The sequence below is a fragment of the Sorghum bicolor genome, chromosome 2 (genome assembly GCF_000003195.3).
Source record: "Sorghum bicolor cultivar BTx623 chromosome 2, Sorghum_bicolor_NCBIv3, whole genome shotgun sequence".
NCBI lineage: Eukaryota > Viridiplantae > Streptophyta > Magnoliopsida > Poales > Poaceae > Sorghum > Sorghum bicolor.
In genome coordinates this window covers 65,708,786-65,814,684 of record NC_012871.2, presented here as the reverse complement: position 1 = coordinate 65,814,684, position 105,899 = coordinate 65,708,786, and the positions used below count along the sequence as shown (strand labels likewise).

Sequence of the window (105,899 nt, the reverse complement as noted above, 5' to 3'; positions counted from 1 at the left end):
TGAAAATTATTCTCCCTAGTCCTTCATTGTGGCTAGATCTAACCACAATAAAACGGAGAAGAGACTGGAGAAAATTATTCCATGGCGGCGACATCATCTCCGCCTTGATGCCGCCGTCCGGAAACAAAAGTCTCCATGTCGTCATGTCGATGAAGATGCTGACGCCGAAGTTGTCGTCCTTATCTTCAACGAAGCCGCCATAGAGAAGTCGATTCCACCTCTCTCCTTCACCGTCGCCGGAGAGGAGAAGGAGAAGATAAAACTCCAATACCAAAAAATTTGGCATGGAGAGACTAACCCTAGACTTGAACTACTAAAGAAAAACCTATCAGAAACAATGGATCCCCACTCCCTTCAACCTCCGGCGAGATACCGGAGGGGAAGGGAGGGGGACCGGCGGTGGTAGACGACGGGGGCGGCGGCGGCGGCGCTAGGGCAGGGGCTTCCGTGCGTAGGGGCTGTCGTCTTTTCTTGTTGCGGCGGTTGAAATCGTTTATGTAGGTTATATTGTACTGTTGTAGATGACTTTAATACATTTAGTATTCCCACACGGGTAAAAAACATGTTTTTGTCCTAAGTCAAATTATCTTAAATTTAATTATATTTTTTAAAAAATTGACCAACGGGGTAAGACAGCCCCGGACATTATGCTTAAGAAGAAAACCTTCTCACGCATGTCGAGAAATTCCTCTCCCTCCCTTTCGAACCTCTGTCTCATCCATATATAGTTGTACCGTAGCTTCCGTAAGACTAGGCTAACCTTGGACCTATGACGTGGGGGCAGACAAGGAATTTTTTTTTTCAATTTGTAGATAAATTGCGCCTCATTTGGCCAACAAATCTGCCCTGAGGGGGTTTGAATTCTGGACGGCAGGGTGCAAAGCGCACAGCCAAACCAACTGGTCTAGTGGTCGCTTGCAATTTAATTGTATTTATAAAACACCATCATATTATCAAATTAGTATTATTAGATTGATTATAAAATATATTTTCATAGATAAATGTTGATAATTTTCTCTATACTTTGTGTTAGGACAAAAAATAGAGTGTCATGTTTAGTTTTTGAGGGTAGATGGAGTTGTAGGTACGTAAAACTAAAACGTGAGTAGGTAGTGTGCATTTGGTTTATATTATACATTGGTGTATGTATTGTTTAGTTGCATCTTTTAACTTACATGTATAGCTAATTATTTATTTATGGTAGATGTCCTTTGACAAAATATGTTTGTGATGACTTCATCAATTTCAAGATATGTCAATTTAATATCGTGGGGATGTTTATAGGGATAAGTGTGAGGCTGTGAGTGAGTATATACGAGCGTATGAGTATGTATCATGTTTAAAAAAAGTTACACCTTGTAGATGTAAGCGATTCTTATGTGCAAATTGCATGCACATGTGGTGTTTTACTTAAATGTCAGTGATCAAAAAGATTCCCAGGCATATATGTGATTTATTTTTGTGTACAGTTGTTGAGGTTCTAATATTAGTCAGTACTTAATCTATATGTTTTCTTGTGTTGAAGTGTTAACGGTTGGAGTAGGTGACTCACAAGTTCAACGCTGCAGTTGGGTTTGTGATGAGATGATTAAAGTTGCTTGTACACATGTCGCTAGTTGACGAAGACATGTTTTTTTTTACTAAAAAACTCATGATAATTTGGAGGATGGCAAAAAAAAAAGGGAAGGTGGGGGTAAACGTACGGAAAGGGAAGAAACAGAATTGGCATGAAAAGAAAGCGAATAAAAAGATTTGCTTTGACGTGAAATGTAAAAATCCTTGGTGATACCATAGACTTTTTACAGCTGGCTCACCTCTAGCAGGGACGGATGTAGTGTAGGTGCATGGAGTACAACTGTACCCCCAAAATTTTTATAGAAATACTTGGCATGTATACTTTTATAGTATTATATATATTATATATATATTTATAATACTTTAGTAAATAGCAATATTTTAAGTTTAAGTGCTCATTTGAGAGAGCAATTGAGCAAACCTGCAACCCTATAATAGCTCTCTTCTTTCCTAAGCCTCGGAAGCAAAAATGAACCAAAGCACATAGCACAAGTACAAAATAAAAATGACAGAAGTTATAAAAGATAGATAGATATATAAACTCTTTTTTTCCTTCCAAAGCATGGTATTACAGTTTTAATTTGTGAAGTTTGAATTGTAATCATGTCTATTAGACATTTTTTTGGGGGGAAATGTGTGTAGATTACTCGATAAATAAGTAATTTTTACTTTTGTAGAAAATCATGTCATTAGGAGCAACAATGATCTAGCTTTTTAGTGGACTACTCGATAAAGCACAATAGATATCTTCATCCATTCTGAATCTGCAAAAAACTCATAAACTTATCAAGACCATGGCAATGGCCATCTTTGTATATTGATGTAGAAAAGTTGGTGCTTTTTTTTTGACAAGTAATCAACTTTATTAACAGCACAAGGCTGATAGAACGTTTACAGAGATGATGGTTACAGAGTTGATCGCCCTAAGAAAGGGACAATTATTTGCATGACTAGGATTGGAACAACTGAAGTCATATTGAATCTGATTGGATGTAATTGCTTGAAAAGCCTGCCTTGCCAAAGAATCCGCCATTTGGTTTTGGGTTCTTTTAATTCTTCGCACCTGTGTACTGTAAATTGCCAGCAAATTTGCTGCGCTTTTAGAGTAAGGCTTGATTCTCCAGTCCGGCGGGTTGGAGAGATTGGATTGATTGAGAAAATGCACCAGGTGCTGATTAAAAATGGTGTATCTCGTGCACTGGATCTGATTTAATAGATCGGTTGCTAAGGCCAATGCTGTCGATTCTGCCATCAAAACAGAGGATGATTCCTGCAGGAGAGCTTTAACAAAAATACTTATTGGAGGGTTTTCATCTGTGTTAATAATAAAAACTCCGAGGCCTGCTTGTGAAGTGCCAGAAGTAAGATTGTCTGGCAATGTGGCCGCATCTGTGTAGCACATGGTTCCTGTAAAAGAGGAAGGAAAAGAGACCAGAAAAGGATCTGAAGTTTGAAAGCTCTTGCTCAGTTCCTGCAGAAGTGTTGTTAGTGTACAGGCTGATATCTCTAGATATCAGCCTGTACACTAACAACACTTCTGCAGGAACTGAGCAAAGGAGCTTGTATCTTTAGATTCATACACCTAACTATTTTATCATCATTCCAACATTGTATTATATTGCTATCGAATTGCATCGCTTAGTTCGTATCCCTATAATTAAAACCTTAGATTAGCCACTGGCCTCTAGGATGGAGCATCATCCAATGTTACCTACCAGCGCCCACAAATAACGTGGCCGTGGAACGGCATCTTGTAATTTAAACTCTCTTCTATCAAATATAATGATACGCATTGTTTGTTCGTTTTCAGAAAAAAAAACTTTTTACAGCTGAGAATGTAAAAAAGAACCGAAAAAGATAGGAGAGGAGACTCATGAGCCGCGCCTAAGCTTCACCTCGATTATGGATTAATCAAAGCTGCAGGATGCACTACGTACTGATAAAGGTCTTTGTAGTGGCAGACTCTAGTGTGATGACCAAAGTGATCATGAACACGATAGCAGCATTCGTCAATATGCAGTGGCTGCGCATCTGCATGGCCAGGTATTCGTGCTAGTATATATGGCAGAAACAGTTATGAATAGTTACACCAACTGACGCAGATTTTATTGTCAGCTTGGTCCACTGTTTCACTGTCAGCTATGATGCTAAGCAACCACCAAATGAATGAACCCCAATGCAAGTTAAACACTCAGTTCAAATGATCCCATCATATAGCCTTCTATTCAAGGAACATCAGATAAACCGAAACAACTATATTTATTTAATTTTATGCATCAAATTAATGTTATCCGCGCGTGGAAAATGCATCAAATCGACTTGTTATCTGAAATTGAGTGTGCTGTATAACTGAAGTTTTGGAAGGCCTTTGCATCTAAGGAAAATGCGTGCATGCTGCGAGCTTAGTGGTCAGCTAGCTAGATAGATAGCTTGCTCTGATCCTGTTCTTCTTTGTCGTGGTTGCTAGCTGCTTATGTCGTCTCACGATGCATGATACGTGGATTTCCATTCATAGCAAGTAACAGACGTGTGCAAACGATGGAAATTTCGTTTCTGCTACTCGTAGCCAGCTCTATATATATGTCCAATGAAAAGGATGATGACATTTTCGATATACAAGAAAGTATATATTAAACCGTCTCAGGTACACATGCGTTCTTTTCAGTCGTAGACAGTGAAAGCAATTACTTGTTCTGCTGATGACTTTAAGATGGTTCTAGAGAAAAAGAAACATGTTAATCAGTCAGTGTCTTTCTTGAGTATTGTGACTTCAAGCAACAGATCTTCCCTACCATGCGTTTAATTTGTAATAATATGGATGAAGTGTCCCAGTTAACTGAAAGGTGTATATGATGGTCATGTTACAATCAGTTCACACAAAAAAAAAGTTTATTCTAGACTGCTATAGTAACGACTACTTAGAGTAAAAAACTTCACCATATAAATCCGTTTCTCTTTTTTCTCTGAATTAAGCACTTGATGAAATCCCACAGATATATATACAGTAGTTAGTACTAGATATAAGAGGAATATATAGCAAGCATCTTGACCTATACTCCCTCTATCCCAAAATAACTATCGTTCTCACTTCTCAATAAATAAATTTGACTAAATATATATTAAAAAATATTAACACTTATGATACATAATTAGTATCATCATAAAGATCTTAGAATCTAGTTTTTTAATAAATTTATTTGGAGATATAAATGTTGTATATATTTTCTATAAATCTAGTCAAATTTAGGACACAGAAACTTAAAACGATAATTATTTTAGGACGGAGGAAGTATGTATACACACAATAATTGTACACACGTCTAGTCTAATTTTCTAACCAAATGCCACTTTCATCTGCTGAACATTCAGCGGTCGTATAGTCTATTGGGCTTTGGTGCATTAATTTCCCTACCGCGACAAAGATAAGAAAGCTAGGCTGCGTCATTCTTCGACCTCATCATCAAAGGACAAACAACAACAGCCTCTAGTACGTGTACCAACTTCGCAAGCGACACTCCTTTTGACCTCTTAATTATAATACCAGCAATCAAACACAACATGACTATGCAATAGTAACAATATTCGACCTACCTACTTACCTGTCGTATCTTTTGCAAAGCCAACATAGATATGCGTACTCATACCATAACGTCTAGGGACTATTTGAAATTTAAGAGTTTCACATTGAAATGGTTTAATCCCGGCTGAGTTTAAGAAACAGTTCCAATATTGAAATCGGAGCCTTCACAATCTTAGGCCTTGTTTAGTTCGCGAAATTTTTTGGATTTCGCTACTGTAGCACTTTCGGCTTTATTTGACAATTATTATTTAATTATAGACTAACTAGGTTTAAAAAATTCATCTCGCAAATTACAAGTAAACTGTACAATTAGTTATCTTTTGTATCTATATTTAATGTTTCATGCATTTACCGTAAAATTCGATGTGACGAGGAATCTTAAAAAATTTTGGAAACTAAAGGCCTTAGCGTATATTTTTGCCATCCCAAAAAGATTGTACTTCCAGCTCCAATGGTAGGTCAAACTTTCTTCATTTTGACCTTCTTTTTATAAAAAAATATATAAATATTTATGATATCAAATAATAAGTACTATTGAATTCATTATGAAATAAATAATCAATATTCCTATACAAAATCATAACTGGTACTATTTTTATAAACTTAGTTAAAATTAAAATAGTTGGGTGATTCTATGTTTATAGTTTTTTTAGGTGATTCTATATTTATAGTTGACTCCTCTCCTCGACAAGCATGTGTGTTTATATTGGGCCCGAGGGAGTATATTAATATCATCTATTGATCTGGTAAAGGGGCTAGTGAGAATCTATTTATATTAATTCGAAAGATATTATTAAATCTTATGATCTAGTCAACACTCATCATCTCATATATCTAGATAGAGTACATCTAGAGTAAAATTTGCAGCAATAGCCGTTGCTTTAGCAGAAGCCAACAGCCCCTATATATTTCCTGTTTGAGTTCTAAAACGTAGCTCGTTAGTGTTTTTTATTTATTATTATTTGTCGACGAAAGCTAGTCGCAGTCCACCTTAGGGTATATCTACGGTAGTAGTTTATCGGTAGACGGTGCGTAAGCTACGAACTTAATGATGACGCAAGACACGGACAAGCTTTTTATTCAGGTTCGGCCGCCGTGTGGGCGTAATACCTACGTCCTGCGTCTGGTTGTATTGATTTGTGTTGAGATGATAATGTGAATTGAGATGAGATGTCTATGATCTGTCCTCTAGGGGACCCCTGTCCCTCCTTATATATCCTGAAGGAACAGAGTTACAAGCAAAGTATCCTATTTGGTACAATATATTGTAGCCTTGCGGTGCACGCCGACCAGTCGTGCGCCGCACGTCTTCATCCTGTGGGCCGAGCCACCTGTGATGGTGCGGCCCATATAGACCCATGAGGGTATAGGGGTTTATACCCCCACATTATTATTTCAATTTCAAAGAGGTCTTACTGAGCTGCCGAAAAGCTCCAGAAGTTTCACAACCCGCGGCAGCGCATTTGCCCGGCCCCGGACCCGGATTCTGTCCCCCGATCTGCGCCAACACACGTCGATACGCGTAGGCACTAGCGTAAGAACTCGCCAACAAATCCAGCGAAAGGGAGGAGCAGAGAGCGCACGAGGCCGCACTTGGCTTGAAGCAGACAGCAGGTGCAGCAGCTGGTGCCTGGTGGCCCATGACCATGAGCAATAGCTTGTAACATCCCCCAGTGATTGGATTGGACCAACGGGACTGGGACACGAGCGAAAGCAACTGAATCGTTAACAATTCCGAGGAGGCTTGTAGGAATGCTGGCCTTCAGCAAGTAGTGGCCGTGGACACTGGACGAGTGCAAGTGTATCATTAGAGGGAAGAAGAGGAGGTCAGTAGCTTGTCAGGGTGAAATGGTCACCTGCAACTTGACATCTTTTGGAGGCCATGGCCATGGACTGGGCGTGTCACCGTCAGATTTGGTGAATTCAACCAGGACAGGGCCCCGGGGGGAAAGCTTGTTGAATAGATAAGGTGCGTTGGTTGGGTGATCCCAATCAGCGCTTTGTTTTATGGCCTCACTGGAGTCCCAAGATTTCTCAGATGGTCACCAAATAAAGTAATTGCGAAATGAAGCGGGCCACCAGGGCTCATCACTGGTGGAATGGAAGCACTGCTGCTTTATTTGCTCTGGCCTCTGGGAGAAGAAAGGCACTGAATATTTGGGCAGCCGGCAGCAAAGCGAAGAAAAAACAATGACAGCATGTGTGATGGATGCATGGCTGTCATGCTCATGAGGTGATGACATTCACTCCCGGTGGTCGCTGTCCGCTAGAGGTAATGCTCGAGTTCTTTTTGCTGGGGGAAGGTGACCACCAAAGTGAAAGTGCTGTTTCATGACACTGCGAAAGGATGGAAGCACCAGTGATTAGTAGATTGCGTGGAAATGGTGCTGGGATTGCAGGACTGATGTAATGCAAACGCAGGATGATGAAACCATGCTCCAGTGTCGACAAATATGCTCCATAAGAAACGAGGGTTGTTCATTACGGAAAAGGGGGGTAGAATACAATACGCAAGCAGAAAGGGGAGCATCGACAAACGTCGACACCGGACTTGGTTTCTCTATATATGTATAATCTAGTGTCTTCTGATTAACACCACCTAACTTGGATTGTGAGAACTGATAGCTCAAAAATATCAGCGTAAACAACCACCTCTTCGTCATGTTATATTTTGCATTATTAAGCATACGGCATGTGCTGATGCAGACGCTCTGCTCAAGTCTTATGTGAAACCAGGCATCCGGGTCTGCTTTGATCCTACGTTTCAACTCAGCACTCAGATCAAGCTCAAGAGAGTTACAGCTTCCATCTTATTCAGCACTTATAACAAAAGAGTTGAGTACTAACAGACCCAGTTCATATCCTTCAATAAAAGTTTCAGCACCTCACCTGCGGGAGAATAGTTCAACGAGGTGGTTACAATTGGCTTCTCTGATAAAATTGCACATAACGGACATGATAAAGCACCAATTGGCATGAAATAATAATTAATTGTGTGACTTGACATGAGATAATAATTAGTTGTATGACGCTATGCTGTCTCAATAAAACAAGTGGAAGTGGAGTACAATGAATGCAAGTACAGAAGTAGCATGATTAAACATTACTTGCACAATGGGATCAAAAGCACAACTATTGTGGTTTTAGATTACATCATGTGCCGTCAGTGGCGGAGCCAGGATTTCACAGCTGGGTATTCCACGTATAAAAAATTTTCAATGTATATGTGCAATAGTGATAGGGGACAAAATCACTACAAATTTGATCCTGGTACACAGCTCAAGCAGTACATATAACTTTCTTAAAATATATGCTAGATAAAATATTTGTTTATCCTGGTAACAAGGCATCAGGCAAAGTGAGCCTAGTGTCGCTCCTGGTAATAATCAAAGTATATATAAATTCTTTATCTATATTACAAGAACACAATGCAACATTTAAAAAAAAAAATCAGAACGCGACAAAAAAAAACGAAACCTTCAATTTTTACTTTAAAGAATAAAAAGTAAATGTGAGATTTTTGTGTTTATGGTATATGAGAAAGGCGTTGAGGGGGAGGGGGGCGTATATGAGAAAGCCTACAGACCACTGACCGCCGCCGCCGCTAGAGAAATACTGTCGATGTAGTTTCTTTCTGATGAGTTATGAGCTGCCGCTACAAGTTGACGTTGTTCTACTAGGCTTAGAGCAACTTTAAGAGTTTAACTATTCTTGTTGTTTATGCTTTTTCAGAATTTGTATAGCAAAAAGTAGACAGTAATATGCTATCTAATTTTGTAAAAATAGGAAGTTGGCTTTCTCTTGATTTTCGGTGACTATATATAGCTTATTACAGACGCTAACTATAAGACTTTGTAAAATAACAAGATTGTTGTAGATCTCTTCTTTTTTTTAGAAATTTTCTATTCGACAAAATAGCTAAACAATAGAATTTGACAAATTAATTTTAGCCAGACTATTGGAGTTGCTCTTATGGGCTACATATTTGCAATATTCAACAAACTAACATATATGCTGATTATACATATGTGTATATATACATATATTTGTGTTTATCACAAAAATCATTGGTATTTCATGGAATACAGGGGCATACCCCTGGCGCCGCCCATGTGTGCCGTAGGGTCCAAGGTTTATGTCCGGTCAGATTCATCCTTTAATCAAAAGCAACATTAAGGGCTTTTGTCTGAATTCGCAGGGATCTGACCCAACCTTTTCATCCCAATAAACAGGGATCAGCCCTAAGAAGTAAGAACCATACATGTTATCTGCAATTCTAGAAAATGGTATGAAGCAAAGTTACCCAGAAACATGCCCAGATGCTAGTTCTTTTTCCCTTTAACCCTTTTGATCTCATGCATCATGTATGTTTCATCTCAACATCTGCTACCAGAAAATGGTATGGAGCTCAGAAGTCAAAAGTGGTATACATACACAATTTTGTATAGGGCTAACAATTCACAAATCACAATGCTTTAATTTTTTTTGTAGGACGCTGAAAACATGTTACCAAAGTGCTCGTGCTCCTGAAAATAATGTTAAACAATCAACCAATGGATAGGGTCTCCATAATTCTCATTTTTACCTATATATGGCTATATTGCCTTGGTCTTCTCTAGGGCTGGCTTAACTTCCATCTGTTCCACCCATTTACATAGTATGGCATTTACTTCATCTGGAACTTCATCATGTGGAGCATGCCCTGTTATAATAATATATAATGAGCCACAAAAAGAAACTCTTTTTAAGTAAAACAGTAAAAAGGTTAAGATTGATGGGCGTCCCGGAGATAAGAGGAGGGGCGCACCTGCATTCAACTCTCTGATTTGAACCTTGCTGCAATGCTCTCGGAGCATGGTAACAAACGCCTCAGATTTTGTAAGGGGATCTTTCATACCCTTTGTTTCAAATAAAGCAAAAAATAAAATTAACCTCCCACACATTAGCAACCACCAAATTTAGCAAGAGTAGTAGATATGCCAGTGTATGATTTTGTATTGACAAGTGAGGCTTGTCGATGGTATTAGGGACATACCTGGATAACCAATATCTTTCCTCCAAAAGAATCAAATAAAAAGTTAAGAGGAATTGAAAGATTAAAGTTGAATACACTCTCAAGGACTGTTGCAGCACCAGGATCATATGACTGAATCTATTTGTCAAGGAAACCTTCTGCAGACTACGTTGCAGTTAAATGTATGCCAAATATACTTGCACAATACAAGGATACCGCTCTTACAATCTGGTCTAGAAGTGGCTTGTCCACCCGTTCGGTTCTCTAAACATGTAAAAGTGTTACATATGGATGGAAGGAACTACTGAATTGAAAGAAAATATAGAAGTGACTTCATAATATACATACTGTAGGATAATATTCTTTAAGAATGCCTTCTGCTCTTGCCCTCAAGAAGAGCAAAAGAAGCTGTGCCTGCAACCTGGAAAGCCATGATGATGTTCGTCTTTCCTGCAAATGTTTGCACTTACTAGCATTTAATTTAATTTGCAACAACAATATATTTTGGAGACAAGAGTTCAATGTCAGAGATTTTGCGTTTTCTACTACTTCCAATGACCACTCCTGAGAAGTATTCTTTTAATGCAAGCACCATATATATGTATCTTGATTACGAAAATGTAAGCCTCACCTAGATATCACACTTTAGTGTTACAAATGATCTTACAGTTCCGATATCAAGCACAGTTTTCACAGTAAGGATTTCCAGAGCTATGTAAGGTTGATGCGCTACATAAAAGCACATCAACAGGGGTAATTAATATTACTAACCAACAAATTCAATTTGTAGGGCACAATTTTTTTTCGATATAAGTTGTAGCCAACAGGAACGCGGAAATGTACGGGACAGCTGCATGCATAAATCTATTAGCTCCACAAATTGATATGATGACAGTTGCAACAGCTATGTAAGGTTGATGTGCATCAAACAGATACTAACTCCATCCCAAAAAACTTGACGTTTTAGTTTTGTCCTAAGTCAAACATCTTAAGTTTGACCAAGTTTGTATAAAACAATATTTATATTTATATTTATATTTATATTACGAAATAAGTATCATTAGTTTCATCATGGAACATATTTTTTATAATGTGCCTATTTGATGTCATAAATTCTAACAGTTTTCTCTATAAATTTGGTCAAACTTAAAATAGTTTGACTTAGGATAAACTAAAACTTCAAGTTTTTAATATTACCAAACCAAAAAAGTTCAATTTGTAGGCACATTATTACCAATCTCATTTGTAGTCAACAAAAACATGAAAATGTATGAGACAGACAAGCATAAACCCATTACTCAGGAAATTACTATGATAAAACATTGATTCTTAGTTTTGTAATAGGATAATTATAAATAGGATACAGAAGATCGGTTGTCTTACTTCACTCAGTGGGACGAAGGAGTAATTTGGAATAACTGAACCAGCTGAGTTTAAAAGAACCAGAGATTTTGCAAGAGAAGGCCATAAACCAGCAGCAATTGCACAGATATAACCTGAGAATGTTTGAGAAAGAGAATGACTCCATCAAAGATTGTGTTCTGAATAGGGTTGCACATCAACTTAGCACAGATATAACTTCATTAATGTTGCGCTGTGCAAAACACTGTATGTCACATCATCTGTATAGCAATTTTTAAATATAATTCATGTACCTCCAATAGAGTTGCCAAGAAGATGAACAGGCTCCCTCACAATATCGACAATGAAGTCTCTCAGTAGTTCTGACCAGAAAAGTTCTGAATAGTTGGCATTTGGTTTCTCTGATTTCCCAAAGCCAACAAGAGTAATTGCCCAAACTCGGTGGCCCATATCAGCAATCTTGTCTATATTGTCACGAAAATGCTCCAGGAAAGCTCCAAAACCATGCACAAGAAGAACAGCTGGACCTTCGTTGCCAAGAAAGGTGTACTGCAGAGGGGGGTTGAAATTAGGAATTTGTGGTAACCAACATAAATAAAGTTGTGTACATAGATAAATTTAGACAAACATCCACAACGAGTATACAGTAAAGAATGGTTGAAATAATGAAATAAGGAATTTGCACTAACCGCCATAAATAAAGTTGTGTTTATAGTGATTTTAAATGCATAACCGCAAAAAATAAGAAGACAACCTGTACAAGATAACCCTTCCATCTCCAAATTCTTGTAGGATATTTCCCCTCGACGCATACTTGGGATTTTGATGCCAAGAGCCAATACCACTGTCATGTATCAAATAGATTGTGAAGAGGCAAAAGAAAGTGATGCTTGGTTTGCCTAACAAATGAGCCCAATAGAGAAGGAAAAGGTATGACATTGAAAACAAGATAGGAAAGATATAAAATAAAATACCTCCATCGAACATATAGCATCAACTGCTGCCGTCACTGTAGGTGTTGAGTACCCAAATGGTGATAGAAAACCTGCATTGCGATCTTTTTCATATTGAATAGTCTCCGTGTAAGCTTTCCTCCTAGATATGACTCCAAGCTGAATTGCAGGACCAAATAAGACGTAGAATGAAGCACCATATCTGGTTTCAGCTAAGCGCACTTTATCATGCAGCCTGGATAAAGAGTTAAATCGGGTCAGATATGAAAACCCACTAAGAATTCATATAATACATTAACTCCAATGACTCGATTACATGAATAAAAATGAAAGACAAAGTGCCTGGTGAGAATTTAATTGAAGGACAAAATTAGTTGGTGATACATACTCTTGCCAACTAGCATTCCCTGTGCCTTCCAGGTATTTTAGGTAAGCAGCCAAAGCATCCAAAGTAATATCTGTTCCACCCCTAACTTCCAGTGAATTTTCTGATGCAAACATTGAGTTTATAATCCTCTTTCTTGATGCACCAGAATCCATGGTGATATCCTCTATGTTTTCTCCATTGCTGGTGCTTAATGTAGCATTACTTTTGATCTTCCTTTGACTGATTGTCTTTTTAAGAATAGATATCGCAGACATGCTCTTGAGAGGAGCCCAATTATCCTCTGGTGCTATGTCTTTCAGGAAACATTTTAATTCTTCCAGAGTGGGTAGAGAACCTGAATAGGAAATTATTATAGTAGCTAAATGGGAACACAAAAATGTCCAAAGAAATGGGTAAAATAGCAGAGTGAAATACATCAGCATCTTTAAACTTGTCTGGAGATGCCATGTAAGTCCTGGAACTATTGATTTGCAGTTTCACATCCCTGAACTTGCTAACATCCAAGGCCCAAACCCTCATAACCAGTGTTAATCAGCTTACTTGACATTCCTTCGGACCTGCTTCTGGGCTTATCAGATTTGGAGTTTCTGTGGGTGGAGCTTTTACAAAAGCTGGTTTCTTAGAAAAGCTCCTCCAGACCTGTTTCTGGGATTATCAGATTTTATAGTAGTAAAGTCAGATTTTGCAGGCTTGTGGATTCTCCAGAAGCTCCTCAAAGCAGGCTACTTGTTTCAGCTTCTGGCTTCTGAGAAGCCTAGCCACAGAAGCTCAAACAGACAGGGCCGTAGTAAGTTCATAGTCATGGAACTGGAAATTAATAGTTCGGGGACCAAGATGACACCCTTGAACAAGTTTAGTGACCAATGGTACATTTGACTCAATAACATATTGACATACAATCCAGAAAGAATAGAATTAAAGCGCACCTGTGTCTAACTCCAAATTTAGAGCAGGCAAAGTTGCCGCAGCAAGAGGTGTGGCCAATGGTAATTTTTTCTTTAGAAATTCATCATGTGATGTCGATACTGCTGCCAAATTCTAGTATAATGAATACTTCAGCTATCAGCATGTCATATACATTTAAGTTATTAGAGGATAAAAGAAGAGGTTGTATAAATTACCTTATAGTCATACAATGGGGCACTCCAAGACACTATCTTGGGAGGGCTTCCCCATGAGAATGACCCATTAGATAAAGATGATTCAACATTGGCCAGAACATCACGCACTCTATATTCAACTTCTTCTTCTGTAAAAATTAGACCTGCTTGTACCTGTTATGCTCCATCAGTGCATGCAACATTGCAACCAGAAGATACTTATGTCAGATAGCTAGATGTGGACCTACATGTAAACTCGTAAGCTCAATGCTCAATATAAACCTTGCATAGTGACCTCATTTACAAGTTTCAGCACCACATCTTCAGCATTTCCCAGGCCTATGAGCAAATCAGAATCTTGAGATTTCAACGCCATCTTAAGATCTTTCAGAGCAAATAGCAGTAGTTCCAGCATTTTATCTGAATAGCCTGCAAGTGATGGGGGGAAATTATATAGATGCTTAGTTCAGTGATGCTACTAATTTAACAGTGTGGACGCAGGGCTGGTGACCAACAAGTCATTAGCAATTAACAAGCCCATCCTAATTCTACCAAACGAACTGTAGGGAAAAAAATAGCTAACGAATGAGTTTAAGATGTCCTATAAAAGATGGACACAGTTGCTGTGCAGTCTGTAGTATGCTGCAACTTAGTCAATGCAGTACCAAGTACCAACCATCAAAACCAAATCCAACAGCACTGCCAAAAAAAAAAGGAGGAGCAAATCACTGTGCGCTACCCGGTAAGTCATTGTAACGATCCTACTGTAGCTGGAAATCTAGAACAATAGGCTGAGATTGCATGCAGTCTTAACTTGTGATCTTAGCACTTCTCCCAAGAGGCAGCAATTACAATGCAGTCCATGACAGAAATGGTTTCAACATCTATTTAGTTTTTGATGCAAAGCAGCACATGTTTAATGCCATTAAACTTCACGGTAGCAGCAAGTATCGAGTTTTTCAGTGATGGCAGACAGCCCAGACCATTTAGTTCGAGCTAGCAATGGGCACTATGCATGCTCAGTGTTCAACTTCAGCTTTGGCACCACGCTGGACACAGAGCCCATCACACCGCGCGCACTATTCACAAATCCCACACCCCAACAGTGTACCGGATCGGACGTCTAGCACCAACACAAGCAACATACCGGCGAGGATGCGTCGGTCGAAGACGTAGAGCGGCACGACGGGGCGCCGCGGCTCCGACACGGCAGCGGCGAGGCCCGGGTGATCGTCGATGCGGAGGTCATGCTTAAACCACACCACCGCGGCCGCGCCACCGTCCCTCACGGGGTTGGCGGCATTGGAGGCGACGATCCGGCCCTGGCATCGTCGGTTCCGCAGGATCCGACGGCGGTGGGGCGGGGCTGGGAGAAGCGGCCCGAGCCGGAGCGCGAACAGAGCCATGGGACGGGCTGCGCGGAGGCGTCAGCGGTAGCAGCAGCCATAGGCGGAGAAGAGCAGGGATAAGAAGGGCGGGGCTAGGGCGCGCCCATGGCGAAATTGTGGCGGAGGGCGGCTGCTCGGAGTCGTGCGTGAATTTTCTGTGGCGGAGGACGCCGTGCAGCAGTGGGGTTCCGAAGCCGCAACCGCAGGTCCGCAGGAGAGCCCACCAGGGGAAACGCCCAATAGCGCAGGTCCGCAACAGAGCCCAGGGGGAAACGCGCAAATGTCGCTGAACCACTGCAAACCGCTGTCGGAAATCTTCAGGGAACAGTTAAATTCCTCCTGTGGAAAGAGTACTGTTCATCCAAAATAGCAGAGTAGCAAATCTGTACTACGCCTTCCATTCAACAGGATTTGATCATTTGAGTCAAAAATGAAATGCAAGAGTCACCCAGCAGTTCAGCTGTCATTTGCAGGAGTTCTGGTGCTGACAGTCTATGTATTTCAGAGATTGAATAGGAGCATGTTTAACACACAGGATATCATCAACTATTCAACTGAGATCAATTGAAGTTAAAAATTCACATTCCGCTCTCCTTCTACCACAATAATTTACCACAACTATCGTGCTTTGCGCACTCTTTTCAGCAACGGTACTTGATTCAGCAAATTATCGTTATGGAAGCAACTTGCAATAGCTTCTTCAGGAGTCCTTGCACAACAGGATCCCCGGTGCTTGCCAACATCTCCCTGAAGCCTGAACTCTATATACAACTTATAAAGTACTCCGTCCCAAATTATAAAATAGTTTTTGCTATCAATGTATCTAGAAAAGCCAAAACCTAGTCACAGTATTTTTTTACATCAAAATAAATATTATTCTTGTAATGCCCACCTTTCCCCATAAAAGTATTATCTCCGTCCCAAAAAAATAATGCAATTATAATTCAGTTATGTTGATAGATATTTCCGGCTGATAGTACAGGTTTTGTGTCTCATGGAAATCATGTATTGTACAAGTTTCTTTCACATAATAATATAAAAGGCTTCACTTCAGAAAAATCAACTATTGATTTGTTGTTCACTTCAGAAAGGCATGTTCGCTTGTTTGAAAAGTCATTGCTGAAAATACTGTTCGCTAATTTGTTGTGCGAGATACTGCTGAATGGCTGGCAAATTCGGCTGATAAGCTCAAGCGATGTACAAGCGATGTATTGTCGCTGTGCTATCTCCATGAATGCTGATCCCTCTCTGAGTTCCTAATGCCAAATCCACTTCCCAGAAGCCAGTGAGGATTCATATCTGAAAAATCAAGATGTCTCCAACTTAGATGCACAAAAAGCTTGATATGGGTATAAGATGAGTAGGCACAGATATATTAGGATAATATGTGGATGCTGCTGCACTTAAAGCTTGATATGGGTATAAGATGAGTAGGCACAGATATATTAGGATAATATATGGATGCTGCTGCACTTAAATCTTGAAAAATCAAGATGTCTCCAACTTAGATGCACAAAAAGCTTGATATGGGTATAAGATGAGTAGGCACAGATATTAAGCCAATGAGGATTCATATCTGAAAAATCAAGATGTCTCCAACTTAGATGCACAAAAAGCTTGATATGGGTATAAGATGAGTAGGCACAGATATATTAGGATAATATATGGATGCTGCTGCATTTAACGCGAAAGAGCATGAATACTGCAGTAAAAGAAAGAAACAGAAAAATGATAGGTTTGGCCCAAAAATCTTATCTTCAGAAATTAATGATTGAACAGATCCAACTAAATGTTTCAACTACCAAGCTATTAATAGTGCCAAATAAAAAGAAGTTGAGAAATTGACTTTATGTAAGTATAGAAATGCATTAGAACCCAAGGACACTGGTAACAGGCTTTTTATGTGATACTATGATTCATATATTATGGTTCATCAGGAGATGTCATACCTTATTCAAGCTAACCAGCAAGACACCAGATAATGCTCCTAATACTCCACTAGAGGCACTTTAGCAAGAAAAATGGCCATGCTCTCTAGTTTTTGCCATATCTCCTGCAATTTTCTTCCAGAGCTGTTCCTTTATATCCAACAGAAATTAAAGCCCATGGTCTGTGTTGCATATGTCAAGTGAGATCACTTAAGGTACTGCTAGAGATCATGTTTGAACCACACTACCTTCCCACCATCTGCAACAATTCTGCCTCAATACAATCCTCATCCTTACAAACACACCTGATCACTGAACTCCAGCTCTCAACATGTGGAACCACTCCAAGATCAAGCATCCAACTCATAATTTGTGCAGCCTCTTCAACTTTCCCAACTGTACAGCAACCCTTGATAACTGAATGAAACACTGAGAAATGTGGCACAAGCCCTTTACCAACCATGTCCACCAGGTAAGTCTCCGCCTTGTCATATAATCCGCTTACGCACAGCCCATTGACCACTGTGGCATATGTCACTGCATTCGGTGTACATCCACTCTCCATCATATCACCAACAACCTTGCAGGCATCCAGTGGCCGCCCCTCGCGGCACATACCGACAATGACCGTGTTGTAATGCACAATGTCAGGGGAGACTCCACGGCCTCGCATGAGACAGAGCAGGCGGTATGCCTCTCGGAGCTGCTTCTTGCGGCAGAGAGCGTTCAGCACGGTGGTGTATGCCAGCGGATCGGCAGGGATGCCCCTGTGCAGCATTTCGTCGAGCAGTGTAGCCGCTGTGCGGACCTGGGCCTTGCGGCAGAGTGACTGGGTAAGGATACGGTAGGTGTCGGCGTCGGGGGATACATGGAGTGAGCGGAGGCGGTGGAAGAGTGAGAGTGACACGGCGACGTGGCCGGATCGAGCCGCGGCGTCGATTAGCAGGTTGTGGGAGGCGAGGACTAGCGGAGCGGGGAGAGGTAGCCGCGAGGAGACGAGGCGAAGGAGGTGAAGCGCGGAGGGGAAGTGGGACGGGGTGGAGGATAGGGCGCCGAGGAGGCGGAGGAGGAGCTGGGGGTGGAGCGGCAAAGGGCTGGGCCCCGCGACGAAGAGGGAGTTGAAGGTGGAGAGGAAGAGCTGAGGTGGCCGGCGGAGGCGGAGCACCGCGAGGAGAAGCGGGAGCAGGAGGCGCGGGGACGGCGGGGACGGGAGGCGGCGGAGGAGCGCGAGAGCGTGGGGTAGGTGGTCGCGGCGGCGGGCGAGGCGGAGCAGGAGAGAGTGGAGCGTGGCAGGGTGCGGCGTGGTAGTCGGGGAGGTGACGGTGACGAGCTCCAGCGCGAGGAGCGGATCCTGCTGCGAGGTCACCAGCTTGTGCAGCCGCGCCGGCGAGATCTTCGGCGGCGATGGGAGCATCGGCGCGGCTGTAATGGCGGGGCGGCGTGGTTTAGCAGTGGGCTACAGCCTACAGCTACAGGTGCCGCGAGATGGAACGGAGCGAAGGAATATTTCTCTGATGACTAGTGGCCTTATGGGCTGGGCTGAAAGGTGGGCCGAGATATGTGTTTTGCTCTTTGATTTAGGGCCGATGACCGCTCCTGTAACCGTTTACGCCTAAGGCTATCTCCAGGGAGAGCATTTGGGAACCCAAACCTAAAATGGGTCTCCAACACAATACCTATAGCCTCCAACAGAGTACCCATACAGAAGACCTATTTTGGGTATCAGGAGAGACATAACCCAAATTTGGGTATCCTCTCTCCTCGAGACCCATTTGCAGAGAGTGTTGTCTTTTAGGTCTTGTTGTTGGAGAAGACTAAAAATAGATATGGAACCTTTTACCTGTAGCGCTACCCAAAGGACAAATGGGTCTTGTATTTTGGGTGACGATTGTTGGAGATAGTCTAACGGATGCAGTTGTATAGCAATATTGGGCTTCGTATAGTCGGGCCGTAGATGGTTCAATACAATTTGGAGAAAAAAATCCACTTTTCCTCTAACTTTTACAAAAGTCTGTTTTTCCTGCTTAAACTTCAAAACCGGATAGACTATCTCCCTTCACCTTTTAAACCGTACATTCTACCTCACTGGAGTAGTTCTGTTGTCTTTTTTTTATTTAGGTTGAGTCTTTGAAAATTTATAGTAAACCACACAAAAATCATAAAATAGAAAATAATTTTTTTTACTCTGCATGGGTAGATATATATAGTGAATATATAATATAGTATGCTTTAGTACAAAGGTTTTGTTATAAATTTAGATATATATTTTTCTATAATTAGTTAGAATAATTCATAAATTTAGTTTCTATGTTCTAATTGTGATGAAATTTTTATGGTGGCCCTATTATTGTCTGATTGAATTGTAGTAAAAATTTCATATTCATTGGATAAAGTATAACTTAGTTATAGATTTATTTAGATTTAACAAGCATAAACCCTAAATAAATCTATAAATCTATAACTAAGGTATACATTATCTAATGAGTATGAAATTTTTATTACAGTTCACGCATACGGTAATTATACCACCATAAAAATTTTACCATGATTAGATCATAGAACTGCAGTTATAAATTATTCCAGTTAATTATAAAAACAAAGATCTGAATCTTCTTGAGGCAAATTTAAAAGCCAATCTCGGCTGCATGGACATGAGCCAGGTAGTGTCTAGAGGAGTTCGCAGCTACATGTATCGTAGTTCAAAGAAGAATGGCACTCCCAATACAGAAACCAGCATAGTTTCTATAGACATTAATTATGGTGTCACCTAAGCATTTTGTTGAGGTGGCAAGGTAGTTATTGAAGAGATAGAGTAAAAATCATAGAAACTGGGTCTAACTTAAAAACCATGTCTACACGAAATCCAAGACATGAAGTGATACGATTGGTTGAGAATGGAGAGAGAATGAATATGATTGGATAACAAATTATTGTATATAAACTACCTATTGGGACCATAGTTTCTATACATAGTGTCTATAGAAATTAATAAGTATAGAAACTACACGTAGTTTTTAGTATTGGGAGCGCCCTTAGCACGATGGGACTGGCATCTGGTGCCCGGTGGCCGGTGAAGAGTGAGCGTAGCTTCTGGCGAGCGAGCCAAGTAGGCAGACAAACGGCGGCGATGCTGCACGAACTGAGGGCCACAGAGTGATGCTGTAATCATGTTGGCTAATGGCTTGCCACGATTGTTCGGAAAAAAAAAAGATGTATGGTTAGCAACGCCGTAGGCCAGTGTGTTTGGCCGGATATTTAGAAAAACTATCCCCCTCGGAAGATATTTCCTCGTGATCTCGCATATCTAGAGTACTACTACTTGTCAACAGGCGCTACCAGAGGAGATATTTTCCTCATCGTCCGGTGGCGTTGCGTGTGGTGGTGGAGCGATCAAAGCCAACTCGCCCCATAAGCCGTAACCACCTGTAAAGCGTGTGTTTGGTTTACTGGAAGTGGTAATGATTCCAAAATAAACCCCTCTCCTCCACGTTTCCACTCATCAAGCACGCACGCACGGATCGCCGATCGCGCGGTGGTGGCCAGACGCCACACATGTCTGTCCGGGCCAGCCAGCCAGCCCAGCTGCCGGACGCAGCTCCACCTCTCGTTTCGCCCTCCTTTTCGCTGGTCTGCGCCCCCGGATCCGCTTTTGCCTCGTCCGCCTCTCCAGCCTCCTCCTCTACTCCTCTCGAGACCGGAAGAACGTTCGATGCTCGGACGGCACGGCAGCGCGCTGGCTGGCGTTCTCAACCACGCAAAAGTGTGTAGATATGGCCAGGCCCTCGGTTTCTACCACGATAGCGACGTCCGAATCGAGCTCTTCCACCACTCGACCCCTCGACCGGTCCGTCCAGAAGTGTGTATGCTCGTCCCTTGCCGCCAAAAGCGCGGATCCGGAAAAAAGATCTTGCGCCCGTTGGTGAAAAACAAAAAAATATCTGCGCGAACTTTCAAAATGAAAATATCTGCGCGGACCCACCGAAGCTGACGCAGCTGGGTGAGCGTGAGCCTGTGCTGTGAGCCAAGTGGCGCCAACGGCCAACGGGAGCCCCTGGTGGGCGGTGGGCACGAGTGCCGGTGCCGCCCTGGAGGCCGGAGCGCCACCCACAACCACGGTTTGGTTCCATGATTCCTCACCTCATCATCTACGACTACGACTACGACTACGAGGCCACCCCCGAGATATTTCCATTTTTTCCCCCGGGATCGGAATGCCAGCTGCTGAGCCGCATCTCCCCGCCCGCGCCGGTCGTGTCCTGTGTGGTCCAGCGTCATCCACGGTGCTCGACGCGAACGCGGCGGTAGAAACGCAGTCCACATGGCCGGAAATGGTGGGAAGTTGCGGGTCGCTTTGGCGTACGTCCGTCGGCGACACCGGCGGAAGCTGAAAACCTTTTTGAACCCCCTCCTCTCACGTCTGGCCGGCTTGCTCAGTTTCTCACACAAACAGATGGCCACGGAAAATTGAGAAAAATTATCAGAGATTCAGAGCGACAGGTCCACGCCGAGCCACGTGAAGGGTACTATCCCATCGCGACCGATCGATCACTCGGTGAGATCTCAAATCAGGTAGGCTTGAGAACAGGATTCCCACGCATGATGACATGATCTATCCCATCGCGACCAATTGGTGCGTCTGAATTTGCCGCAACTTGCAGCAGCCCATGCGGAAGGCAGGCAGGCAGTCGGGGGCCGCGATGCACACAAGAGGGAGATATTAGTGCGCCACGTCGGACGGAGCCCGTGATACCTTGGAAACCCAGAAACGACCTCAACCAGACGACGATACCGAGTACCGAGTGGTTTTGGATCGGGACCCCACGCCACGGCGTTGTCTCCTCCCCCGCTGGCTGGCTGGCTGGCTGAGAGTGGCCGTGGATTATCCACCGCCTCCAGCCACTTGTCTCGTTCGTTCGCCGGTGCGCGATTGTGCGCGCTGGAGGCAAAAATATCTTTGCTTTTTTCGGAGACTAGCCAAGAGTGATCAAGAGAGGAAAATATCTACTCGGTTAGCTCTCAAAGATACTAGAGAATATCTCGCTGCGGTGCGTTGTTTTGGTTTTCTGTCAAGTGGTGATCATGAGCGAGTGGATTACAGGTAGCGCCACGACTTTGGATGGAGCTCGTGGCGCGGACTCGAGTGGCTGGCGGGATAGAATTTTGTTCTGTGGATGCTAGTGCTCCGGAAGCATTTTGTTCCCATGTTCTGCCATTGCCCTTTTCCTTTTTTATTCTAGGTCGATGCGTTGGACATATCTCCGCCATTCTTTTTTTTGCAGTCGTCTATTCACCTTTGATTGCTAGTTGTCGACATTTCGACAGACAACTGTTTCACTGGAATTGAGCTTTTTCTTTACGTGCACATTTGCAATATTGCCCCTCATCAGTTCCATTATTTTACATCTATTCTAAATTAAATATTTTTTTATTTTAATCTTCAATTTCTAAAATTTTATATAGTTCGATATCATATTAGTTATGTCTTAAGATACATCATGAGGGTTATTTTATGCAACTTTCATACATACATTAAACACGTATATCATTTGATAGATTTGGATTTATAAAGACTTTTTTAAAGATATAAAACAAAACTACTAGTTTAATGGAACGTAAGGTCGGACGAAAGGAGTATCAGCCCTTTTCCTTTTTACACCTATATAAAAAAAGCGCCGCTCAAATGAACTTAATTACTGCTTTTGTTTAGTATATGGCAACCTCTTAAGGCAAGTTATAGTGTCATATATACTTATTTCACGAGTACCACACAAATTTAAACTATTTGTGGCATATCTAAGGTAACTATTTTGTGTTGAACTAAGTTTCTAAAAATAATATCAATATTTATGACTCTAAAAATATGTATACTATAAAAATATGTCTCATAAAGAAACTAACAATACCTATTTAGTAAGATAAATATTAGTATTTTATTAAAAAATGTTTGAATCTAAGAAGTTTTACTTAGCCCTATATTAAAATCGGATTCTTTGTGGAGAGGTGGTAGTTCTTAATAAACCAACCACATTATGCGATTTAGTGTGGTCAGTATATCTTCATTCGAACTAACATCTTCTGAGAATGTTACATGAAACAATGTATTGGAAATATGCTTATATAATAATTATGACAAACTTTGTGATTTAGTTACTCCTCTTATTTGATGAACTTGTAATGTCACGAGGCTCTCTTATGTACAGTGGCAGAGTCATGACTCTACACCAAGCTATTCCAAAGAACAATTTCCTCCAAAACAACAAGAAGCTACTATTAAGAGCACCGGTAGAACTAGAACAAATATTTTTCTCCTAATAAAAGATGCTCCTCATGCATGCTCACAAAACTAAAACAAAGGCCCCTCAACGAGCGTAGGTGCACGGTCTTGTGCACAAATAACACTACACTTGAACTCGTTTACTAAAAAAACAATATACTTATAAAGAACATTAGTCTCGATATTGGATGTATACACCACTATTTTTATAAAATGCCGTACTCTGTTCTATAAGGCCTTCAGGTCCGCAAATCTCAATTGCTCGAAGGAGACTATATGAGTGAAAAGAAAGATAGAGAGCCTTGAGTAGAACTTCAGCGATATCCAACGTTACAAATGGCACATGCAAACAACACCAAATCCATGAAGGAAAAAAAAAGTAGCTATCCGCCCCAGCCACTCAAACAAGCCGGATAGTATCCGCATCTACTGGTATCATTTTTTTATTTTATTTTATACTGTATATACGACGTGCTTGGCAGGCAAACCAACACCAACCACGAGTTGTACCAAGCACAGGCGCAAGATATTATCGCGGCCGCGACGAAACGCCAACCACCAGTGCACCTGACACCGCCAAATAAACATTCCCGCCACAAGGGTTTCCTGCTCCGCACCACAACCGCACGATCCAACGAAGCGAGGGCCCACCCCATCCTCGACCACACGATCCCCCCTGTTCTCGGCCCTCTCGATCCACCACGTGTCGCTGTCCCGGCCGTAGATCTGGTCCTTTAGCTCCGGGCCTACCACGTGTCCCCACCGCTCCAGAAAATATCGGCCTCTCACCCCCCCTCGCGTGAAATATCCCAACCACTCAACCAGGCTCCCGCCACGTCATCGTGGGACCCGGGGGACCCTGGGTCCGCGGGCCAAACCGCTCGATCGCCTGACGTGGCGGGCGCGCCCACCGGTCGAGTGGCTGCAGATATTTCATGGCCCCACCTCGCTGGCCGCGGGAGCCCGAGCTCACCAACTGCCACCGCCTCCAACGCCCACTGGTTAGCCGGGCCAGCGGGTACATGGCCCACTTGTCTGTGGCGGAGGTTGCGTGTATGTATATAGGCCGCGGCGCTTCGGCCTTTGTCGTTCTCTCACAAACTGGCATTTGATTTCGCAGCCCACCACCAATTCCAGTTTCTTCCGAACTTCCAACTTCCAAGTGGCGACTTGCCGAGTTCGAGAAGAGGGAGAGAAAGTGGTTGTCGGAATCCACTCCGGCGAGGAGTTGCGGAGGTCGGAATGGGGGGAGGAGTAGATGAGGTGGTGAAGGTGGTGGTGGATTTGGAGGACGGTGAGGGCGAGGAGGACGCAGAGGCCGCGGCGGCGGAGGGGTCGAGCAGGGAGACGCGGATGCTGCCAAGGATGCCGGTGCGTGTGCTGCTCGCCGAGGGCGACGACTCCACGCGCCACGTCATCTCCGCGCTGCTCCGCAAGTGCGGCTACCGAGGTGCGCACTGCCTTCGCCCGCGAGTCGAATCGATTGATTGCCTGTGCAGGGTTAATTAGGGGTTAAGAGCGGCTAAAACGTAATCAAAGACAGAGTATGACGCTGAGCTGAGTCGTATGTGCAATGGTGGTTGCCGGTGTTAGTTTGTTGGAACCAATCGAAGTGCAGTTTGGCCTTGGGTAGAAAACTTGCCAGTTTCGGAAAGTGCTCGTGCTTCTGGGCAGTAAATTTGGGAGATCTGCTATATTTACGTTGCCTGCCTGGTGTGATACGCCTGCTTTCCAGGAGACAATTTTTATTTTTGGTCAGTGTGGGTAATTTCGTAATCGTGGTTTTTATTTGACAGTGATCTTAAGATATTTGACGGTCACCTCCCTTCCTGAATCTTCTAGTGTGAACTGCTGGCCTGCTGCAGTAGATGAATGTTAAGGCCTTGTTTAGTTCCAAAATATTTTGCAAAATCGCCACGGTAGCTTTTTCGTTTGTATTTGACAAATATTGTCCAATCATGGATTAACTAGGTTCAAAAGATTCGTCTCGTCAATTTCGACCAAACTGTACAATTAGTTTTTATTGTTGTCTATATTTAATACTTTATGCATGTGTCTAAAGATTCGATGTGACTGAGAATCTGAAAAATTTTGAAATTTTTTTTGGGAACTAAACAAGGCCTAAGAAAACATTGCTCTATGCGACCATACTGATGTGATTTGGTGTATAGTGGTGCTGCGGTGCTGCCTGCTCTTTAGGCCACTTGAAGTTCACATGAGCCATGTACAACTAGGACACGTTTAACTATAGGACAATAATTATCGCTACCTTCATGAGGGGGGGACTTCTGCCTCTAAAGTCCGGATGTTAAATCTTGTACTGCCACAATTCTCTAGCATAGTTAGAATTGTGGTTAGGGTCTATGATCTTTTTTATAGTAATTAACTTAGCTTTTTTAGGTAACTTATTTTATTGTTTACACTATTGGGTTTGTTCGAGTAACGCCATTTTTAAATTTTAGAAATGGTATTTTTCATCAGCCTCATGTATTACATTTTATTCATGCAGTTGCTGCAGCCTCTGATGGTGTGAAGGCGTGGGACATATTAAAGGAAAAATCTTTCAACATTGACCTTGTTTTAACTGAAGTTGATCTGCCTTTGATGTCTGGGTTCCTCTTGTTATCCACAATCATGGAGCATGATGCGTCCAAGAACATCCCTGTTATAAGTATGTCAATCTTCTCGTGTTCTCTCTCTCTCTCTCTGATCTAATAAGTGCCACGACTAAGTCTAATGCTGTTTTATGTCATCCAGTGATGTCTTCCCACGACTCAGTTAGCATGGTTTTCAAATGCATGCTAAAGGGCGCAGCAGATTTTCTTGTTAAGCCAATAAGAAAGAATGAATTAAGGAACTTGTGGCAGCACGTTTGGAGAAAACAACTGGTAAGATGACATATTTGTATCTTTTCAGCATGATTGCATTTCTTTTCATGCTTTATCCATGTATACTTAGATTTGATATCTGTAATGAGTCTTAAGTTTTCTCTAAATTTACCTTACCTTATCTGCAGGCAAACGGTGGGTCTGATGTGCACCACATACAACAAGAAGAGAATCTTGCAGAAAGAATCGAACAGAAGACTGGCGTGACAAAAGCTGATAATTTGAACAGAGATGGGCCCCGTAAAAATAGAGAATGCAGTGAACAAGAAAGTGATGCTCAAGTAAGTTTTAAAATCAGTGAGCATAATGTTGTCTAGATGCTGTTTCATTCTACTAATGGTAGCCTAGATTTTATGATTGCCTTGTAAAATGCTACCGTGAGTTACTGAGTTACATATGGCATTTGCGCTGTTCATTTTACTTTGCCCAGTAAGGATCGAACGATAACATTTCCAATGTTCTATCACCAGATATTTGGTACAAAGACAGTTTCATTACCCACATAGCATAGCCGATAGTAGGTCATGTCAGAGACATCATTTAACCATTTCGGTATATGTTAATATTAGGCAACTAATTTATAAATTTTCCGAGTCAGGTGGGTAATGGAACTGTTTGTTGAATGAGAGTAATGTTTATTATTGGCGAAGTATCACAGTTCGGTCCTTTTGGGCATGGTAAAATGAAATGCACCTGCCAAAAATTAAGGTAAGTATTTTTTAGCTGCTTGCAGGATCAGAATGTGGTACACATGCATAGTTGTCATAGAAACTTTTTTAAAGTATTAGACTGTTGATGTAACATTAAATCCGTTTTGCGATATTTTTCGAGCTGTCATACCACATAGTCTTTAATTCCTGATATGTGGTAGCAGGGATTGTGTTGCTGTTTGCCAAATTTGGATATTTTTCTTCACTTACTTCTTCATGGACTGAATTTGATACCCCTCATGCAGAGTTCTTGCACGCGGTCAGAGCTGGAGGCTGAAAGTAAGCAAACTAACAACATTTTGGAGTATAAGCAATCTACTGAAAGGCATTTGTCTATTCCTAGCCACAAGAATGTTGAGCTAAATGGACAGACCAAAATACGAAGTAATTTTTTCCCCATCTTTTCAACTTGTGATGTACAATTTGTCTGCAAGAAATTTACTAATGTAACCTGCTTGTGATGTGGGAGCAGGTAAGGATAATAACTTGATTCCAACAAGAGAAGATGATTTATCACCAAAGAAAAGAACATGTTTGAATGACAATAATTCTGAGAGAGCTTCCAAAGATATGGACCTAGTCCACATTATGGATAATCAGCAGAAGCATAACACACAGAGGGAGGTGGATACTATGAGAACAACATCTAGGGGAAATGATGAGAAGGGCTCCATCCCAGCACACCAGTTGGAACTTTCTCTTAGAAGAACTGACTACGGAAAATTGGAGAACCATGATAAAAATGATAGAAGAACACTGAACCATTCAACTTCATCTGCATTTTCCTTGTAAGTGCTCCTTTCTTTGGCTTTTCATAATAACTATACTTTCGTCATCCTAAAAACTTCTGTAAAGTAGATAAGTCTAGTTACAGATCTGGTTGTTATTATCAGTGACGGAACCAGGGGGGGGGGGGGCTAGCAGGGGCCATGGCCCCCCCTAACTCCTGAAACTTTCTTTAAGAGTACATGCAAAGTTAGTTATTTTTAAGTGATGGAGCTTAAGCCAAGTGTAATCTTCATGCATATCTTCTATACTCGCCCCCCCCCCCCCCCCCTATATATTTGCTCTGGTTCCGTCTCTGGTTATTATGTCAGAGTTGGGTACAGGCTAACAGAAAATTTCCCAATAACTTTTGACATTTATCTTTTCTTTTCCAAGCATAGCTAAGAGACTAATTTTAATAGTGACTTACCATGAGATGATCTCGAAGCATAAAAGATCCAACTATGGTAGCCACAACATAAACTTTGACATGGAACTTCAAGTGCCCATTGCTGTATCTTACTGCACAATTTGCTTGTTTTCAAAGTTCCACAAGTGCCCATTATTGTATCTTACTGTTTGATGTATCTTGTCAACAGGTATAATTGCAGGGCTGTGTCCACCTCAGGAAATGCTGGTGATGGTCAATTATGCAGCACCTCAGAAACACTAATGGATGTTGAAAATAAAAATGGAGATTCGGCAGCTCCCTCTCAAGACATGACTGAAACAAATCGTCCTCCTATTAGAGTTGTACCATTTCCTGTCCCTGTTCAAGGTCTCACATTTGATGGGCAGCCATTCTGGAATGGTACACCGATGGCATCCCTATTCTACCCACAGTCAGCTCCTCCCATTTGGAATAGCAAAACATCCATGTGGCAAGAATCAACTCAAGCAACTTCACTGCCACAAAAATCGCAACAGAATGAGCCAAATGAAATGGGTGCTAAACCAGTTGAAAATGCAGAGGAACAATTTGTCACAGGTCCTCCGAGTGCCAGTGGGAAGCAGCTGTGTGTTGAAGTTCCTAAAGATGATCCACGGCATATTTCTCCTATGACTGGTGAAAGTGGAATTAGTACCATGCTAGACAGCACTAGAAATACTCTGAGCAGCAGTGGCTGTGATAGCACTTCCAACCAGTTCACTGCCCCTACTGAATCATCCAATGTATATAAGGGCGTTCCTGAAACCCCAAGCACCGAAGGTTCACGACACCTGAGCCAGCGAGAGGCTGCACTGAACAAATTCCGGCTAAAGAGGAAGGACAGGTGCTTTGAGAAGAAGGTAAGCAACTAATTGCACATCTTCATTTCAATCCAATTCTTGATGTCACCTACTAGGACCTGTGATTTATGCCTTTACATTCATTTGCAGGTTCGGTACCAGAGCCGGAAATTACTTGCAGAGCAGCGTCCACGGGTCAAGGGCCAGTTTGTTCGTCAAGATCATAGCATCCAAGGAAGCTAGGGTGCGATCACTGAGCTTGAACTCTTTCCCACTATCTAAAAAAGGTCACTGCAAGTGACTCCACTGCGGGTATCCTGATGTCTGGCTTTGTTGAAGAGTTGGAAGCAATCACGCTTAGTTTGCTCTGTATATTTCCTAGAGCTTGTAATATATGTATGCATAGGCTAACACTGTTCTTTCCTAGGTTAGTCACAGGACCTGGCACGTTTTAGTAGAGGGTTTGTCAGTAGGCGTTAGAAAATACAGGCATACTTTGTTTCAGGTCAAGATGAGATGTGACCTCCAGCAGCACATGTGTGCTTTATTTAAGCCTTTGCATTACGTAACTAGCCAAGGTGTTTGATGTTTCGGATTAGATTTTCACTCTGTGCATGGATGGTGTAAAGGATCTCCACCAAAACATGCTCGTTTCTGTGCAGCTTGTTGCAATGAACACTGTTGGCCTGGTTTCTGTTAATGCTGTCCTGCAGTGAGTACTACTGTGAAATTTTCTACAGACGATATGGAGTGCTACTCTGAATTTGAGTGTTTTTTTTTTGAGGGGGAGTGATGGATTTTGTGAGCAGACCATGTCTCAAGAGCTGCTTGGTTGTTAAATCTGCAAAGTTATATTCAGGCTTGTTTGGCACCGCTCAACTTCACTAGTAAAGTTGTTTTTTTAGAAAATAGCTTTATGAGTGACTTTCTAGATGAAGCTGAGCAGTTTTGGAGAAAGTGTTTGGCAAAATAGCTTCACCAACTACTTCATGCATAGTTGAGAAAGAGAAATGAGGGAGAAGTTGCAATAAACTATTTTTTTTTCAGCTTCATCTAACTTATATCTTTGTGAGAGAAAGAGAAAAACAGCTTCACCCATGAAGCTGTTTGTGAGCTGTACCAAACAGACCCTTCGTTTTGTAGTGGACGTCTCCTTGTTTACAGCTGGCCTCGTCTGGTATCGTTTAGGCCACTGCCCTGCCCTGTTTACCGGAGCCTCCGCGCGAGAGGCAGCCCGTCATTCGTGAACCACGCCACCATCACGCTCGGGGCCGGGCGGGTTCGGCTGCTGTGAAGTGTGAACTCGCGGTCGCAGCAAGCCAGCAAGGTTGCCCAGTTGCCCTTCCGGCAATCCGGCCGGCAGGTTAATCAACTTCTTCCACTTCGCGCACCATCCACGCTGCTTTGGCTTTGCTAACCTTGGGCCGTCGCTGCGACCACACCAAAGGACTGCCATTTGTCTATGTGGTCATGTGGAGGAAGTAAGCCTGGTAACATGTCCACAACCACTATAAAATACAGCCTTGGATCCTTTTTTTTTGGACTGTGCTGGAATTCTGGATGGCCGGTAAACCTTTCACATCTCGTTTCGGCTGAAGCTTGTGTGTCTCGGTAGCGTGTCCCCTTCTGTGTCTCCATACACGTGTTTGTCTTTCATTCGCTCCCTTCAGAGATGGGCCCTCGCTATTTTTTTCCATCCGCAGCGGCCGCCTAGAGAAAACAGAGCGGTGCGCCAAGATAAAACGGAGTCGTCCGTCTAGTCCGTCTCCCCTAATCACGTGCTTATCATTTTCTGGCCCCACATTATTAAGTTCCCGCCAGTTTTATTAAATAATGAGGGAAAAGGCATTAGCCCGTGAAAAATGGCGCTAATTATAATAGTTGGTTCCATCAAAGTCATCTTGGATCAACATTCTCTCATCTGGTACAGTAAGAATAGAAATTAGAAAATGCAAGTCATATTGGATTACCATTGATAATCTATATTTCTTTTTGTCTATGCAATATATTTGTAGTTTAATCGCCATTGCAAGTTTGCATGACTTCTAACATATTCTGCATGAAACCCTCTATAAATCCAACCAGGCTGAATCTACTCAGGTTGAAAATTCTATGGAAGACACAATACCTAAGATTGGTATGAAATTCTGCACTGAAGAAGAGACATACCAATTTTACAATGTCTATGCTGGAGACAAGGGTTTTAGTATTCGAAGGAGTAGTTCACATAATGTGAAAAAAAGCACCACCATAAAGAATAGAACCTTTTGTTGTTCTCGTGCAGGTATTAAATCACCTTTATTTTTGACACTTTCTTCATCATTAGTGATAGACATCATTTTGATCAATTATTTATTGATCAATAGGTGTTCGGCGTCCTGATAAAAAAGAAGAATCTTCCAGCTATAGTAGACCAGAGACACGATGTATGTGTGAAGCTCGCATGAAGATAAGTCTTACAGATGGATTGTACTGCATCTATGAGTTTGAGCCTGAACATAATCATATTCTTGCTAGTAGCAGTCAAGTTCATCATTTAAGATCACCAAGGAAAATAACAAAAGCACAGCTTGCGAGTGTAGAAAATGCTAAAGCAGTCGGCATTTCAAATAAGGCTACCTTTGATCTCATGGCAAAAGAAGCAGGTGGAGTTGAGAATCTTGGATTTACTCGTGAAGATATGAAGAATAAATTGTATTCAAAAAGGTCACTACAGATAAACCACGGGGACACAGGAGGAGTATTGGAATATCTAGAGAAGAAAACATCAGAAGATGGGAAGTTTTTCTACTCCATTCAGGTTGATGAGGATGACTTGATAACAAATATTTTTTGGACAGATTCCAAAACGGTCGCAGACTATGAAGTTTTTGGTGATGTTGTTTGCTTTGACACAACATATAGAAAATTAAATGATGGGCGTCCATTTGGTTTGCTAGTTGGAGTGAATAATCATAAGAAAACAATAATTTTTGGCGCTGCACTTTTGTATGATGAAACTGCTGAGAGTTTTGTTTGGCTTTTCAACACATTTTTAACTGCTATGTCAGGCAAGAAGCCACAAACCATTTTAACCGATGAAGATGCAGCAATGGCAAAAGCAATCAAGATAGCACTGCCAGAGACTCATCACAGAATTTGTATTTGGCATATGAACCAGAATGCATGCAAGCACCTTGCTGGAGTTGTGGAGGACTATAAGAAGTTCAATAAAGATTTTCAGAAATGTATTTATGATCAAGAGGACGAGGAGGATTTTATAAATGCATGGAACAATTTGCTAGACAAGTATACGCTACGAAACAATCAATGGCTACAAAGATTATTTGATAAAAGGGAGAAATGGGCCTGAGCATATGGAAGAAATACATTTTCTACTGATATGGTTAGCACTCAAAGAAGTGAAAGTATGAACAATGAATTGAAGGGATATATTAGTGTCAAATATGACATACTTACCTTTTTTGAGCACTTTGAAAGGTTGGTGGCAGATAAAAGATATGAGGAGGTAAAATGTGATTTCAGGGCAACACAAAGTACACCTAAGTTGAAATCTGATTTGAGAATACTAAGGCATGCAGCAAGAATTTATACTCCAGCCATATTTAAGGTATTCGAAGAACAAGTGATGCAAACACTGAATTGTGATCTGTTCTATTGTGGTGACAGTAATGCTGAAAAGGAGTACAAAATAAAGGTTTATGGTAAGGAACATGTTGTAAAGTTTTCTGCATCCGAAGTTATGGTGAAGTGTAGCTGCAAAAAGTTCGAATTTGTTGGAATCTTATGCTGCCATGCGTTGAAGATACTTGATATCAACAATATCAAAAAAATTCCTGAACAATACATACTAAATAGATGGACAGCTGATGCAAAAGTAGTTCATATAAAGAGCAATTCTGAGACACACGAAGATCCCAAAACAAAGCTATCAAAACGGAGAAAGGAGTTATGCAGAATGTATATTTATTTAGCTAATCGAGCTGCAGTACTGTATGGCTGTGAATAATGCAGAGAAATTAGCAGAAGATGTGGAGAAAAGCCTAAAAGTTAGAGCTGATTCAGATGTCGGTACCTTATCTCAACCACAAGGTTCTAGTATAAGCCTGAGTAATAATTGCATGAACCACCATACATATGACATCAAAATCTAATTATTATCTATTTTGTAGGTACACAAGAAGAAGACCAAGCTATAAAACCAAAAGGCTTGAAGGTTAAGGAGAAGGAAATTCACGGATCTGAGAGACCAATTGGTGGTTTCGAGAAGGCAACACGGCAGAAAAAGAAAACCAAAAATGACCCAATGGCTTCTGGTTCTGCAACAGAAGCAAACACACGAAAGAAAAAGAAAGGCAAGAATGACCCAAAGGCTTATGGTCCTGCAGTGGAAGTAGATAATTTAACATATGAGCAACCACACTACACTGACATGGTATAAGATTTCAGTTATAATTATTACTATCAAGACTACTTGTATCTTCATTACTGATATTAGTTTTCCTTTTTTTTTGGTACAGGGCCATTTTGGGAGTAGTATGTACCAAAATCAAATACATATACCAGGCTACTGTCCGGGCTACTATCCACATGAAAATGCTTTTGTGCCTCCGCCTTTCAGTTCTTTCTTTGTTGGGACCCCTAACCATGGTCAAGATACACAACAAGGAAATGTCACTCAGTCAGTCAATACAAATCCCTATAATGTGTTTCCCAATTTTAAGTGAAGGTCTCATCCCCTTTGGAGAACGGGTGAGTTCTGTACAGTTTCCATTGAATCTTATGTATCGAACAGTTTATCATAGCAAGGATCTAGACTCTCATGCTTTGTTAATTCAGTAAGTTCAATTTTATCCAGATGCAATTTTTTTATGTGATGTCGGCCAAATTTTAGAGAAGTATCCTGATTTATTTTTTTAGCTAACTAATATAGTTGATTTGATAGCATCAGACTGAAAGCAGAGTGCATCTTTATTATCAAGACAAAATAGGGACTAACACTAGACAACTAACCTTAAAAAAATTGTTGGGGAAGAGAAAGTCTTGAATACGCAACTGAGTCAATGCAAAATGACATCTCCCAGCTCGTTGTACCTGACCACCATGGTGTAATGTCAGCACGATGGACCTGGAGAGGAAAGGCAGAATGGACCTCACAAATCTAATCCGCAAACTCGAAATCAAGATCCCCACTCAAAAATCGAGATCCTAGCAATCCAAATCAAAATGCGCAGCTAGAATCTAGGTTCCAGTAAATCAAATCAACTCACCGCTATCAAGCTTGAGGTCGTTGCTGCCCAAATCAAGTTTATCTCCATGGGATTTGACGTAACTTCGATTCAAAATCACGCCATACACAAGCAGATCACCTTCGAGCTGAAAGGACGAGATGGCTAAGAGATTTCCTGGACGAGGTGATATCAGATGAGCAAAGTGCCTTTGTGCCAGGAAGGCTAATTACAGATAATGTGCTTATTGCGTATGAATGCATCCATTATTTGAAAAGGAAGAAGGGGAAGACCGGTGCCTGTGCCATCAAATTGGATATGGCAAAGGCGTATGATCGTGTCGAGTGGGAGTACTTGAGGGGCATCATGCTAAAACTTGGTTTTCATCAGTTGTTTGTTAACTTGATTATGAGTTGTGTCACCTCAGTCTCCTTTTCTATCAAAATTAATGGTTTCTTCACAGAGGCTTTTCGACCTACAAGGGGGATTAGACAAGGTGATCCCATCTCACCCTATTTATTCCTTCTTTGTTCGAAGGGATTATCCTGTATGCTGAAAGCTACTGGACCAGTGCATTTGTCGAGGGGTGTCCGAGTCGGTGTGCACTCCCTCTGGATTTCGCATTTGCTCTTTGCGGATGACTGCATCGTTTTCTCAGAAGCATCGCAAGGAGGGGCTAGTAGACTGATGGAAATTCTGCTGAAATATAATAGAGGTTCGTGACAGTTGATCAACCGAGAAAAATCCGCGATCTTCTTCAGTAAAAACTGCTAGCAGGATATGAAGGAAGTGGTGTGTCAAGAGCTTGATATACACAAAGAGGCTCTAGCGGAAAAGTATCTTGGCTTACCAACAGAGACGGGTAGGAATCTGAGCGGGTTATTTGAATTCTTGCCCACACAAGTAAGAGGGAAGATAGAGGGTTGGTGTGGTAGAGAGGCTAGTTGTGCTGGCAGGGAGGTTTTGCTAAAATCTGTTGCACAAGCAGTACCGACCTACTCTATGAGTTGCTTTCTCATACCAATCAACACGTGTAAGAAGATGAAATCTGTTATGACCAACTATTGGTGGGGGAGTTCGGCTGATAATCGTCGTATGCATTGGATGAGTTGGGAACGTCTGACAAAACCCAAGATCAATGGAGGAATGGGTTTTCGCGACCTCCGATGTTTCAATCTTGCCATGCTTGGAAAACAAGGTTGGAGACTGATTGAGCGGCCTAACTCCCTATGTGCACGAGTGCTGAAGGGACGCTATTTTCATGATACCGAGTTTATGGAAGCATCGAGGAAGAAACATGCAAGCGGTACCTGGCGGGCGATACTAGTAGGTAGGGAGGCGCTGCAAGAGGGTCTGTTCAGAAGAGTGGGGGATGGGGTGTCAACCAATATCTGGAGCCACAAATGGATCTCCAATCATTTTGCTGGCCAGCCTATCACCCCAAGAGCTAATTTACAGATTCTGAACGTCTCAGATCTGCTTACAGCAAGTGGTGAATGGAATACAGAAATTATCAAAACCTGTTTCCTTCCAATTGATGCCGACGCAATTCTAAGACAGCCCATAGGTCGGAACAGCCAAGACTTTTGGGCTTGGAACTCTGAAAAAACTGGAGTGTACTCTGTCCGATCAGCGTACAAGCTTTTATACAATAAGAAATTTGGTTGGAATCAAAACCTGGCACCTGGCTCCTCATCGGTTGGACTGTGGAAGATGCTATGGAAGCTTCAGGTCCCTCCCAAAGTAAGAGTGTTCTGGTGGAGAGTTGCAAATGATTTCCTCCCAGCAAGACAGGTGCTCTTCAAGAAACACATTGAACCTGTGGCCTTCTGTGAGGATTGCGGTGACCCGGAAGAATCCATCAGACATGTGCTAGTGGACGGCTCAATTGCCCGAATCTTCTGGCACCAAGTTCGACTGGGTACAGGGGTGAAAATCCCAACCTTGAATCCGGTAACTTGGACCAACGACCTTATCTCGGGTATTTGCACGACGAAGGATACCGCACTGATTCTATGTGGTATGTGGGCCCTATGGATGATGAGGAATAAGCGGAGACATGGTGAGAAATCTATGAGTGTTCACCAAGCTGTGGTATGGGCTAGGGACACAGCTCTTGATCTTTGGCAAATCAGTCAAGCTACCAGGCGAGAGAAACCACAGATTGAACTGAAGTGGAGGCCGCCTGAACCAGGTTGGGTTAAAGTCAATGCTGATGCCTCCTTCCAGTCGGATGGCAAGGTGGGCGCCACGGCGTGCGTCGTACGTGATCACCGGGGTGCCTTCAGGGTGGCGCAAGCGCGCTGGTACGTGTGGGGACTTGATGCGTGCACAATGGAGGCGATAGCATGCAGAGATGCTTTGGTTTTAGCAAAACAACACGGTGTGCAAAGAGTGATTTTGGAGACAGATTGCTTGGACCTAGTGAACCTGTGGAGGAAGAAGGAGTCACAGCGGTCTGTCATCGATCCAATATTAAAGCAGATAGAGGATCTCAGTCTTGCTTTTCATGAGTTTTCTTTTTCCTATGTTAATCGCGTTTGTAATAAGGTTGCTCATGTGTTAGCTAAACAGGTCTCGAGCACACAATGCTTGGAGATGTGGCATGTAACTCCAGCGTGTGTCTCTGACCTGGTGATGTACGAGGCCTCGGCCGGTTGATTCTATTGAAAGGCAAGCTATTCACAAAAAAAAGGACGAGATGGCAAAGCGGAGGGGAATAGACTAGGCGGACGGCTCACGCGAGCAGACAAGCTCCTAGCGGAAGGGCCGAGAGGTGAAAGCGGACGGAGACAGAGGCAGACGGCTCCGTTGTGCGGCTCCGTTTTCTCCACGGACGGAGAAAAATAGCGAGGGCCCACATCTAAAGGAAGCGAATGGAAGATGGACACGTGTATGGAGACACGGAAGGGGACACGCTACGGAGACACACAAGCTTCAGCCGTTTCGGCCAAAACCGTTGAGCTAAAAAGAAGTTTGTCGGGGCTCAGAAAAGAAAAGAAAAAAGTCTATTTTTCCGACCCCAATTTTCATGAATGTTTGTTTTTTCTTCCTCAACTCTAAAACCGGGTAAACTACCTTTCAATTTTTTAAACTGTGTATTTTACCTCTCTGGAGCGGTTTTGGTATAGTGTACAGTGCTAGTGGTTTTTTCTTTTTTTATTTATTTTGACTGAATCTTTAAAAATCATAGTAAATCACAGAAAATCATAAAATAGAAAAATCCATTTTTTTACTCCACACAAGTATATCAATACAGTAAATATATAATATGACATGCTTTAGTACAAAGTTTTTGCTATAAAGGTTTTTTATTTTTCTTTTTTTATTTGGTTGAATCATTGAAAAATCATAGAAAAAACATAAAAAATATATAATTTTGTTGGACTCTACATGAGTATATATACACAATGAATATATAATATGGGTATGCTTTAGTATATTTTTTTTGTAGCTTTAGATCTATGTTTTTCTACAATTAATTGAAATAATTCATAGTTGCAGCTTCTATAATTATATTTATATGATATCATAACATTTATGATATCAACTAAGTATCATTAGATTCTTTATTAATTATATTTTTATAGTATATCTATTTGATCTTATAAATCTTTATAATTTTTTTATTATTTTGGCAAAAATTGAGATTGTTTAACTCTTCAAGATTTTTGAAATAATTATAATTTGAAATGAAGGGAGTTCTAGCTATTTTTTTACAAAATTTTTAACTTTTTTAAAAAAGAATAGAAACCTTGAATATAGCAACTCCGCGCTGTCTCGTCCAAATCTGCCGGGAATTGGAGGCACAACGCAAAGAGCTCCTTGTCGACCACTGAAGCAGTGACGAGACCTGACGATTTGGACCGATCAATCGCCGAGATACGCCGGATCTTCTTTGGTTGCTCGTTGAATTTGGGTGTAGTTCCCGAGGGAAAAATTTTACCACACCGTAGCACTTTCGTTTGTTTATGATAATTATTGTCTAACCATAGACTAACTAAACTTAAAAGATTCGTCTCGTAAATTTCGATCAAACTATGTAATTAGTTTTTATTTTCGTCTATATTTAATACTTCATGAATGCGTCTAAAGATTCAATGTGACAGAAAATCTTCAAAAAATTTAAGTTTTTTAGGTGAAAGTAAAGAAGGCCATAAATGGACTTGAGCCTGCTGTGTACTGCAGACAACTGCGGATTTAGTTTTTTCTCTAGAGTTTACTCTCTATCCCAGATATACATAAAGTATTAAATATAAACTAAAAAATAATTAATTATACATATTATGACTATTTTATGAGATGATCTTTTAAATTTAATAGTATGATGCTACAGTAACTAGTGCTAGTGATAAATTAATTAAATTTAACAAATTCGTCTTGTGAAGTACTAAGGACTTCTATAATTTATTTTATTATTACTATCCAAATACTTTCGTGTGATCCAATATAACAACTAATGTGTATTAAAAAAGTTTACGTCGTTGATAAACAAGTTTACGTCATTGATAACAACTAATGTGTGATCCAATATTATTAAATTTAATTTATTTTATTATTAAAAAAGTTTACGTCGTTGATAAACAAGCCGCGCTTGCTCCTGCAGTAGATGCTGCTGCCGAGGCGAGGCAAGCTGAGGAAGTGGCTACTCGACTTGTTTCTAGTGCCACTCCTACTTACTCCTAATTTTCTTGGGATCTTCCGTGCACAGTTTTTCTTTTTTTTCCTTTTTTTTTTTGTGTGTGTGTGTGTCACTTCTCCCTTTGCTCGATTTTTTTTTGTTGTTCATTGTAATAGTTGGTTGTACAAGATTATCGTTTGAAATCATTAAAAATTCAGGCACTTAAAATGTAGAATATTTTGTGTACCGTTCTGAATTATTCAAGCTGATAGCTTGACGATGGAGTTGCGAGTCTGAAACTGCCGTACAATTATGAGATAAGCTAAGATTCATATACTACACTTTTCTAAATCTATTATGTAACCCAACTTTACCTAAATTGGGTGATGTTTAAATCCAGAGGCTAAAGTTTAGGATATCACATGAGGTACTACATTAGTATTTAGTGTGTCACATAGAGTATTCAAATAGTAATAATAAAATAAATTATAGAAATCCTCATTAATCCACGAGATAAATTTATTAATCCTAATTAATCTTAAGTCATTAGCAACATATTTATTGGAACAACACATTGCCAAATCATGGACTAATTAAGCTTAAAAATTTTGTCTCACAAATTAATCTCAACTTCTGCATTTAGTTATATTGAATACTTCATGCATGTGTCAAATATGTGATATGATAGAGTGAACGTATTCGCTTGAGCTTAACTGTCAGAATCTATCACTCAATGAACAATACTTCTAGACCGAATAAGCTCTAAACTAGGGAGAAGGGGGGAGGGGGTGGGGAGAGACTAAACAAAGCAGCAAACAATCACTCAATGAACAATACTTCTAGACCGAATAAGCTCTAAACTAGGGAGAATGGGGAGGGGGTGGGGAGAGACTAAACAAAGCAGCAAACAGAAGTTGTCTCCGGTCCCCATACAGCAATTGGCAAATGCCCAAAACTGCTGTTGCAGGTGTTCTCCACAATCGACGAGGGAACAGACAGACTAATCCTGTCTCTCGTTCTATAAGAGCAAGTATTATAGTAGGTTGTAAGCCAACTAAATGCTGAGGTGGAAGAGAGAGAAGAGAAGAGAGAGTAAAAGCGGGCTGTAAGCTTACAGCCGGCTCAAACACAACAACAAAAAAAGTCTGTGAGACAGACAAGTGGGCCATGTATTAATAGTGATGAGCTAACCATTATATGAGTGGGTTGTAACAAGGCTGTAAAGAAGTCTTACAGCCAGCAGCTGGCTGTATTATAATACTTGCTCTAAATCCTATCTCTCGTGCTATCCATTCCTACCATCAATCGACAGAAAGCAAGATAGTGATCGAGCATGCAAAGGGGATAGTGCCGCGACGCTAGCTAGTTGTAGCCTAGTACTAGACAGTAGTATGACACTACTACTATGACAAAATGGCGTGGCTTTTTAAGTCTGCTGCGTGTCTCACAGTCCCAACGTTAGATCCAGGTAGCTGCCGCCGGTCGTGCTCAGCGACGACGACGACGACCCTACTTCTTCACCGCTGCCGTCCGTATCCGAGGCAGCAGCCGTGCTGCCACTGTGGGTGTTGGTGCCGACGTCGTACAGGACTCCCCTGAACACGTGCCCGGCGATGGTGACGGTGGTGTAGTACGCGACCTCCGGCTCGGCCGGCCCTCCTAGCCGCACGCGGCGGAACACGGCGTCCAAGCTCACCTCCCTCGCGAACCTCTCCAGCACCGTCGTCGCGATCGGCTGATCCACTGCACGCACGCAGGCAGGCAGGCAGTCGGAGCAGGAAGAGGCACGGTGCAGGCGGCCGGAGCAGAACAAGATGAGGTAGCTGTTAGCGAGAGCTGGACGATAAGCCAATAATGCGGCGAGGTGGAGATGGAATACGACGTGTACCGGACGATGTGGTGGTCGGGGCGGCGGCGGCGGCGGTGGCGGCAGAGGGAAGCGCGGTCCAGCGAGGGCGCTTGTTGGGGATGGGCTCGACGTCGACGGCCGCGGCTGAGGCTGAGGCCGCGAGCGTCGCCTGCTGGCCCTCGCTGCACTGGGACGCGGGGACGTGAGAGGTCGTCTTCACGTGGCCGGGGCAGACGGCGCCGCGGCAGCTGCGGCAGTGCGGGCAGTACGCCTTGGCCCGGCGGTGCCGGCATTCCTGGCATCTAACGCCGCCGGTTTCCCCGCCAGCTCGCGTGGCACGCGACGGCGACGGCGACGGCGATGACGCGGCTCCACCAAGCTCCTCCGACTCCTGCTGCCGTGGCTCGAAGCTCCCCTCCGCGGGGGTAGTGGAGAGGAAGGATGGGGCGTCGGACGGTTGCATTGTTGTCGGCTCGGCGAGTGTGGAACCACGCACGCACTGCAATGGTGTTATGGGAGGGACGAGACGAGAGGAAGTGGGAAGCGTCCGAGTCGGTTTGAGGAGCTCGTGCAGTCATCCCAAGCGTGGTCCACGGCTGTGGATGCGACTTGTGAAGCCCGTTTGGTGAGGGGTGACGCTGACGCCTATGCTTATAGGCTTCGGCTCTGGCACTACTTTTTTTAGATAAAGAAATATAAATATTTCGGCTCTACTACTAGGTAGTACAAACATAGATGTATAATATTTTTTTAGATATCCTAATATCTACAAAGATTTTCTTTCTACCTAGTTTTCAAAAATTTTCTTTTTATCCTATCATATCAAAATTTTAGACGCATATATAAAACATTAAATATAAATAAAAAACTAATTGTATAATTTATTTTTAATTCACATGATGAATCTTTTGATCCTAATTAGTATAATTGGACACACAAGGCCATAGGAGCACGTTTTAGGTAGATGTAAGTTGCGTCACTTTATGCAAATTTGACACATTCTTCCGGTTTTGTTCTTCAACGCACTTTAGACAATACTCCGTACCACGTAAAATTGCTGCATCCATGTTTTTTTTTTCTTTTTGACATCCCTGCATCCAAGGTGAGGCTTTGTTTAGTTAAAAAAATTTGTAAATTTTTTTAGATTTCTCGTTACATCGAATCTTCTGGTACATTTACAGATTATTAAATATAAATAAAATAAATAACTAATTGTATAGTTTATCTATAATTTGGGTGCAAAGGCCATTGGTTGGGGGCTCCCACCCAGGGTTCAAATCCTGGGTGCGGCACTTTATTCTGGATTTATTCCAGGATTTTTCGGCGCTATGCATTAAGTGGTAGGCGACGTGCCCGTCGACAGCGAGACGCCTGTGGTGACTTCGTGAACTTCAAGATTTGCTGGCTCAGTCCTTCGAAGGTGCTTATAGGGGTAGGGTTTGCGTACGTGTGTTCATAAGGATGAGTGTGCGTGCGTGTTGAGTGTCTGCGTTGTACTGTGTAATCTCAAAAATAAATCCCTAGAGGACTAAACCATTGGAGGCTCCTCAAGTGATGATCCTCGAGTGGTGATCGGTGAATGGAGCAGTCCATTCTCTCGTCTGTTGGGTTGCTTTTTGGCAAATTGTGCCAGGGGCAGAATGATCATTTATAAAATCATCTCCCTCCTTTATATATTGCTATTACTAGTTTAAAATAGATATTGTGTCCAAAACAAATTACCATAGTTATGTGTGTATAGCAGCAAACACCTATCGAGTAATCTTCATCACAAGCAAAAGCGAGGAACAGGTTCTCCAGGTATCGAAGCTTCCAAGTACTAATTCCTCAGTCGCTGCACATGCTGTCTTGCACGTACGAAACCATCGTGCATTCTTGAGTCGTGACATGTTTGTTTTTAGCGTTGGCGGCGCGCCGCGGTAGATGATACGCGGGCGGCGTGACACGGTAAGAACCCCGCTGATCGTCGCACGCTCTTGGACGCCGACGCTGGTTTTTCACCGGCGAACAGCGAGACGGGAGAGGCGCGCGATGGTATCGGCCATCCTCGCGCCTGCATTAAACGCTGATGGTCAGAGCAGATACAATAATAGATTTATAGCTAAACTAATGCTGATGTGGAAAGAGAAGAAAGAAGAGACATGATAGTTTGGCTCTTATGCCTTCTTTAGTTCGCGAAATGAAAAGTTTTCGATCACACTAATTAGGATTAAAAGATTCGTCTTGTGATTTACAGATAAACTGTGTAGTTAGTTTTTATTTTCGTATATATTTAATGCTTCATGCATGTGCCGCAAGATTCGATATGACGGGAAATCTTAAAAACTTTTTGGTTTTTTGGGTGAACTAAACAAGGCCTTAGAGTCAGGTCAATAATAGAGCTAAGTGGTTGGCTATAAGCCAATTGATTTGAGCCAAGTGATACATAGGTAGTGGTGTGCCCAAATATTAAGTGTTGTGACAAGGAATAAGAAAAAGAAGAGATTTTAGAGACAAATATGAGATAACTTATTAGATAACTAGAGTCTAATTACTTGCCTTATAACCATTATTTAGGCCTTGTTTAGTTCCGAAAAGATTTCGGTACTATAGCATTTTCGTTTTTATTTGATAAATATTATCTAATCATAAACTAACTAGGCTCAAAATATTCATCTCGTAATTTACAGGTAAATTGTGCAATTAATTTTTGTTTTCATCTATATCTAATATTTCATACATGTACCAAAAATTCGATGTAACAAGACCTATCTTGCTCTCAAGGACGCGACTACCATACGGCCTGCCCGAGGTCACCGGCGCCAGTGGACTGGTCACGGCTCAGCGTCAGTGGCTGACCCTCTTCCCGGAGCCTTTTTCTAGGTCAATGGCTCAGGCCTTTATGTTCATCTAAAAACTTAAAATTTTTCAAAATTTTCGATCACATAAAAAATCTTTAAACGCATGTATAGAGTATTAAATATAAACGAAAATAAAAACTAATTACATAATTAGATCGAAATTTACGAGATAAATCTTTTAAACCTAGTTAATACATGGTTGGACAATAATTATCACAAATAAACAAAAATACTCATGCCAGCCTCGATCAGCTGTGAATGATGCCAGGGACGATACGATGCGGCTGCACACGCCAAATGACCTGACGGAGCAGCAAAGGAGAAGCATACAGTACGACGTACTACGTAGCTCCTACGTACGTGAGGTGACTGGCCATCGGTATGCAACACTCCAGTACCCTACGGTCTACGCATTTGCCTACTCCCTGCCTGCCTAGTGGCAAATTCAGACAGAGCGGCAAGGAGTAGACGTGCTAGACCCCGATTCAGCTTGCAGGCTGCCTTGCTCGGGCCACGGGCAGTCATACGGGGTAGTCTGCCCTGTAGCTCCAGGTCCAGGCTATCTTTGCTGTCTGCACCATTTTATAGCTAGGCCGATCGAGGCGGCCAGTCCGCAGTAGCAAGGCGCTGCAGGATTCCATATTTCCACTTGCCTAGGAGGCTACGAGTAGTCAAAGCGGGAGATACGTGTAGTTGACGTGTTTGAAAGTACTGCAGGCGTTGGCGCAAGCCACAGCACGCTATGCATTTTCTTGTTGGGTCAGGCAAAACAGGATCCGGTTTAGGCATTCATTCGAAAACCAATTTTTTTTTAAATTTCTCGTTACATCAAATCTGTCGACATATGTCTGAAACATTAAATGTAAATGAAAACAAAAAATACACATGGCTGAAGCATTAAATATAAACAACAACAAAAAATAATAATTTTACAGTTTGTCTGTAAATCACAAGATGAATCTTTTAAGTCTAATTAGTTTATGATTTGACACTAATTACTAGATAAAATGAAAATACTACAGTATCATGAACCAAAAAATTTTTGGGAACAACGCCTTAGGCTTCCAAACGCTCCAAACACGCCCTTGTTTGCCATTCCAGCGTTTGGGCCTTGTTTTGTTTAGTTGATGAAAATCTTTGAATTTGACTATTGTAGTATATTTTATAATTATTGTTTAATCGTAGATTAACTAGGTTCAAAAGATTTAGCAATAGAATTTCTCTTTAAATGTCGAGTTTCGAAGCTCTTCTTTTTATTCTAGTTAAAAACCTTGAGTTGAGTTTTTGTGGACTTTGGTGGTTTTGGTTGTAATAAGAAACAGTTATATACATTAGTTTGATGCAGAAGCTGGAATATTAATATATTCCTTTTTCGAGAAAAAAATTAGACTAAAAAGATTTGTCTCGCAAATTACAAATAAACTGTGTAATTAATTATTTTTTATTTATATTTAATACTTTATACATGCATCTAAAGATTCGATGTGACGGAACTAAAAAAAGGTCTACCAATATTTTCTTTCCATTAGGAATGAAAGCCTAGCAGTATCCGTACAATGGTCCATGGAATCGTACATAACAATTTAAGGGGTGTTTTGTTCTTCTTTTATTTTAAAAAATTAGGTTTTTTATTTATTATTTTATATAATGAAACTAAATATCATGTTAAATTTTTGGTAAAAAATATGGCTATTTTTTATTGTGGATTTTGATTTCGAGAGTTCGAAAAAAAGCCCCAAAACACCTAGGAGCCTGTGCCCCCCCCCCCCCTCCACTAAGAAGAAAATGACATTTTAAATGGAACTAAACAGAAATATTTGATATTTTGTATTTTATTATTCTAAAGTACTTGGTATTTTATGTTTTATATTTTATAGGAAACTAAACATACTCTCAGTAACATGAACTTCACCTTTGTCATGGTCATGGACATGGATGAGAAGCAGATAGAACGCAGAAATGCATGGTAGATTCGGCACATAGGACAGCCAATTGAATGAATGGTGGGCCTTGAGCCCAAGTACAACATGTTTTTAAGATTCTGTTTTCAAAATTCCCTGTCACATCAAAAATCAAAAAGTTTTCAAAATTCTGTCTTTCGGGAGCGGAAGGATTGCGTGCACGATTTGGGGTCATTTAAGGAAGGGAAAAATTCCTATTTGGCCATATTAAAATCAAGTTTTCTCTCAGCCCCAGCCAATTTGAACTTACCTATCTAATCCTAAATCCATCTTTGATTCCTCTTACGTCCTTTCCGTCAGCTTACCCCTCCAGCAGTGTTACGTAGGGATGAAAAGACCATTTTACTCCTGGACGCAAAATTAACCTTAAGCATATTACATAGCTCAGTTTTTTTATAGATGTTTGTACTTTATATGTGTTTCATTTCGAGCATGGTTTATTATTTTTGCACAAAATAATGTTCAAAACAAAGCACATACAAACTACAAAATCATTTGTGAAATAAACATTAAAAAATTGAACTATGTACTGTACTTAAGGTTAATTTCATGCTTAGGGATAAAAAGTTTTTTCTTCTCCACTTAACATCGTTAGAGGGCCAAAATAATGGAAATCTAAAGGAATTAACGATACTTAGTGCATTTCCAAGAGTCTTTCTAAACCCCAATCTCTAAATCATCGTTTCGAGAGTTATTTTCATAAAAATCGCGTTCTATATCTTTTCACTCTACAACAATTTTTCTATATCGCATGCGCCCTCTAGAGATCTATTCTCGTCTTCTATTTTTTGCTAGCGAAAAATCCAAAATATAAGATGTCTTTATTTGCATAACTATTTAGACAAGTTGTTGGGGGAGGGGGGGGTAAATTTTTACCAAAATCTCTATTCCTAGCATTTAGAAAAGATATAAAGAGTATTTTGAAGTTGGTCTAAGTTAAATAGGTAGGTTCAAAGCTGCTAGGATCAAGAAAGAAAGACTTCATTTTAGCAAGACCAATAAAGAATTTTCTCTCGATGAATCATGATAAGTTTGCGATGTTCCTACATATGTATGTTCTGTTCTAACTACCGATGGTCCATTTCAAATGTTGAGTTTCTTAAAAAAAATTAAACTAAAACATATGTAAAATGGGTGTATGCAGTACATTCTAAATAGTCATAGAGAGAGATAGTCCTTTACAATTTCTTTAGAGCGAAAACATCGGTCAATAGTTGGAGAGAGAGGGTGGGGTGGGGTGGGGTGTAGGTGCCTAGGGGGTAGGGGGGCTCGGTGACGAACACCTGGCCCCATGTAAAAAAAGTGATGGGGGAGAAGTGGACAATATCTTTTCTTTTTTGACTTTACATTTATCAATGATAGATGGAGTTGTATTTGGTCATTTGGCACTAGCACTACGGACTGGCTCAGGCATGATATTAAAAAATACGATCCAAGCACGGTCACGATTCAAGCACGCCCTATGCTTAGCACGGTCTGCTGGTAGCGTCGTGCCTGGGCCACAATTTTGGCCCACACTGCCGGCCTGATTATTGAGCTCACACGATGCGGCCCGATAATTTTCAACGGTTGGATGGCCTTAGGATAGATTTCAACCGTTGGATTCAATATATAAGCTCATCCTTCATCAAAACCCTAGCTTCAACACTCTCGTCTTTGCCTCCTGCTTCCCAAGGCACAGCCACACAAAGAACAGTGGTGGTGGCTCCATACAGAGACGGAACCAGAGCAAATATATAGAGGGGGCCGAGTATAGAAGATATGCATGAAGATTACACTTAGTTTAAGCTCCATCACTTAAAAATAACTAACTTTGTATGTACTCTTAAAGAAAGTTTCATGAGTTAGGGGGGGCCATGGCCCCTGCTAGCCCCCCTAGTCTCCATACCAGCACATGACGGAGCGGCAACGCGGCCCTATGCGGGCGCATGTAGCAGGGTGGCGGGGCCCTACGCGGCGGAGGCGCGACGCAACAACGATGATGATGGCGCGGAAGCGAGGCGACGACGACGCGCAGGCTGGCACGAGCATATGTTGGGTTGTCGTGCTCCAAGGCATGACACGACACAGATTTGAGACCTTTGTGCTATGCCTGGGCAAGAATGCTGGCACAACAGCACTACGCGACACGGCATGGCAGCATCGTTGTGCCTCGTTGTGCTCGTGCCTTGCCTCGCCATGCCAATGCCGCGCCATGCCTGGATGGCCTGTTTAGCCATGTATAGATGGAATAGATATTATTGTTAGGCACAATAAAAGATTGGATTTAGTCTCATCCAACACATCGCTGAGAGCACACTAATATCCAAAATTAAGTGACATATTTACACCTCATGTCCATACAAAAGGAAAACACGGGTGTAACCACGCCTTTCCACCGAAAGCTGCTCGGTCATGTGAGTGTCTATGTCTGTAACCGAGTCTCGCAAAAACCAGAGCATGCGCATCTAGTTTTTTGTCTTTCCAACTCGGGCCGGTGTGGGAGCAAACACGTCCTAACAGAGAGGAACCGTGGCCGCTAGGACCTCCTTCACAGCCCATTGCTCCCTGTCACTCTATCTGCAAGCAACAGCACGCTCTGCACGTCTACTCCGTGACCCTCTAAGTGTCCACAGCAACAACACAGATGTTCGTCAGTTATGTCCGTGGAGATGTGCTGTGGACGAAACACCAAAGCAAAAAGAAAAAGAGAACGACGCCATTGCCGACCCAGCAGACGCCATAAAGGAAGCTTTCCTCCGCAAAAAGAAACCAAGCCGTGACGCAGCCATGGGGCAGCAGCTCTGCGAGATGCACCGCGTGCGCCGCCGCGCCCGCATCATAGCTACCGCCCTCCTCGTTGCCTTCGCCGCCGCCGCCACCGTGCTCGTGGTGTACCTCGTCTTCCGCCCGCTGAAGCCGCAGGCCTCCGTGGTGCGCGCCGCCGTGTACCACATGGCCGCGATCGCCGGGAACTCCTCGGGAGGGCGAGGCCCGCCGCCGTACACACTCGCGGCGAGCGCGCGGTTCACGGCGATGCTGCACAACCCGAGCGACCGCGCCACGGTGTCCTACGACAGCCTCTTTGCCTACGTGACGTACCGCGGGGAGATGGTGGCGCCCCCCGTGCCGCTGCCCGGGGCGGTCCAGGAGCGCGGCGCCGACGTGGCGCTGTCGCCGCGGTTCGGCCTTGGCGGCGCGGTGCCCGTGCCGGTGTCGGCGGAGACGGCGCAGGCGCTGGAGGGCGACTGTGCGGCGCACCGCGTGGAGCTCCGCCTCGTCGTCATGGGCCGGGTCAAGTACAGGAGCGGGCCATTGATGACTGGGTGGCGTGCGCTGTACCTGCGCTGTGATGTCACCGTCGGCCTCGGGGTGGACGCCGCCGTGGGCGACGACGAAGCCGGGGACATGCCACTTCTCGAGTACCCCAAGTGCTCCGTTGACGCTTGAGTTGATCCTTGATCGGCGCAATGCATGCGCGCTCAGATGATCAAATATTCAGAGTTTTTGTGGACAATAAGGAATTGGGGAAAACATATTTGTGTGTCCAGAGGCATGCTGATTCGTATTTTTATTAGAGTCGCTTAGTTTTTGTCGACCTACTGTTCTCTAGCCTGGGAAATTTATTGCTTTTTTTTCAACATGAAAAAAATACCATAAAAACATTTCAACAAAAAAAAATGTCCTGCTCAAAGATAGATTTGTATGTGCGCTTCAATGGGAAGTATAGCTTGTCGCACACTGTCACTCTGTCAGAATGTCCGTTCAATGTGCAAAAGATATTAATCAATAATCATCAATGATAAATTGACCCACATGATGACTTAGCTTGTGCTGAGGTAAAACATGAGCTCCAGTGCTCCATGCTGGTGCACGCTGAGTACACCAGTGGTGCATTGTTATTGAAGGTTTTGTAGCTCTAAAAAATATCTGATGTGATGTAGGATTTTATGGGACTTAAGTCCTACCAGGGTTTTATGTTTGCCATACGTGAAACTGAGAAGGGTGAGAGTAAGGGATGCCGATAAATCAAGGGGCACAAAGAAGGTGTGCCTGTGAGTGAGAGGGGCAATTACTTTGAGAGATGTGACCGTGAGACGAGCAGATAGAGGAATAAGGAACGACAAATTAAGGATGAAGAAAAGGGTGTGTGTGTGTATCAGTGAGAGGGGGCAAATATTAGGAGAGGTAAGACTATGAGACGAGCGGATAGGGGAGAGATCTGAGAGTGAGAAGGGCAAAGAAGATTATTTAGAGGGAGGTAGGACTATGAGACAAGTGAATATGGAAGAGAGTTTGAGAGGAGGATAATTTTTTTTGTATATTTTAATATTACTATGGATATAGATGAGAGATCAAGAGACGGATAAAAGATATCTATATATATTTTAATATTAATATAGATATAGATTTATAGGTATACATAGATGTTGACTAGACCAAAGATATTCTTCGAACTCTCTCTCTTACTGGGTCCCTTGTCCTCTCCTTGTTTATTTTTCATTTCTTTCTGCTCTTCCTTTGTCTCAGTGATCGGGATTAGAGCGTGTTAGCTTGTTGTCAATAAAAAGGTGGCAGGACTTTGGATTCATATTTCAAGTTGGAATTGATTTCCATGAATGTCTGCCTTAAAAAAGGTGACTGAAGAACTTGTTGAACCAGCGTTGAAGATGGTGCAACGAGAAATTCAGAAGAACAAAAAAGACGGTATAGCGAGAATGTCAATCGTTGTTTCGTTTTAATGAAATACGGGCTTAACCCCGTCCGCAAAAAAAAAGAGTGCCAATCGCTGAGGAGGTGGGGATGGTTGGGTAGAAACGGGTTTTATGGGTTGGGTGCTGGTGTAGAGTTATCTGGATGGTTTAGAATGAGTTTCAGTATCTAACGGATTGGGGTGGGTTGGGTTAATAGCAAATGCAAGTTAGGATGGGTTGGGAGTTAGAACATACGTAGCATCAGCTTCTATGGCCGGAACCCGCAAGCAACGACGGCGGCGTCGACATCGTACAAGCTGACCATAGAGGCACTGGCGCAAGTGACGTATACTGGCACAAATGGGTGAACCTGCTTCCATGGGCTGGATTGGGGTGGGTTATTTGCTTTAAACTTTGGGCTGGGTTGGGTTAGGAGAATAATTTGACAGCCTGATGATCAGGGTGAGTTAGGAGTGGATTTAGCCCCATTAGCGGAGCGAATGGTAGGAGAGCATCGAGGTCCTACAAGATTAGAATGGCTAATAATTAAGAACGACAGTAGCAGATACCGTGTCACTTAGGTCTTCATCAACAAAGACTTGTATACAGGCTCGTAGGGTTGGCTATCGAGAAGATTTAAATATTGAATGTTTGGATGTGCACCTCTGCTCCTATAATATTTTGTATCCTATATCTTTATTTATGGCCATCCACACACACAAAAAAACAACGTGCAGATACACACATGCTCATCTCGATCATCATCGCATATGACCACACAAACAATATACTACCAAAGAACTTGTAGAATCATCTTTGAGAATGCTTTTTGTTTTTTCCATTTGCAGATGCTTTTTCTTTCATTTTTGTGGCCTTTGTTTTGAATTAAAGTTTGGGAATGGCAGAATGGGAAATGGATTAGGGTAAGAAGAGGTGGCGTTTTTTTTGAGCAGGAGAAGGGTTCACCAATTGCTCCATTTAGTATAAAAAGAACTTGCTGGACATCACCTCAAAAGCCCACGAAGTAAACGTAATTAGGCCCATAGATCTAGACCAGTCCTGCAGTCCAATCTGATGTAGCTAGGTCCAGACTCAAGAAGCTCGTAACAAATTGTTATTGCCCACGTGCCATTCGACAGAAAAAACAATATTTCTCGAAAGGAGATGTACAATATTACCAAAAGAAAAACTATACAAACTTCAGGACGTTGACAGAAATAACAAAGAATCATTGCATGTGCATGGTCTATGTAATATAATGTCCGTTTTTAGTCCGCAGCACTGTGCCCGGCGCAGGGGCCCACATGCACAGAAGCAAATGTGAAACATCATTCAGGCCTTGTTTAGTTCACCCAAAAAGCAAAAAGTTTTCAAGATTTCCTGTCACATCGAATCTTGTGGCACATGCATGAAGCATTAAATATAGACGAAAGCAAAAACTAAGTACACAGTTTAGCTGGAAATCGTGAGACGAATCTTTTGATCCTAGTTAGTCCATAATTAAATAATATTTGTCATAAACAAACGAAAGTGCTACAGTACCGAAATCTTTTCGGATTTCGGAACTAAACAAGGCCTCAAATAGAATGCCGACTTAAGTTTCTATTGATTGCGATGTGGTAAAGGCCAAAGTTTGTCTGGTAAAACTGAAGTTCTCAACACTATAGCAAAGCGTTCTATTCAAATGACACATTGTACGGGGGGAGTATTTTGTCTCGAGAAAAACGTTCACCACGAAACCCGCGGAACACAGAAACCTTGGCTGAATGAATATATAGCTGGTGTTCCTGTCCGTAGCCTGTGTAGAGCTCGTCGAACTGTTGCTGTTATCCATTGACCGCAACGGCGAGCCTGGAAGCAACCGGGAACGGACTTCTCTGTCCATCTCAAAATAATTATACTTGTAAACAAAATACTGTATATATCTTTTTTGCGTATATTTAATATAAGAAGAAAAATACTTATTTTTTTTTTGAATAAAAGAAAAACACTTACTCCGTAATTATTTTGAGGTTATCTTATCTGCATCTACAATTTTTGGTGGGTACGGGGCGCACCGCATACACACAATGCAAGCGCCTGGGAACTCCACATGTACGTGGCAAGCACATGCAGGGACGGGAGCGTCTACAAGCGCCCAACGCGTCGCCGTCTCGCCGCCACCGACGAGGACGGCTCGGCTTCGGGCGGGCGTTGTCGGCGTGGTATTCTCCTGATCACCAGACCGACGTACGTGGACCAACATCTCTCACTCAAAAGCGCCCGAAAGCCACGGAACCCAGCCGCTTGCTACCGTACCTGCACGCTTCACGCCACGGCAAGGTCTAAGCATCGCGAACACGCACGCCACAGCCCACGGGGCAATGCAATGCAAGGCGCGCGCGGAAGCGGAAGGCGACCAGGGCCGCCCGCATCGCGCCGCGTGGTCCGCGCGCGGCTTTGGATTCTTCCTCGACGCCCTGCTGCCGGCCGCGCGCGCCTGGGCTATCCAGGCTATCCATCGACCTGCAACTCGAGAGCGGAAACACGTGCTCCCCTGCTGTAGTCTCGTACGGGACTTCCTCTCCCGACACGTCGGTCTGACTTATCTCGATCAGCCCGAGTCTATTCGCTTGATATAAAAATCATAACTAAAAATGACGTTCGCTAATTTTGTTATAAAAGGAAAAACACTGTTAAATAATTGAACAGAGCGAGAAATAAGATGAAGGACAGACATAACACTCAAAAACAACAAAAGGAAAAGAAAAGAAAAAAGACGAGAGACAACGTGCCTCTTCTTGTACGCATAAACAGATAATCATGCTACTCCGTAGTACAGGCAAGCAGATAATCATGAAGACATTATCTTTTCAGCCTGAATTGATCTTGCAAGTTTCTTTGGGCTTTGGGGGAAAGGTGTTTCTTCCAAGTTGCATGTTCTGCCCGTTCATATGAACTTGGTCAGTGTGATGAACGTTCCTTCTTTCGTCGGAGATGGCACGGGGATTCCACAGCGTTGCTTGCAGTCTATACGAGCTAGCAGTTGTGCACGCATGGTGTGAAATTGTGACGGTACTGACTGCCGACTGCGTGCGAAGCAACAAGAGACAAGAGTGCACTGTATCCTCACACCATGTGCCACCGGAACCGTGTATGGAACGTTAAACTTGCCTGAAAAATATCCCGATCCATTTGTCAGCGCACTGCTCTGAACCATGGCGTACGATAGTGTCCCAGTGTTACAGAATCATAATTATGACAAGCTACATGTCAATTCAAAGATCTTACTCTTGCAAAAGAAATTCTCTAGACTTTTGCTATTTATTTCTTGACAGTTTTTTTTTACTAAATCTGTCAAAATTTTGTACGTGTGATTGTGCTTTAGTCTTTGTGTTACAATTGTTATTACTAAGTAGTACTTTTTCTAAAAAATATATGATAGATCTGACCATAAAATTTGTCGACAAATAACTAGATATTCCTAATTTTTTATTACAAGAAGCTAAGGGCCTACTTGGTTCACGATCAAATTTTGCCATGCTAAAGATTTATCAACCAAAAGTTGACCAACCAATTAATAACCAAAATCATAGTTTGACAATTTTTTGGCTTGGTAAATTTTGGAAACAAACCAAGTAAACTCTATTTTTTTATTAAATATATAGGAGAAATTAATTTATTAGAAAACATCACATTGCAAAAGCGAGTATCAGACATGCAACATGATACAAAATATTAAAAATAACAATTATCCAATTCAACAAACATCAAACCAGTCGTAAATTTAGAGAGCTAGCCATATCTTGCACTTGAGAATTTTTTTGTCTCTTCAACAACCAAATGTTTTAGAAGTTAGAACCCTGGTCAAGAATGAGTAGGATCATTTTGTTTCTTTTTCCAACAGTACGAGATAGTAGCTAACTCATATATATCATGTCACAGCCACCTCATTATATAAACCTTACATGTAAATTATTTTTTTATTCTATATCTTTCTTCCTTTCCTCTTCTTTTCTTTATGAGTAGGTCTACAAAGGGCTTCTTTATTCTACATCTTCCTTCCTTCCATCTCCTCTTTATGTGAGGATTGAGCACTGCCCTCCTCCTCCTTCTATCTCTAACAACTCTTTTTGTGAAACTTGACATCGCTCTTCGTTGCTATGTGCATTCATTCAGATTGAGTTTTCACTTGTCAACCTCTCTACCTCACAACATCACCCAACAACCAGTGACTTTTGATGGGAACGAAAGCTGCGTGATCTTCCATCAGGTCAAGGTAACTCTCAATTTCATTGAGAATTGAGGCACATACTCTGCCTTCTAATCACAAAGATCTGAACTTGCAACGCTAGCATCATGTTTTCTTGGTTATGAATCGTGCACTGCTCAGTTGACCAAGCCCTAAAGGCTAGTCTTTGTATGCGAGTGAAAGAACACAATTTGATATTCCAAATAAGGTGATAACGATTCTTGGTCATGTCCCCAATAGATTCTGACAGGATGAACGGCCCAACGACTACATGAACACAATCACGAATGCATGGAATTAGTTAGGAACTAACTCACCTAGAGATTTACTTACCATGCTCAAACTCTACTAACTTGCCATTACATAATTACTGTGATTTTTTAAAGAAGCGATATCATCACAACTTTTCATCTAACGCTACTAGTGAGGTGGAGAATGTGTTTACACGGTGTTGGATTAATTGGCGAGAGATGTGTGAAGAAACAAAATTTGAAGAAAAGAAAAACACCCTATTATAAAATGGGCCCACTTGACACAGCTATATAGCACAGATCGAGACATATATAATAAATGAAAATTTTAAATAATCTTATATTAAATTTAAATTGTAGATAAACGCGTCATCTAAATGATCTCCATGTATGCGTACGTCCAGTTGCAGGTGCAGCGTTTTGTAGAGCGACTGGTGCTTCGCGCCTGGTGCACGCGGTTTCATCACAGGATACGGAACTCGTGTCGACCAAAACAACACAAACCAAACATACCTTCCCCCCCCAAAAAAAAACTCAGATAGCTAGGGTTTTGTTTAGTTCCAAAAAGTGAAAAGTTTTCGATACTGTAGTACTTTCGTTTGTTTGTGACAAACATTATCCAATCATGGACTAACTAGGATTAAAAGATTCGTCTCGTAATTTACAGCTAAACTGTGTAATTAGTTTTTGTTTTCGTCTATATTTAATGTTTCATGCATATGCCACAAGATTCGATGTGACGAGAAATCTTGAATTTTTTTGATTTTCAGAGTGAACTAAACAAGGCCCTAGGTCATCTGCTGACGTTGATTTAGCAGTCATTTTGACCTGTGGCCGTGCATGATAAACGAGGACCACCAGTCAGCCCCACTTACCGCAGGTAAATCAAGACCAGTAGCCGACGATCGCACGGCTGGAAACATCACCGCACTGCCGAGCACACGCCGGTACGCCACCTGCAGCGCAGACGAGCGGCCAGCGAGACGTTCCGCCCTCCACGGGTCTCCAGCCTCGCCCGCGCGGCTGCGCCGGCGACTACTATTTCTTTCCACTCCCACACGCATCATCACGTTCCCCATCCCCCGCCAAGAAGAGAGGAGAAGGAGACGAACGAGAGAAAGCCTGTGAGCTTGCCCGCCCGCGCACACAACCGCGACGTTTCCCGACCCGTCACTCCACCACCACCAACTCGCCCTGCACACACAGTCCTTCCTGCACACGCGCCGCCCGGCGGCTGCCCGTCACGCACTCATATAACGACTCCATACGGTCCAGCAAGCCACTCGCCAGGCAGTCGGGAAGCGCGACCGCACCAGCTCCTGTACTACCTGCAGACGCCCATCGGCCAGAACACTCGCGTAGCCAGGCTAGTCCAAGATTCTCTCAGTCCGGTCCTCCATCCGGATCTCGCCGAGGCGTGCAAGATTACTGCTTCGCCGAGGATTAATTAGCCGCCGGCCGAGCTTCTCCTGAGAGTCGGCAGCTTTTCTCGGTCCCGATTTGCCCTCTGCTGCTCGTGGTGCGCCGCTCTCCTAGGGCCCTGCAGGCGAAGGGAAGGATCCGAATCAACATGGCCGCAGCCACTGCCGCCGCCGCTTCTACCATGTCCCTGCTCCCGATCTCCCAGCTCAGGCAGCAGCAGCACGGCGCGGGCGCCGTGGTCGTGTTCCGGCGGCGGGCCCGGGACGCGCGGCGGAGGCGATACGTCGTGCCGGTACGCGATCCCCTCCCGTCTCGTCTCGTGCGATCTTTTTTTAGTCCTTTCTTGCTCCGGTTTATTTGGGCGTGGTGAGCTGATGAGTGGGCAGGGTCTGTGGTTGTGGCCGGTGCTCTGTTTCGATGATCTCTAGACGGCGAGGCTGTTCGGGCCGGCGATCTTCGAGGCGTCCAAGCTGAAGGTGCTGTTCCTGGGCGTGGACGAGGAGAGCAACAACAAGCACGGGCACCCGACGACGCCGTCGCCGACTTCCCCGCCGCTGCCGCTACTGCCGCGGACGTACACGCTGACGCACAGCGACGTGACGGCCAGCCTGACGCTGGCCGTGTCCCACACCATCAACCGCGCGCAGCTGCAAGGGTGGTACAACCGCCTGCAGCGGGACGAGGTGGTGGCGGAGTGGAAGAAGGTGCGCGGGCGGATGTCGCTGCACGTGCACTGCCACATCTCCGGCGGCCACTTCCTGCTCGACCTCATCGCCGGCCTCCGCTACTACATCTTCCGCAAGGAGCTCCCCGTGGTACGTACACTACGTGTCTCCCTGCTGCCCACACGCGTGGAAACACGTGTAGTAACATGTACTGCAAAATTGCAATTGGTTTCTCTCATTTCACACCGTACACCGACCTGGTTCCTGAGCGAGACCCCCACGCCGACGGCTGGCCAGTGTGTGTGATCGCTGCAATTTCTGCATCCTGTCGTTCTCGTCGCTTTGCTAATGCTTCCCACACCGTTAAAGCACGCACAAGTATTAGGGAATCTCTGTTGCTCGGTACTACTACGTACAAGTCAATAGTGCACTCAACTAGCGTGTCTGCCTTTGGTGCAGGTGCTCAAGGCTTTCGTGCACGGCGACGGCGACCTGTTCAGCCGGCACCCGGAGCTGGAGGATGCCCCGGTGTGGGTCTACTTCCACTCCAACCTGACCCGCTTCAACCGCGTCGAGTGCTGGGGTCCGCTGCGCGACGCCGCCGCGCCGCCGGCCGAGGACGACTCCACCGCGCCGGCCGCCGCCTCCAACAAGGATGGGCAGATGCCGCCCGTGGGCGAGTGGCCGTACCGGTGTCCCCAGCAGTGCGACTGCTGCTTCCCGCCGCACAGCCTCATCCCCTGGCCGAACGAGCGCGACATGGCGGCCGCCGCCGCCGATGCCTCCTCCGCCGCCGGCCAGGCCCAACAGCAGTAGTGAAACTGCACGTACGGAGGGGGATCGAGGGACCTTCGCTGCAATTGTGTAATGTAAGCCGTAGCTAGACTACTAGACTAGCGTGTTGTTTGCATTTGGTTGGGTAGTAGCTGCAAGCGCGCGCCGTGCAGGTGTGCAGGGGGCGCCAACACTTGCATGCCCCGCGCTATTCTTTAATTGGTAGCTTAGCTGAGCTCAGTTCATTTCCAAGTTGTGTTCATCTTTGGAAGTACAGTAGCTTGGTTGAGGTCGGTGGGATGAACATGGTGGTCTTGTAAATAGCTAGCTAGAACACTTTGATCTGGATGGCAAACCTGCAAAGAATCTGCACGTACATAGTACACATGTTGCTGCAAAGTGGCAAGTTTAAGTGTCGGCAGGCAAAGTATCATCCGGTGTACTACTTAAATTAGAACTATACTATTTCTTGAACTGTAATTCCCCTGGATTTGTGTAGTAAATGGAATGTAAATGACTAATTATTTATTCGACCGTACGATCTTGATCACGCGTGTCTCTGTCAGGAGGTGTGAAGATGCGTCTGAAAGTCTGGAACCGTGAGGTTGCGAGTGGCGATTTTGTGGTTGTGTACTGAAAAAATGTACACCAGGTCGCCTGCAGTGTGCAGTGCTAGGAGGAGTGTGGAGTTACCGGTAGCTTTCAACGCTTGCGTGCCGTTTCGACTAAACTGCCTCGAGTCTGGAGATTTCTCCCAAACTGATGGATTTCCATGGCCGTTTTAGTGCGAAAGATCATCTTTTTTTCTTTGCCTTTGCGTCATTGCTGGAATCGGCAATTTTGTCAGCAATAGCAGCCGTTTTTTTTGGTTTGGTGCTCTTGCTTGGCGTGCTTGTTAGGCACGACTTACATGCATCATTCAATCAAAAAAGAAAAAACTTACATGCATCTGGCAAAGAAATTACCAGAACCCAGGGTATGCCCGAGGAAAAGGAAGAAGAGAAGGAAAGATAGAAACAAAGAAATTAATCACTCTGGATGTCTTTGTTAATTAAGAATATAAATCACGAAGTAATGATTGACTTTGCATATTTTTCCTTCTATTTATCCTTTTGTGTTTTAATCAGCGAATAAGCAGACTTGTCTGTATGCGATGTATTTATATTCCTACTACTGTCATATCATCTGCTCTCATCGCCTCATCGGCGAAACAGGAGTATACCAGACCTGTAACTTTTTAGTGCAAAAGGAGTTGCATGATCTTCATTTTCTTGGAGAAAAGAAAAGCATACAGTACTGTATATGCCTTTTCTCTTGATTGACGAGTTTTAGGCCTTGTCCAGTTTGGAAAAATTTTTAGTTTTCGTTACTGTAGCACTTTCGTTTGTTTGTGACAAATATTGTCTAATTATGGACTAACTAGACTTAAAAGATTTATCTCGCGAATTACAGGTAAACTGTGTAATTAGTATTTGTTTTTATCTACATTTAATATTTTATGCATGTGTTACAAGATTCGATGTGATAGGAAATCTTGAAATTTTTTGGAAGTAAACAAGGCCATAAAGCGAAACCTCTGAAAGTGGAGATTCTAAACGTGCAGTGCAAGTCTACGGCCCTTGGAGCGTAATACGTCGGCCCATTCATTCCTAGTGGGCATTTAACGGGCTTTTAGTCAGCCCCAAACCCAAAAAACCAAACCCAACGAGGCCTGGGCCCGGGCGGGGATTGAGCGAACATCGGTTGCTTCTGTTTCGTTACGTTCCTCCTCCCTTCTCGTCTCATCACTTCACACACCAATCCCCACTCCCCAAGGGAAGCGAAGCGCACGCACACTGCCCTCCGGCGACGGCGAGGCCCTCGCCGGCGGAGGATCGGATCGGATCGGATTGGGTGGGATCCGGATCTAGGTCAGCACTGGCATCGCCGTTGCGCCGGTGATGCCGACTCCGAAGCAGCGGCTCCCCTACTCCACCTCCGGCGGGGGCGGAGGAGGAGGGAGGCGCGCCGCCTCGAGCTCCGCCGCGCTGCCTCCCGTGGTGGTCCTCGTGTTCCTCTTCGTGGTCGCGCCTTCGCTCTTCTTCGTCGCGCGCAATGGCGGTCGCGGCCACGTCCACGTAGCCTCCGGTCCGGTTTGCATCCCCTCCTTCAGAGCCCCCCTGTTGTTTGTGTCGACGCGAGGTGTTTAATTCTGCGTTGCCTTGTGCGATGAGCGCCTAGATTGGGTGGAGCTCGGTGGAATTTGTCTAGATTTTGGGATTGATGCGCTCTCCAGCCGTAGTCTGATGCGTCTTAGTTGGATTAGGGGATCATCTGTGTAGTTTCAGAGTGGTTTAGGGATTTTATATTTAGTACTCGCTGCGCTGTTGCTTGATTTTCTGTTTGGATGGAAACTGTGTCGGTGGAACATGGTGCTCCAAGGAAATGAACCTAGTCACCCTGGGATTGCAGGAATTGTTATCCCTTATATTATATGTTGCTGTTGCTAGGTTGTAGGTGTATTGTGTATATGATAAGTGGGTAGCGATAGGCTAATGTTGTAGAAATTGAAGTGCATGCATACAACAATGAGCTAACAAAACTATAATGAAACTGTATAATGGGTGGTCATAACAATCTATGCCATTGCCACTGTTGGCTGAAATGTAGTATTATTGATGAAAAACAATGCGTATGATTCAACATTATTTGTTTGTTAGGTGTAAGAAAAATGGTCCCTCTGTTCCAAAATGTATGTCGAAAAGCTCTCTAACCTTGACCAACTTTATAGAAAAATACATCAAAATCTGCAACGTTAAACTAGTTTTGTTAAAAATAACAATAAAATATATCTTCACAGTCTATTTATTTGATGTTCTAGGTGTTAATATATTTTTATCTGAACTTCGTCAAAGTTAGAGATGTTAGGACCAAACTAAAACGATATACATTTTGGAACGAAGGGAATATATTTTTGCGAATTAGAATACTGCACTATCTGAATGCATTGTTTTACCTGAAATAGGTAAGCATTAACATATTTTGTTTACCTGCAGATCCCAAGGGCAAGAATGTCGATCAGGTAGTTACCAATCCTGAAAGGGTTTTGATTGCTTAGTGAGCGTAGTTTTTGACGATTCATTTCATCTTTTGAATTGCCTTGCAGGAAGCAGCAGCAATGAAGAACCTCAAATCTATTTTGCCTAAGGAGGTCAGAACGTCTTGTGACCAACCCTTCAAGGGTTTCAATTGCTTAAAGAAAAAATACTTTCAATTTTTGACCTTGCACATATGCTCCTTATGTTAAACAGTCAAACTGCCTTAGATGCTGACTTCTCCCATCACACTAATACTAAGTCTAGACTCCAGAGGTTCTACTTTTCAATTATGTGTGTGTAGCTTATGCACCAAACTAATTCAATGGATGGTCTGTGTCATAATGTGGTGAATAAACCATATATTTAGAGCTCGTTAATCACCTGTTTTTTTTTTATCTCATTCTTAGCAACTATTGTTATTTCCCTATCTTATGTAGTTATCTTTTATAGAAAATTTTATTCCCAGCCTAGTCTGTCTGACTAACCTTGTTCCACTATTTTGGCGTGTTTTCTGCATTTGCCGATCTTCTATTTCCTCTTCTTTTTTGTTTTCTGTTTCCCTTTCCCTTTTCTTTCTTTTGTTGGGGTCCAAAATTTTTATTTGATCTTTTCTCTTTCTTAATTTAATGGCAGGCAGTCCTCCTGCCAGTTTGGGAAAAATATTTTTCATTATTTAGCTTATTGGCTACTGGCTTTACTATTTGCAGTCTGTTTATTGCATGTTTGTGTTAATTCAGTAACTAGTATACATCATGTTGGTTGCATTTGAAACAGCCTTTAATATTTTTTATGTGTCCTTAATATCTTTGTGTTTGGACCTTTTTTTTGTCTTCAGGTGTTTGATGCTATAACTGCTAGTCAACAAGAATCAGGCACTTTGAGTCTTGATTTTTTCAGGAATCATGCATCTCCCTCTTGGAAAACTGATGATCTAGTCACCGAGAAGAGCATGGATGTTGATGACAAGGCTAAAGCTGAAAACAGTTTGCCAGAACATGATCTACCAACAAATAGATCACCCAAAGATCCAGGTACTAACATAAGCATGAATATCAAAACCTATTATTGTTCCTCTGCTTATGTAAGCCAGAAAATAAAGTGTTTTTTTTTTAATGCAGACGAACATCAAGTTGATAAAGCAGCAAAAGTAGCTCGAAGGGTAACAGTACTATCCTTGTATACAAATTACCTTGTTTTGGTCTCTGTTGGTGTTGGTACACATTTCGTACGTCCTTTTTACTTGCCTGTATACTGTAGAAACTTAGGGAGAAAAGGCGTGAGAAGAGAACTATGGATTTGGTTCATAAAGATGATGAAGCACGTGCTAAGCTGGAGAATGCCGCTATTGAGCGATCAAAAGCTGTCGATTCTGCTGTGCTTGGAAAATACAGCATATGGCGAAAAGAGAATGAGAACGAGAATTCAGACTCTACAGTTAGGCTGATGAGGGACCAAGTTATTATGGCTCGTGTCTATTCTGTGCTTGCTAAATCAAAGAACAAGAACGATCTATATCAAAAACTGCAGACCCGAATCAAGGAAAGCCAGCGGGCTGTTGGAGAGGCATCTGCTGATGCTGACCTGCATCACAGGTGTGCATCTGCTTCACTTCTTTCCTTATTCTGGGAAAATCTGTTTCTTACTTTGCTCCTTTTAACCATCTATGTTGCAGCGCACCTGAGAAAATCAGAGCAATGGGTCAAGTTTTATCAAAGGCGAGAGAAGAACTTTATGATTGTATGGCAATCACTCAGAGACTAAGGGCTATGCTTCAGTCAGCAGATGAACAGGTCAGGAGCTTGAAGAAGCAGAGTACATTTCTTAGCCAGTTGGCTGCAAAGACAATTCCAAACAGCATTCACTGCTTGTCTATGCGTCTGACAATTGATTACTATCTCCTCCCCCTTGAGGAATGGAAATTCCCAAGGAGTGAAAATTTAGAAAACCCAAATCTCTATCACTATGCACTTTTCTCAGATAATGTCTTGGCAGCCTCTGTTGTTGTGAACTCGACCATCATGAATGCTAAGGTATTTTGCATGTACTTGTAGTCCATTACTCGATTGCACTCCACTAAGTAGTTTCTAACATTGATATTTGGATGACCTTTTCAGGAACCAGAGAAACATGTTTTCCATCTTGTGACTGACAAGTTAAACTTTGGAGCCATGAACATGTGGTTTCTGCTGAACCCACCTGGCAAGGCCACCATCCATGTTGAGAATGTGGACGAATTTAAGTGGTTGAACTCATCATACTGTCCTGTGCTGCGGCAACTTGAGTCTGCTGCCATGAAAGAGTACTATTTCAAAGCTGATCGTCCCACCACACTGTCAGCAGGTTCTTCGAACCTAAAGTATCGGAACCCCAAGTACCTCTCTATGCTGAACCACTTGAGGTTCTATCTCCCAGAGGTCTATCCAAAGTTGGATAAAATACTCTTCCTCGACGATGACATAGTTGTGCAGAAAGATTTGACAGGGTTGTGGGATGTTGATCTTAATGGAAAGGTCAATGGTGCTGTGGAAACCTGTGGGGAGAGTTTCCACCGTTTTGACAAGTATCTTAATTTTTCAAATCCACACATTGCTCGGAACTTTGATCCAAATGCATGTGGCTGGGCTTATGGGATGAACATCTTTGATTTGAGGGAGTGGAAGAAGAAAGATATTACTGGGATCTACCACAAATGGCAAAATCTGGTGAGAATTCAGTTCTTGTTACTGAATTGCATGATTTACAAAAAACTGTTTTACAAATGTGTACATCCTTAATTAAACTCATTATATCTCACATAATCCTCCTCTGTTCTGTTCTGTCCTGTTCTGGTCTTTTAGAATGAAGACAGAGCTCTTTGGAAGCTTGGGACACTTCCGCCTGGCCTCTTGACCTTCTACAAGTTGACGCACCCACTGGACAAGTCATGGCATGTTCTTGGATTAGGATACAACCCAAGCATAGACCGTTCAGAGATAGACAGTGCTGCTGTGGTTCATTACAATGGGAACATGAAGCCATGGTTGGAGCTAGCAATGACCAAGTACCGACCATATTGGACCAAGTATATCAAGTATGATCACCCTTACATCCGTGGGTGCAACTTGAGTGAGTAGATAGTCGTGCTGAAACTGACAGATGAGGAAGAGCCTGTTGGACAGAAGTGTTCCACTACCATGTCCTTGCGGTGCGTTCTTTGATACAGCAAAGTGGTACTACCTGAAGCTCTTGATTGCTTTCCTCCTCCCCTCCCCTCCCCTCTCCTCCCCTGAAAATTCACTGGTGGATGTTCTGACGAGTTTTTTTTTATAGCGATGTGTTTTTTTATTCAATTATTAGTAATGTGTAGTTATATTCTTCCGTCAAAATTAGCAGGAGAAAAACTTCTAAAATGTGCTTATCCGGCTGGTGTCGCGTGCTGCTTAGAGGTATGTCTAGAGAATTGAGTGTTGCCGGAATTGGATTGTCTTTTGTATCAGATCAGATGATATAAAGTACCAGGAGTACAATCCAAAGCGAAAGGCATCAATCAAGTGGATTACAGGGTTAACCCTGAGTCCTGACCAATGTAAAACTATTACAACTACAGTATCAAGAAATGCTGGTATCCTTTTGATGATAACTGGTCTTGTAACTAATCTTGTGTTTCTCGGTCATGTGTTGCATGGTGCGCCTGCTAGCGCCTTCCTTGAGCCACAGCCACCGTGCGTCCAACCTGTTGCTCCTAGCCCCAGGGACTTCTTCACCAAAGGTGCGGTCGACGCGGGCTCGCCGAATGCCCGTCCGCCGCTGCTTACCGGGCAATCAGCTCGAGCCTTTTCCATGTTCCGATCAACCCTCTCGCCATCGCCCTCTTTCAGCCGCTCACTGCTTGAGCTTGACGCGCGCGCGGTCGTCTCTTCGGCCGCACGGTGAAGCCGCGTCACTTGGCGTCTTCACGGCGCCCCTGCCTTCCACCAGCATCTTCTCCCCGGCGCGCTCGATGCTCGGCACTCCGCGCTCCTTGATCCTGTGCGTGTACAGCGCCCCGTCTTCGCCCTGCAGCAGCAACTCGCCGTGCCGCACGGCGTGCGGCCCACGGGCCCAGGCACGTGCCGCGGCAGGCCGCGCAGCTGCACCCTGCAAGAGAGGCTCCACCGGCCGTCGTCCCCGAGGTTCCACATGCTGATGTCGTCGTTGGACGCGGCGAACGGCTCGCCGGAAGTCGGGTTGCGCCTCACGCTGGTGACCACGCACGGCGCCGCGTCCGCATCCAGCAGCCGGCAGTAGAGCGGCCTCCGGTGGTGGACGTCGTCGAACGGCGGGAGCTCGACCAGCGTGGCCTCCTCTTGGTTCAGATGAAAGCGGACGAGTCTGGCTCTTGCCACCTCGTAATGTGTGAGCCAGTACACTTCGCCGCTGCTGTACACGGCGTCGGCGGCACCGGGAGCGCGCACGGGCTGACGGGCCTCCAGTACTTGTCTCCTACTCTGTGCACGTACACCACCTCTTTCTTCCCCGTGGAACCGGATCTCGCGGTCCTCTACTCGTGTGGGACGTGCACGATCTTGTGCAGCTTAGCGGTCGCGTCGAAGCCGAGGCAGTACGCGCGCGGGTCGCGCTGCGTGCTCGTGCACGGCGGCGGCAGGTGGAGCGACTCGCCGGTGGTCGGGTTGGAGATCCTGACGGCGCAGCCGCGTACGTCGAGGAAGCAGAGAAGGCAGCCGCAGGCTCCGATCATGTCAACCGATGTGCCCGCCGTGAACTTGGCCGTGACGGCCCACTGCTCGTCGAGCAGGAGGCCGTGGCTTGGCGCCGCCGAGCACAGGGGGAAAGAACACGACCGTGTGCCTCGGCGTTGCCGATCGGTGGCTGGCACCGAGTGCGGTGGGCGCCGGAGCTTGCGGCATCAGCCGTAGCCCGTAGCACACAAACGGGCAGTGGCTTGGCCGTGTGCCGAGGTGGAATCGGAGTGGAGTTGCACGCTTGGGCTGACCTCGGCTCTCCTGCTTGGAACGGTCTACGATTACGAAGTCCAGAAAAGAAGTGCATGCGCGAATTTTATACGCGGAGCAGTAGGAGATCAGCGGATCACGCTCCTGAGATGATAATAAGTGCAGTGGCGTAGCCGGCGTAGTACGAAATGTGTGAGCACTATTTGTCTTTCTAAAGAAAGAGTAGTAGTAATCGTTAGTCGTCGTCACAATTGATTGATTGAGGTCTTGTTTGCTTTTTGAAAAGTCATGGCTAAAATTACAGCATGCAGGCTTGAGCTTTCCCAGACGATCCAACCATAACATCGACGCTGATATCATTATTTTTTTTGTTAGACAATAGTCAGACCATTTCGTTTCACCTTAAACAATGCTGCCGGTCTATTTTTGCTTGCTAACGAATGCTAAAGAATAATGATGTGTCATGTGTGTGTGCGCTGCTGCGTCAGTCATTGTGCCAAGCAGTGTTGAATATAGGGGATGTTTGGTTACTAGCCACAATCTACCACAACTAACTTTAGGCAAGTGTAGCAAGCCACAAAAAGTGTGGCTAGCAAATTGGTTGCCACACTTTGCCATGTCTAAAGGAATCTTGCCACACTTTTTAACTCTATGACATGTGGAGCCCAAAAGAATCATGCCTAAGTTTAGTTGTGAACCAAACACTTGCCAGCTTAGTCAAACTTGCCTAAGATAAAGTGTGGCAAATTGTGGCTAGCAACCAAACAGCCCCATAATGGGCCATTAGCCCATATTTATATTTGATGATTAATTCAAGGGTCCATAATTAATGCTATAATAAAAATGGTTTAGTACCATATTGATGATTGACCATGTGTTAACTCAACTTAAATAGGTGGCCTTTGTTAGCCCCTATGGAGAAGTTGAGAGAGGATGAAAGGGTGCCACACGCGCGCGCCGCCGCCGCCGCCGAGCCGTGTCTTGTACTCGGTTTATGGCAATTAAAAGAGATTAATGGTCATCATTCAGATGTTTCCTCTTGAGGCCTATATATACCATACGCACCCACTCTTTCCATACCTGCGAGAACACACATCTAGTCTTTTTCTTCCTGTCGAGTTGCTCTCTGTCCATTCCCGTCCCGAACCTCTGCGCGCACAGAGATCGGGAGAGCAGGCCTCCGGAACCCGACGCCTTGCATCGAGATACCTGCTCGGGTGTTGCGGGCAATCAGGTTTTTGGGGAGCGTCTTCCGCGACTGCTCACCGGCAAGATCTTCTTCTTCCACTCCGGCGAGTCTTCTTCCTGATGGACGTTCGCGCGGATCGAGATCGACTACTTCGTCTTCTTCCTGGTGGACGTTCGCGGGACTGCACTGCGAACATCTTCCTGCACCGACTGTGGTCCGCTACTTCGAGCAACGCACTATGTCGACTAGTGCGAATGGAGCCGCCGGTGCCTTCGGCACTGGTCCATCCTCTGGATACAATCTTAAACGATTGTTTTTCGTTTTCAGTATGTTTGCTGTTGTTGCAGTAGTATTTGCAATGTTTATCTCTAATCTGAGTAGTGATAAAATTGCACACGTGCACATATATGCCACCACATTATTATTGGTAATTTTCTGGATTAAATCAGACATTAAAATGTCTAAATTTCTAACAATCCAAAAACCTGATATTAGGCATTTTTCTGTTAGTGGTTTTGCTGCTGCGTTAAAACCGGATCTGTTTGATGGTTCAAATTATAAGCGGTGGCGCGCGAGAATGATATTATGGTTGACTGCTATGAGTTGCTATGACGTCGCGAAGGGGAAGCCGGAACAGTTTACTCCTGAGGAGGAGAAAACGTTCTTGGCTGCTGATAACCTCTTCAGAGGCGCCGTCATAAGTGCGCTCGATAAAAAGTATGTCGACAATTATATTATTTGCACTACTGCTAAGGAATTATGGGATGCGCTTGAGGCCAAGTTCGGGGTTTCTGATGCTGGTAGCGAGCTGTACCTCATGGAACAATTGTTTGATTACAAGATGGTTGATAGCCGTTCTGTGATTGAACAAGGACATGAGATGCAGGCACTAGCTAAGGAACTAGAACAATTCCCTTGTGTGTTGCCTGAAAAGTTTGTGGCCGGCGGTATAATCGCTAAGCTGTCACCTTCTTGGAAGGATTTTGCTACTTCTCTAAAACATCAGAGAAAAGAGTTTGGTCTTGCTGAACTCATGGGAACTCTTGATGTTGAGGAGAAGGCGAGAGCAAAAGATACACATGGGAAAGGCGTTGAGTCTTTTAGTGCCAATGTGGTGCAGAAGAAAAAGCAATTCGCATTCCGTAATAAGAAAAAGAACAAGCAAGAGAACAAGCAAGGAGCAAACCCGAAGCCAAAACAAACTGCAACTTTTAAGAAGAAAAAGGCAGAAGGAGGCTGCTTTGTTTGCGGTAGCGATGACCACTGGGCGAGTGGTTGTCCAGACCGCAAATTTAAACGAGAAGAGAAAAAGTCAGTAAATATGGTCATTGGCGAGGCTGAAGGAGGAACATCTGGGTATGGTAATTATTTACCTACTGTTCTTTCAGTCTGTCATTCACCTGAGTGGTGGATGGATACTGGGGCTAATGTTCATGTGTGTGCTGACATCTCTTTGTTTTCTTCTTATCAGACCGGCAACACTGGAGCCTTACTGATGGGGAACGGATCTCATGCGCGTGTTCTTGGTGTTGGTACGGTCATTCGGAAGTTCACTTCGGGAAAGACGGTGCTGATGAAGAACGTGCAGCATGTCCCCTCCATCAAAAAGAATCTAGTTAGCGGCTCATAGCTTTGTAGAGATGGCTACAAAATAGTCTTTGAGGCCAATAAAGTTATACTTTCAAAATTTGGAACTTTTATTGGTAAAGGTTATGACTGCGGAGGCTTGTTCCGCTTATCCATGCATGATGTGTGTAATAAAATCGTGAACCATACTGTGATTTCGAATGAGTCAAATATTTGGCATTCGCGATTTTATCATGTTAATTATGGTTGTTTAACGCGGCTAGCAAATATGAATTTAATCCCGAAATTTAATTTAGTCAAAGGTTCTAAGTGCCATGTATGCGTGCAATCCAAGCAACCTGCAAGCCTCACAAGGCTGCGGAGGCGAGGAACTTGGCACCATTAGAATTAATCCATTCCGATCTATGTGAGATGAATGGTGAGTTGACTAAAGGTGGTAAACGATACTTCATCACTTTTATAGATGATTGTACTAGATATTGTCATGTGTACTTGCTTAAAACAAAGGATGAAGCATTACAATATTTTAAAGCCTATAAAGCTGAAGTAGAAAATCAACTTGAGAGGAAAATTAAACGCTTAAGGTCCGATCGTGGTGGAGAATATTTTTCAAGTGATTTTTCTGACTTCTGCGTAGAACATGGAATTATTCATGAGAGGACACCGCCATACTCACCACAGTCTAATGGGATTGCCGAAAGAAAGAACCGTACTCTAACTGAGATGGTTAACGCCATGTTAGAGACTTCGGGTCTATCTAAGGAATGGTGGGGTGAGGCGATACTGACAGCGAGTCATGTCCTGAATAGAGTTCCTACGAAGAATAAAGAAATCACACCATTTGAGGAATGGGAAAAGAAAAGAGTAAATGTCTCCTATTTACGTACTTGGGGTTGTTTGACTAAAGTGAATGTGCCAATAAACAAGAAACGCAAACTCGGACCTAAGACAATTGACTGTATTTTCCTTGGTTATGCTACTCACAGCATAGGGTATAGGTTTTTAATTATAAACTCTGGAGTACCAGATATGCATGTTGGTACTATAATGGAATCTAGAGATGCAACATTCTTTGAAAGTGAGTTTCCTATGAAAAGTACACCTAATATATTTCTAGTCATGAGTCTTAGAGTCTATAAACTCCCATGAGCAATTTATTCCGATAGAACAATCTGAGGAACCCCATGTTCACCATCCTGAGGAGGATGATAATGTAGTCACTCGAACGAGCAAAAGACAAAGAAAAGTGAAGTCTTTTGGAGATGACTATATTGTGTACCTCGTGGATGATACCCCAACAACCATTAAAGAGGCATTTTCCTCTCCTGATGCTGACTTGTGGAAGGAAGCAATAAGGAATGAGATGGATTCTATAATGTCTAATGGAACTTGGGAAGTGGTTGAACGACCTTATGGGTGTAAACCTATAGGGTGTAAATGGGTGTTCAAGAAAATGCTTAGGCCTGATGGTACAATTGAGAGGTACAAGGCTAGGCTTGTGGCTAAGGGTTATACCCAAAGAGAAGGGGAAGATTTCTTTGATACTTATTCACCTGTTGCCCGTTTGACCACAATTCGAGTGTTACTGTCTTTGGCTGCCTCTCATGGTCTTCTCATTCATCAGATGGATGTGAAGACAGCTTTCCTAAATGGAGAGTTAGAGGAAGAGATCTATATGGATCAGCCTGATGGATTTGTAACCAGTGGTCAAAAGGGCAAGGTGTGTAAGTTATTAAAATCCCTTTATGGCCTAAAACAAGCTCCAAAACAATGGCATGAGAAGTTCGACAAAACCTTAACTTCTGCCGGCTTTGCTGTTAATGAAGCTGACAAATGTGTGTACTATCGGTTTGGTGGGGGTGAAGGTGTGATTCTTTGTCTGTACGTGGATGACATACTGATCCTTGGGACAAGCCTTGATGTGATTAAGGAAGTTAAAGACTTTTTATCTAATAACTTTGAGATGAAAGATTTGGGAGAAGCTGATGTTATTCTAAACATTAGCTTTCAAGAGAAGGCAATGGTGGGATTACACTTGTGCAGTCCCACTATGTGGAAAAGATTTTAAGTCGCTTTGGGTACAGTGACTGTCAATCTGCTCCTACGCCTTATGATCCTAGTGTGCTATTGAGGAAAAATCGAAGAATAGCAAGGGATCAACTAAGATTCTCCCAAATTATAGGCTCATTGATGTACCTTGCTAGTGCCACGAGGCCTGATATCTCGTTTGCAGTGAGCAAACTTAGCCGGTTTGTGTCAAATCCGGGAGATATTCATTGGCAAGCTCTTGAGAGAGTGATGCGCTATTTGAAAGGTACTGTGAGCTATGGCATTCACTATACCGGATACCCGAAGGTATTAGAGGGTTATTGTGATGCAAACTGGATATCTGATGCTGATGTGTTAAAGGCCACAAGTGGATATGTGTTTCTGCTTGGAGGTGGCGCTGTTTCATGGAAGTCTTGCAAGCAGACTATCTTAACGAAGTCAACCATGGAAGCAGAACTCACAGCATTAGACACCGCCAGTGCTGAGGCCGAGTGGCTTCGTGAACTCCTGATGGATCTACCGGTGGTTGAAAAACCTGTGCCGGCTATTTCCATGAACTGTGACAATCAAACAGTGATCACTAAAGTCAACAGTTCTAAGGACAACATGAAGTCTACTAGGCATGTCAAACGGCGTTTGAAGACTGTCAGAAAGTTGAGAAACTCCGGAGTTATAGCATTGGACTATGTTCATACGTCCAAGAATCTGGCAGATCAATTCACAAAGGGACTATCACGTAATGTGATAGATACTGCATCGAGTGAGATGGGTTTGAGACCCACGTGAGGTCTACCATGGTGGCAACCTGTTCTATGTGATCGGAGATCCCGTGAAGTAGAATGGTGAAACAAGCCAGAAGTAGATTGTGAGGAAAGACCCTTTACTTAACTCATCTCAATTGCACTTCTTTCCTAAGTCTGTAAGGAAGGCTGGTTATATACCTTAATGTATTCCAAAGCGGCTTGTGAAGCGATAGATGTTGTCCTACAGAACATCTTTAAGGAATACACCTATATGAGTTTGACTGCTAGTCACAGTCTATGAGAGTTTGGGTGATCTCTAGATACTCATGAATGGGCCAGAAGTATGACTTATATGCTTCAACCAGAGGGGATGTTCATGCAACCCGGTATCAGTTATGAGTGTAGATGAAACTTATATCACACAAAACTTGCAATTCAAGGCATAGTCCATTGTTCAAGTTGTGGCTAAGTGTAGTCTGTACTCTAGGTGGAAGTTCAACTTAACAGTCTCCACTGAAACGACTGGTATATGAAACGACATGGAAACTCGAGAGCTTTTCTTATGTGCCCTAGAAATAGGTGGGGATTGTTGAATATAATGGGCCATTAGCCCATATTTATATTTGATGATTAATTCAAGGGCCCATAATTAATGCTATAATGAAAATGGTTTAGTACCATATTGATGATTGACCATGTGTTAACTCAACTTAAATAGGTGGCCTTTGTTAGCCCCTATGGAGAAGTTGAGGGAGGATGAAAGGGTGCCACACGCGCGCGCCGCCGCCGCCGCCGAGCCGTGTCTTGTCTTGTCTTGTCATGCGTGGTGAATAAGGAAAGGGAGGAAAAACGGGATCTGACCGTTGTGTAATTAATGACAATTAATTGCTAATTGATTGACTCGGTTTATGGCAATTAAAAGAGATTAATGGTCATCATTCAGATGTTTCCTCCTGAGGCCTATATATACCATACGCACCCACTCTTTCCATACCTGCGAGAACACACATCCAGTCTTCTTCTTCCTGTCGAGTTGCTCTCTGTCCATTCCCGTCCCGAACCTCTGCGCGCACAGGGATCGGGAGAGCAGGCCTCCGGAACCCGACGCCTTGCATCGAGACACCTGCTCGGGTGTTGCGGGCAATCAGGTTTTTGGGGAGCGTCTTCCGCGACTGCTCACCGGCAAGATCGTCTTCTTCCACTCCGGCGAGTCTTCTTCCTGGTGGACGTTCGCGCGGATCGAGATCGACTACTTCGTCTTCTTCCTGGTGGACGTTCGCGGGACTGCACTGCGAACATCTTCCTGCACCGACTGTGGTCTGCTACTTCGAGCAACGCACTATGTCGACTAGTGCGAATGGAGCCGTCGGTGCCTTCGGCACTGGTCCCTCCTCTGGGTACAATCTTAAACGATTGTTTTTCGTTTTTAGTATGTTTGCTGTTGTTGCAGTAGTATTTGCAATGTTTATCTCTAATCTGAGTAGTGATAAAATTGCACACGTGCACATATATGCCACCACATTATTATTGGTAATTTTCTGGATTAAATCAAACATTAAAATGTCTAAATTTCTAACAAGCAATACCCTTGCTTTCTTTTCTTTTCTTTTGGAGAAAGGAGTCCATCAGCGAAGAGAGTGAGAGTTATGAATTCCAAAACAAATTGTTGTTGGCATGCAAGCTTATCTCTCCATCATGAACTTCTTGCTTTCTTTTTTTTATTTTCTTTTTTCGGGAAAATTGAAGGTCAAATGACCTTGTTGAAAGTAGGAAGGTAATATGATGGGGACTCTATTTTTACAAACAATTTTAAAAAGGTAACCATCCCAATTTTCATTAACGTCACAATGGAAATACAAGAGGTTCATGATGGGTTGTAACCTGGCCCGATGGGGGGGGGTTGGGGGGGGGGCTTTATCACTAATCAACTCTAATAGAAACATGAAGTACACCAACAACATGGGCACAAGTTAGGGTACAACCTCTTTGAGTGGAGAGTAATACCCCTGCATTCTCTGCATGGATCGAATTGCCTCTTATGAAATTGCTGGATTTTAATTGGGTTTGGCTCAATTTTATTCAATTAAAATCAAATAAATCTTAGGATCTATATTAAATGGTAGGTGGAATAAAATCTTAGTCTCGTATGAGAATTTGACTAAAGTTAATTCAACTTAAATAGATAACAGTTATATGCACCAGTTTTGAAGTTGAGAGAGGCAAAAGGCGTGCTATATACACGCATGACGAGCCGAGCCGGGTAAAGCCCGCCACAACACCATGACGTGGTGTGGGATAGGCTGGGTTTGCCACTTGGGTCAATTGATGGCATTCGATTAAGGCTTATCAAAATCCTTCATAGTAGTTGTTACTCGTCCAATGCATTGTGGTTTCCCTCCGTTACCGGTAATGTCGCTAGGTTTGATGGTGTCCAATGGCATTATAAGAAAGGCGCCTCCTATTTGTCTCTCCTAAGAACATATACATCTTGCGCTTGTATCCGGCATCCGTTCTCTCTATTGTTGCTACCTTCTAATTTCCCTGTCTTAGAGCTCATACGTGCACACGGTGATTTGGGGTGGAGGGCAGTCCTATGGAGCATATTTATATTGCGCGTCCAGAAACACCATCCACGATAAAACCTATATAGATGGCGAGTGATCAGGTTTTTAGGGAGCATTCTCCACACAACTGCTTGCTCTTTTCCATTACACGACACAATTCCTGGCAATCTAGTACATAGTGAGGGAGAATGACTATTCCTGATGTTCTAGTAAAAGGCATGCGAGAAGCATAGTTATTAGCACCGGACCGGACATCGAACCGCTGAAGGCTTCGGTTCACGATTTGATTGGTCCAACTGGTTGAACCGTCGGTTCAACCCGGTTCAAATAGAGTGAAGAATGATACAAAAACACAACTGAGTTCATAGCTCAGTGGTGGAGAACTTGCTTTCTAACCCCGCAGAGCAGAGTTCGAATCCCTCACCGTCCCCTTTTTACACAAATTTCCATCATTTCTCTCAGGCCGGCCGGTTTTCCACGGTCCAAACTTCGGTTTTATACCGGTTTTCGAGGAAAAACCACCGGTTCACCGGTTTAATACCGGTTCGATTGCTTACCGGTCTTTTAAGGTGGACCGGACCGGCCGAGGCTCTGGTTCGGTCTTTTACCGGTCCGACCGCCGGTCCGGTCCGGTTCAAATAACTGTGGCGAGAAGGACTTGACATTATTCTTTCTGCACTACATGGAGCATGAAGGACTCCATCAACTGAGTTCCAAAATTCGGTTGAAAGGATGGTGTCATGCACTTTCTTTCCTGCTTCTGTTTTTGCCAATTTGGACTTAGTCCAATCATCACTTACAAATAGGAATTTCAGAGCATCCCTATGAGTGTGCAAGCTGCGCAAAGTGAGGAAAGCAGTAGCAAAACGAGTTACTCCTGGTCTAACAAGATCTCTACCTCCTGTCTTCTCCCTCATTGCATCAAGAAGCCTCCCGTGCCTATAAATAAAGGTAGTAACTTGTCTTGCACGTGCAATAGGCTTGCTGAACACCTTCATTTTGCCAATGTCCTCTAGCATAAGGTCCAAGCAATGTGCAGCACATGGAGTCCAAAACAGCGTTGGAATTCTTTCCATAAGAAGCTTGCAAGCTGCCTTATAGTTAGCACCATTGTCAGTGACCACTTGAACAACCTTGTCTCTTCCAATGAGATCAATTCTCTGCTGTAGTAAATCTGCCAACATTGGTGCATCATGTACTTTGCTTGATGCATCAACGGACTCCAAGAAGAAAGTCCCCTCTGGACTATTGACTAGGAAATTAATGAGGTGACGGCCTCGCCTATCTGTCCACCCATCTGACATGAGTGTACAGCCATATTGCTTCCAAGCAGCCTCATGCTTCTCCTTTAGTTTGTTGGTCTGTTCCACAGCCTTTCGTAGCAATGGCACCCTCACCTCATGGTAGCTAGGAGGTTTATATCCAGGTCCATACTGTCCAATGGCCTCACACATAATCTCAAAGCTCCTTGCATTGATAGTATTCAATGGTATTCTACTCTCATAGAAGAAATTGGCCACATGCATATTGACTTCATCTCTTTCTTCCTTGGTCCTGATCCTTCCCTCCACACTGCTTTGTGCAGGTCCATTGTTAGAATGTCTTTCCTCAACCACTTCTTCAGTTTTTTTTCGAAGCATGGTAATCACTGACTTCTTCTCTTTTGGTCTAGGTGGTAAAGTTGAAAATTTCAGAGCAGATTGCTTCCTTTTGGATGCTGTCCCTGAACTTGGATGTTGCACAGTTGTGCCTGAACTTGGATGTCCCTGAACCTGGTTCTCACTTGGTACCACTTCCACCATTTGAACACCATCATCGTCATCATCTAGGTTTAGCGCTCTCCTTCTTCTTCCCTTAACTAGTGCTGCTTCCATTTCAGCAGCAATTTCTGTTGTTGTCTTTTCACATTTGACAGCATCTCCATATCCACCTACAAGATGCTCCTTCAATCTCTTGATTCCAGACTTTACTTGTGTTCCACAAAGGATACACTCAACCAAATCTCTATTGCCAATTTCTGGCCAGAAGCCATACTTCCACCCAGGATCATTAGACTTGGCCTTCCTTTTCGGATCTGTCCTTGGATCATATTCAGCAGTACCTGAGCCTATACTCTGTGGACTTGCATTCTGTGGATTTGCACTCTGTGGACTTACCATTTAGATGGACTCAACGATTCTGTGAAACACGATAACGCAAAAGTAATTATTAATTAACACTGAGCACTAAAGGACAACTGGACAGTGGACACAAATAGTTAAATAGGGCTCAGATTGGAATATAAAAAACGTATTGTTGTCCAAAAGAGGCTAAGCACTAAGCACTAAGCAGTAAGCACTGAGCACTAAGCACCAAGCACCAAGCAAAGAAAATATAAACATGTCGGCATCCTGCAGTTCTGCTCAAGACAAAAGGATACAGACAAGTAGAAAAAAACAGAGTAGCATCCTGGATTCCTGCTGTTTCTGCTCAAGACAAGAGGATACAGACAAGCAAAGCAGAGTAATTACCTGTGTCCTGCTCGAGGGAAGACTGGAGGAGGCGGCTCTGTGTCCTGCTCGAGGGAAGACTGGAGGAGGCGATGGAGGACCAGAGAGGTGGCAGGGAAATAACAACCCGCCGGCGGCTGCTCCCCGCGCGGATGGAGGACGACCAGAAGAGGCAGGCGGGGAAACAGCCACCCGCCGACGGCAGCTCCTCGCGCGGATTGGGAAGAGGGGAGCGGAAGGCGGAGGCTTTGCTTCAGGCAGAGACTCGACGGCAGCAGCTTCTCCTGGTGGCGCGGGCGAAACGCGAGCGAGCAGGTAGGTCTGTCTTCCCCGAACGCTCCTCTCTCTCTGCTGTCTGCTCTGATTTCTCCCGCGTTTTTCTCTCCAGCGCGCCTAATTCTCCCGCCCACCCCTCCCTCTGTCTCGGCGCGCACGACTGCCTTTCCCGCGCGTTTGCTCTTTTCCCCGTCCTTTCTCCCACGATGTCCCATGTTTCCCGCCGCCCCGCACAGAGCACGCCCGTATGGCGCCCGCCTTCCTCGATCTGGGACGAATCGGACGCCAAATCGACGTTTTCCGGACGCCATGCTCGTAAGGCGGACGCCATACCAATCTGAGGCGAGTCGTCTGCCAAAACGTCTTGCCTAGAGCGCCTTGGCGATTAGGCGACGCCAAAGCGACGCCAAAGCGACGCCTTAAAAACATTGATGTTGACTAGTGAGAATGCCGCCGCCGGTGACCTTAGCGCTGGTCTTGCTTCAGGGTATACCATTGTAACTTTTCAGTTGCATTGTTTTTACTTTTGATCAATATGTCTAACATGATTGTTTATGTGAGTAGATCACACTGCTTTTCACTAATATCTTGGATTAAAATGTGCCTAAAATTCTAACAATCCAAAAACATGATAGGCATTTTTTGTTCACTGGTTTTTTTGCTGCGCTTAAACCAAATGGTTTTTGTGGCACAAATTACAAGAGGCAACGTGCCAAGTGCATTTCATGGCTAACATCTATTTGCTGCTACTTTGTTGTGCAAGGTTGACATGTATGAGCACATAACTTAGAGGAAGATTGTGTGTCCAATTAGGCTAACAATATGTTGCGAGGTGCAATAATAAGCATGATAGATAACAAGATTGTTGATGCTTATATGTGGGAACTTTGGATGTGTGCTGCTAGATACATTTGTGGAAGGAAGCATTATTGCCAAGCTATGACCTTCATTGATGGATTTTGTTACTACTTTAAAACATATGAGATGTGACTTTGGCATTGCTAATTTAAATAGCTCTTTAGATGTTGAGAAAAAAGCGAGAGTAAAAGATGCTCGTGGCAAGAAGGTTGAGGGTGTTGAATATGTTGCAAATTCAATTACACATTATAAATGCCCAAATTAGGGTTCCACCTAATATATGATCTTGTAAGCTGCTGCACGGCGTTGTAACCCAACTCTTGATAATAGTGAGGAGTGTTTGCTGGCTGGCGCCCATGATTTTCCCCTTCGCATTGGAGGGGTTTTCCACGTTAAATCTTGTGTCTCCGTTGTCGTTTTGACCTTGACATATATGCTAATACTCATACATGTGCTAACATTTCCTTCTTTTCATCTTATCAGACAATAAGAGTTCCCCTATGTTGATGTTCTTTTGGTTAGTGTGGTTAATTTAAAGTTTACTTTAGGAAAGCCATGCATCATCTCCCCTCCATTAAGAAGAATCTCGTTCCAGTCGCCCTTTATTGTGTTAATATGGTTTTAAACTTTTGTTTGAGTCTAATAAATACATACTTCCTAAGCATGGGATTTTTGTTGGTAAAATATATGGTATTAGAGGCTTGTTCCGCTTATCTTTGAATGATGCTTGTAGTAAACTTATGAACCATGTAAATTTTGGTTGTATAAGTGGATCTAGATGACTAGAGGGAGGGAGGATGGTGAATGACCTATAAAAAATTCTCAAGAAAATAATAAAACACTACAAGAAAGTGTTTAGAAGAATAAGCAATCCTAATGGTCACTACTTTGCCTAGCTTAATTCACCAAAAGTAAGCGTCCTATACAAGTCTAGTAGCAAGATTAACACTACTACTAGGCACTCAAATAAGTAAGGACAGTAGCACTACTCTAGTTGAGTTAAAAGCAACTAAACTAGCTACTTCTACCAACTAGCAACTACAACTACAGAGCTAAACTAACAAGCAAGTACCACACAAGTATGAAAGTAATGCACAAGTGTAGAAGTTGCAAACCCCTGGGGCAAGTGAGAGAATGATTTACCCCGAGGTTCGGTTGTTTGCCAAAAACTTACGTCCTCGTTGAGGCGAGTTTCTAGGTAATTGATTCACGGACTAAGAAGCTTCTTAAGCTTGACCCTCCACTTGTGTGTCACAAGAAACAACTCAACAAAGATCATTCCACTAGAGTTGCTCTTCACGGCACTCGTAGAGACGTGCACAAGAGCCCCTTACTATTCTACTGACTAGAGGCTCCCAAAAGTCACCAACAAGGCTCTCAACAATCCTCCAATCACCGAGCCCCTTACACACAAGACACGTTGGCAAAACTCTTAGAACTCAACATCCCACGCAGCCAAGAGGAACCCGTCAGGATGAGCGGTGTGATGGGTTGTCCTAGGTCGGTCCTGGCTGCCCCTAGGACCTTGTGGTTCGTTGTTGCAACAAAGTAGGCGGCATTGAATGAAAAGAAGCAAAATAGGACAAGATAAATATTAGATATAAAAATAATGTTGTAGATTGATTTTGTGATTATGTGTTGTCAATCAGTTGTTATCTTTTATATTTATAGGATGGCTGGTCTTTTCGTATATGAAATAATAGAAATCAATAAAGAAAGCAAATACAAGTCCTTTAATCAGTCATGTCAACCATACATTCCTTTCTTATCCAATTAAAATATAGCTATCTACCTTCCCTCATCAACACAATTTAGATTTCCCACTTTACAAATTAAATTGTGTCAACACCCCACTTTCAGATGCAACAAATATCTGAATATCATATACCTCGTTGTGAAGACAAGAAGATAAGACAAACCCATAAATAGAGTGGGATTGCTCATGCGGCCTGATTGCAATAATCTCAAATTCAGATATGTGCATCAGTATAGAGACACTAGATGATGATCAGCAGCAAGCAAGCTGACAAAATAAAACTGAATTTGGGCTCTGAATCTAACAAATGTTGCTTCCTCTGCATTCTTCAGACGGGATTCCTTTTTTTCGATATATCAAGTGGTTTGTCAGGTCGTGCACGAGCTTTCTATGGATTTCCATTTCATTGACCAATCCAAGTGACATCTTCATCTATAAACAAATGGAAGCGGCAGCAGTCACTAGCAGATTAGGTGTGGTAAGTGGTGTAAATATCCCTTTGTTTTTGTGCTGTTGCCTGCGCTGGATCGCTTCAATTATCTGCTCAGAGAAACAGGGAAATTGCTGACTTATTCAAAACTCAAAAGCTAGGAGCCTACTTGCACATATCTCAGACAAATGCATTGAGCCACATGAAAAGAAACAAGGAAAGCTCGGAGACAGTTTGAACCAACCCCTGTTATGAGTCATAACTTGGTGCTACTGCTCTGTCGATTTCAACTGTCTGACTGACCTGGTCACTAGCATGAAGGGGTTATGTGTCATATAATTCATTTGATATTCTAATGAATAGTACAGTGGTCAGTCTCAGTCATATGATGGGCAACGAGCACAACCACCAGATAGTGTAGCTACTCACTCAAGTTCAGAGAATCAGAGTTTATATTAGCCTGGTTTGTGTTTATATAGAAGTGGTGTGCGTTCTAGAGATTGACCACACCTTCACAGCAGGGGAATGTCACTGTTATAGGAGTGAAGTCTCCAAGGAGAGGCGCGATAATTTAGCCAGCGAGACAAACAAAAAGCTAGACTTAACTAGCTGCCCCTGGAAACATTCTCTCTTCCAGCCTCGGTTTCTCACCTGGATCCGCATCCAGAGATTGGTCGTCCTCCTCCTCGTCCCCTAGGTCGCACTTCCCTCTGCGGCGCGCACGATTCGTCGATCGGTTGGTCCGGGTAGAGATGATCAACAGGTGCTTCTGCTGCGTCGCCGGCGACGATGAGCCGGAGCCAGCCGCTCCACCACCCGCCGGTACCGGTCGTCGCACTCGCAGGTACACATATATGCTTCTTCGTTGACCATGCGGATCTGCAAGGCTACCTCGTGATCCCGTCGTGCATGCACGGCTGTATCTCTGATATCGCGATCAGTCGAGCTGATGAATCGATCTTCCTGTGACACTCTACCGGATGAATTCGAAGGACGAATCCGTCGAGGACACCTAAGAACAGGAGTATCGAGTATCCATGGGAGATCTACAGCCTCAAGGAGCTCCTGCAGGCGACCAACAACTTCAACGAGAACAACAAGCTCGGGGAGGGCGGATTCGGCACCGTCTACTGGGGCCGCACCGCCAAGGGCGTCGAGGTGCATATGCACACTATACATCTGTTCATGGTCTTGTCAATCTACATGTCGTAATTAAGCTCGTGTAATTCGTTTGTTGACATCGGTGGCGTGGGTGCATCCTGATTCCCGAGTGACAAATATAACGTTCGATACGTGTTCAGATCGCGGTGAAGCGGCTCAAGGCGATGACGGCCAAGGCGGAGATGGAGTTCGCCATCGAGGTGGAGATCCTCGGCCGTGTCCGGCACAAGAATCTTCTCAGCCTCCGCGGTTTCTACGCCGGCGGCGACGAGCGCCTCATCGTCTATGACTACATGCCCAACCACAGCCTACTGACGCATCTCCACCCCCAACGCGGCGCCCCCTCCTCCCAGCAGCATCAGCCTCTCGACTGGGCACGCCGCGTTGCCATAGCCATCGGTGCCGCCGAGGGCCTCGCGTGAGTCATATCATCATGCATGCACACACACACACACACACACACACACACACACCATGCGCCCAAAAGACTCCATTGATATTCCTGCCATAATCTCATCATCTCGTTAAGAATCCATTATTCGTGTCTTGATTTCAGTTACTTGCACCACGAGGCGAACCCGCACATCATACACCGGGACATCAAGGCGAGCAACGTGCTGCTGGACGCGGACTTCGTTCCTAAGGTCGCCGACTTCGGGTTCGCCAAGCTCATACCCGACGGCGTGTCGCACCTGACGACGAGGGTGAAGGGCACGCTGGGCTACCTGGCGCCGGAGTACGCCATGTGGGGGAAGGTCTCCGAGAGCTGCGACGTCTACAGCTTCGGCGTGCTCCTCCTGGAGCTCGTCAGCGCGCGCCGGCCGCTCGAGAAGCTCCCCGGGGGCGTCAAGCGCGAGATCGTGCAGTGGGCGGCGCCGCTGGTGGACCGCCGCAAGTGGGAGCGCATCGCGGACCCGCGCCTCGCCGGACGGTTCGACGCGCAGCAGCTCCGCGCCGTGGTCGAGGCCGCCATGCTGTGCACGCAGAGCAACGCCGAGAGCCGGCCGGCCATGGCCGAGGTGGTCGAGATGCTCAGGTTCAGTGGGGAGCGGCGGACAACCAAGGAGATCGTCCCGGTGGTCGCCGCAAGCAGCGAGATGACCACCCCAGACCTGCAAGACGTCACCGGCAGCAGCGAGCCCCTGGACAGGCGGAGCTGGAAGGTGGCCAAGCTGAGGTGACGACGATCGATCGTCCATCCAGATTCAGGCATGTGTTATCATATGCAATTGAGGTGCAAAATGGTTAGTGCACATTTAGCAGATTGCACTGTTAATTCATAAGGTTACGCAAACGGTGCTGATGATGGTGTGTTTGGTGGGAGAAATCAAGAGTTTTTAATCCTCTCGCCTGCAAAGTTTTGTTTGCTTGCGTTGTGGGGTTTGTTGCATTTGCTTATTATTTGTTCGATATAATATATATGGGAGCTAGCAGATGTGCACATAATCAATATTTCTTATGTACATAGATACTTTGGGATATTCAACCCCGAGAGGGCCGTTTATGTTTTGTATGGTTTAGAGCCAGAAATACAATTGAGGAAGTATAGATACATGCAACCCATGCTTGGTTGGCGGTGTTTTGGATATTTTAGATATTGATGCAACTAGTAGCTGACTACTCAAGCATTCTTCGCGGGTCATCCACTTACCGAGCATTCTTCGTGGGTTCGACGGGGAGTTGTTCGGCGCTAAAGAGCTTTGGCGCGTTAGGGCGCCACCAAAGGTGAAGTTCTTCTTTTGGCCGGCTTTGCACAGGCTTTGGACCAGTGACCGCCGCAAGCGCCATGGTCTGCAAGACGATGATGGTTGCGTCCTCTGCGCGGCCAGGCATCCAAAACAGTCACACATCTGCTGGCGGGATGTGTGGTCACCAGGGAAGTTTAGTTCAGGGTCCTGGAACCGGTTGACCTTCAACAGCTTATGGACAACCTCAGAGGCGTCGTTGCATGGTGGCTGCAGAGGTGGTTTTTGCTAGACTCGGAAAAAAGGCGAGGCTTTGACTCCTTTGTTCCTGCTTGTATCATGGGAAGTTTGGAGAGAACGAAACGCGAGGATCTTCAGGAATGAAGCGTCCGCAGCGGTGGCCATCATGAAGCGCATCCACGACGAAGGAAGCCAATGGATCGTGGCCGGCTTCACCCCCTTAGCTACAGTCTGGATGTTCTTCAGGAACGCTAGTGTCGCACAACCAAGCACCGTATAGTACTTTTTGTCTGTCTTGATGGGCTGTTAGTTCCACTAATATGCTCGCTTGCCGCTCACAAACGAGCGAAAGTAGCAGACCTAACAGCGTTCGGTAACTTCAAATTTCTTTCGTCTTAACGAAACACGGGGATTTCAAACCCGTTCGCGAAGAAAAGTAGCTGAGTAACCGAGCAATTATATGGCTACTAGAAGTACTAGTAGTATGCAATTCAACTCTAGTGAAACTAGCTTCATCGCCAGTTTTACTCTTGTATATATTATTATGGTAAAACTCTGTCTACATGAATTTGACATTGGTGGTCGCACTGAAGTAAATAGCAACAAAATCACCCTCGGCTCAAAAACATGGTTGGAGCGCCAACTCGATCTAGTGCAATTTTCAAACAAGTGAGGTTTGTTGTTCAACTGTCAATTCGTCATTGTGGAGCCCATGAACAGTTGGTAATCGATATATGTAATTCTATTACGCAAGAGTCACGATCGATTCCAACAAAACTCTTATCTTTTCTCAAAAAGAAAAATCTAGTAATAAATTGGTGAAGTACTAGAGTGTCCAAATGGCAGCCCCGTGATGAAGATGAGCAAATAAAACGGGGGCATGTTCTCTCCGGATCGGAGACACGAGCAATTTTTAATTGAGCCTTGAAAGCCCAATATTGAGCACCTTTTATGCCACGACGGCTTCCATCCACGATTGACTATGTTTTTATAAGTGGGCCATGGGCTCGTGCAATATCATATTTTTACTTGTCCAAGCCCCTTAACAGCACTAACGGGCCTACTCATAGCCAGTAGATTTTCTTCCCGGGCCGAAGGGAAAAGGGCCCAAACTTTACCAAGGTTATTGTAGTACAAAAATTAGACATCTGAAATGAGTACCTGCATAATACTATGAGCAAATAACGTAGTGCTTGCTGCCAATAAAAAGAGTGTCACTCACACACTTGGGTCTTAAAAGAAGCTTAAAAAGGGCACTCACTCAGGTTAACACTAGTCCTCCAATAACGAGAGAGAGAGAGAGAGAGAGAGAGAGAGAGAGAGAGAGAGAGAGAGAGAGAGAGAGAGAGAGAGAGAGAGAGAGAGCGCACAGAGCAATACGTGCGACAGGTTCCCGTCGTGATCACACCAAAACTAAAGTAGAGCCCACAAACACAAAGACACGCACAGAGGCTATCATCATCATAGTTATCGAGACAAGCGACTAGTCGAGTCGGCCGGCGCGCGCGCGTCGGTCCATATGGAGCAGATGATCTCGCTTTTGTGCACTTTCGGTGTCAACCGATGGAGAGATATCGATTCCTTCGTCGTGTCCCTGTCACGTACTAGTACATGCCCGTAATGTCTCTCCATCGCTCACTCTCGTCGATTCTGAATGGCTGAAGAACAGGCCAGGTAGGCAGGATATGGCCGGGGGCTGTGCAATATGCTGCAGACAAAAGCGCGAGTCGTATTTGGTCGGTCAATGATCGTCGGAAGATTTGCAGCAAAGGCCAACGCCTTCTTTTTGGTGATCGATTATTTACCCTATCTACAGCCGATGAATCAAGTCAAGTAGTAGTAGTAGGTTTGGCACCTGTAGATAGGCTAGCGAAAGATAGCATTATTGACACACATTCATCTAATCCGCGTGTGGTTAATGTCTTGGATCCTTTTTGTATCGCATGTAGTATCAAGTATCAACCTTTTGCTATACTACTTGATACAGTTGATACTAGTTGTGGCACAAAAGGTGCTGACGTTCGAGATAGGAGAATTAAACTTGATACTGACGCAGATGCATATATAAGCACGGTCTCTCTCTAGAGACAAAAGCAAGAATTAAACAAGCTATCCAGGAGCAATGATCGCACGTAGTACCACTTCTGTGGAAACAGGAGGCCTGCGTTCGAGATAGGAGAATGGAAATATAATGGTGGAACAGGAGAATTTGTTGTGGCCTTGTAGGAACACCGCCACGTTCTGGACACGTACGTACCGGGCGTGTTCCGGGATTAACAGTACATTTTCCCAATTCTCCGAGACAACCTCGGCGATGACAGTATCCTTACTCCACGAGATAACCCGATATATATAAAATCGTACCAGTACATACTTTCTGCCGCTTTCATAAAAGGTGTACCTACGCCGAACTGTTCACGGTACAGAGCAACAGGTTTTACTGCGATTGATTGGTGTACAGTACAGTGTGCAGCAGGTTTTAATGGGCTGTGAAGTGTGAGTGTGTATTCATGTAAGTCATTCTTCTGTGAATATACTACCCAGAATTTCATTCTCACCTGTATAATACGCTCCTACAAGTCGTATTTTCTAATAAGGTCTCGTTTAGTTCACCCTGAAAATCAAATTTTTTTTCAAGATTTCCCGTCATACCAAATCTTGTGTCATATGCATGAAACATTAAATATAGACAAAAACAAAAAGTAATTACACAGTTTAGCTGTAAATCACGAGACAAATCTTTTGATCCTAGTTAGTCCGTAATTAAATAATATTTGTCACAAACAAGCGAAAGTGTTACGGTACCAAAAACTTTTTCACTTTTGGGAACTAAACAAGGCCTAAGGTTTAAAATTTCCTGCTTTTTTTTAAATTTCCTGATATTTTTTCAAATCAGCCTGCCAGAAAAAATCAACCTGAGAGCTGCGTCAGAAATCAGAAATGTCTGGTGCCTGAACCCAAGTCGCGCCCGCCCGGCGTTCTCCGCGTGCAAGCCCAACAGCTGAAAGCCAGCCAGTCACAGACCTCACAGTGCGACAGCTTACCCCGCAAATCCAGCCACGCGTCCCGAGGGGGCTGGGGGGGCGCACGCCGCAGTCCGCAGTCGCGACCTCGCGGCCGTGTCTCCCGCACCCATCCCGTCGTCGCGCGGGTGCGTGCTCTGCTCACCCAGTTCGTTACGCGTTGGGATCAGCGCGCGGGGCGCGGCGCTGGGCCAACGGACACGGACGGACGAGCCAAAAGGATCGCATCGTCCATTCGTCCTCCTCCTGCCAGAGCGGCCCGCGACCCCGCCGCCCGCGCCGCTACGCACTGTTCCCTCCGTGTCCGCGCGCATCCCCGCGCGCCCGCTCGGCGGACGACGAGAGACGTGGGGCGCGCGCGGCAATCAGCGGAGCGGCGGGCGCAGACGCACGCGATCCACAGCGACCAACGCATCGCGTCGCAGGTCGAAGCTGCGGCCTCTCGCATCACACGGGATGACGACTGGAGTGCGGCGGGACGGGACCACGCGCGCGGGGCCCGGGCCGCGGGAGGCACGGCGGACGTGGCTGCCACAGTAGTAATAATAATAATAATAATAATAATATTTTTAAAAAAAAAGGGGAAAAAGGAGAGGAGGAGAAGCGGAACGGAAGGCTGAGGGTCAACTCGGGCGAGCCGGGAGCGGGTACAACGAGTAACAGCGGCGCACGGCTCGAGGCACGGGGCTGCTTGCTGCATGCTGCATCCAGCCGGCCGGCCAGCCAACAGCCTGCACGCAGGGCCGGCCGCTGCCGCTTCCGGCTTCGCTTCATTATTGGGGCCCGGACTTTCTCAGCACAGCAGGCACTGCAGCGCGGCGGCCTTGGGATCCTGTTCCCAACTTTTTCCTCGCCTCCCCCGCCTGCCTTGCCCTTTTTATCGCTGCAGTACCTGTGGGGGCAGTAAAAACCGCTGCGTGCCTGCCGGTGGAGCTTTGTCGAGGGAGACGGTCCCGGCTGCCCCGGCCCCGAGTAAAAATCCTGGTCGTGCTGCGGCTGCTACTGCACGGAGGAGATGTGAGTGACATGCCACCAGCAAAACAGCCGCCTGATGACGAGCATCTTGACCTTGCGGGGCGGGGCCCTTGTTCGTGCAGTTTTGCGTTCACCGTAGCACTAGTAGTACCACTAACGTAGAAGTACGTACGTATGGATGAAGAACGGCTGCCACCCCAAAGCTCGCAATTGTTCCATGGACTTGATGGTTTCTTATTTGGCGAGGTCATTTTATAGTAGCAATCGTCGCGGCCATTATCATTTTATAATGCACGCCATGAGGGACATCGGCGCACTGAAACGTGCCGAGCTTGGCGTTCTCGGCTCCTTGGCCGCCACCGAAACCGCAACGGTCTTTGACGCGGGCGGGGGACCTGGAGATGCATGTAGAGGAGCGGTTCGGCGTGTTGCGACGCAACACCGCACCGCACGGGCAAGGCGAGGGCAAAACCTGATCCCACACAAGCTTCAGGAGCCTGAACCGGGGTTGGCTTGTCCCTTTGCGTTTGTTTTCACTCGCAGAGTCGCAGTCGCATGCAGGCTACAGAACAAGGGGGCGCGCCGTACGGGCCTGGATCGAGAGAATGAGGATGGATCTGACCGCGATCAGAGCTCACAATAAATGGATGCAGCCGTCGTCCGGCCGGGCGCGCGGCGGCCCACGGAGGAGTGCAGTGCAGTACTCTCCCCCGGCCGGCCTTCAATTCAATGCGTGCTGCTTGTCGTTTGATGCATGCAATTGCATTTGCAAAGGCAAAGGCACTGGTCGGTACAACACGGGAGCAATTCCTTCTTCAATTCTTCTGGCTGCTGCTTCCAATTCGCCCCACCCACACCCCACCACAACTGGCCACGCATCCATCCCAGCCCCAACAGCGGACACAGGTACTAGTACAGCGCCAGCCGCGATCGCGATCGCGATCGGATCGGATCGGCGGCCACGGCCCGACCCCCACCAGCAGTGCAGTGCAGTGCAGTGCCGGATCGGGGACCAGGACGACAAACAGTGCCCGGAATCGCTCGGTACAGCAAACAACGTGACCTCGATGCTCCTCTTGGCGCAGGAAGGTCGCTGTAGTGGGGGCATGCATGGGCCGCGCGCGTTCAATTCGGGCATCCTCCCAGCTGCCGCCAACATCCCGGCCGGTTCCCCCAATCTGTACACCATCGATTCTTCTATCTCAGCGCACACAGCGCCGCGAGGTGCCAATGCATGCTCGTACCGTACCGGCGCTGCTTTTTCGAGTGTGGACGCCATGCTAGTGCTCCTGCCCCTGGTGCATTATGGTCATCCGATGCTGATACCCGGTTTGAAAGGTTTGGTTTTGACGATCGATCTAGCTCGTCCATTGGCCAAGGCTTTCTCGGCAATCATATGCCGCTACGGCTAGCACGAATCTGTCATACTACTGTAACAGTGCTGGACTCATTGCCTTTGTTTGTTATGTTAGCCAACACAATTTGCTCAAGAACTTACAATAAGATGCTCTCTAAGCTACTAGTAGACTAAAAAGATTTACTAGTATACGTACTGTATGGCTGGGACTGTCAACCAGACACAAGCAAGCTGCAGAATATGTCACAGTTCAGTGACCAACAGGTTTCCCGTGCAAAATCGATGGTACGGTCCACATCGGCACCGGCACGTACATACAGTATCATCATCGCTTTCCCTGCAAACCGGGACTGATTAACGGTTGGGCTGACTGGACCACTACCATGCAGACGGGACATGGATTCCAGCTACGTCACGCGTATCTCCGGCTAGATCACCACGCGCACACAGCCGCGCGCGCGCGCCCCTCCATCTGTCTATTCGACGCCCCCATTGACCAATCCAGTGCTGCTGATGCTGATCGCCCGCGCCGCGCGTGACAGGTGACCCCTGTGAATTTGGCGGGCTAAAACTAAACGCCGCGAGGAGACAGCGACGCGCTCCGTTTCGTAGCGTGCCTGCGCCGCGGCAAGACGACTTGCACAAAACGGAACGGAGGACGACAAGATATAAGCGCGTGGATGTGGCTGGAATGGAGCGCGACCGCGGCCAACCCAACCAGGAACCAGGACGACGACCCGCGAAGTGGATCTGCAAGGCCCGGTGTCGCCGTGTCCGACTCGGCGCCGCGAGATTCATCAGCTTTGACGAGAACGTGGGCGAGCCGGCGCCCGGGAGGGAGGGAGGGAGGGATGAGATGAGCTTTTGTTGTTGTTGCTGTGCTGGACTGGATTGAAAGCAGCTGTCCGTCGCACGTAAAGACGGCAGCAAAAGCAGCTCCCGTGTTTCCCGGTCTTGACCCCGCGCGGCGGACCAGGGGCGGCGGGCGTGTTCGTGTGCGTGCATGGGCCGCCCCCGCGCCGCCCGTGCCGGGATCAGACCCGTGTCGGTGGGACGCGTCAAGGCGCAAGCAAACAACGCAGCGCCGGATCAGCAGCAGCAGACCGAGCCTGCCGATGGATTGGATGGTGATAAACAACGATTTTGCCACTGGATTTTCTCTGTTCCGGCTTCCGGAGAGAGGGGGATACCGGCGGCATTTGCGTACTACTCCACTCCGGATCAGGCCTGAAGCTTTTGAATATTGCATTGACCACCCCAGGGAGCGAGTAGAGAGATGGGCAGGCAGATACTCTACAAAACACAAACATGCATGCAGACGCAGACCATCATCATGTGGCAATCCTTGCTTGCCGTTGCTGCTGGTGGTAGTACTCCAGACTCCAGCACATTCCATTCCAGCTAGGCCATATTCAGGCGGCGGCACCGCACGGCAGGAGCAGGGGCAGCCGGGCACTGGGCAGGCCATCCATCACGTTGCCCCCCAGTATTCTATTGGGTGACTGTACCCTCCTCCTCTTGCTCCTTTTTCCGACTCTTCTCTCGCAACGCGCGCTCTCTCTCTCTCTCTCTATTAGCAGCAGCCACAGCCCAGCCCACAGCCAGCGGCTGCCGTGTTGGTGTGGTGCCTGTCTCTCGCGGTGCGGAAAAGAGAGAGAGAGAGAGAGAGGAGAAGGAGAAGGAGAAGGAGAAGGGAGGAGAGAGAGCGGCAGGGCCGGCAATAAATGGCAGTTTAGGTGCGCGCAGGCTGATGGCGGCGTGGCAGGTCCTCTCTGTCGCCTCACCGTCTTAACTCCGGCCGCACGCCGGCACCACAAACCACACCGCTCGGCTGCGAGCACGCAGGTTTTTAATCCGTCGCAGAGCGCGGGGCATGACTTGAGCACGCCGCCCAGAGCACAGACTACGAGCAGCAGCCAGCAGTCTGTAGAGCGAGCGAGGGGAGGCGGCTCTCGTTGCGCAGAGCTTCACCTTCACCTTGCCGGGCACGGCGCACGGCACGGCGGCCTATGGATTTGGGCGCATGGCGGGGTTCCCTCTAGGTGGAGGAGGCCACAGCCGCGAGGCCCCCGCGTCGTCCGTCCCGCCGGTGCACCCTTCCGACGCCGCGTCCTTCCTCTACGCCGCGCGCGCGGGGGCCGGACTGCAGCTATGGCAGCAGCACGAGCAGCAGCAGCAGCAGCAGCAGCACCCGTTCTACACCTCCAACATCATCCGCTTCTCCGATGACCCACCACCCGGCGCCGCGCCCTCGCTCACGGGCGGCGCCGCGTCGTCGTCGTCGTCGCGCGGCACCAGGGGCGGCGGCGGCGGGGGAAGCAGCGGCGGGGTCAGCTGCCAGGACTGCGGCAACCAGGCCAAGAAGGACTGCGTGCATCAGCGCTGCCGCACCTGCTGCAAGAGCCGCGGCTTCAACTGCGGCACCCACGTCAAGTCCACCTGGGTCCCCGCCGCCAAGAGACGCGAGCGCCAGCAGCAGCTCGCCGCGCTCGCGGCCTCCGCCGCCGCCACAACAACCCCGGGCGCCGGACCGTCCCGCGACCCCACCAAGCGCCCCCGCGCGCGCCTCACCGTCGCCACCCCGACCACCTCCTCCGGTACGATAGCAATCATGCACGCTAATCAATAATCATCATCATCTTGCTTGCGCGGTTTTGCCTTGGCCGCGCTCCGCCTCGTCTAATCCCATTGCATCTCGTGACAAAAATTCTTCTTGTCTTGTAATCCGGTGCTTCCACGTACGCGCGTGCAGGGGATCAGCAGATGGTCACGGTCGCCGAGAGGTTCCCGCGGGAGGTGAGCTCGGAGGCGGTGTTCCGGTGCGTGCGCCTGGGGCCGGTCGACCAGGCCGAGGCGGAGGTCGCGTACCAGACCACCGTCAGCATCGGCGGCCACGTGTTCAAGGGCATCCTTCACGACGTCGGACCTCACGGCCTGCCTGCCGCTGCAGGCGGCGGCGTCGGCGCAATCGAGTACCACTTCCGCCACGCCGGGGACGGATCGCCGCCAAGCACGACAGCCGCTGGCGATGCCGGCGGCGGCGGTGGCTTGGGCAATGTCATCGTGTCATCGGCTGTGGTGATGGATCCGTACCCGACGCCAGGACCCTACGCCGCCTTCCCGGCCGGCGCGCCCTTCTTCCACGGCCATCCGAGACAGTGATCACCGCCGGCGGCTCGCTCGGCAGCAGCTAGCCGTCTCGCCCGCCGTGTAACGACATCACGTCTTCCATCTCCAGCTCGCTCGATCTGTCAATTTCCTTAGCTTCCTAAATTCTTAGCCTCTTATTGAGATGCATAAATTCATGTTCCTTTCTAGAGCCTAGCTTAGCTTAGGCGCGGGTTAGACTTGTTTGCTTCTTGGGATCATTTGATGGGGTGAGTAGCAATATACTCAGTCGCTGCAAATGGCTAAAATCTGACAGTTAGGGGACCTTGATGAGACATTTGAGATGGTTTTCTTTCACTGTTCTCGCTGATGGTTTTGTGGTGATTCTTGTTGGTGTGTTTTTGCTCAGTGTTATGATGCTAATGCTTTCATTGATCTTTCGCCATGTAGCTTCTATGCATGCATGTGTCTTCCATAAGGAGAGACCCCTTTGCTTTACTACTACTTGCACCTTTGCTCTTCAAAAGCTGAGCCCTAGAAACCTAGTTGGCTTTAATTGGTAGCTCGTGAATCCTTGATATCGTGTCGAGTTAAGTATTGCCTGAGGTTAGACGTGTGTGTGTGTGAGAGAGAGGAGAGAGTTGAGTCATCATATGCTCATGGGAGAGAGACAAAATGATCCGATGATTGGAAGCTGTGACCGATCGAGCCATGCGCCGATCCCTTGTTTGATTCAGGCAGTTTTTTTATGTTTCCGAGTGTAGCAACTCAGGAGATCTGGAGATGAGGGCTCACACATTCTCGTGTTCTTCGTCTCTGACATGATCTTGTTTCCTCGTTGATCCCCATCGCGTCAGGTCCGGAATAATTTTTTATTTTCATGGCTTTTCCACAGCATCCTCGATTCCTACTATTGCTCCACAGGGGATTAGCCTGTTTGGGCATAACTTTTCTATGGCCTTGTTTAGTTAAAAGAACAATTTGTAAAATTCTTTAGATTCTCCGGGACATGCATTGAATATTAAATATAAATATAAGAAATAATTAATTACACAGTTTAACTATAATTTGTAAGACGAATCTTTTGAACCTAGTTAGTCCATAATGAAAGTGGTATAGTGTTTATTTTACCAAATTTTCTGGAACTAAACAAGGCCTAACTCCTGCAATGCATTGGTCTTCTCACAGAAAAATTATATTGTTTTTCATGTACCACATGAGAAATGGTTGCTAGACTATCGGAGCGGTACCTTTGCATTTTGCTAACTAAAGGTTTCAATTGCATGTGAAAGAAAATAGTGACAAGATCAGTAAAGTCCTTGTCCAATCTCATGTTTATATATGCATATAGTACATGCACATCTATAGTCAATATAAGCAATTGCAATGATAATTTGATGGCTTAAAACTTCTTTATTCGTACATGTGATGTTATTACCATTGTTGTTTGAGTAGTGACCTGGGTTATACGATAGATTAAATAAATAGTTTGATCATCAAAATATCACAAGACAAGCATGGCCTATATTGTTTGTTTCAAATCTTGAGTACAAATTGGTGGCTATGAAGATTCAGTATATATATAATAAATGTTTTATTGATTGTCAAATATAACCTATGGATTCTTCCAGCAGATTAGTGTTTTGTAGGATGTATGTTTAGCTTCATTCCAAATTGAAAGTGTTTCAAATATTCATGTCCACACAAAATTATACTATAAATCTCACTTCCTCTGCACCTTGGTGGGTTCAATGTTCCATTCAGCTAGATCAGCATTAACCCTGCTCGTTATGGTAGAGACAAATGGAAACTCTTGTTTTTTTAGAACTTACATTCACCTCTGAGTCATTTTGCTCGTACACTTTTTTCTTTTTGCAAAGAACAATCTAAAACACACCCTGCCTTTGAATCCCTAACGTGGTGTGGTTCTACTAGATCATTTCTAGATTATATGATGGTTTTTGAGGTTATTAGGGACTTTGCATTTATCTGAGAAGTAGCTTTTGCTTGTGGCTTTGATGTTGTTTGCCCAATAGGATACTAAGTTTGAAGTTTCTCACCATGAATCTTGATTGCAGATTTTATATTAATTGTAAAACATGAACATTTAACATATAGATTTCAACATCTGCCTGAAATGATTTCAGATAGTGACATATGTTTCTCCTGACGATATAGTGAATTAGAAGTAACATATATGTCTGACCACGCAAGTTTCTACTATAATATTGTCAAGTATGATACACCTTTATATACATAATATGGTTAGCATCCATTTCACGGTGAGGTGTGCTTGTCATTCTGTTGGTCCTCCTGGCTTTTCAGTTATGTTTCTTTTGGCATTTCTGAGGAATGACAATGCCCCCCTTTCTGTTTCCATGTTTGACGGACCAGAAAAAGTGGGAATGTTGAATACTCTTTCGACTTATATATACTTTTGTTTTTTTCGTAAAAATCCAAATGCTAAATCTATTGACAAGAACTGGGGGTATCATTATTTCTGCTGATTATCCGTTTAATCTAGAGAAAAGCACGACATGCATTCAAATTCTGCAAAGTACGTAGCTTAGGAAAGAGTCCATTGAAATACACTTGGTGTACTGGTTCGACTTGTCCGCCACTGTTTTCTTCAAACAAAATATATGTCACGCTGTTTGCATTTCTTTTGAGGAAAGTGCCCACTCTTTGGAGTGGACTGGATAGTGCATATGTTCATTTTTTTAATGCAACCTGGTTTATCCAAAAACCTTTAGGGTTGAATACTCTACCTGTTCATAGCCGATACTAACAAAGCTCGTGAAACGCGTGGAAACCTAGTGGATATAGATGGTATCGGGCATCTCATACTGCAAGCATATTGAATACTCCTATATACTATTTTCCTGTGAGTAACAAATCTGTGTACAAAACAACTTTGCATCGCCCCTCATCGTCTTGGTCTCTTTCGATCTTTTTTCTGGGTCCTTTCTGGAAGAAATGGGCTCATCATGTTCGGAAAAAACGGGGGTTAGTTTCACCAGTTTCTTCAGTCGTTCCCCCCCTAAGAGCAGAACAAGACCATCGATCCCAGCCGTTACAGCTCGAAATACAGAAGCACAAAGCCCCAATCCCAATATTGGCTATCGTTTTAATTTTTTGTAGAGGACGTTTTAGGCCTTGTTTAGATCAAAAACTTTTTGGATTTTGACACTGTAGCACTTTCGTTTTTTTACAAACATTGTCTAATCATGGAGTAACTAGGTTTAAAAGATTTGTATCGTGATTTATAGGTAAACTGTGCAATTAGTTATCTTTTTTATCTATATTTAATATTCCATGCAAGTACCGCAAGATTTGATATGATGGAGAATCGTTTTGGGTTTTCGGGTGTATCTAAACAAGACCTTAGGCCTTGTTTAGATGCACCCAAAAACCCAAAACTTTACAAGATTTCCCATCGCATCGAATCTTGCGGCACATGCATGGAGTATTAAATATAGATAAAAATAAAAACTAATTACACAGTTTGTCTGTAAATCGCGAGACGAATCTTTTAAGCCTAGTTACTCCATGATTGGATAATGTTTGTCAAATAAAAACGAAAATACTACGGTGCCAAAATCCAAAAAGTTTTTGCATCTAAACAAGCCCTTAGTTTGCGAGGGAATAGCTAGCGCCTAGCGGAACGAGATCTTGATCTCATGGACCACTGCTGCTGTTGATGGCTGGAAGGACGAAGTCTGCCGGCCATGAACTTGCGAGGAGATGGCACCAAAATGCGCGTGCCCTCAGCTTGTTGCTTGGCTAGCTGAGTCAATGTCCGGTGGTGCTATGCGTACCTAGTTGTGAGAGATGCATTAGTTGTTGAACCTATATATGCATACTCCGGCTACATATGCAGTAGTTGGTCGCCTGCTTCTCTCTAGCTATACTATCGTCTCTAGGAGATAGATGAGGATGGCATGCACTTGAATTGAATCTGGTAAAAATTAAGCAGGGCTAGTACTTTCCGAGAAAGTAAACGATGACGTTAACTACTCAAAATGCAGAATCCGAGCTAGAGATAACTTCGTTGATATCATATTTAAATGTCCCAAGCAATTTATGTACCCTGAAGCATTAATACTATTTTCTAAAAGATTTATCGATCGATGCCCTAGCGCTAGAATTTGAGACCAGGTGGTGTTTTAGCCGGGTGGTAGTAGAAAGCAAGAATTATGACGTTGGCGCTTGGCGGGCAACGGCTGCAGGCACGTCTCAGGGGACTGAAAGTGGGGGGCTCTACTAGCTCGGACAAAGTGAGCAGTGTGAGAAGACAAAAGAACAACGGGATGCTAGCGCCCCGGCCGGCACTTTTCATTTGCACTCTCCGATCCGCTAGCCTCTGTCGCTCGCCTCAAAGAAAAGGGTGTGGAATTCTCGCAAATGATTACACTCATTGTTTTGTACCGCGGCAGCTTGGGGAATAGGGCAAAACATGAGACGTGACAGATTCTAAAGCAAATGCAGTAGTGCCCTTTTTCCATGGCCATGGCCACACACACCCCCACACACAGAGGCCACAGCAGCAGCAGCAGCAGCAGTAACAAGTAAGCGTGTCTCTGCTTTTGTTTCTTTCTACTACGCCTCATTGCCTGGGGGAATATATAAACATAACACACACAGTCACAGCAGCTTAGTACTAGTACTAAGTCCTTCAGTGGCTGCATGCATCGTTAGTACACCCTTCCAAGATGGAAAATCATTGCCAACACATGGAGGATAGCACATGAGCCAACAGTGCACTACCTCCCTTTTTCTGCACTAGACATGGTGTGCACCACTGTTTCCATCCATCCATCCCCTTCTCTCTCTCTCTCTCTCTCCTCTCCCCCGGCCGGTTGTTCTTGCTCATGATAAGTGAGAATGCAGGCTAAGATGTGTAGAGCTCTTCATTGGGAATCCATAGGTTTTGTTAGAGTGGGGGTGGGAGAAGAGAGGCCCGCCGCATGGTCCCATGAACTACGTGCATCAAGTAGTTGTTACGTTGCTGGTGAGAGGCGGATCACGTGCCCCTCACCCCAAGCAAAATGCCAAATCCCACACAACCGCTAAGCCCCGGCATAAAAATTCCGAGCTATGTCACTGCTGCAAACCGCGGATGATCCTTGTGGGCTAGTGCTACTGTGCTGCAGCACTACTACACCGCATTATACTAGACGGACCCTTCCTATCGATGATTTTTACTTCCTCTGTCAGCCTATATCTTTCTTCCAAGTATATATAAAAAAGTACTCGTATTTCCGATATCTTTCTTCCAGGCATATAAAAAAAGTACTTGTATTTATGATGCATAATAAATTTCATTAAATTCATAGTGAAATACGTAATAAACTTATTTGAAGAGATCAAACTTAAGATGACTGACTTTTAAAAATACTAGGTGTGCACTTATTTTGGAACAAAAAGAGTACGTGCAAACTTACGAGATTTTATACACTTATTATGGTAAGGCTATGCCCCTACTATATGATGACTACAATAATATATAGAATTGACTATATTCGTATAGCACAAAAAAGATATGTGTACTAAAATAATATTACAGTTGACTACATGTGCATGTTACTTTTTTCATACTGAATTTTTTTATATTAAGGGTCTGATTTATCAATGATAATAGGTATTAGTTAAATGTATGTTTGGATCAGCTAAGTCTAACCGTTAGCTGCATAAAAAAATTAGATAACTAAGAGTATGTTCAATAGTTTTTCTTAAACTCATTCTCTAAATCCTTATTTAGGAGCCATTTGAAGAAAAATCACTCACTTTTTCTTTCGACCTTCCAATGAATTTTCCATATCTTTTGCACACTTTGAAGGCCCGTCCCTATTGTTCATATTTAGCTAGCGATAAACTAGAAATGGAAAATAGTGATATTTAGATATCTAATTGATGAAGTTGTTGGAGGATTTCCTTTACTAAAATATCTATTTCTATCAACAGGGAATGATGTAAAGAGGTCCTTGTATTTGTTCTAACTATTAGCCAATGCGTGTTTAATTTGGATCCATGACTAATAGGTGCAAAAATCCCTATTAAACTATTAGCTTTTGTTAGTCCAATTAATGGGGACAACAACTAGTCAAAGGCTTAACTATTTTTAGCCTATATGTTACCCTCCTATTTGGCACTTAGGCTAATTTTTAGCAACTAACAATTGTCCCATGGATCTTTATAGGCACTAAAATGATCCAAACACATGCATGCGAATAGATCACCACTAACTATTAGTTTGTTATTAGGGCCTACTAACAATCAGCTGATTATCTGGTGGAGAGTGCTAACATGTGCTAATAGTCCGTTTACATCTCCAATCAACTATCCAACAATATATGAGCAAGTGGATCCAGACAACCTATGCTAGTAATAGTTGCAGTTCCCTCTGTCCCAAACAATGTTTTTCTAAATACTAAATGGTAAACAGTCGGTCACCTGCCGTTTAACCATTATTTGGGCTAAACAATCCATTAAATAGGCTAAACAGTTAATTAAACTAGTTAAACATATGATTAAATGGAAACAATGTACCACTGTTTAGCGTTTACACAGTTTAAACGGCCGTTTAGGTGAACAGTGGTCCCAAAAAGAGTTTGCCTAAGTTTGCCTATGGGGTTTATGCTAGTCTTAAGTTTGCCTAAGTTTATAGGAAAATAATAGCAAGATTTATATCTCTAGATAGTTTTCTTATAAAAATATATTTAGCAATTTATCTAGTGATACTAATTATGCACCATATATATTAATATTTTCTTATATATTTGGCTAAAATTAAAAATATTTGACTTTTCAACAAGTGAGAATGACACTCTTTATAGGACAAAAGGAGAATTGGCTACTCTGTATTAGCTGGCGAACTACTAGCATTAATAAGATCTTGTTTGGAACTCATGGTCTAGAGTTCAACTTTAGACCGCATTAGCTCTTAAGGCTCCAAGCAGGAGGTTTAAAGTAATGTCTAAAGTTTAGATTATCTCAAAACTTTAGTGACTTAAGGTGGTCTAAAGTTTTAGTTCTCAACTTTAATCAATTAAACTTTAGACCTGAGAATCCAAACACGTGGCTAAATTCAGATAGAGTCTAAACCACACCGTTTATATGGGAGTTGCCTAACAATTGGTGGAGACCTCCTCATTTTTCCCGAATCCAGAGCAAAGTCCTTTTGTCGTTTAAGGGAAACTAAAATAATTTCAATTCTTTTGGAAGGAAGGCGCATAATCCCCCTAGTTAAAACATCTTCTTAGTAGGGCTTCCATGCCACGCAATGAAGAAATTGTGCTAGAATCCTATTACAGTAGGGGTTTGGTGAGAGTCCACATGGCTATTACCGCGTCTACCCGTCGTAATATAACTAACCAAAGCAATAGCCGGGGCATGCAAAATAATCCCGGACAGCCTGACCCAGCGCAGGAAGTCGCAAACCAAGAGAGAAGAGACCGAGACCGAGACCGAGACCGACCAATTCGTGCGTGTACAATTATTGGCTCTGCTTGACACCAAACGCCATGTCGCACACGACACTGACTGAACCATTCGACGCCGATCCATCAGCAGCCGCGGCTCCACCACGCGTACAGAATGCAGGAAATCCCTTTGCGCGCACGGAAGAGAAGAAGGACCCAAATGATCAGAGAGATGATGAACTCGATCGGATCATCACCACGCGTACGGGCCCCATGCATGCGTCTATTCTATCCATGGAGGAGCGATGCAGGCACCGCCTTTCAGCGTTGGACTTGATCACTTCCACCTCCATTACACCAGCAGGCAGCAGCAACAGCAGCGAGCAGTGATTCTGATGCAGTGTGCAGTGGTGTGCTAGGAGAGGGAAGGGAACTGGGGGCCGATGATCTTTACGCAGACGATGCATCAACACTACCCGCATGCAGCATCACTGTCTGTGAGTGAGTGAGAGAGAGAGAGAGAGAGCTAGATCAGATAGCAGGGGCAGCATCCGCTTTCCAATTACGCCTTTCCTCTGTGACTGCCTGAGCAAGAAAAGGTTACTTGCATTGGGTTAGGCCTTAGGCCACCTTTAATTTGTTCTTTGCTTCCATACAAAAGTCCATGGTTTTAGCCCTCGCCCTGTGCAACTTTTCTTCCCATTTATATGCGACCCGGAGCTAGGGCTCGATCGCCCGTATCTTTAGGCCTCAGGTGCTCCTCCATGCATGCTCATGGATCGCTTCAAAAAAATTTTTTCAGGAGAAAAGCTCTCGAGTTCTCCTGCGCTTTCTTTACCCGGTGACTTTGGTTTGACAGAAAGGAACAACTAAAGATGCACCGTCTGAACATGCATCTACTGTTGTAAGTTTTTTTTTCTACATTGCAAATAATAAAGCGCCAAGCCAATGCATGGCCGCCTTCGTCGTTCTGAACCTGGCTTTTTTACACATGCACCTGTAGTAGCGCTCTGCTTCTAGCTTGGGCTTTCGTCCAGGACGTACAGGCAGCTCTTTCAAGTCGACGTCACCTTTGCTTTTGTTTCTGAAGAGTGCAGACCAGTTCACCTTGTCAATTGTCATGGCCAAGTTAAGGCCTGGTTTAGTTCGCAAAAATTTTCAAGATTCCCCGTCATATCGAATCTTTGATCGTATGGATGGAGTATTAAATATAAAAAATAAAAACTAATTATACAGTTTAACTGTAATTTGTAAGATGAATCTTTTAAGCCTAGTTACTCTATGATTGGACAATATTTGTCAAATAAAAACACAAAATTTTTGCGAACTAAACAAGGCCTAAAGAAGACGATAAAAAGGTGCATGTCTGTCCATTGCCATACAACTGCAAGTCGACTACTGTAACTCTGAAACACTCTGATGAAGTCGACTCTACAGCAGGTTCAGCAAGTTCAGCAATCAGCTCCAAAAGATACAAACATCAAAAGAACGAGTCATGTACAGTCTCTCATAGGCAAGGAGTTGACCAGATACAAATTAGGATATAGATGGAGATGGGCTATATATGCCTATGTGTGTTTGTTGGCAAACTTTTGATCTCTGCCCTTTCCCAGGCCAGATCGTACGATTAGAATTTGTTCCAAACGCCCTTTGTTCTGCACATATATAAGTAGCAGGATTCCTTCTGCCTTTTTCCCCCATGCACATCTCTTGTGCATAACACTTCTTCCTCCTGACAACACTATGGGGCGCTCCATGCACAGTGCCAGGTTCACTGGTAGTCATATATATAAGTAGTACTTGCATGGGCTAGCAATTTTATAGGAAATATAAGTATTAAAAGTTTGTGGGTGAATTTAGCGAGGAAATACACTTGGATGTTTCAAATCTAATTTTTACAATAGTAAGTGTGTATAATTGTCCAAGGAAAAATTATTATTATTGTTATCAATGATGACTAACGCCTATTAAATTAATGGCTACATTTTTTTTGAGTATCTTGGTCTATCTTTTTCCTAACATATTTTGTGAGGACTAATTTGGATCCTCTGGAATTTCTATAAAGAATAAATCATACACATATTTTAATCTTTGAATTTTGTATTCTTTGTCTAAAAAATTGGCCATGACTTTTTACTTATACAGTAAGATTGTACTACCTCAGTTCTAGAAAAAAAAATGAATTCTAACAAGTGTCATGTTTTAGTATCTTATAAGTTTGACTAATTATAGATAAAAAAAAGTTTTCGACTAATTATAGATAAAAAAGTTTAAATATTTATGATGTCAAATAAATACTATTAGATTAATCATGAAATATATTTTCATTATAAATTAATTTGGTAGCCATAAATAAATATGAATACCATTCACTATAAACTTGGTTAAACGTAAATCATTTTAACTAGCATGTGTATTAATTTGGAATGGTCATATGATAAGAAATTATCAATGGTATATATATACCGCCCGCCGCACACGTTTCGAAAAGGAAGCCAACGGAGTACGGGGCTTTCTTTCTCCAGGCCACTTGCGTCGTCCTTTTTACTAATCGGGCGCTGCACCTGTTGCTGGAAAAAAGAGGATCCCAAGTGAGAGGGGATTCATCGCCATCTCCAAGGAATCATGGCGCCATGTTCTCTCGCCGACGCCGATCGGCCGTATATGATCGGCATGCATGCCGGCCGGCCGGCCGTTGCCGTCTCGTGACATCACGGATCATGACATGATATGGCGCCGCGCCGCTGCCGCTGCCGCTGGGTGCTCGCAAAAATATGCCCTCTCGCGAGTGAGTGCAAAAGCTTGGCGCTAAAGGAAAGGGAAATACTACTACTACGCTACTCATTTTGTCGGCCCCATGATGTCAGCTTTTGCCCCTCCCGCCGCATCATTGCATTTGCACCACAGCGGCTGACGACTTTACTGGGCTATCCAAGTGCCCGGGCTCACGGCCGTTTCCTTGCGGGGTTGTGCCACCTGAGCTGGGCTTTACGGCCCAACATATGGCGAGGGCCTGGCCTGTAGAGCGAAAGGATGGATTGCGTCTGGCACGACCGGCCCACACATGGTTGTAACGTTTCTTGGGCCTGGGGGCAATCCAGATCTCTTTGGTCCGGTCCATCAGGTTTGTTTACGGGAAAAAAGGTCAAACTGACATCCCTCACGGAAGTCCAATATATCCTCATGTTTTTTTTTTCTGAAAAATATGCGTTTAAAATTTAAATATATGATTTAATCTTAGAAATTTTGTTTAAACTCAAAACGTACTAAACCAGATTCATATATTTTTTCTAAAATCTCGTTTTATGTTTTTCTAAGCTAGGTACCATAATATATCATAGAGAGTAATAACTTAAACAAAGTCATGAAGTCGCCCACCCCAAGCCCATCCAAGTTGTCTTCTCGTTCGACCATATGCTCCCAGCGTAGGTGCATACCTATGAAGCAGTGCACCTCCCTCCTCCCCGCAGCATTGGGCCTTGTTTATTTCCAAAAATTTTGCAAAAATTTTAAAGATTTTTCATCACATGAAATCTTACGGTATATGTATGGAGCATTAAATATATATAAAAAATAATTATTTGTATAATTTATATGTAACTTATGAGACAAATCTTTTGAGTTTAGTTAGTCTATAATTAGACAATATTTATTAAATATAAACAAAAATAGTACAGCAAATATTTTGCAACTAAACAAGACTATGGCAGGCCGCATAGGAGCGTATTGTACTTAACAAGCACATGTTAAATTTTAACACCCCTAATCAAACACCTCCTAAGAATCACATGATAGCTGCAACTCATAGTATGATATATCCACCGTCGCCATGATGAACCTCAGAGAAGGCATTATGAAACCACATGATATATATTGTTGATATGCAATCAAAATTCGAATAACTTGTTTTTTTGGGATTTTTGTGTGTGCGTCTCGATGATAAAAGCAATATGTTGATGCGCTGAGGAAACGTTGTTTGCATTTTGCACCGTAGATTCTATGATGATTCACAGAGCGGTCTCCAAGAATATGTCTCGTTCTGCATCCTCCATTTTATATATTGGCACAATTCTAAGTTTCTAAGTTTTAGGAGCATATAAGATTCCATAATTATAAGTAAGGTACAAAAACGTAGAGCATGTAGCAAACACAAAGTGTTTTCATATTTTTCTCAAGTTAAATCATGTTTACTATAAATTTTCTAAGGTTAAATTAGACTTGATTACTAGAAGAAATTTATCTGACCTTCCTCAATTATCAAGAAAGTCTGATTTACCTAGTTTAATTGAAAAATCAGATTTTTTTTTTTAGATTTCAGCTTTTGAAACCGGTCGATTTAGGCCCTGTTTAGTTTCCTATCTAAATTTTTTTCATCCATCCCATCGAATCTTTAGACGCATGCATGAAACATTAAATATACATAAAAAAATAAACTAATTACACTGTTTGGTTAAAAATCGCGAGACGAATCTTTTAAGCCTAGTTACTCCATGATTAGACTTAAGTGCTACAGTAACCCACATGTGCTAATGACAGATTAATTATGCTTAATAGATTTGTCTTGCAGTTTCCTGACGAGCTATGTAATTTGTTTTTTTATTAGTTTCTAAAAACTCCTTCCGACATATCCGATGTGACATCCAAAAAATTTTCATCTTCAATCTAAACAGGGCAACATTAACTACCCTATACATCTGCTACATATACGGATATACCGCATGAACCACAAGAAAGTAAATCAGGATCTTTTTTTTTCAATCAATTAGACTCTTTCCTTATTTTACCACTGGGCCTATTTTAAAACTCGGCTGGCCTGGACCATATGGGCCGAGAACGTGAATCGCACAGGCAAAACATCAGCAGGTGTGCATGCATCGCTGGAGAGTTCTGAGCGTGTCGTGGACTACGTAGTTTGCTCCTCAGTTGCTTCTGATAGTGTATGGTTTGCCACGTGTTTAATGCATGCATCCGTGATAGGGCTGTCGACCAGCAAGACATTTTCGCACTTGTACTGTTGCTCGCTTGTGAACTTTTGCTTCTATCTTTGCACCCAGCAGGGCTCCTTGCACGCATGGTTCAACCTGAGCTGTTTGCTGCCAGATGAGTAGTAGGAGGATGAGTACTGTACTACTACCACTCGAAACCGTTCGGCGTTTTTGAACTCGGAGGGACCTGATACGTGCCTGGCTACAGTGTGGACTCCCTACGAACGATGGGGTGCGGGTTCCAAAAGATCTCAGCTACAGTGTGGACTAGGAGTACTCGTACGAGTAGACAGGTTCAGAGCCCAGAGCGGGCAAAGCGCAGTCGCAACTGACGAGCAGTGGCAGCTGCGGATCACAAAAAGATCTCTGCGATCATACTCCGGGGTCTGTACAGTTACCATTTTCTAGTGCTAGGTCACGTCCTTCGTTTGTACCTCGTCTGCCTGCACAATTCGAACGAGGGACCGACGACAGCACAAGAATAAACCTTAACCAAGGGAGCACTATTATTATTTTCTTGAATTAAAAGAAGAACTTTTTACAGTTACTATTAATATTGTAGTATATAATAGATGGTACATCAGTATATGCTACAATATTGTTTTCTACAATTTTTGCATGATTTCTCTAGTTTAAGTTTGAATTTCAACTTCTAAAACAAAAATACTACATATGTAGATACTCTATGCGCACGTTTTAAACTTTTGCAGATGACGGAAGTATATTTTGTTGAAAGAATTCACATGCTTATGTCTACTACCTTGAAGTTTGCGCTAAATATCTTACCAATTGTGGCCCAAGTCGTCAGTCAAAACACTAGCCGATTCATTAGTAGTGTGCACTTCCGGGTTCCAAAATAATTGTAATTCTCGTTTTTAACAAATTAAAGCTTTACTAAATATATAAAAAGATATACTGATTTTTTATGATGCGTAATAGTCATTAAATAATAGTGAAATATTTTTTATAATAAATCTATTGAAAGATATAAATATTGATGATATTTTCTATAAACTACTTAATAAATTTTAAAAGTTTGACTCATTTAAGAAAAAAAAACAAGATGTAGTACCCTGGAGCCCGAGATCCTGGAGACCCGTGGAACCTGGAGCGATCGAGGTAACCAATGCAAAGCATCGGCCTGCTTCAGATTTTACGGAGCAGGTGATATGCATATATCCTCCTCAAGATTTGCGCGGTCGTCTCGTGCACGTCCTCAGCAGGACAAGGGTGTCTGTCTGTACAGTCCTCGGTGGATGCATGTACCCGCGGCCAAGGTTGAGCTAAAATAAATAAATAAAAATACACTAGATTTTAAAGAAAGTTCATGATTACTTTCAAGTGGTCTAATAAGCTCGTGAGAAACAAAAAATCAGTACGAAATCACTTAGAGAGAGGAAGGGTCATGGTCATTTTGGTCCGCACTATGCTCCGCTCCAGCATGTATCCGTTACCGTGCTCTGCGTATGCCAAAGTCCAACGACCTCTCCTTGATACGTACTGAGTCTTTGTTTAGATGCGAAAATGTTTTGGGTTTCGCTACTGTAGTATTTTTATTTGTTTGTAGTAAATACTGTCTAATTATAGATTAACTAGGATCAAAAGATTTGTCTCGCGATTTATAGACAAACTGTGTAATTAGTTTTTATTTTTATTTATATTTAATGCTTTATGTATGTACCAAAAGATTTGATGTGACGGAAAATTTTGAAAACTTTTTGATTTCATGGTGAACAAGAGAGCAAGCAGGAATAGTACACACCGCAGGCACGGCTCGCGAAGCCAGCGGACGTGGGTGGAAGAGAGCAAGCAGGAATTGACGGGCGGATGCTACACTTTGCTTGTTGCGTTGGATTTCAGCGCGGAGCGGAGAGTTGTGCTGCCGGCTGACGCGGCCAGGGGGCAGGCGGCAAAATGATGGCTCCAGAGTTTATTGCCGGCTGCAGCGCCTGGGAGGTTTGGACGGACGCCATTACTGGGGCCATTCGCTGGCTTGAATGCTCCATGCAATGCAACGTCCCTTCTCGTTTCCTGTTTTGCTAGCTACAGACACGGCACGTCAGAGCATGCATTTTGCGGTCCATTCACCATACTATTTGTGGTCGATCCATCGTGCCACTGGCATGCTTCGACGTACCACTGTCGCGTGGGGGTAGACGAAAGACGGTAGAGCCGCAAAGAAGTCTGAGCGGTCTCACGTTCTCAACGGTGCCCGGATAGGAGAATTCTTCACGGTACAAGTTACAAGTACCCGATGATGGCCTATTGCCAGCCTCATCACCCGCCGCTCCGTCAAAAATCAAAACGATATTCACCGGCCAACAG

At 44.1% G+C, this 105,899-nt stretch overlaps 10 protein-coding genes and 1 long non-coding RNA gene across 19 annotated transcripts; 6 read left to right on the top strand and 5 right to left on the bottom strand.

Moving 5' to 3' along the window:
- LOC110432399 lies at positions 7,251-15,566 on the bottom strand. Of its 9 annotated transcripts, none has more exons than XR_002449848.1 (16): positions 15,120-15,565; positions 14,268-14,401; positions 13,994-14,146; positions 13,799-13,910; positions 12,873-13,206; positions 12,506-12,719; positions 12,286-12,375; positions 11,825-12,080; positions 11,553-11,665; positions 10,518-10,619; positions 10,386-10,433; positions 10,191-10,301; positions 9,963-10,053; positions 9,459-9,857; positions 9,252-9,367; positions 7,617-8,044 (listed from the first exon to the last, which is right to left on the bottom strand). XR_002449848.1 is itself a non-coding variant. In XM_021452728.1 (15 exons), the coding sequence occupies exons 1-14, from the start codon at positions 15,376-15,378 to the stop codon at positions 9,751-9,753; spliced, it is 2,124 nt and encodes a 707-aa protein (XP_021308403.1). In that variant the 5' UTR covers positions 15,379-15,566; the 3' UTR covers positions 7,251-7,492; positions 9,741-9,750. The 9 variants fall into 9 exon arrangements, 5 of the variants coding, with proteins under 5 accessions (XP_021308403.1, XP_021308401.1, XP_021308402.1 ...); XR_002449849.1 differs by lacking the exon at positions 7,617-8,044 and having other exon boundaries at positions 9,114-9,367; positions 9,459-9,538; positions 9,741-9,857; positions 15,120-15,566; XM_021452728.1 differs by lacking the exons at positions 7,617-8,044; positions 9,252-9,367 and adding an exon at positions 7,251-7,492 and having other exon boundaries at positions 9,741-9,857; positions 15,120-15,566.
- Positions 16,279-18,789, bottom strand: LOC8054976 (pentatricopeptide repeat-containing protein At4g01400, mitochondrial). Its single transcript, XM_002460523.2, has 2 exons — positions 17,310-18,789; positions 16,279-16,659 (listed from the first exon to the last, which is right to left on the bottom strand). Exon 1 carries the CDS (start codon positions 18,700-18,702, stop codon positions 17,533-17,535), a length of 1,170 nt encoding a protein of 389 aa, XP_002460568.1. The 5' UTR covers positions 18,703-18,789; the 3' UTR covers positions 16,279-16,659; positions 17,310-17,532.
- LOC110432809 (two-component response regulator-like PRR95) lies at positions 24,641-29,894 on the top strand. Its single transcript, XM_021453660.1, has 8 exons — positions 24,641-25,012; positions 26,072-26,233; positions 26,320-26,450; positions 26,579-26,731; positions 27,406-27,544; positions 27,633-27,948; positions 28,525-29,215; positions 29,306-29,894. Exons 1-8 carry the CDS (start codon positions 24,805-24,807, stop codon positions 29,396-29,398), a joined length of 1,893 nt encoding a protein of 630 aa, XP_021309335.1. The 5' UTR covers positions 24,641-24,804; the 3' UTR covers positions 29,399-29,894.
- Positions 33,252-34,853, bottom strand: LOC110432810. The gene is made up of 3 exons (XR_002450078.1): positions 34,426-34,853; positions 34,169-34,283; positions 33,252-33,796 (listed from the first exon to the last, which is right to left on the bottom strand). It is a non-coding gene; the product is annotated as an uncharacterized LOC110432810 (long non-coding RNA).
- Positions 40,449-41,316, bottom strand: LOC8054898 (protein SHI RELATED SEQUENCE 1). The gene is made up of 2 exons (XM_002460522.1): positions 40,893-41,316; positions 40,449-40,747 (listed from the first exon to the last, which is right to left on the bottom strand). Exons 1-2 carry the CDS (start codon positions 41,314-41,316, stop codon positions 40,449-40,451), a joined length of 723 nt encoding a protein of 240 aa, XP_002460567.1.
- Positions 48,276-49,231, top strand: LOC8054897 (NDR1/HIN1-like protein 12). The gene has a single exon (XM_002462674.2). It carries the CDS (start codon positions 48,424-48,426, stop codon positions 49,081-49,083), a length of 660 nt encoding a protein of 219 aa, XP_002462719.1. The 5' UTR covers positions 48,276-48,423; the 3' UTR covers positions 49,084-49,231.
- On the top strand, positions 55,896-58,218 carry LOC8054896 (protein STAY-GREEN, chloroplastic). The gene is made up of 3 exons (XM_002462673.2): positions 55,896-56,523; positions 56,660-57,046; positions 57,356-58,218. Exons 1-3 carry the CDS (start codon positions 56,380-56,382, stop codon positions 57,710-57,712), a joined length of 888 nt encoding a protein of 295 aa, XP_002462718.1. The 5' UTR covers positions 55,896-56,379; the 3' UTR covers positions 57,713-58,218.
- Positions 59,436-64,378, top strand: LOC8062082 (polygalacturonate 4-alpha-galacturonosyltransferase). The gene is made up of 9 exons (XM_002462672.2): positions 59,436-59,797; positions 60,706-60,731; positions 60,816-60,860; positions 61,583-61,778; positions 61,866-61,906; positions 62,005-62,339; positions 62,420-62,777; positions 62,862-63,449; positions 63,585-64,378. The coding sequence occupies exons 1-9, from the start codon at positions 59,611-59,613 to the stop codon at positions 63,858-63,860; spliced, it is 2,052 nt and encodes a 683-aa protein (XP_002462717.1). The 5' UTR covers positions 59,436-59,610; the 3' UTR covers positions 63,861-64,378.
- On the bottom strand, positions 74,475-75,969 carry LOC110432764. Its single transcript, XM_021453572.1, has 2 exons — positions 74,611-75,969; positions 74,475-74,516 (listed from the first exon to the last, which is right to left on the bottom strand). Exons 1-2 carry the CDS (start codon positions 75,967-75,969, stop codon positions 74,475-74,477), a joined length of 1,401 nt encoding a protein of 466 aa, XP_021309247.1.
- LOC8054894 (PTI1-like tyrosine-protein kinase At3g15890) lies at positions 79,117-82,303 on the top strand. Its single transcript, XM_002462671.2, has 4 exons — positions 79,117-80,463; positions 80,612-80,777; positions 80,921-81,198; positions 81,337-82,303. The coding sequence occupies exons 1-4, from the start codon at positions 80,372-80,374 to the stop codon at positions 81,959-81,961; spliced, it is 1,161 nt and encodes a 386-aa protein (XP_002462716.2). The 5' UTR covers positions 79,117-80,371; the 3' UTR covers positions 81,962-82,303.
- On the top strand, positions 89,251-91,568 carry LOC110432445 (protein SHI RELATED SEQUENCE 1-like). The gene is made up of 2 exons (XM_021452882.1): positions 89,251-90,657; positions 90,813-91,568. Exons 1-2 carry the CDS (start codon positions 90,084-90,086, stop codon positions 91,220-91,222), a joined length of 984 nt encoding a protein of 327 aa, XP_021308557.1. The 5' UTR covers positions 89,251-90,083; the 3' UTR covers positions 91,223-91,568.

What these genes read in the sequence shown, in the direction of transcription:
- LOC8054897 (XM_002462674.2), top strand. Translation starts at nt 48,424, where the DNA reads ATGGGGCAGCAGCTCTGCGAGATGCACCGCGTGCGCCGCCGCGCCCGC.
- LOC110432764 (XM_021453572.1), bottom strand. Translation starts at nt 75,969, where the DNA reads ATGGTAAGTCCACAGAGTGCAAATCCACAGAATGCAAGTCCACAGAGT. An exon ending in ATGCTCTGAAATTCCTATTT is followed by an intron (nt 74,517 to 74,610) that starts GTAAGTGATGAT and finishes TTTGGAACTCAG; the next exon opens with TTGATGGAGTCCTTCATGCT.
- LOC110432445 (XM_021452882.1), top strand. Translation starts at nt 90,084, where the DNA reads ATGGCGGGGTTCCCTCTAGGTGGAGGAGGCCACAGCCGCGAGGCCCCC. An exon ending in CACCCCGACCACCTCCTCCG is followed by an intron (nt 90,658 to 90,812) that starts GTACGATAGCAA and finishes ACGCGCGTGCAG; the next exon opens with GGGATCAGCAGATGGTCACG.
- LOC8054976 (XM_002460523.2), bottom strand. Translation starts at nt 18,702, where the DNA reads ATGCTCCCATCGCCGCCGAAGATCTCGCCGGCGCGGCTGCACAAGCTG.
- LOC8054898 (XM_002460522.1), bottom strand. Translation starts at nt 41,316, where the DNA reads ATGCAACCGTCCGACGCCCCATCCTTCCTCTCCACTACCCCCGCGGAG. An exon ending in CCCGACCACCACATCGTCCG is followed by an intron (nt 40,748 to 40,892) that starts GTACACGTCGTA and finishes GCGTGCGTGCAG; the next exon opens with TGGATCAGCCGATCGCGACG.
- LOC110432399 (XM_021452728.1), bottom strand. Translation starts at nt 15,378, where the DNA reads ATGGCTCTGTTCGCGCTCCGGCTCGGGCCGCTTCTCCCAGCCCCGCCC. An exon ending in GGGAATGCTAGTTGGCAAGA is followed by an intron (nt 12,720 to 12,872) that starts GTATGTATCACC and finishes CTCTTTATCCAG; the next exon opens with GCTGCATGATAAAGTGCGCT. An exon ending in ATGCTATATGTTCGATGGAG is followed by an intron (nt 12,376 to 12,505) that starts GTATTTTATTTT and finishes GATACATGACAG; the next exon opens with TGGTATTGGCTCTTGGCATC.
- LOC110432809 (XM_021453660.1), top strand. Translation starts at nt 24,805, where the DNA reads ATGGGGGGAGGAGTAGATGAGGTGGTGAAGGTGGTGGTGGATTTGGAG. An exon ending in AACAAGAAAGTGATGCTCAA is followed by an intron (nt 26,732 to 27,405) that starts GTAAGTTTTAAA and finishes CCCCTCATGCAG; the next exon opens with AGTTCTTGCACGCGGTCAGA. An exon ending in ACTTCATCTGCATTTTCCTT is followed by an intron (nt 27,949 to 28,524) that starts GTAAGTGCTCCT and finishes TCTTGTCAACAG; the next exon opens with GTATAATTGCAGGGCTGTGT.
- LOC8054896 (XM_002462673.2), top strand. Translation starts at nt 56,380, where the DNA reads ATGGCCGCAGCCACTGCCGCCGCCGCTTCTACCATGTCCCTGCTCCCG. An exon ending in GGAGGCGATACGTCGTGCCG is followed by an intron (nt 56,524 to 56,659) that starts GTACGCGATCCC and finishes GATGATCTCTAG; the next exon opens with ACGGCGAGGCTGTTCGGGCC. An exon ending in TCCGCAAGGAGCTCCCCGTG is followed by an intron (nt 57,047 to 57,355) that starts GTACGTACACTA and finishes CCTTTGGTGCAG; the next exon opens with GTGCTCAAGGCTTTCGTGCA.
- LOC8062082 (XM_002462672.2), top strand. Translation starts at nt 59,611, where the DNA reads ATGCCGACTCCGAAGCAGCGGCTCCCCTACTCCACCTCCGGCGGGGGC. An exon ending in CCACGTCCACGTAGCCTCCG is followed by an intron (nt 59,798 to 60,705) that starts GTCCGGTTTGCA and finishes GTTTACCTGCAG; the next exon opens with ATCCCAAGGGCAAGAATGTC. An exon ending in CAGCAAAAGTAGCTCGAAGG is followed by an intron (nt 61,907 to 62,004) that starts GTAACAGTACTA and finishes TGTATACTGTAG; the next exon opens with AAACTTAGGGAGAAAAGGCG.
- LOC8054894 (XM_002462671.2), top strand. Translation starts at nt 80,372, where the DNA reads ATGATCAACAGGTGCTTCTGCTGCGTCGCCGGCGACGATGAGCCGGAG. An exon ending in ACCGGTCGTCGCACTCGCAG is followed by an intron (nt 80,464 to 80,611) that starts GTACACATATAT and finishes ATGAATTCGAAG; the next exon opens with GACGAATCCGTCGAGGACAC. An exon ending in GGTGCCGCCGAGGGCCTCGC is followed by an intron (nt 81,199 to 81,336) that starts GTGAGTCATATC and finishes TCTTGATTTCAG; the next exon opens with TTACTTGCACCACGAGGCGA.